Genomic DNA, 131,401 nt, shown 5'->3' on the forward strand with positions numbered 1-131,401 from the left:
CAGCATCTTTTTGAAGACTGTGATCCATTTAAGACCTAATTGCTTATAGCCGTAGTACAGCTGTATTAGATTAATCCCTAATACAGCGTCGCGCTATATTCCATCCATATGCCGCGGATCGGTGTGTTTTGGTTGCTGTGGAAACACAGCGTCATTGTGACGTGACGCACTACACTGGGTTGCTATGGAGATGCGTCCGGAGGCTTCCTCGTACCGCTAGCGTCATTGCAGTGACGCGGACAGGAAGTACGTCCTGTAAGGGCGGAAGTTGTCTCCGTTTAAGGGAGACTAATGATGGCACAAGATAGGAAGTTCAATTAAGAAATACGGAATTATGGGCACACGTGTAGACGCGTTGCCATGACAACCAGCATGTTTGAATTGGTTTTATCTTGATTGCCAATTTACATACATTTCCGGTTTTAACATTTAAATACTGGTTATTTCTCAGCACTCTTGTTCCTTGAAAAAGCCCTAATAACAGGGAGAAACGCGTTGGCAGAGTGCAGGTCTATGTTTTTGGTTAGACATTTCTCTTGAGGTTGGAATTGTGTGATACCATCCACTGGTTAGTGCCGTTTTCGGCCGACGGCCATATCAGTATTGCTATTCCTCTCTTGAGATCTGTTTATGCCACCATTACATTACCTTTTTAAGTAAATAAAAAGTACATTTTAATTCATCATCATTCTGCATTATTTCTGGATACGAAAAGGTGACTGAATCGGTACCTATTTCCAAAGAAACCATTATGGGAGGATCCATGCTTGACCATTAGTAAGTATGGTACGCATCACCATTCATACAGTTCTTTGTGTGCACAGATAAAGATACCTTTATATGCGGAAATCGATTACATTGGTTGTGAGTGGGGTACGCCACCTATTTTTAGTGGATTTGTTTCAGCCTGATACAGACTTTATGGGACATACACTATGATGTGTTTTATTCATGTTTTTTTTACATATATCTTCGTGAAATAATTGGTGGAGTGGAAGATTGATCCTTATTACTACAGGAGGAGATACATAGAAGCAAGATTTTTTGACATCTATGGACAATTAAGTATACTCTGTATGAAATTGCACTGAGCGCCTTTTGCTGGAATATTTTTATCTTTATTACTGTATTTATTAGGGGTGAGGTGGCCCCTTCCATTTTCTGGTGGCTGCATAGGTGTGTTTTGCGCCTTGGGAATCTGATTTTTTCACTGTTATATTATGATGCATGCACAAACAAGTTCACAGTTTTAGGCAACAGCCCAGGGAGTAGCCTGCGGCAGTTTTGCTAGTGGCTTCCTCAGGGCTTTAACCCAAGACATTATTTCAACTGATTCTTATCCCCTGTGCGGTTCTCCTATTGGTTGAAGGACCTGTCAATTAAGAATCCCTTTGAGTCCTATTATATGTTCTATTCTCTGGATCCAATGGCAATGTACATTATTATATTACCCATGTTCAAATTGATTATATTAGATATTTATATTTAATTACCTAGGATATCCTGTCATTGAGAACTTTTCTCCATATATTACAATACACAGTATTTTGTATGCAAGTGGTAAATTCGTTTTAAATTTACACCATAATGGCCAATTTCTATCCTCTTGCAATTGTATTTATTAATGGTTTTATCTAGAGATGAGCGGGTTCGGTTCATCGAGATCCAAACCCCCCCGAACTTCACGTGGTTTATACTGGTCCGAGGCAGCCTTGGTTCTTACCGCCTAACACGCAAAACCCGAACAGGGGAAAACGTCATCAACCCGCTGTCGGATTCATGTGAGATTTGGATTCCATAGAAAAAGCTGCGCATCACCACCTTTTTACTCGTGCATTGTCGATTGAGCATAGAGGACGTGGCTATGTTCTCTGCCTGAAAAGCTCAATATCTGCGCTCAGTGTGCTGCATTGTGGTGACCACCAGTGTATAGTAGTATAGTACAGTAGGCCATTGCTTTATCTTGCAGCTCCGTGTCAGACTCAGTTCTAGTATCTGATCAGTGCTCAATATCTGCTGAATTGTTATGACCAGTATATAGTAGTACAGTGCTGCATTGTGGTGACCAGCAGTATATAGTAGTACAGTACAGTAGGCCATTGCTGTATCTTGCAGCTCCGTGTCAGACTCAGTTCAAGTATCCTGATCAATGCTCAATATCTGCTGCATTGTTGTGACCAGTATATAGTAGTACAGTGCTGCATTGTGGTGACCACCAGTATATAGTAGTACAGTACAGTAGGCCATTGCTGTATCTTGCAGCTCTGCATCAGACTGTTCTAGCATCCTGATCAGTGCTCAATATCTGTTGCATTGTTGTGACCAGTATATAGTAGTACAGTGCTGCATTGTGGTGAACACCAGTATATACTAGTACAGTACAGTAGGCCATTGCTGTATCTTGCTGCTCTGTGTCACTTATATTCTCCTGATCAGTGCTCAATATCTGTGCTGCATTGTGGTAACCACCAGTATATATTAGTACAGCGCTGCATTGTGGTGACCACCAGTATATAGTAGTACAGTAGAGTAGGCAATTGCTGTATCTTGCAGCTCCGTGTCAGACTCAGTTCTAGTATCCTGATCAGTGCTCAATATCTGCTGCATTGTTATGACCAGTATATAGTAGTACAGTGCTGCAGTCTGGTGACCAGCAGTATATAGTAGTACAGTACAGTAGGCCATTGCTGTATCTTGCAGCTCCGTGTCAGACTCAGTTCTAGTATCCTGATCAGAGCTCAATATCTGTCGCATTGTTGTGATCAGTATATAGTAGTACAGTGCTGCATTGTGGTGACCACCAGTGTATAGTAGTACAGTACAGTAGGCCATAGCATTATCTTGCTGCACCGTGTCACTTCTAGTATAATGATCAGTACTTAATATCTGTGCTCAATGTCAGTGCTGCATTGTGTTGACCAGTATACTACAATACAATAGTCCAGTACTGTTCTCGCTGCTCAGTGTCAGTTCTCCGTAGTATCATCAGTGATCAGTATAATCAGTTCTTAGTATAATCAGTGCGCTGTTAGACGTGCGCCCGTTTTCCACCATTAGTGCATTGGGATTTAAACAATTGATGAAGTTATTGTGTCCCCGGTACAAAATCCCATCTAGATTCCACTTCACTAGGCAGGCGATACCGACATTTTACCAATTAATATCAGTGATTTATAATTATTTATTACAGTGATCTTGCCAAATAATTCCAGTGATTTTGTCATTTTCTTCCAGTGATTTGGACCAATAATACCATTAATTAGAACAAATAATTCCTGTGATTTTGTAATTTTCTTCCAGTGATTTGGACCAATAATACCATTGATTAGAATGAATAATTCCTGTGATTTTGCCATTTTCTTTCAGTGATTTGGACCAATAATACCATTGATTAGAACGAATAATTCCTGTGATATTGAGGTGTTTGTGTCGCTTAGCTTAGCCATCCAACTCTTTTTCTCTTTTATTTGCATCATGTGCTGTTTGGGGACTATTTTTTTAAGTGCCATCCTGTCTGGCACTTCCGTATATGTCCAGTGGTACTGCCATTTGATATAATTCCCGACATTACCGCCATTTAATTCCAGTGATTTTGTCATTTTCTTCCAGTGATTTCGACCAATATTATCATTGATTAGAACAAATAATTCCTGTGATTTTGTCATTTTCTTCCAGTGATTTGGACCAATAATACCATTGATTAGAATGAATAATTCCTGTGATTTTGTCATTTTCTTCCAGCAATTTTTTTAAGTGCCATCCTGTCTGACACTGCAGTGCCACTCCCAGATGGGCCAGGTGTTTGTGCCGGCCACTTGGGTCGCTTAGCTTAGTCATCCAGCGACCTCGGTGCAAATTTTAGGACTAAAAATAATATTGTGAGGTGTGAGGTGTTCAGAAAAGACTGGAAATGAGTGGAAATTATGGTTATTGAGGTTAATAATACTATGGGATCAAAATGACTCCCAAATTCTATGATTTAAGCTGTTTTTGAGGGGTTTTTGAAAAAACACCTGAATCCAAAATACACCTGAATCTGACAAAAAATTTTAAGGGAGGTTTTGCCAAAATGCGTCCGAATCCAAAACACGGCCGCGGATCCGAATCCAAACCCAAACACAAAACCTGTAAAAATTTCTGGTGCACATCACTATTTTTTTCTTATCTGTATTATTTATAAAATATAATATTATGTTACCTTTACATAATCTTTATCCACTTACGTATATAAGAATAAATTGTCAGCCGCTATGTGAAGGTGAAAATTTTTATTCACTTAGTTCATAAATAATCAACTATTGGTGTGACATAAATAAAATAATTAACGTGACTATTCTTGTTGTGTTAATTAAATATAACTATGTCGATAAAGTGCAATCCTGTGCTACTGTGTATTAGATTATTTAGCATAAATTATATCTTTTACTGTGTAACTATGTTAGAGCTAAAAATTTGGTATTAGTGATGATGAATGGAGTCAATATTCACTAAGCGCATATATCATAAAATTACATTTTGGCCTTAGATTATGTGATGGCTTGTCTCTAATATATTCTATTTTACCATTATTATTCTTGTTTATAATAGCAATTGAATCTATATTTTGTACAGTATATATCTTTCACAGTGTATGTTTCCTCTATTAATACTCAATTACTTGCATATATTATTAAAGGTATTATTATGATCAATACTATAATTATTGTGACCTAGTTAATTGTTTTCAAAATAGTGAAAAAAAGGTGTGAGCTAACCAATCGTGCTGAAAACGGAAAATTTGGAAGTGATAATGTAAGTGATAATAGCAAAAATGTTTAGGGGGTGAAAAGTATCCTTTGTTCCGAATAGATTGTTACTCGTCATCAATTTCCCTAAAAGTAACACTACAATAGTAATACAAAAGTATCCTTTGTTCCGAATAGATTGTTACTCGTCATCAATTTCCCTAAAAGTTTATGATTTTTATATACTGTATTGTTAAAAGTTGTTATTATTGATAATTAATTCTTATGTACATGATAGGATTTCTTCCACCATTTTCCCACAAGCCATGGGTAATTATATTACTTTTCTTTTGATAACCATAACCTCATTAATTTCCAGACTAGTTCTAGGTAAGTATTTTATTTATTTTCTTATTGAGAATCCTCATATATGGATTTCTCCACCGTTTTTCTACAAGTCATGGTTAAGTATATTTCTTTTCTTTTAGTAACCATAATCTCATTGATTTCCAGATAGGTACTAGGTAGGTTTTTTTACTCATTTTCTTATTATGAATACTCATGTATGGGATTTTTGCCTTATTTGGTCATGCTTTTCATGAATCCTTACTTCCCATAAAATATCTTCAATTTGGGACTGTGATGGCTTCGAAAATTCCCATAATTCTCATCTACATGTTTCTAAAAGATCTCTAGTATGGTTTATTAGTCCCGTCTTTCTATTATGAGTTTCCAGAATAGTCATCATCTAAATCTTCCTAAGAGGTCCTCAATAATGTTTGTTGTTATCATCTTTCTATTTTAAAATTTAAAATGTTAAAAATGTTAAAATGTTAGATATAAGTATTGTCCCAATGGTCTCACAGAAATGTTGAATATTGATTATACTCATTCATTTCCAGAGGATCAACAGTATTCATACGGAAAATCCACTTGGTCTCCTTCCTCAGAAGTTCCTTTGACTGTGTAACAAGGTATCTCTCATATGTGGTGATTTCCTCCAACTTGCATGAATCCTTTCAACCAGAATTTCCTTAAGTTCCTTGTCCATGTTTATTACATTCCAATGTTTTTGCGATATGTCTTGTATCTGTTTGTATTAATTGCAGTATGTTCCTATAAATCTGATTTGTTGCTATTGTTAATCTTTTTGTTCCTTTCCATTTTTGGGGTAGGTTAGTGATTTTCTGTCTTTGTTGGCAGCTATTTTATAGCCTTTCTTGATATTCTTATTGCTATACCCTCTTATCTTCAGTCTCTTAGAGAGTTATCTTACTCTCTTCTCAAGAGAGCAATTTCGACTTATTCTCAGGAATTCTCCTTTTGGCACTCCACGTATTGTTCCCGGAAGATGGGAACTGTTGCTGTGTAGGATACTATTGGTGGCTGTGGCCTTTCTATACAGATCCATAACCAGTTTGCTGTCTTCTTCTATTCCAGTAGCCAAATCTAGGAATGTTATTGATGTTTGACTTATCGCTGATGTCAATCTTAAATTCAGATCATTCAGATTCAGAATGTTAATGAATTCCTCCAAAAGTTCTCTTTCCTTCCCATAATAGCAAGATGTCATCAATATAGCCAAACCACCCTATTACATGATCTGTATATTGATCAAAGACAAATTCCAGCTCCCAACACCCGAGGTACAGAATAGCGTATGTGGGCGCACAAGTGCTGCACATTGCTGCACTTCAGGTCTGGAGATAAAACCTCTCATTGAAGACAAAATAGTTTTTGATTAAGATGAACTCCAACAGTTTCATTATGAATTCTTCAAAATTACTCCTGTTCCTCATTTTCAAAAAGTATTCAACAGCTTTGAGTCCTTTGTCATGCTTTTTGCTAATATATAAGGACTCAATGTCACATGTACAGAGCCATGTATTTGGTGTTTCTACTAGATTCTCAATCTTTCCTAGACTATCCAATGTGTCTCTGGTGTAGGATGTTAATTCTGCGATGAAATCTCAAAGTTGTTTGTCTACAAAGATACTTGCATTTTCCGTCAGTCCCCCAATGCCTGACACTATAGGTCTTCTAGGTGGTTTTCAGGGTTTTTGTGAACCTTTGGTAAGGCATATAATGTGGGTACCTTGGGAATCTCCACCCATAAGTATTATTTCTCTTTTTTGTAATAACCCCATCGGCAAAGTTCTTCTCAATAAGATGTAAATAATTTTTCAAAAAATTAGCTGTCAGATTAAAGATCATTCTGCAGTAACAGGATTCATCATCAAGATGTTTCATAATTTCTTCCAGACAAAGGTCCTTTTTACAAATCACGAAATTACCTCCTTTATCGGATAATTGGCCTTCTACGTCATCCCATCATTATATTTCTTGGAGTGCCGTTTGTTCATCTCTGGTTAAGTTTGAGTGGATAAATCTTCCTTGTTTGTTGTATGGTTTGTCTAAATCCTTAGATACTAGTTCTGTGAATTATTTGACTTGTGGACAAATGTTACTTGGAAAAAAGTAGATTTTTTCTTAAATTCTTTAATTCCACATCCCAATAATTTATTTGAGGTATTTCCTGAGCCCCATCACTTTCCTGGAATAGATCTTCCATTGCATTGATAGCAGATATAGCACATATGATATATACAATATAGCAAGAATAGATAGGATAGAGTTCACATAAAATAAGAAAAACAGCTGGAGATGTTACTAGTTTTTATTCACATACTCTTTCTATCACACTATAATTTTAATACTTCACCATGTTTTTTTAAATATTATTAATGCATACCATAACAGTTAAACATTTTAACATTATATTAAGGCTCCAGTGTGCACCCCAAAATATGTTTCCCTATCTTCTCTTTCTTCTTTCATGCTATAGAGCATCTAGATAATTTGGTGCTAATCTTTTTTTATTTTAATTTATACCTAATACTGTACATGGGCCTAATCTTTACTAAGCACCAGTAAATTGACTGGAGACTAACACCCAAAGATATGGTTTACTGGCAGCCAGCAAACAGTTGAAACATTAATTAGCTGGGATCCGGTCTTGTGACCAGCACTCGGGATCCTGGTGGTCACCATGCCAACTCTAGGATCCAGCCCGACAGTTGGCATACTGACTGATAGGGACTATTCCCACTCATAAGGCTTGACCTATCAGAAAGAATCATGGTCTTGCTGTAAGTGTATATTGTTTGGATTGATCAGGGTGTCATTCAAAAAGATCAAAGTTTTATTTTGGCCACACTTTTACAACCAGAAATGGTAGGAGGTATCTTATAAACCACAAAAAGTCCAAACAGTCCATCAAAGTTCTTTGCACCCTCCATATTTTGTCAATAAAATAAGTCAGTGATACTGTATAATAAAATTGATATTTGGGTTAACGTAGTAACTAGGGGGTCTATTTACAAAGCCTTGGATCGAGATAAAGTGGATGGAGATAAAGTACCAGCCAATCAACTCCTAACTGCCATGTTACAGGCTGGGTTTGAAAAATGACAGTTAGGAGCTAGTTGGTTGGGACTTTAACTCCAGTCACTTTATCTCCATCCAAGCAGTGGTGTAACTACCAAGGGTGCAGGGGATGAAGCTGCTATGGGGCCCGAGCTGCTTCCAGGGCCTGCAGCTGCTCCCCCTGCTCCCAGACATGGACTGCCTCCAAGGCATGCTGCTCACCCCTTCTCCCCCATCCACTGTGACGATAGCACACCCCTCCCCCACAGGCTGCAGCTATGCAGAGTATTTAGTGGTGGTGTCCGGGGGACCTTCCTGGCCAGCTCTAAGTGAACAAGCCCACGGTCATGGTAGTGGTGATGGATAGTGGTGATGGCAACGGTGGTGGGTCTGACTCTGACATCCAGGAGCAGCAGCGGCTATAGTGCCTTACCCTCTTTGTGTCGAGGCTTAGACGACCACTACATTTAAAGCGGACAGCTCACTCCATCAAGGTCTTTGAGCAGTGGACATTCTCTGCAGCTCCACACCCAGGATTTTCAAATCCTGTTTATACTAGTACCAGGAGTGGTGACTATACATACAGCCTATACTCTTATTCCAGTTTATCTAACCTGAGTTATGTGTATGCCTTTACTTTTTGGTTTTAATATGCATCATTATCTATACCTCTAAAGTTACAATTATTTATGTCACAAATGGACTGAATATTTAATTAATGGAAGCAAGGTCTCCGCTTTATAGACTCCAATACTCCAGGTTACACAAACTGTAACAATATCTATGAAATATATATCTTCAATTACAATTGTATTTAGCTCTCTAGCTCCATGAGACTTCAGTGGCAATGTTGCTTCTTTAATATACAGTAGCAACTTTTGTGAACATGCATATTGGCTGCAATTGTATTATATCTCAGTAACATGAAACCTGATCTTCATCCCATAGGCTAACTTCAATATTTAAAGTTATATATAGTAATACATGCGAGTTTAGCTACAATTGTATTTCGTTTTCCAGTTCTATGAGACCTTAGTAGCAACATTGCTCTTGGAATATATTAATCTCTGTGAATATGTGTTTTGGCTACAATTGTATTTAGTATTTCACTCCCATCAGACCAACAGTTATAATATTGCTTTTGGATTTTAGTTAATGCATTTAATTGTGTATACTGCACTGCAAATGTAGCTCTCTGCTCCAGTATTTAAATCATTTCACACTGCTTGGGAGGATGAAATCCCTCTCCGGTTTAATTATGTGCTTTTTCAAACGTTAAAGGTCTCCACTGTGTTCATTTGTGATAGCAAAAAATGTTGTATTTCATATTTTTATAAATCCCTTTAAGTGTCTGTATATTCAGCGTGGCAATCAGGATCATTTCATAATCCTCTATACACTTATCTTATTACTCATATTCTGGACTCTCATTTATTAATTCAATGAATCCTCCCCATGGCAGTTTTTCAACTGGTGGGGAATTACCCATTGTCTAATGCCAAAAGCAGATCCATTTTTATCTTTCATTTCTAGAATCTTATTTTCTGAACTCTCATCAAAGATTCAGGAGAGTTGTGTACACTAAAACCAGTGTGACCTACTATCATACCATACTGTGTATGCCCAATCCCATCTGATGTTGGAAGCCATACAGTAAAGGGTCGAGCCAGTACCTGGTAGGAGATTCCTATGGAATACCCGGTGTAGTAGGTCCATATCAACTATTCCAGTCTAACGTTGACAGCAGATTAATTATTTTGCTTCATCTTTGTTTTGGCCACTCTCTGCATTATTCAAGAAGGGAAGTAATTTTGGATTTACCAAGAGCCACACATTATGTGATTTCGATTATCAGGTTAGAACTTATTTACATGCAATATAATAGGTCAGGGTCAGGGAGAGGCACTGACCTAGACTCTCCCGCCACATACTGCCCAATGAGGGGCATAAGATTGTGATTGATTACATTTTTACTAGTTCACCGTCTACTGCTCATATTGACTGATTTTAAATGATTAAATTTTTTCCTTAGGAGATTCTATTTTAATGTAACATAGTAAATGTTATGTTTTTACTCTTCTCAAATTATACATGTTATGTTATCTTTTCTAAGAATGCGCCAAAAAAGGAGTCTTCTTTCTTTTCTCTTGTGACAGCTCTAAGTCCTGGCTGCTGGTGCCATAATTTGCGGGTATTTAGGGGAGGGGCCTAATTTTGTGAAGTGTCCGCCCCAGTTAGAGACCTCAGCTGTGTTCAGGATGGACAGGTAATGCATCTCCTGCTTGTTCTCCCCCTCTAACCCTCTCTTACTCCTCTCTCTCTGATACTCTCTCCCTTGCTCCTCTCTCTCTTTCTCCCTGACACACTCTCACTCTCTCTTTGAGGCTGTCTCTCTCTCCCTGATACTGTTCCTCTCTCTTCCTGACACAGTCTCTCTCTCTCTCCCATTCTTTCTATGATAGTCTCTATCTATGACACTCCCTCTCTCTGACACTATCCCTCTCTTTAGCTATCCCTGATACCTTCCCTGTCCCTATCCCTCCCTGACACTGTCTCTCTCTCTCTCTTTCTGACACTATCTATCCCTCTCTCTATCTATCCCTGATAAATTCCCCCTCTCTCTCCCTCACTGACACTGTCTCTCTCTCTCTCTGACACTCCCTCCCTCTCTCTCCCTGATACTGTCCCCCACTCTCTCTCTCTCTCTCTCTCTCTCTCTCTCCCTGATACACACTCTCTCTCTGATGCTGTCTCTCTCATTCTCCCTACACTGTCTCTTCACCTCTCTGTCCCTAACACTATACCTTTCTCTCCCACTGTGACACTGTCTCTCTCTCTCCCTGACTGTCTCTTTCTCCCTCCCTCCCAGGTACTACTCTCTCTCTCATTCTCACTCTACCTCTCTTTAGCTCCCTCCCTGACACTCTCACTCTCTTTTGCTCCCCTTAATCCCTCCCTCCCTGACAAAATTTCTCGCTTCCCTCCCTCTGTCTTTTCCTTCTCCCCATTTTCTATCTCTCTCTCTGATACCCCATATCTCTCTCTCCCTGATGCCCTCTTCCACATCCTTTTCTCTCTCTTTCTCCTTGACACCATCTACCCTGCTTCTGTCTCTCTTTTTCTCATTACCCCTCTCTCTCTCCCTAATGCCCTGCCCCCTCATCCCTTTCTCTCTCTCCATGACTTTCCCCTCTCTCCCTGTTTTTCTTACTTTTTGTTCTTTCTCTCTCTCCTCTGACACCCTCTGTGTGTGTCTCTCACTCCCCTCACTCTCTCACTCTCTCTCTTTCTACTGTTCCTACCATAAAGAACATTGTAGTAACAATGGCAGGGATGGGGGCCCTTTCTATATTTTGCTATGTGGCCCCTAAAGTTTTAGTTACACACCTGCATACATGGCTTAGTAAATAGACCCCTTAGAGATTGCTGATTGAATGACAACAACATTGATACATGGTGGGCTGACAAAACTACTCACAGATAATGCATGAATTTTTAATGCTTTAATCAACCAAAGTCCATTAAATTGCATAAAATTAACAAATTCAATTATTTATTGACCAAGCAAAATCAACCGTAAGATCAGTTCACTACAAACTCACAATTATATTTTTTGAATTACTTTTGTTAAGGTTTATCATTAGTAAATTGATAGGAAGATCTGCAGCAGTTATGTTTCAGTTCTCTCTGTGAGCTATGAGAACATATAATGCCTCATAGTCACAAAGGTTACTCAATGATGTTTTTTTCTGTATTGCCCAGTGATCAATAATAAACCCTTCATTACTGAGAAAATTTCTTATAAAGCTCTCATCATATTTGAGCATATGTAATTTGTCCTGCCCAATCGTCATATAAGTTGTATTAAGAGTCCCAACCAATATCAGGTGTCCTTCAGGTTTCAGTAGCTTCACAAATTTCCTGAAATATTTTTTATAATCATCTTTGTCTTTGCTGATGAGTTCCAGCAGCCACACAGTGATCACACAGTCTGCTGGTGGTAGCACCTTTGGTTCTGTGAGATTTTCCTTATTAAAGTCACATTTCAAGATCTCTGCAATTGCATTCTTCAACATTGTATCACTGGGCTCACACTGGTCACTGAAAAATATAAACACAATAAGGTTAAATTGGATTTAGGTGGTCTACCAATACAACCGTATGAGAGATAAGGTATTATTTTGTGGGACCAGATTTTCAACCACTTGTGAGGTAACCACTCTGTAAAGGTTGTTTTACATACAGGACCAAAAGCTATATTTTTAAACACACTTAATACACTCTAATATGGAGTCGCTGTGGCCGCTGTGATTAAACCTTTGCGTACGTACTTATTACACCGTTAGCGTACATAGTCCCGTGCAGTGTACGCACTTTGCGTACAAACGCCGCGCTGGCCGTGCAAAGTACACGCAGTGCGCACACACACCAATACACGCCGTGAGCACTTAGCAGCTACACTTGTGACTTAAATACAGTTACAACCTTAGCAGGGAAAAGATACACGACACCAGTTTGTGTTTAAGATGCTGGGTTCCGACACTCCAACTTATTATTACTGAAAGGGGGATTACAACAACAACAATACAATACAATAGAATAATGGCTACAGTCAATCGTACATACGTGTTTGGTTATGCCTGCGCTTCCCGGCCGGTCCTCAGTCATCAAGGGAGATGACCTTCAGCGTCTGTGATAGTGGCCTGGCCTGCAGCTGGCTTTTTATACAGTGGATCAAAACATAATAAAATAGACACTGTGTGCTCTTCTTCTATTGGTTCAGGGGTGGGGCATATCCTGTGCACCGGGGATCATTGGTCAGCTCAAGAGGTGGGTGATGACTAAGACTTGAGATGTGATTTCTGTTGTTTGCATCTGAGTTCCCGCCCCATGACCAGTTAAACCCATCACATTAATCATACATAAATCTGGTATTATTAATAACTTAATGTTGCAATATATGATAATACTCTTAATACCACCAGATTAATGTTTACGTGACTCTAAACAATATGATCCCACACTTGATATGATTATCTATTTCTATCCTCAAGATATACAAATATCCATATATATATATATATATATATATACATACATACATACATACATACATACATACACACACACTCCTGTTATTACAATTTGTTAGGAAATATATATAAACATATATATATATATATATATCTCCAATAGTTTAGTCTATGAATGTTATTACCCCAGACTTCTAAATGTCTGGTTTGTAATTTTGTTAGCTATTGCTAATTGAGTTTCTCTTCAGTCAACCTAGGTTTCTGGATATTGTCTTTCTGTTTGTCCTGTCTTAAGATAAGACAATGACAATCCCGTATTTATTATCTTCGACAGATACTGGACAACTCTAGAACAATAGGGGTAAACAAAGGTATTTGCCTTCTTCATAGGATTTCAAAGCTTTTACGTAAATAAGGCCATCTGGTACATTGTATTTGAGTCTCTGGGAGGATAATTTATGTGAGAACCATCTTCATGCAATTAGAAAGGTGAGCAGACTGTGGGTGATTTATGCAATATATGGATTGAATATATGATATGTCTTTGTGGCTTTTCCATGCGAGTACAAATGCCTCCATAATTACTGATACCACGCGCTAACATGCACGACCGCGTGAGTGGTCATGCGCAATTTGCGAATATGTGCATGTATGGCCGAATAAGTACGCGCATGGAGGCCATCTATGTGGTGTTTGTACGTGATGTGTGTACTGTAATATTTTCCGACTTCGATAACTCCAAGCCTGGACTTCACTGATACTCTAACATCTGATGTAACTTATAAGAAATAACCACACAAGCTCACTCTCAAAGCGCTCTTTTGGCCCCTTTAGGCCCACAACATCCCCTTCCTCCCTTTCCCCATGTTTCCTCCTCTTGACTGGCACAGTGATGGGCAATCCTAAAAAACTATATGGAGATAATGATCCTGCTGTCCAAGCTCCAGGGCTCACTGTGTGTGTGTGTGTGTGTGTGTGTGTGTGTGTGTGTGGGGGGGGGTGTTTGTCTTGCTGGATGGGTTTGGGTCCCCCCACCACCCTCATTCCTTCCAAAGTATATACTTACACTGTGAAGACAGAAATGGTCCCTCCTCCTCTGCAGAGCCATCTTTACAGTGACATTTTCGGGAAGAAGAAAAATCAGAGACGCTGACACTGTGCCAGAGACTTTACTCTCTAGTGCACATGAATGGCAGGAAGAAAGGAGGAGGTATAAACCTGCATTCAGAATGTAAAACAAAGACACTGACCCCCTTCCTCCCATGAACACTGCACACCCCTTTGTGAAGCACATGGGACAGCTTTGCAGACCTGCAATTAGTATTTTTTTGTTCTTTTTGGTGGGTCCAGTGCTGAGCTCTATGGCCACATTGTGACCTGTGAATTTAACTACACTACCCCCCTAATCTTTGCTCCTGTCTCTGGCAACAGTGATGGAAAATCCTCAAGATTGTTTGGATTATCAGACTAATAATTATATACTTAATGGAGATTCGGTGGAAGCCTAGAAAAGATAGGGGCAAGTGTTGTTTGATTCCAGGATGGATTTAGAGCATATTTGTTCCCCAAACATTATTTCATTTTCAAAAGTCTTTAAAAGTGGTGGAGATTTTTTTGTATACTTTCAATGCGACACCCATTTTATCTTTCAGATGGTCATATGTGGGAAATGTAATAGGGTCTGAGTGTGTGGAGGTTCGGGATTTCATCCAAGATTGCCAGTCAGTGTCAGCAGTCTGTTCCTTGTAAGTAGAAATGAGCGGGTTTGGTTCTCAAAGAACCAAACTACCCCCCCAAACATCACATTCCGTGCCAGAATCCGAGACCAGCTCAGGACTTCTCACCAGACTCGGATCCCAGAACAAGGCAAAACATCATCCCGCTGTTGGATTCTCGCGGATTTTGGATTCCATATAAACAGCCATGCGTCAGCACCATTTTCACTCCGGACTTGGAAAGTGAGGGAGACAGACCTCTGTCTCTGTGGGTTATGGCATTGTGTGGGGTCAGTGTGTGCTCCGTAGGGGTGCTGTCCTGGCTGTCACTATGGTGTCTCTATGCTGTTAGGGGTGCTGTCCTGGCTGTCACTGGTGTTTCATGTGCTGTTAGGGATGCTGCAGCTGTACATGGGTGTTGCCAGGGACACTGTCTTCCTGTATGCAATTAAAATACAGGGGTGCTGACAGTAAAAATTCAGGAGTGCAGTGAAAATAAATGTACACTGGATCAGTCTTGTATGCTTTAAAAATTCTGGGGTGCAGTGAAAAAAAAAATGTATACTGGCTCTGTCTTGTTTGCTGTAAAAATTCTGGGGTGCTGCTGTGAAAATAAATGTACACTGGTCCTGTATGCTGTAAAAATTCAGGGGTGCTGTTGTTAAAATATAGTACACTGGTCCTGTATGCTGTAAAAATACAAGGGTGCTGCTGTTACAATAAAAGTACACTGGTCCTGTATGCTGTAAAAATTTAGGGGTGCTGCTGTTACAATAAAAGTACACTGGTCCTCTATGCTGTAAAAATACAGGGGTGCTGCTGTTAAAATAAAAGTACACTGCTCCTGTATACTGTAAAACATACTGGGGTGCTGCTGTTAAAATAAAAGTACACTGGTCCTGTATGCTGTAAAAATACAGGGGTACTGTTCTTAAAATAAAAGTACACTGGCCCTGTATGCTGTCAAATACAGGGTTTAGTGAAAATAAATGTACACTAGCCTTGTCTTGTATGCTCTAAAATTACTGGGGTGTTGTGAAAATACATGGGTGCTGGCACTGTCCACGGTTGCAATGTCTAAGCCTGACCTTCACAACACTGTATGGGAAGAGGAGGCTTCTACCATCATTTGCACACCTTCTGCAAGTGCTGGGTGGTGCACTGCCAGTCCAGTTGCTGACATTGAGATTGCGGATGTCACTGTAGAAGTACACCAGGATGAGGATGATATGTGTGTAGCTGGCACTGAGGAGTAAGTTGACGATGTGGATTCTGATGGTGATGTGGTTTGTTTGAATAAGGCACCAGCGGAAACAGTTGTTGGCCATGGGATGAAAAAGCCCATTGTCATACATGGGAAAAATACGGAAATACACTCTTCAGTGTGGAATTATTTCTCCAAAAATCCAGGCAAGAGTTGTCAAGCCATCTGTTGCCTTTATCAATCCATAATAAGTAGGGGTAAGGACGCTAACCACCTAGGAACATCCTCCCTTATACTGTATGACACCTGCTGCGCATTCATCATAAGTCATTATCAAGTTCAGAAACTTTAGGTAATAGTGCAAGCAGTCCACTGACAACCAAATTATGTGGTTTGTTTGAATATTATTTCTCTTAAGTCCTAGAGGATGCTAGGGTCCACAGTAATACCATGGGAAATAGACAGGCCCACCAGGAGACATTGGCACTTTAAGAGTTTGATAATGTGGGCTGGCTCCTCCCTCTATGCCCCTCCTACCAGACTCAGTTTAGAAAATGTGCCCGGAGGAGCCGGTCACAGCTAGCGGAGCTCTCCTGAGTTTTCCTAGAAAAGTAATTTTTTAGAGTTTATTATTTTACAGGGAGGCTGCTGGCAACAGCCTCCCTGCAGCGTGGGACTGAGGGGAGGGAGCAGTCTCCGCCCTGCAGGGTCTGAGCCACTGTATCCGCTGACAGGACACTGAGCTTCAGAGGGGTCTATCATTCTCCGCCACATTGGACCGCTCGCCGCAGCAGCATGCCGCCACCCCCTTGCAGAGCTGAAGAATCGTGGCAAGTGAGACACCGACCGCCCTAGCAAGATGGGGATCACAGTGAAGATGGCGGCACAGGGTAGGAGCGCAGTATTAACTGCGCTCCAGCGATGGCTCCGTGGTACATGGTGCGGCGCTGTGAGGGGCGCCCTGAGCCAGCGCAGACACCCGACACTGGTCCAGAAGCCTGTTGGGGTTCCTGGATCTCAGCCAGCACTAATTCCTCAGGCCAGTATAATCCATGAAGAGCAGGAAGACAGTGCCTTTAAGGGGGCGGAGCTTCTCCTCAGAGCGGACCCAGCAGTATTTCAGTGCCATTATCCTGCCTGCACAGCGCTAAGAAGGAGAACAGGTCCCTCCAAGAGCAACTCCAGCTATCTGTGAATGGTACCAGGGGGTTGTAGAAGGGGGGGAAGGCTGTAATACGACTTTGTGTCCCATTAAGGTGCACAGCGCTGACAAGGGGTCTCCCTATGGTAAAAGCGCTGTGTGTGGGTTTGCTCCAATCTGTCTCTTTTGCCATTCTTGGGGGGGAAACTCTGTCTGCCATCACCAGTGTGTGTAGGTCGTTTGGTGGTCTCCTTTAGCTATGTCCAGGGATACTGTGTCATATGCTGCGGAGGATTTGTCCTCCCAGGATGATCCAATTCCATGTAATCAGTATAGCACTGGTTTAGCACAGAAACCAGCAAGGGAGCCTGAGTGATTTTCCTCTATCAAATCTTGGATTTCTCAGATTTCTGGTAGGGTTGCAAGTAATGAATCTGCAACCCAGGTATTAGAGCTCTGTGGCAGTATGGCCGGTTTCTGATACCTCAGGATGCTCTGCTATATACCCTCATAAACGTGTGCTTGTGCATGTCACACAAGCTGACACGGATACCGATTCTTACATCACAGATGGTGATGGGGATGTGTTGCGGGGGTCTGCATCTCTTGCAAAGGGGGTGCAATTGTTGATAGAGGCTATCAGGGATGTGTTGAATGTTAATGATACCACACCTGAGCCGGTTGAGGAAGCTTTTTTCACTGAAAATAAAAAAGCCTCGCTAACCTTCCCTGCGTCAAAGGAATTGAATGCTATATTTGAAAAAGAATGGGAAAACCCTGAGAAAAAATTCCAGGTCCCTAAAAGGTTACATGTGGCGTTTCCTTTCCCTGAGGAGGATAGGAAAAAATGGGAAAACCCAACGATTGTTGTTGCATCTGTGTCCAGACTATCAAAGAAGGTGGTTTTGCCTGTTCCAGGATCTACCGCCTTAAAAGAGCCGGCTGATAGAAAAATTGATAGCACACTTAAATCAATGTACACTGCTTCAGTGGCCATATTACGTCCCACTATTGCTACGGCATGGATTGCTAAGGAAATTGTAAAGTGTGTCGGCTACCTTACGTGAGGATTTGGATACAATGGATAGGGATGATATTGCATTATATTTACGCAACATACATGATTCAGCAGGTTTTATGGTAGAATCCATGAAAGACCTGGGTTCCATGGCTGTGGGAATCTCTTCCATGTCTGTTTCAGCTCGTCGGGGACTGTGGCTGCGCCAGTGATTGGATGACACGTAATCCAGAAGAAGTGTGGAGTCCCTACCCTATACAGGTCAGGCTCTCTTTGGGGAAGCTCTAGAAGCGTGGATATCCATGGCTACAGCGGGTAAGTCTCCGTTTCTTCCCTCAGCAGCACCTGCTCCGAAGAAATCCTACTCTTCATCTGCAACGCAGTCCTTTTGGCCTAACAAGTCTAGAAAGGCCAGACCGTCCAATACCTTCTTTATGGGAGGTCGACTTAAGTCCAAGAAACCTGACACTGCAGGTTCCCAGGAACAAAAGCCTGCTTCAGGTACGCCAAAGCCCTCCGCATGACGGTGGACCACGCGACCTGGAGTTGTGGCCAGTGAGAGCGAGAATCAGACAATTCAGTCACGTCTGGGTATCGTCCGGCCTGGATCCCTGAGTGATAGATATTGTATCCCAGGGATACAGGCTGGAATTTCAAATTCTCCCCCCTAATCATTTTTTCAATCAAGCTTGCCAACTCTGTTGGCAGACAGCACTGTACTACAAGAAGCTGCCCAGAAGTTGGTGGAGGCACAGGTCATTGTGCCAGTACCACCTCACATGCAGAACAAAGGTTACTTTTCAAACCTTTTCATGGTACCGAAACCGGATGGTTCAGTCAGGCCCATTCTGAACCTAAAATCATTGTACCCCTTTCTAAAGGAGTTCAAGTTCAAGATGAAGTCTCTCAGGGAGGTGATATCAGATCTGGAAGAGGGGGAATTCCTGGTATCACTGGATATCAAGGATGCATATCTCCACATTCTGATATGGCTGCCGCATCAGGCTTATCTCCGTTTCACATTGCTTGACTGTCATTTCCAGTTCCAGGCCCTGTATAATAGATACACAGTGTCTAGTTAGACAGTCAATAGATAGACACCATGGGGTATATTTACAAAGATTTGTGTTTTGGCCGTTTTGAAGGGTGTTTGAACTCGAATGGTATCGGGTGCATTTTACTGCAACTTTTTGAATCCTGATACGATCATTCACTAAGCTGCCGAGTTTTGCACAATCGTTTTTTCTGATGTCGATGTGATTCGCAATATCAGGCAGTGTTTTACGGGAGTGATGACAAAACACAAGGAATCCCGGCCGGATCACTGTCTATCTATCAACCACAGCACCAAGGATGTTTACCAAGGTGATGGCAGAAATGATGGTTCTTCTCCGCAAACAAGGGGTGAACATCATTCCATATCTGGACGATCTACTGATAAAGGCATCGTCCAAGGAGAAGCTGCTGCAGTCCATTCTTCTCACAACACGCCTCCTCAGGAGTCATGGTTGGATTCTGAACCTTCAAAGTCACATTTGGAACCAACCCAGAGGTTTTCCTTTCTGGGAATGATTTTGGACACAGAAGTGCAGAAGGTGTTTCTTGCACAGGAAGAGGCATTGGTGATAGAAACTATGGTCCGGGATGTCCAGAAGCCAGCCAGGGTGTCGGTTCATCAATGCAGTCGCCTGTTGCTAAAGATGGTGGCCTCTTACAAGGCTCTCCAGTATGGGAGGTTCCCCGCTCGTACCTTCCAACTGGTTCTTCTGGACAAGTGGTCGGGATCTCATCTCCACCAGAGAATTTGTCTGTCTCCGAGGGCCAGGATTTTGCTCCTCTGGTGGTTACAACTACCTCACCTTCTGGAGGGTCGCAGGTTTGGGATTCAGGATTGGGTCCTTCTAACCACGTATGTGAGCCTTTGGGGCTGGGGAGCAGTCACTCAAGGAGTAAGCTTCCATGGTCGGTGGTCAAGCCTGGATGCCGGCCTGCCCATCAAAATCCTGGAACTAAGATCCATCTACAATGGTCTTCTTCAGACGGCCCCTCTTCTAAGAAATCGGCCATTCAAATGCAGTTGGAAAATGTAACAACAGTGGCTTACATAAACCAACAGGACAGAAAAACATGCGTTGGCGCTGTCAGCCATCTTCATTCCGGGAGTAGACAACTGGGAAGCAAACTTCCTCAGCAGACATGATCTCCATCCAGGGGAGTGGGGTCTCCATCCAGAGGTGTTCAAAGAAATAGCATACCTTTGGAGATTACCCCAAATAGACATGATGGCCTCTCGTCTCAACAAGAAGCTTCGGTGATATTGTTCCAGGTCGAGGAACCCACAGGCAGTGGCAGAATCCTAAAGCTCATAAGGAGAACAAGGGTTCAGGCGATTCTCATTTCCCCAGACTGGCCAAGAAGTTTTTGGTACATGGACCTTCTGAATCTACTGCAAGCAGAGCCGAGGCCTCTTCCTCTTCGGGAGGACCTGCTGCAGCAGGGGCCATTCACCTATCAAGACTTACCGCTGCTACGTTTGACGGCATGGTAGTTGAGTGCCTGATACTTGCTCGGAAGGGCATTCTGTAGATGGTCATTCCTACCCTCATACAGGCTAGGAAAGGGGTAATGTCTAAACATTACCATTGCGTTTGGAAGAAATATGTCTCTTGGTGTGAATCCAAGAAGTTTCTTACGGTGGAGTTTCAACTCTGACGTTTTCTCCTCTTCCTGCAAGCAGGTGTGGATATGGGCCTGAGGTTAGGATTTGTGAAGGTCCAGATTTCAGCCTTATCCATTTTCTTTCAGAAACAATTGGCTGCCCTCCTTGAGGTTCAGACTTTTTTGAATGGAGTTCTGCATATCCAGCCTCCCTTTGTACCACCTACGGCTTTTTTGAATGGAGTTCTGCATATCCAGCCTCCCTTTGTACCACCTTTCGAAAAAGTCACGTGAACGTGACGAAACGCGTCAGGACCCGCTCCCATTCGTACCAAGCTCAGGTGAAATCTCCAGGTGCACTTTGGTCCCTACCGCACACTCTGTCTACAGCATCCGTCATTAGCGGCTTCAGCATACACGCCGCTCCGACCGGGTTGTGAGAGAGACGGTCCTTTCCTTTCTGCTGCACAGCGCATATGGGCACTGCAGGACACTGCAGCCGAGGACGCTCGGCTCTTACCAGCCCATTGGAGAGGTATTGAATTTTACTTTCAACTGAGGGACTCTGATTTTACTGGGATTCCATCAGTACACCTGGTACCTACCAATTATCAACTAATAAGTGGAACACGGAACTTTCACTGTAACAAGCATGTTACTATCCTGAGCTATTACAAGATACCACTAGTTCACATCTAGTGAATGTTCTTAATCATTTACCGGTTTATATGTTTTCATTAATAAATACTGTTATTATTTTTTACGTTGGCTCTCTGTACATTATATTACTTTCCTGATATTCAGCGCAGCCGTTTGCCTTTTCCTTTATGTTGTCACCACAATACTACACATAGTATTCCGGCAAGCGCAGCTTCTCAGGAATCACAACTGTGGTTATTATATATATTTTTATGACATATTTATTAGTTGTATTTATTATAATTTGATGATTAGGCGCTTGTTTTTTGCAGTTTTCTGTCTTGGTTCTCTATCATAGGATTTTGGTTACCTAATGGTAAATCCTTTTCTCATAGTCCGTAGAGGATGCTGGGCGCCCACCCAGCGCTTCGTTTTCCTGAAAATGTTATTTGGTTCAGTACAACTTTGTTTTAGTTGAGTACTGTGTTGTTACTTGGTAAGTAATGTTTCAGCAGTTGCTGAGTAGTTCAAGCTAGTTAGCTTGATGTGCCTTGTATGTGTGTGCTGGTATGAATCTCATCACTATCTGTGTATAATCCTTCTCTCGAAGATGTCCATCTCCTCTGGCACAGTTTCTAGACTGAGTATGGTAGGAGGGGCATAGAGGGAGGAGCCAGCCCACACTCTCAAACTATTAAAGTGCCAATGGCTCCTGGTTGACCAGTATATACCCCATGGTACTAATGTGGACCTCAGCATCCTATATGGACTACGAGAAAAGGATTTACCGGTAGGTAACCAAAATCCTATTTTCTCTGTGAGGATGAGTATGTAAACACTGAAGGGGGGGGGGGGGGAATCTGAGGATGAAGATGACATCTTACCACTGTAGAGCCAGTTTGTGCATCGAGAGATGAATTGCTATTTTTTTTTGCTGGGGGCCCAAACAAACCAATCATTTCAGCCACAGTCTTGTGGCAGACCCTGTCACTGAAATGATAGGTTTGTTAAAGTGTGTATGTCCTGTTTATACAACATAAGGGAGGGTGGATGGGAGTGCCCAAGGACAATTCCATCTTGTACGTCTTTTCTTTGCCACATCATTCCAGGGGTTCTACCCTTTATGAGGTGCTGCCCCTCTGCCCTATCAGTCTAGGGGTACTGCCCCACTGCCGTTTAAGTCCAGGGGTGCTGTGTAATTCTCCAGGCATGACGTCTATGCTGTATAAATCCAGGGGTGCTGCTGTATAATTCCAAGGATGCTGCTGTACTTGATCCTAGGATTAAATTAAAGCCTAGAGAAGATATAAGACAATCTTCAACATAATAAACAGATTTGTGAAAACACAGCCTCAAAGTTGGAAATGGAATTTTCAATTTTAACAAAGTGTTTTCCAATGAGACCACATTTGTGGCCAAAGACAGTCAATCTCAGAGTAGACAGAATCATAATCCAGTGAAACTGCCGGAAAGGTAAATTATAGATTTTCTGCCGGAGCATTAGAGAGAGGTTCTTCTCAATATTTCATATTATGGACTCAATCAAATGAATGGCTCCAATTAGACTAGTTCTGCACTCACATCGGTAAAATAAAATAAATTCCTGGGTGCTCCTAATGGGCCTAACGTACGTCAGTACACAAACATATTGAGAAGTTCCACCAGAGATGGAGGAGCACTCACAGACTCAATTGAAGCAAAATTCATGGGTATTTTAATTAGTGCATAATTGATAACAGGTATGCCATCAGTCGACATTTCGACCCAACACATGGGTCTTTCTCAAGACAGGCTACCGTGTCGACAATGATTAGATGAAATCTTGTATATACATATTGAAATAGTCACTCTGCAAAACAAACAAAACACACAAAAACACTAAGTGCCTCCCAGGCTCCATTACCGAAAATGACATACATAAACACACAAATAGTAAAGACAAGGAATCACCAAGGTTCAAGTACAGGTGTATAGTCGGAAAAAACAACCGTAACCATCAGTGTACTCCTTATAAGATCTATTCAAAAGGATATACATATAAAAACATATACACAATTGTACTTACAGGACAATGAGCCTCACTGTTGGAACATCAACTTCAACCACAACATGAGGTAGTGTAACCATACACTAAAGATAAATACAGATGAATACCGGAGAGAGGAGTCAAATAGTGTAAATGGCTTAGTCAGATTCCAATCCAAGGCCCTAAATAAGCAGGTGCTCCAGGTATATACTGTTGGCATCGTGCGATGGATCGATACCATAGGTGTGCAGCGGGAAGTCTTATAGATAAAGTATCACCTCAGGAGTTACCTTGTGTACAGACAGAACGAGACTTGAGATGTATATCTTCTTTATATAGTACTGAATAGCAGGATCAATATAACAACAGGTTTCAGTATCAGCTTCTCAGGTTAAACATGTCAGTAACATCAGCTCATCTCCTTTCCTCAGAGACTTTTCTAGAACACACATGTGAGGAGATAAAACAAACAAGTACAAACATATGCAACAGACAAACACTACACCTCTGTAAGTATACAGCGCCATCTGCTGCCCCTGTACGGTAACTACATGCATATAAACAAACCCATAGTCTGTTGTACATATTTCAACACCCCTTCTCAACAGACTGGGTTTCTTCAGTTAGACCCATCTTTGACGTAAGTCTCCAATGTCTCTCTCTGGTAAGAGGCTTAGTCATGATATCAGCTGTCATATCTTCTGTTGGGCAATAGTTCAACTCTATAAGACCTTGTTCCTGTAGATCCCTCAGGAAGTGATGCTTGACATCAATGTGCTTGGTTCTTGGGTTCACTCTTTCTGTTTGCGCTAATGCAAGGCATCCTTGATTATCCTCATATATCTTGATAGGTTCTTCTTGAGGCATTCCTAGGTCTGATAGTAGTTGCATTAACCATACCACTTCTTGACTGGCGTGAGCTGCTGCGATATATTCAGCTTCTGTAGAAGATAGTGCTACGGTAGACTGCTACTTGCTTGTCCAGCTGATTAATCCTTCTCCAATAGAGAATAGATATCCACTTGTGGATTTTCTGTCACTTGTGTCTCCAGCCCAATCTGCGTCAACATATCCTGTTAACTTGTGACTTGTGTTTGCTGAGAGCTTAAGCTTCTTGTTAATCGTTCCCTTTAAGTAACGAATTACCCTCTTAACTGCATTCCAATCCATCTTTGTTGGTTTAGAGACTTTTCTGCTTAAAATCCCGACTGCTGTGGAGATATCTGGTCTGGTGACGGTTGCAATGTATAGCAATTTTCCTATGGCTTTTCTGTATAGATGGTTATCCTGTAACAGGTTGCTCTGATCATTTGGTTCCTTTTCATAACTTGTCTCCATAGGAGTGCTTGCTGTCTTTGCATCTTGTATTCCAAATTCCTCAATGGTTTCCTGAATTTTGTATTTCTGACTTAGTGTGAATGTTCCATCACCTTCTCTTGAGATTTGCATTCCCAAGTAATGCGTTATGTGGCCGAGGTCTTTTGTTTCAAACTGACGGTTTAGTTCTTGTAACAATTCAACTTCGTCCCCTTCTTGTTCAAAACAAACTAGCAAATCGTCCACGTAAATCAATACATAGAACCATCTTTCCTCTATCAACTTTGTATAGAGACATGGGTCTGCTTTGCTTCTGATGAATCCCTTTTCTGTCAGAACTATATTTATCTTTGTATTCCATGCTCTTGCTGCTTGTTTAAGACCATATATACTCTTGTTAAGTTTACATACATGATCTGGGTTCTGAGAATTCACGAAGCCTGGTGGTTGTTCCATGTATATATCTTCCTTTTGTTCACCATGTAGGAAAGCCGTCTTTACATCGAAATGTTTCACTTGCATACCCTTTATGGCTGCTGTTAGGAGTAAGGTTCTAATGGTAGTGTGCTTCACAACTGGAGCAAACGTTTCATCATAATCTTCTCCAAATTTCTGTGAATATCCTTTAGCAACGAGTCTTGCCTTGTATCTTTCTATTTTTCCTTCAGAATCATACTTGACCTTAAAAGTCCATTTACATCCTATGGCCTTTTTGTCTATTGGTAGTCTGGTCAATGTCCATGTCTGATTGTCTTCCATTGATTCCATTTCTTCTTTTGCGGCTCCTAGCCATTTCTGTGCTTCTCTTTCAGAAAAGTTAGCAATTTCTTCCCATGTTGCAGGTTCTTGTATGTTAATGGCTTTTGCTTTGTAAGATAAACGTGTAGGTGCTTTTCCCTTATTTTCTCTTGAAGAGTGTCTCACCCCCTCGGATGCACTCTCATGAGTGTCGCTGGTATTTGTCTTGTGTTGTACTTCAACTTCTTGAGTGATCTCTACTTCATCTGTTTCTTTGGATTCAGTGCTTTCTTCTTCTTCAGTAGAGTCTACTGGCGTTATGACATCATCTCGTGTTTCTTCTATGAATGTCACACTGTTGCTTATAACTACTTTTCCAGTTCTTGGATTTAAGATTCTGTAGCCTTTTGAATGTTCACTATAGCCGACTAGAACTCCTTCTTCTGCTCGGTTCTGCAACTTGCTTCGTTTTTCAGCAGGAATGTAGACGAAGGCTCTGCATCCAAAAACTCTAATGTGCTTTAAGCTGGGTTTCTTACCGTGCCACAGCTCATATGGTGTCTTCCTTACTGCTTTGGAAAGTAGTCTGTTTTGAAGATAGGTGGCTGTTGCTGCTGCTTCACCCCAATATTTATCAGGTAGTCCTGAATCTGTAAGCATGCACCTTATCATTTCTGTTAGTGATCTGTTTCTCCTCTCAGATACGCCGTTTTGCTCTGGTGTATATGGTACTGTCTTCTGATGCTCAATACCGAGTCCTCTTAAGTACCGTTCTATTTTCTGTCCTGTGAACTTGCCTCCATTGTCGCTGCGAAGAGTTAGCATATTCCTCTTGAACCTGTTTCTGGTCATGGTCACGTAGTCTTGCAGCTTTTCTAAGACTTCATCTTTACTTTTTATTAAATAAGTGACTGTGAACCTGGAGTAGTCGTCAATGAATGTCAGCATATACCTTTTGTCTCCTACGGTTCGCGTTTTCATAGGTCCGCATACATCACTATGTACCAGGTCTAGTGGTCTGGAAGCTCTGTTTTCACTTTTCTTAGGAATTGTCGTCCTTGTTGCTTTTGCTTTTATGCAGCATTGGCACTTCATCATTTCTGAACAGTCTGACACTTTGAGATCCCTGGCTAGGTCTCTCTTCTGCATTTCCTTTATGCAATCTGGGTGTCTGTGTCCTAATCTTCTATGCAACTTGTGAATACAGTCAGCGTGTTTCTGTGTACTCAGCTTTGCCTGCTGTGCTGCGATATCCAGACAGTATAAATGTTCTTTTATTCTGGCTGTAGCTAGTGTTTCTCTTCCGTTTTGGATAAAACACTTATTATTCTGAAACTTTACAGTAAGTCCTTTTTCTACTAGATTCTTTACTGATAGCAGTGCTCCTTCAAGCTTGGGAACATATAGCACATCTGTTACGGGTATTTCTGCATAGCTGCCATTACCCTTGGAGCATAGGAATTGACCATTCCCTTTCCCTTCTGCAATGATATTTGTTCCATCTGCTAGGTAGATTGTTTCTTTATGGTTCAAATCAAGTTCAGTAAAGAAGTCCTTGTTATTTGTCATATGACTAGTCGCTCCTGAGTCTACATACCACTTTTCTGACAATTGGGTTACTGTCGCTTTAAATGTTCCATTCCAAGTGTGTGCTCCTGTATCTGTAAGTGTGGCTTTGGCTCTTTGTTTGTGTAATCTTTCTGGTGGTTTGTGCTGCTCTGTCTTCCATATGGTGCAATCTTTTTTCAGGTGACCCACTTTCTTGCATCTGAAACAAGCTCTTGTTTCCCTGGTGTGTGGCTTAGTGTCCGCCATTTTAAGTGCTTTCTCTGTGTCACTTTCAGTATTGCACTCTGTAAGCTCCTTTCTGCGTTGATACTCCTCTATGAGCCTGTTCTTCACAAAGTCTGGTGTGATTTCTGCTTCAGGTCTCATTTCTAGTGCATTTATTAGTGCACTGTATGTATCTGGTAAACTGCAAAGGAGGATGGCTACTATGTGGTTGCTTTTGATTTCTTCTCCCATTGACCTGAGCTGTATGGATATCTCTAGTAGTGCACTGATGTGTTCTTGCATTGTCTTGCCTTTATTAAATCTCATTTGATATTATTTTCTTAATAGGAATAGTTTGCTGTTCAAACTTGATCCTTCATGGACTCTCTGTAATGCAGTCCACATGCCTTTAGCTGTACTCTCTTGTCTTATGTGTATAAGCTGTTCATCTTCCACCAGTAAACTTATAGTGGCTCTTGCCTGTCTGTCCTTCTTAATCCACTGCTGATCCTCTCCTTCAGGTCTGTCTGCATTTATAACATCCCATAAATCATCTCTGGTTAATAGCATTTCTACTTTAAACTTCCATGTTTGATAGTTCTCATTAGAAAGCTTGCTAGCAGCTAGTCTGAGATCTGTGTAATTTGCCATAACCCTTCCTTGTATAGATCTCTCTATTCTTCTGTGGTATTAAACTTGTTTTACTCACAGTTTTCTTTCCAAGGTTCTCCTGGGTTGTTTCTTGTGTGCGTTACACAGTCTGCTGTCTGCGCCTGCTGGGACTTGCAGTGCGACTCGTGATCTGGATGCTGCTTAGGATGCACTCCTGAAAACTTTATCTTGTATAGACTCTTGTCTGGGCCCATAACCTGTTGGCATCGTGCGATGGATCGATACCATAGGTGTGCAGCGGGAAGTCTTATAGATAAAGTATCACCTCAGGAGTTACCTTGTGTACAGAGAGAACGAGACTTGAGATGTATATCTTCTTTATATAGTACTGAATAGCAGGATCAATATAACAACAGGTTTCAGTATCAGCTTCTCAGGTTAAACATGTCAGTAACATCAGCTCATCTCCTTTCCTCAGAGACTTTTCTAGAACACACATGTGAGGAGATAAAACAAACAAGTACAAACATATGCAACAGACAAACAATACACCTCTGTAAGTATACAGCGCCATCTGCTGCCCCTGTACGGTAACTACATGCATATAAACAAACCCATAGTCTGTTGTACATATTTCAACATATACTGTGTAGTAGTAAAGCGTTATTGTTCAGTTGAGTGGTGTAGCTTATCTATTTTGTTTATTTTAGGCTGTCTATGCTTGCTTATTTTGGGTCCTGGATTGGAATCTGACTAAGCTATTTACACTACTTACATATTTATATACAAGATTTCATCTAACCATTGTCGACACGACAGTCTGTCTTGAGAAAGACCCATGTGTTGGGTTGAAACGTCGACTGATGGCATAACAGTGATCAAATTTGCACTAATTAAAATACCCATGAATTTAGCTTCAATTGAGTCTGTGAGTGCTGCTCCATTTCCGGTGGAACCCCTATATATATGTATGTATATATATATATATATATATATATATATATACAAAAATATAAACAATGTGATAAAAATAAAGTGTTGATAAAGTGTTAGGGTATTATTTAATCACACCTCACTTGCATAGCACTTATGTGCTTCTTATTAACCATTATTAATTTTCACCTGCGTGCTGACCTGGGGGGTGGCCCGCCTGTGCCGTCATAATGGGGTCTCGCACACCGGACCCACACATAGTATTAGTGACAGAGACGCCTTGCTGTTCGGCCTGGGGGCTTAGCCCTATATCTGCAGATATACGCAACTAAGATCTCTGTATTATCTGATTATTATGTAGTACTATTTCTCACTCAGTGTGCATCAGGGATAGCAAAATGTTTTTCTCTTACCCAGAATTACCCCTCCCTTTTAGCACCTTGAGCAGCTTGCCAATAAATGTGCATTAAACGGCAGTACCCCTAGACTATATGGCAGTACCCCTAAACTTATACAGCTGTACCACGGTACCGGACTTATACAGCAGTACCCGTGAAATTATACAGCTGCACCACTGTACTGGACTTATACAGCAGTACCGCAAGACTTATACGGCAGTACCCCAATACTTATATGGCAGTACCCCTAAACATATAAAGCTGCACCACTGTGCTGGACTTATATGGCAGTACCATGAGACTTATACAGTAGTACCCCTGAACTTATACAGCTGCACCACTGTACTAGACTTATATGGCAGTACCCCAAGACTTATACTGCAGTACCCCTAGACTTACACGGTAGTACTCCTAGACTTATACGACAGTAACCCTGAACTTATACAGCCGCACCACTGTATTGAACTTATATGGCAGACCCGCTAGACTTATATGGCAGTACTCCAAGATTTATATGGCAGTACCCCTAGACTTATACAGCTGCACCACTGTACTGGACTTATACTGCAGCACCCCGAGACTTATACGAAAGTATCCCAATACTTATACGGCAGTGCCCCTAAACTTATGCAGCTGCACCACTGTACTGGACTTATACAGCAGTACCCCGAGACTTATACGGCAGTACCCCTAGACTTGTACAGCAGTACCCCTATACTTATACAGCTGCACCACTGTACTGGACTTATATAGCAGTAGCCCAATACTTTTTTGGCAGTACCCCTAGACTTATACGGCAGTACCCCTAAACTTATACAGCTGCCCCACTGTACTGGACTTATATGGCAGTTCCCCAAGACTTATACGGCAGTACCCCAAGACTTATACGGCAGTACCCCTGAACTTATACAGCTGCACCACTGTACTGCACTTTTATGGAATAAACCTGAGACTTACACGCCAATACCCTTAGGCTTATACAGCTGCACCACTATACTGGACTTATACGGAAGTACCCCTAGACTTATACAGCAGTATTGCTAGACTTATACGGCAGTACCCCTGATCTTATACAGCTGCACCACTGTATTAAACTTATATGGCAGTACCACTAGACTTATATGACAGTACTCCAAGACTTAAATGGCAGTACCCCTAGACTTACACAGCTGCACCACTGTACTGGACTTATAAAGTAGCACCCCGAGACTTATATGGCAGTACCCCAAGACTTATACACCAGTACCCCTATACTTATACAGCTGCACCACTGTACTGGACTTACACAGCAGTAGCCCAAGACTTTTATGGCAGTGCCCCAGAACTTATACAGCTGCACCACTGTTCTGGACTTATAAGGCAGTACCCAAGACTTTTACGGCAGTTCCCCTAGACTTATACGGCAGTACCCCTATACTTTTACAGCTGCACCACTGTACTGGACTTATAAGGCAGTACCCCAAGACTTATACAGCAGTAACCCAAGACTTATACGGCAGTACCCCTGTATTTATACAACTGCACCACTGTACTGTATTTATATGGAATAACCCTGAGACTTATACGCGAATACCCTTAGACTTATACAGCTGCATCACTATACTGGACTTATATGGCAGTACCCTAAGACTTATACAGCAGTACTGCTAGACTTATAAGGCAGTACACCTGAACTTATACAGCTGTGCCATTGTACTGGACTTATACGGCAGTACCCCTAGACTTATATGGCAGTACCCCTAGACTTATACAGCAGCAAAACTGTACTGGACTTATACGGCAGTACCCCAAGACTTATACAGCAGTCTGCCCTGGGGGATTGCCGGCCTGTGCCGACTTAATGGGTTCCCGCATTCCAGATCCACACATAGTGTTATGGACCCCCAGTGACAGAGACGCCTTGCTGTTCGGCCTGGATCTTAGCCCTATATCTGCAGATATACGCAACTAAGATCTCTGTATTATCTGATTATTATGTAGTGTTATTTCTCACTCAGTGTGCATCAAGCATAGCAAAATGTTTTTCTCTTACCCAGAATTACCCTTCCCTTTTAGCACCTGAGTGACATCACAATCTGATTGAGCAGCTTGCCAATAAATATGCATTATACGGCAGGACCCCTAGACTTATACGGCAGGACCCCTAAACTTCTAAAGCTGCAACACTGTACTGGACTATTACGGCAGTACCCCGAGACTTATATGGCAGTAACCCTAGACTTATACAGCTGCTTCATTGTACTGGACTTATACAGCAGTACCCCTAAACTTATACAGCTGTACCACTGTACTGGACTATTACGGCAGTACCCCGAGACTTATATGGCAGTACCCCTAGACTTATACAGCTGCACCACTTTACTGGACTTTTACAGCAGTACCCCTGAACTTATACAGCTGCACCACTGTACTGGACTATTACAGCAGTACCCCGAGACTTATATGGCAGTACCCCTAGACTTATACAGCAGTCCCGAAGTCTTATACAGCTTCACCACTGTAATGGACTATTATGGCAGTACCCCGAGACTTATATGGCAGTACCCCTAGACTTATAGGGCAGTACCCCAAGACTTATACAGCAGTACCCCTGAACTTATACACCTGCATCACTGTACTGGACTTATATGGCAGTACCCTGAGACTTATACAGCAGTACCCCTGAACTAATAAAACTGCACCATTGTACTAAACTTCTACGGCAGTACCCCAAGACTTACACGGTAGTACTCCTAGACTTATACGACAGTACTCTTGAACTAATACAGCTGACCACTGTACTGAACTTATATGGCAGTACTACTAAACTTATATGGCAGTACCCATAGACTTATACAGCTACACCACTGTACTGGACTTAAACGGCAGTAGCCCAAGACTTTTATGGCAGTGCCCCAGAACTTATACAGCTGCACCACTGTACTGGACTTATACGGCAGTACCCCTAGACTTGTATGACAGTACCCCTAAACTTATACAGCTGCACCACTGTACTGGACTTACTGTATATGGAAGTACCCCAAGACTTATACAGCAGTATCCCAAAACTTATACGGCAGTACCCCTGAACTTATACAGCTGCACCACTTTACTGGACTTATACGGAATAACCCTGAGAATTATACGACAATGCCCCTAGACTTATACAGCTGAACCACTGTACTGGACTTATACGGAATAACCCTGAGAATGATACGACAATACCCTTAGACTTATACAGCTGCACCACTGTACTGGACCTATACGGAATAACACTGAGAATGATATGACAATACCCCTAGACTTATACAGCTGCACCACTGTACTGGACTTATAAGGCAGTACCCCAAGACTTTTACAGCAGTTCCCAAGACTTATACGGCAGTACCCCTAAACTTTTACAGCTGCACCACTGTACTGGACTTATAAGGCAGTACCCCAAGACTTTTACGGCAGTTCCCCTAGACTTATACGGCAGTAACCCTAAACTTTTACAGCTGCACCACTGTACTTAACTTATATGGCAGTAACCCAAGACTTATATGGCATTACCCCAGAACTTATACAGCTGCACCACTGTACTGGACTTATACGGCAGTACCCCAAAACTTTTACTGCAGTACCCGAAAACTTATACAGCTGCACCACTGTACTGGACTTAAATTGCAGTACCCCAAAACTTATATGGCAGTACCCCAAGACTTATACGGCAGTACCCCTGAACTTATACAACTGCACCACTGTACTGGATTTGTACAGAATAACCCTGAGACTTATACGCCAATACCCTTAGACTTATACAGCTGCACCACTGTACTGAACTTATATGGCAGTACCCTAACACTTATACAGCAGTACTGCTAGACTTATAAGGCAGTACACCTGAACATATACAGCTGTGTCACTGTACTGGACTTATACGGCAGTACCCCTACACTTTTATGGCAGTACCCCTAGACTTATACAGCAGCAAAACTGTACTGGACTTATACGGCAGTACCCCAAGACTTATACAGCAGTCTCCCCTGGGGGATTGCCGGCCTGTGCCGACATAATGGGGTCCCGCACCCCATATCCACACATAGTATTATGGACCCCCAGGGACAGAGACGCCTTGCTGTTCGGCCTGGATCTTAGCCCTATATCTGCAGCTATACGCAACTAAGATCTCTGTATTATCTGATTATTATGTAGTGTTATTTCTCACTCAGTGTGCATAAGGGATAGCAAAATGTTTTTCTCTTACCCAGAATTACCCTTCCATTTTAGCACCTGAGTGACATCACAATCTGATTGAGCAGCTTGCCAATAAATGTTCATTATACGTCAGCACCCCTGGACTTATACGGCAGTACCCCTAAACTTATACAGCTGCACCACTGTACTGGACTTATACAGCAGTACCCCGGAACTTATACAGCTGCACCACTGTACTGGACTATTAAGGCAGTACCCCGAGACTTATATGGCAGTACCCCTAGACTTATACAGCTGCACCACTGTACTGGACTTATACAGCAGTACCCCTGAACTTATACAGCTGTACCACTGTACTGGACTATTACGGCAGTACCCCGAGACTTATATGGCAGTACCCCTAGACTTATACAGCTGCACCACTGTACTGGACTAATACAGCAGTACCCCTGAACTTATACAGCAGCACCACTGTACTGGACTATTACAGCAGTACCCTGAGACTTATATGGCAGTACCCCTAGACTTATACAGCAGTACCCCAAGTCTTATACAGCTGCACCACTGTACTGGACTTATACAGCAGTACCACTGAACTTATACAGCTGCACCACTGTACTGGATTTATATGGCAGTACCCTGAGACTTATACAGCAGTACCCCTGAACTTATACAGCTGCACCACTGTACTAAACTTCTACAGCAGTACCCCAAAACTTACACGGTAGTACTCCTAGACTTATACGGCAGTACTCTTGAACTTATACAGCTGACCACTGTACTGAACTTATATGGCAGTACTACTAAACTTATATGGCAGTACCCCTAGACTTATACAGCTGCACCACTGTCCTGGACTTAAACGGCAGTAGCCCAAGACTTTTACAGCAGTGCCCCAGAACTTATACACCTGCACCACTGTACTGGACTTATACGGCAGTACCCCTAGACTTGTACGACAGTATCACTAAACTTATACAGCTGAACTACTGTACTGGACTTACTGTATATGGCAGTACCCCAAGACTTATACAGCAGTATCCCAAGACTTATATGGCAGTACCCCTGAACTTATACAGTTACACCACTGTACTGGACTTATACAGAATAACCCTGAGAATAATACGACAATGCCCCTAGACTTATACAGCTGCACCACTGTACTGGACTTATGCGGAATAACCCTGAGAATGATACGACAATACCCTTAGACTTATACAGCTGCACCACTGTACTGGACCTATACGGAATAACACTGAGTATGATGCGACAATACCCCTAGACTTATACAGCTGCGCCACTGTACTGGACTTATACGGCAGTACTCCAAGACTTTTACAGCAGTACCGCTAGACTTATAAGGCAGTACCCCTGAACATATACAGCTGCACCACTGTACTGGACTTATATGGCAGTACCCCTAGACTTATACGGCAGTACCCCTAGACTTATACAGCTGCACCACTGTACTTGACTTATAAGGCAGTACCCCAAGACTTAGGCAGCAGTACTCCAAGACTTATATGGCAGTACCCCTAGACTTATACAGCTGCACCACTGTACTGGACTTGTATGGCAGTACCCCAAGACTTATACAGCTGCACCACTGTATTGGACTTATACAGCATTACCCCAAGACTTATACAGCAGTACTCCAAGACTTATATGGCAGTACCCCTAGACTTATACAGCTGCACCACTGTACTGGACTTATACAGCAGTACCCCAAGACTTATACGTCAGTACCCCAGGACTTATACGGCAGTACCCCTGGGCTTATATGGCAGCACAGGGACACCACCATTGTACTAATGCAGAACAACACAGCACCACTGGACTGGACTAGACTTATACAGCAGCACTGGATGTATGGCAGCAGAGGACACCACCACTGTGACTGGACCGATGCTGCACAAGACACTATCAATGTACTGATGCAGGACAACACAGCACCACTGCAGTGGACTTATACAGCTACACTGGACATATGGCAGCAGAGGACACCACCATTGTGACTGGACTGATGCAGCATAAGAAGACACTACACTTTACTGAGCAGCATAAGACATCGCTGGAATCGCTAGCACACTTTCCCGCACAGACAATGAGAACAGAGACACGTCCTCTTGCTACACTCTCCAATTCCAGAGTTAAAATGGCGGACGACACATGGCTCCTTATATGGAATCCAAAACCCATGAGAATCCGACAGCGGGATGATGACGTTTTGCCTCGTTCTGGTTTACGAGTCTGTCGGTAAAACCCGAGCCGGACTCGGATCCGAGCTCGGGACGTGAAGTTCGGTAGGGTTCAGGGGCAAACGCAGGATTTTTTTTTTTTTTTTGGGGGGGGGAGTTTCTGTGTGTGTGTGTGTATATATATATATATATATATATATATATACATACACACAGTATATAGATAAATGGGATGTAGTTATGTGACAGGCAGTCAGGAGCCACCCTCTAAATCCCGACAGTCGGCATGCCGACTAGCAGGGACTTTTCCCACTTGTGGGTGTCCACCCATAGAGTGGGAACAGAACCTGTGGTGACAACAGCTGGTCGCCACTGACTCTGCAGAGTGGCGAGCGCAGCGAGCCCGCAAGGGGCTTCGTTGCGCTCAATTCCCCTGCTGGCATTCTGCTGACGGGATCCTGCAGTCGGTATGCCGGCCGTCATGATTCCAAGCTCCGGTAAGCCGTACCCAAGCCAGATAGATAGATAGATAGATAGATAGATAGATAGATATACACATGTGTTTTTTACCTTTGGTGGTACAAGGAGAGATTTATATATATATATATATATATATATATATATATGTAACACACCTACACCCAGCATACTTACAAACACACCGGACATGCACACAAATGGGATGCATACACACACAGCATAAATATTCACACAGCATAAAAACACACATAAACACACAGCACACTTACAAACACATTCACCTCTTTCATACAAAAATAAAACACTGCCACTATCAATTTTTATAGACGTTGCCACCCCCCCCCCCCCCCCCGCAAGCTGGTGGGACATTAGAGAGTGTGGCCCTCAAGCAGCCGGCATCATATATTAAAGATGCCTGCTTCCCCCCCTCCCGCCACCACCCTCCTCTGCGGTACTTCTCCCGCTTCCTCACACACACAGTGAAACACTCACCAGAGTAAAGGGGGACAGCCACTGTCTCTCACTCGGCCAGTCCAGCGGCCAGCCCCAGGGGAAGTGGAAGTGATTGTGCGGAGCTGCTCGCTGCAGCTCCCTCTACATTCACCAAGCGGATTCTCATCTCATGTACAAGGAGGCACCTCTGCTACGTTATGGACAGAGCTTCCTCCTGTGCTCCGCTCCATAAAAAAAAAAAATATATATATATATATATATATATCTCCGATGGATTGGTGGGCACGGGGGGTTTTCCGGCTACTCTTAAACCCCCCTGCGTGCGCAAATGGGGTTCATTTCTCAGACAACCAAACCCGCTCATCTCTAATAATAAGCAGTGATAAAAGTGTGCCAGTGGAGTAGTTGCCCATGGCAAACAATCAGATGCTCTGTAAACTTTTAGAGTATGCAAATTATAAATGTTACATCAATACTGATTGGTTACAATACTAATTGGTGAATCAATAATCATTGTGGGCCAAATGTAATATCCTACAGATTGTGCATATTGTCAAAATTGTATTGATTTAGCTGCAAAATTTTAAGTAGCGTAATATTGGTAAACTCTATAGCCCTCCTTCCTTTCCATTTATCCCTATGATTCTCAGCCATTAATCATGGACCTCATTCACCATCCATGACATCTGCGGTGCAATCATGTATTCCCAAATTAAGGTTTAGTGCGCACATGCAGGTCCTGTTCTGCGCCTGCATGGTCGGGAGAATGCGATCGCATTGCTGAAAATGCCTTTGCCTGATTTATAGGCAGAGGCGTTTGCGGGGTGGAATGGGTCAGCAACACAGCGTTGCAGAGGCATTGACTAGCATTGGGCGGGTGTGCCGTGGGAAATGGGGGTGGGTTCTTGGTGGCCGCTTGATGTCACACACATCCAATTTTAACCCCAAAAATGTACTGCCCTGCATCTGCCTTTGCAGCCTGACTGACTGGGGCTTCCACAAATCAGCAATGCGTTCACAATTGTCTTGCGATCGCATCACTGCCGACCATTAGCATGCTGGGAGGCCTTGCCCTGTGCTGGGAGGCCCCCAGCATGTGATTGCAGCCAGTTGCGGTTTTGATATTTTAGCAAAACTGCAATTGAAGCTTAATAAGGTCCCATATCTAGTATAGGAATTTTAGCTCTTAATGTAAATGTGGTTCTTGACGAACTGATCTACATTTTTATGACATCTAAAGATTTAAACTTCCAATAAATGTTATTCCTGCAATATTATTTGTAATTATGTAATGTGAAATAATGCAATTATACGCTTATGTGGAAAATTTCTTAGGGGGTAAATCAGACTTGATCGCTGCAGGGGCAGCGATCTCAGTCTGAAACTTTTCGTGGAGTGCGCACTCCACCCAGGGAGCCCAGTGAAATGCTATTAGCATCTCACTGGTGCGATTGCCTCTGACTGATAGGCAGAGGCGATCGCATGGCAGGAAGAGGCGTGCCAACGGCGTTAGAATGCCATTGATGGGGTGCGGTCTGGACAACAGATGCATGTCCGGACTATTGTGGGGGCTGGCCATGGTGGCTGCGTGACATCACACGCAGCCGCTGTGTTTCAGGATGTGGCGAGTAGTTCCCTGCCAGCGCGCAGGATCTGCACTGGTAGGGAGCTACTCCTCAGGTAGAAGAGCAATGCTTGTGTACCTGTGCTGGGGGGAAGGCAGAGCCAGACATGCGGGGCAGACTAGCCCTGTGCTGGGCATCCCCCCGCATGTCTGTGAAACTGATCGTAGATGTGCTAAATTTAGCACATCTACAATCAATTCTGAATTACCCCCTTAGTACTTTGATGAATTTGCTATTGTTCTTATTATAGGACTGGGCTGGACTGCCCATCTGGCAATTCAGGCATATTCCAGAAGGGCCAATGGGCAGGTGGGCCGGTCTGGTCCCACAGAGAGCCAAAAAGGGCGCACACAGTGCAGCCTCTTGCTCTCTGATCAGTGCGTTTGCATTATAATGGGATCATGCCGCGAGTCCGCGTGAGACATGTCCGCGTGCGCCCCCGGGACGTCTGTTACCACAGTAATGGAGGCGTACTGCGAGTCCACACCCTCCTGACTCGCAGCGTGCGTCATCTCCACGCCCCCTGATACATACGCGCACACCCCTGTGACATGCGCGCTTGTTACACATGCAGGGGCCATATCAGAGACCCAGTCCGTCCCTGCTATAGGATATATATATATATATTAGAGATGAGCGGGTTCGGTTTGTTGAGATCCGAACCCCCCCGAACTTCACGTATTTTACACGGGTCCGAGTCAGCCTCGGATCTTCCCGCCTTGCTCGGTTAACCCGAACGAGGCCGAACATCATCTTCCCGCTGTCGGATTCTCGCGAGATTCGTATTCCATATAAAGAGCCACGCGTCGCCGCCATTTTCACTCGTGCATTGGAGATTGAGCGGAGAGGACGTGGCTACGTTCTCTGCCTGAAAAGCTCCATATCTGTGCTCAGTGTGTTGCAATTATCTGTGCTCAGTGTGCTGCATTGTGGTGACCACCAGTATATTAGTAGTACAGTACAGTAGGCCATTGCTGTATCTTGCAGCTCCATGTTAGACTCAGTTCAAGACAGTATCCTGATCAGTACTCAATATCTGCCGAATTGTTGTGTGACCAGTATATATTATATAGTAGTACAGTGCAGTAGGCCATTGCTGTATCTTGCAGCTCCGTGTCACTTTAAGTATCCATATCTGTGCTGCATTGTTGTGAGCAGTATATAGTAGCACAGTGCAGCATTTTGGTGACCACCAGTATATAGTTGTACAGTACAGTAGGCCATTGCTGTATCTTGCAGCTCCGTGTCACTTCAAGTATCTATATCTGTGCTGCATTGTTGTGAGCAGTATATAGTAGTACAGTGCAGCATTTTGGTGACCACCAGTATATAGTTGTACAGTACAGTAGGCCATTGCTGAACCTTGCAGCTCCGTGTCACTTTAAGTATCCATATCTGTGCTGCATTGTTGTGAGCAGTAAATAGTAGTACAGTGCAGCATTTTGGTGACCACCAGTATATAGTAGTCCAGTACAGTAGGCCATTGCTGTATCTTGCAGCTCCGTGTCACTTCTAGTATCCATATCTGTGCTGCATTGTTTTGAGCAGTATATAGTAGTACAGTGCAGCTTTTTGGTGACCACCAGTATATAGTTGTACAGTACAGTAGGCCATTGCTGTATCTTGCAGCTTCGTGTCACTTCAAGTATCCATATCTGTGCTGCATTGTTGGGAGCAGTATATAGTAGTACAGTGCAGCATTTTGGTGGCCACAGTATATAGTTGTACAGTACAGTAGGCCATTGCTGTATCTTGCAGCTCCGTGTCACTTCAAGTATCCATATCTGTGCTGCATTGTTGGGAGCAGTATATAGTAGTACAGTGCAGCATTTTGGTGGCCACAGTATATAGTTGTATAGTACAGTAGGCCATTGCTGTATCTTGCTGCTCCGTGTCACCTCTAGTATCCATATCTGTGCTGCATTGTTGTGAGCAGTATATAGTAGTATAGTGCAGCATTTTGGTGACCACCAGTATATAATAGTACAATACAGTAGGCCATTGCTGTATCTTGCAGCTCCATGTCACTTCTAGTATCCATATCTGTGCTGCATTGTTGTGAGCAGTATATTGTAGTACAGTGCAGCATTTTGGTGAAGACCAGTATACCAGTATATAGTAGTACAGTACAGTAGACCATTGCTGTATCTTGCAGCTCCGTGTCACTTCTAGTATCCATATCTGTGCTGCATTGTTGTGAGCAGTATATAGTAGTACAGTGCAGCATTTTGGTGACCACCAGTATATTGTAGTACAGTACAGTAGGCCATTGCTGTATCTTGCAGCTCCGTGTCACTTCTAGTATCCATATCTGTGCTGCATTGTTGTGAGCAGTATATAGTAGTACAGTACAGTAGGCCATTGCTATTGATATAATATTATTACTGGCATATAATTCCACACATTAAAAAATGGAGAACAAAAATGTGGAGGGTAAAATAGGGAAAGATCAAGATCCACTTCCACCTAGTGCTGAAGCTGCTGCCACTAGTCATGGCAGAGACAATGAAATGCCATCAACGTCGTCTGCCAAGGCCGATGCCCAATGTCATAGTAGAGAGCGTGTAAAATCGAAGAAGCAAAAGTTCAGTAAAATGATGATCCAAAAATCTAAATTAAAAGCGTCTGAGGAGAAGCGTAAACTTGCCAATGTGCCATTTACGACACAGAGTGGCAAGGAACGGCTGAGGCCCTGGCCTGCGTTCATGGCTAGTGGTTCAACTTCACATGAGGATGGAAGCACTCATCCTCCCACTAGAAAAATGAAAAGAGTTAAGCTGGAAAAAACACAGCAAAGAACTGTGCGTTCTTCTAAATCACAAATCCCCAAGGAGAGTCCAATTGTGTCAGTTGCAATGCCTGACCTTCCCAACACTGGACGGGAAGAGGTGGGTCCTTCCACCATTTGCACGCCCCCTGCAAGTGCTGGAAGGAGCACCCACAGTCCAGTTCCTGATATTCAAATTGAAGATGTCATTGTTGAAGAACACCAGGATGAGGATATGGGTGTTGCTGGCACTGAGGAGGAAATTGACAAGGAGGATTCTGATGGTGAGGTGGTTTGTTTAAGTCAGGCACCCGGGGAGACACCTGTTGTCCATGTGATGAATAAGGCCATTGACATACCTGGTAAAAATACCAAAAAAATCACCTCTTCGGTGTGGATTTATTTCAACAGAAATGCGGACAACTGGTGTCCAGCCGTGTGTTGCCTTTGTCAATCTGTAATAAGTACGGGTAAGGACGTTAGCCACCTAGGAACATCCTCCCTTATACGTCACCTGGAGCGCATTCATCAGAAGTAATTGACAAGTTCAAAAACTTTGGGTGACAGCGGAAGCAGTCCACTGACAACTAAATCACTTCCTCTTGTACCCAAGCTCCTGCAAACCACACCAACAACTCCCTCAGTGTCAATTTCCTCCTTAGACTGGACAGCCAAAAGTCCTGCAGGCCATGTCACTGGCAAGTCTGATGAGTCCTCTCCTGACTGGGATTCCTCCGATGGATCCTTGAGTGTAATGTCTACTGCTGCTGGCACTGCTGTTGTTGCTGCTGGGAGTCGATCATCATCCTAGAGGGGAAATCGGAAGACCACATGTACTACTTCCAGTAAGCAATTGACTGTCCAACAGTCTTTTGTGAGGAAGATGAAATATCACAGCAGTCATCCTGTTGCATAGCGGATAACTCAGGCCTTGGCAGCTGTGTTGGTGTTAGACGTGCGTCCGGTATCCAGCGTTAGTTCATAGGGATTTAGAGAATTTCTTGAGGTACCAGTGTCCTAAAAAATGCAGTCGTACCCAATGTCCACTTAACCACGGACATGTGGACAAGTGGAGCAGGGCAGCCTCAGGACTATATGACTGTGACAGCCAACTGGGTAGATGTATTGCCTCCCGCAGCAACAACAGCAGCGGCGGCACCAGTAGCAGCATCTCACAAACGCCAACTCGTTCCTAGGCAGGCTACGCTTTGTATCACCGCATTCCATAAGAGGCACACAGCTGACAACCTCTTACGGAAACTGAGGAACATCATCGCAGATTGGCTTACCTCAATTGGACTCTCCTGGGGATTTGTGACATCGGACAACGCCACCAATATTGTGCGTGAATTACATGTGGGCAAATTCCAGCACGTCCCATGTTTTGCACATACAATGAATTTGGTGGTGCAGAATTTTATAAAAAACGACAGGGGCGTGCAAGAGATGCTGTCATGGCCCGAACAATTGCAGGCCACTTTCGGCATTCAGCCACCGCGTGCCGAAGACTGGAGCACCAGCAAACACTCCTGAATCTGCCAGGCCATCATCTGAAGCAAGAGGCGGTAACGAGGTGGAATTCAACCTTCTATAGGCTTCAGAGGATGGAGGAGCAGCAAAAGGCCATTTAAGCCTATACATCTGCCTACGATATAGGCAAAGGATGGGGAATGCACCTGACTCAAGCGCAGTGGAGAATGATTTAGACGTTGTGCAAGGTTCTGCAACCCTTGAACTTGCCACATGTGAAGTCAGTTCAGACACTGCCAGCCTGAGTCAGGTCATTCCCCTCATCAGGCTTTTGCATAAGCAGCTGGAGAGATTGAAGGAGGCGCTAAATAGGAGCGATTCCGCTAGGCATGTGGGACTTGTGGATGGAGCCCTTAATTCGCTTAACCAGGATTCACGGGAGGTCAATCTGTTGAAATCAGAGCACTACATTTTGGCCACCGTGCTCGATCCTAGGTTTAAAGCCTACGTTGTATCTCTCTTTCCGGTAGACACAAGTCTGCACATGTTCAAAGAACTGCTGGTGAGACACTTGCCAAGTCAAGCGGAACGTGACCCACCAACAGCTCCTCCTTCATTTTCTCCTGCCACTAGAGATGCAAGTAAAAGGATCAGATTTCCAAAACCACCCGCTGGCGGTGATGCAGGGCAGTCAGGAGCGAAAACTGACATCTGGATCGGACTGAAGGACCTGCCAACGATTACTGACATGTCGTCTACTGTCACTGCATATGATTCTGTCACCATTGAAAGAATATATGAGTGACAGCATACAAGTAGACATGTCAGACAGTCCATACGTATACTGGCAGGAAAAAGAGGCAATTTGGAGGCCCTTGCACAAACTGGATTTATTTTACCTAAGTGCAGCCGGTCACCTTGTCAGCGATCGGTGTACGAGGTTACTTCCATAAAATGTGGAGAAGATGATGTTCATCAAAATGAATTATAATCAATTCCTCCGTGGAGACATTCACCAGCAATTGCCTCCAGAACGTACACAGGGACCTGTGATAGTGGATTCCAGTGGGGACAAATTAATAATCTGTGAGGAGCGGGATGTACACAGTGAAAGGGGTGAGGAATTGAAGGATGATGATGAGGTGGACATCTTGCCTCTGTAGAGCCAGTTTGAGCAAGGAGAGATTGATTGCTTCTTTTTTTGGTGGGGGCCCAAACCAACCAGTCATTTCAGCCACAGTCATGTGGCAGACCCTGTCGCTGAAATGATGGGTTTGTTAAAGTGTGCATGTCCTATTTCTACAACATAGGGGTGGGTGGGAGGGTCCACGGACAATTCCATCTTGCACCTCTTTTTTATTTTATTTATCTTTGCATCATGTGATGTTTGGAGACAATTTTTTTTAAGTGCCATCCTTTCTGACACTGCAGTGCCACTCCTAGATGGGCCAGGTGTTTGTGCTGGCCACTTGGGTCGCTTAGTTTAGTCATCCAGCGACCTCGGTGCAAATTTTAGGACTAAAAATAATATTGTGAGGTATGAGGTGTTCAGAAAAGACTGGAAATGAGTGGAAATTATGGTTATTGAGATTAATAATAATATAGGATCAAAATTACCCCCAAATTCTATGTTTTAAGCTGTTTTTGAGGGGTTTTTGAAAAAAACAACACCCGAATCCAAAACACATTCGAATCCGCCAAAAAATTTTAAGAGAGGTTTTGCCAAAACGCTTTCCGAATCCAAAACACGGCCATGAGTGCAAAACTAAAACACAAAACACAAAAAATTTCCAGTGCACATCACTAATATATATATACAGTTGTGCTCATAAGTTTACATATCCTAGCAGAATTTGTGATTTTCTGGCCATTTGTCAGAGAATATGAATGATAACTCACAAACTTTTCTTTCACTCATGGTCAGTGGTTGGGTGAAGCCATTTATTGTCAAACAACTGTGTTTACTCTTTTTAAATCATAATGACAACAGAAACTGCCCAAATGACCCTGATCAAAAGTTTACATACCCCAGTTCTTAATACCGTGTATTGCCCCCTTTAACATCAGTGACAGCTTGAAGTCTTTTGTGGTAGTTGTGGATGAGGCTCTCTATTTTCTCAGATGCTGCCCATTCTTCTTGGCAAAATGCCTCCAGTTCCTGTAAATTCTTGGGCTGTCTTGCATGAACTGCACGTTTGAGATCTCCCCAGAGTGGCTCAATGATATTGAGGTCAGGAGACTGAGATGGCCACTCCAGAACCTTCACTGTAGCCAATGACAGGTCGACTTGGCCTTGAGTTTTGGATCATTGTCATGTTGGAAAGTCCAAGTATGTCCCATGCACAGCTTCCGGGCTGATGAGTGCAAATTATCCTCCAGTATTTTCTTATAACATGCTGCATTCATCTTGCCATTAATTTTGACCAAGTTTCCAGTGCCTTTGTAGCTCACACATCCCCAAAACATCAGCGATCCACCTCCGTGTTTCAAAGTAGGAATGGTGTACCTTTCATCATAGGCCTTGTTGACTCCTCTCCAAATGTAACGTTTATGGTTGTGGCCAAAAAGTTTAATTTTGGTCTCATCACTCCAAATGATTTTGTTCCAGAAGTTTTGAGGCTTGTCTCTGTGCTGTTTGGAGTATTGTAAGCGGGATGCTTTGTGGCGTTTGCGTAGTAATGGCTTTCTTCTGGTGATTTGACCATGCAGCCCATTTTTCTTCAAATGCCTCCAAATGCCTCCTTATTGTGCATCTTGAAACAACCACACCACTTTTTTTCAGAGAATCCTGTATTGCAGCTGAAGTTATTTGTGGATTTTTCTTTGCATCCTGAACAATTTTCCTGGCAGTTGTGGCTGAAATTTTTGTTGGTCTACCTGACCGTGATTTGGTTTCCACAGAATCCCTAATTTTCCACTTCTTAATTAGAGTTTGAACACTGCTGATTGGCATTCTCAATTGCTTGGATATCTTTTTATATCCATTTCCTGTTTTATATAGTTCAATTACCTTTTCCCGCAGATCCTTTGACAATTCTTTTGCTTTCCCCATGACTCAGAATCCAGACACGTCAGTGCAGCACTGGATGAAAGATGCAATGGTCTTTCAGGAGTCCAGAAACTCACTGACCTTTTATACACACACACACACACACACACACACACACACACACACACACACACACACACACACACACACACACTGATTACAAGCAAACAGATCACAGGTGAGGATGGTTACCTTTAGTAGCCATTCAAACCCGTTTGTGTCAACTTATGTGCATGTTATCAGGCCAAAATTTCCAGGGTATGTAAACTTTTGATCAGGGTCATTTGGGTAGTTTCTGTTGTCATTATGATTTAAAAAGAGTAAACACAGTTGTTTGACAATAAATGCCTTCACCCAACCACTAACCATGAGTGAAAGAAAAGTTTGTGAGTTATCATTCATATTCTCTGACAAATGGCCAGAAAATCACAAATTCTGCTAGGGTATGTAAACTTATGAGCACAACTGTATATATATATATATATATATATATATATATATATATATATACACTGCTCAAAAAAATAAAGGGAACACTTAAACAACACAATGTAACTCAGAGTCAATCACAGTTCTGTGAAGTCAAACTGTCCACTTAAGAAGCAACACTGATTGACAATCAATTTCACATGCTGTTGTGCAAATGGAATATACAACAGGTGGAAATTATAGGCAATTAGCAAGACACCCCCAATAAAAGAGTTGTTCTGCAGGTGGTGACCACAGACCACTTTTCAGCTCCTATGCTTTCTGGCTGATGTTTTGGTCACTTTTGAAAGCTGGCGGTGCTTTCACTCTAGTGGTAGCATGAGACGGAGTCTACAACCCACACAAGTGGCTCAGGTAGTGCAGCTCATCCAGGATGGCACATCAATGCGAGCTGTGGCAAGAAGGTTTGCTGTGTCTGTCAGCGTAGTGTCCAGAGCATGGAGGCGCTACCAGGAGACAGGCCAGTACATCAGGAGATATGAAGGAGGCTGTAGGAGGGCAACAACCCAGCAGCAGGACCGCTACCTCCGCCTTTGTGCAAGGAGGAACAGGAGGAGCACTGCCAGCAAGCCACAAATGTGCATGTGTCTACTCAAACGATCAGAAACAGACTCCATGAGGGTGGTATGAGGGCCCGACATCCAGGTGGGGGTTGTGCTTACAGCCCAACAACGTGCAGGACGTTTGGCATTTGCCAGAGAACACCAAGATTGGCAAATTCGCCACTGGTGCCCTGTGCTCTTCACAAATGAAAGCAGGTTCTCACTGAGCACATGTGACAGATATGACAGAGTCTGGAGACGCCAAGGAGAATGTACTGCTGCCTGCAACATCCTCCAGCATGACCGGTTTGGCAGTGGATCAGTAATGGTGTGGGGTGGCATTTCTTTGGGGGGCCGCACAGCCCTCCATGTGCTCGCCAGAGGTAGCCTGACTGCCATTAGGTACCAAGATGAGATCCTCAGACCCCTTGTGAGACCATATGCAGGTGCGGTTGGCCCTGGGTTCCTCCTAATGCAAGACAATGGTAGACCTCATGTGGCTGGAGTGTGTCAGCAGTTCCTGCAAGTCGTAGTGTGTTTTTCCACTTTCATTTTGAGTGTGACTCCAAATCCAGACCTCCATGGTTTAATAAATGTGATAATTTTTTGTGTGATTTTGTTGTCAGCACATTCAACTATGTAAAGTATTTAATAAGAATATTTCATTCATTCAGATCTAGGATGTGTTATTTTAGTGTTCCCTTTATTTTTTTGAGTAGTGTATGTATATATATATATATATATATATATATATATAAAATTGTTTTGTGAGTTTTTTTATGAGTTTAAAATATATATTTTATGTACTCATACACTAGGGGTACAGATGTAGGGCCTCATTCAGGTTGCGATCCAACTTAGCAGAATTTGCAATCCTTACTGAATTAGGCCCTAAATCTGGCCCCCTAGAGCCACATGGGGCGAGATAACCAGTGCGACTGAGCCATTCATAAAGGTGTAGCATGCAATCTTTTTTTTACCATGGTGACCATTTATTACCATAGTGACACTCATTGCGCCATGCACTGTGTAAGGGGGCATGGCCCAAGAGGAGCGGGCATGTCTTTTGTGTCCTGGACCTCGTTTTCGTCACTCCAGTAGATGCGGACGGCCACCGGAGACAGCTGTGGTTGCAGTGCTCTATAGGAGGAGCCGAGTGCTTCAGGCATTGTTACATGCAACACCCGGCTCCTGTCAGTGAGCAGGAACTGGCATTTTGGTGTCACCCCTCGGCGGGTGACACCCTGGTGCGGCCCGCACCACCTGCACCCCAGTTATGATGCCACTGGTCAGAATCGCCCCCATAGACTTTGTTTGCAAACTGGTTTACTTATTTATGCATATCCAATACAAGTTCCATCTAGCCCTGGCATGGTTTTCCCTATAGATTGTAAGCTTGCGAGCAGGGCCTTCCTACCTCTATGTCTGTCTGTCTTTCCCCAGTTTTGTTCTATAACTGTTGTTCTAATTGTACAGCGCAACGGAATATGCTGCGCTATATAAGAAACTGCTAATAGATAAATAATTAATGTACTGAACAGCAGGGGTAATTTTTTTCAGCCCAAGCTAAAAGTTTGGTATTTACTGAAACTGGGTTTACCTTTAAATAGAAGGATGTTTAGGCAGATACGTTACCTGTATCCATCTGTGACTTTAATATATGTAAATATGTGAGACCAATCAAACTCTCCTGTACGCTTGTTAATCCATCGGTTCAGTTCCATGATGCATTTCTCAGCGCACTTCAGCACAAGGATCTGTTTGAAAAACCGATTGGCTGTATGGAGATGATGAATGAAGGCTCCATTACTGATGTCAATCAAAAGGTCTCCTTTAATGTGACCTACAGGGAAGATTACAGTGATAGCAAAGTGTAAGATGTTATTTAGCATTATTCTCCAATGGGTAAGCAATTGCCTTACAATACAACACTCCTGGGGAGATTTACTAAGAGTCGATTTCAATCAATTTCACTTTTTTTGTTAATGCCACGATTTTGCTGATCGAAAATTTACTAAGGGCCAAATTGCATGTAAAACATGTGTCAACCTCGACCTCATAGACCAAATCACTGCACATTACCATCAGAACAAACATTGGGCCTAATTCAGACTGGATGGCTGCAGCGGCAGCAGTAGTCTGAAGCCTTTTGTGGAGTGCACCCGCGCAGCAAGCAAACTGTGCATGTTCCCCCACGGGGGCCTAGTGAGATGCTAAAAGCATCTCAGGGCTGCGATTGCCTCTGCCTGTTTGACAGTGACATCACACGCAGCCGCTGCGACCTGGGACGTGATGGGTAGCCGATTACCAGTGCAGCACTGGCAGGGAGCTACTCAGAAGGCGCAAAATCATCGCCGCTGTGCAATGCTTTTGTACCCTTGTGGGGATGAGGGTGGTAGGGCCTGACATGTGGGCAGACTAGACCTGTGCTGGGCATCCCCCTGCATTTCTGAGAATCTGATCATAGATTTGCTAAATTTAGCACATCTACGATCAGCTCTGAATCACCCCCATTGTCAAAATGACATTGGCACCAATGCAAATTGCAAATTTACTAACAATCATATTAGTGAAATCACTGAAACTGACACCAAATCGCACCTCAATGCACCAAATCAATGCACTTGCTTTTAGCAAGCGTGTTTGGTGGTAAGTCTGCTTGAATCAGTGAGATCTGTGCATGCTTTTGTGTTTTAAGTTTAATAAAAACTTACATTTAAAAAAACATAGCATTAGGTCCCCTCACAAAAGCGTAACCAGCACCTGGCTCTGTGAAACGGTCCTGGTTTAGGAAATACAGATAAAGGGGGATGAGGATGCGTAGAGGTTCCCCATATTTCCAGCTACTAGCACAGGGCTCTTACTGGGGGTAGGGGAATGGGACAAGGTGAGTATACTGTCAATGGAGCATGTGTACTGTCTTTATTTTAATATTTATTTTAAAGAGTGACTATAGTACCTGTAGACATTGAATGACCCGCATGCTGGTTCTTGTGGTTCTCCAAGTACAGGCATGCCGGAGAGGCTTGCTGGGTACTGTAGTCTTTCCTTAAAAGACAATATTCTACATTTAACAGAAAGATGTAAACTCGGCACCAACAGCCCAGGGGTTTCCGGTGATAGACCTGGTCCTCTGAGTGCATTAAATAGGGGGGGGGGGGGACCTAAATTGAGGGGGCCTCACCATCCTAGGAAACCCTGGCCTTACTAGTAGGGGGATTAATCTTTTGGCTGTGATGACCCGAATAAACATGGCTATGGCATTAATAACCACACACACACACACACACACACACACACACACACACACACACACACACACACACACACACTCCAGTAAGAGCCATGTTCTGGTTGTTGGAAACATGGGAGGCCTCTATTCTTTTTTTCCCCCATATTTCTGTAACCAGGACCAGCTCAAGAGCCCAGTGCTGGTTCTATTGAAGTACTGGGGACCTCCATGCCATTTCCCCTAATGTATTTCCTAAACTAATACCGTCTCACAGAGCCCATTGCTGGTTATGCTTTTGTGGGGGGACCCAATGCCATTTGTTTTCACAAATGTAACTCTTTAATACACTCAATACTAGAGATGAGCGGGTTCGGTTCCTCGGAATCCGAACCCGCCCGAACTTCATTTTTTTTTACACGGGGCCGAGCGACTCGGATCTTCCCGCCTTGCTCGGTTAACCCGAGCGCGCCCGAACGTCATCATCCCGCTGTCGGATTCTCGCGAGGCTCGGATTCTATCGCGAGACTCGGATTCTATATAAGGAGCCGCGCGTCGCCGCCATTTTCACACGTGCATTGAGATTCATAGGGAGAGGACGTGGCTGGCGTCCTCTCCGTTTATAGAGAAGAGAGTGAGACTAGAGTAGAGAGAGACACAGTAGTAATTTTGGGGAGCATTAGGAGGAGTACTACTACTTGCTGAAGTGATAGATAGATAGATAGATAGATAGATAGATAGATAGATAGATAGATAGATAGTGTGACTGTATAATGTATATCTGACTTGTGGGGGAGACACTGACAGTGGGGAGCAGTTAGAGTCTGAGAGCAGGACTCAGGAGTACATATAACGTACAGTGCACACTTTTGCTGCCAGAGTGCCACACTGCCATTGTGACCACACTGACCACCAGTATAATATATATTGTGATTGTCTGCTTAGGAGTACTACTTGCAAGTTGCTGATAGTGTGACCAGTAACCTGACCACCAGTTTAATAATCACCACCAGTTTAATATATATATATATATATATATATATATATATATAATTGTATATAATATGTATATAATATTGTATACCACCTACCCGTTTTTTTTTTCTTTCTTCTTCTTTATACATACTACTATAGTAGCTTACTGTAGCAGTCTGCGGTGCTGCTGAGCTGACAGTGTCCAGCAGGTCCGTCATCAGTCATTACATAATAAATATATATACCTGTCCGGCTGCAGTACTAATGATATTATATATATATATATTGATTTCATCTCATTATCATCCAGTCTATATTAGCAGCAGACACAGTACGGTAGTCCACGGCTGTAGCTACCTCTGTGTCGGCAGTCGCTCGTCCATCCATAATTGTATACCACCTACCCGTGGTTTTTTTTTTTCTTTCTTCTTTATACATACTACTATAGTAGCTTACTGTAGCAGTCTGCGGTGCTGCTGAGCTGACAGTGTCCAGCAGGTCCGTCATCAGTCATTACATAATAAATATATCTACCTGTCCGGCTGCAGTACTAGTGTGATATTATATATATATATATTGATTTCATCTCATTATCATCCAGTCTATATTAGCAGCAGACACAGTACGGTAGTCCACGGCTGTAGCTACCTCTGTGTCGGCAGTCGCTCGTCCATCCATAATTGTATACCACCTACCCGTGGTTTTTTTTTTCTTTCTTCTTTATACATACTACTATAGTAGCTTACTGTAGCAGTCTGCGGTGCTGCTGAGCTGACAGTGTCCAGCAGGTCCGTCATCAGTCATTACATAATAAATATATCTACCTGTCCGGCTGCAGTACTAGTGTGATATTATATATATATATATATATTGATTTCATCTCATTATCATCCAGTCTATATTAGCAGCAGACACAGTACGGTAGTCCACGGCTGTAGCTACCTCTGTGTCGGCAGTCGCTCGTCCATCCATAATTGTATACCACCTACCCGTGTTTGTTTGTTTTTTTTTCTTTCTTCTTTATACATACTACTATAGTAGCTTACTGTAGCAGTCTGCGGTGCTGCTGAGCTGACAGTGTCCAGCAGGTCCGTCATCAGTCATTACATAATAAATATATCTACCTGTCCGGCTGCAGTACTAGTGTGATATTATATATATATATATTGATTTCCTCTCATTATCATCCAGTCTATATACGCAGCAGACACAGTACGGTAGTCCACGGCTGTAGCTACCTCTGTGTCGGCAGTCGCTCGTCCATCCATAATTGTATACCACCTACCCGTGGTTTTTTTTTTTCTTTCTTCTTTATACATACTACTATAGTAGCTTACTGTAGCAGTCTGCGGTGCTGCTGAGCTGACAGTGTCCAGCAGGTCCGTCATCAGTCATTACATAATAAATATATATACCTGTCCGGCTGCAGTACTAGTGATATTATATATATATATATGTATTGATTTCATCTCATTATCATCCAGTCTATATTAGCAGCAGACACAGTACGGTAGTCCACGGCTGAAGCTACCTCTGTGTCGGCAGTCGCTGGTCCATCCATAAGTATACTAGTATCCATCCATCTCCATTGTTTACCTGAGGTGCCTTTTAGTTGTGCCTATTAAAATATGGAGAACAAAAATGTTGAGGTTCCAAAATTAGGGAAAGATCAAGATCCACTTCCACCTCGTGCTGAAGCTGCTGCCACTAGTCATGGCCGAGACGATGAAATGCCAGCAACGTCGTCTGCCAAGGCCGATGCCCAATGTCATAGTACAGAGCATGTAAAATCCAAAACACCAAATATCAGTAAAAAAAGGACTCCAAAATCTAAAATAAAATTGTCGGAGGAGAAGCGTAAACTTGCCAATATGCCATTTACCACACGGAGTGGCAAGGAACGGCTGAGGCCCTGGCCTATGTTCATGGCTAGTGGTTCAGCTTCACATGAGGATGGAAGCACTCAGCCTCTCGCTAGAAAAATGAAAAGACTCAAGCTGGCAAAAGCACCGCAAAGAACTGTGCGTTCTTCGAAATCCCAAATCCACAAGGAGAGTCCAATTGTGTCGGTTGCGATGCCTGACCTTCCCAACACTGGACGTGAAGAGCATGCGCCTTCCACCATTTGCACGCCCCCTGCAAGTGCTGGAAGGAGCACCCGCAGTCCAGTTCCTGATAGTCAGATTGAAGATGTCAGTGTTGAAGTACACCAGGATGAGGAGGATATGGGTGTTGCTGGCGCTGGGGAGGAAATTGACAAGGAGGATTCTGATGGTGAGGTGGTTTGTTTAAGTCAGGCACCCGGGGAGACACCTGTTGTCCGTGGGAGGAATATGGCCGTTGACATGCCTGGTGAAAATACCAAAAAAATCAGCTCTCCGGTGTGGAAGTATTTCAACAGAAATGCGGACAACATTTGTCAAGCCGTGTGTTGCCTTTGTCAAGCTGTAATAAGTAGGGGTAAGGACGTTAACCACCTCGGAACATCCTCCCTTATACGTCACCTGCAGCGCATTCATAATAAGTCAGTGACAAGTTCAAAAACTTTGGGCGACAGCGGAAGCAGTCCACTGACCAGTAAATCCCTTCCTCTTGTAACCAAGCTCACGCAAACCACCCCACCAACTCCCTCAGTGTCAATTTCCTCCTTCCCCAGGAATGCCAATAGTCCTGCAGGCCATGTCACTGGCAATTCTGACGATTCCTCTCCTGCCTGGGATTCCTCCGATGCATCCTTGCGTGTAACGCCTACTGCTGCTGGCGCTGCTGTTGTTGCTGCTGGGAGTCGATGGTCATCCCAGAGGGGAAATCGTAAGACCACTTTTACTACTTCCACCAAGCAATTGACTGTCCAACAGTCCTTTGCGAGGAAGATGAAATATCACAGCAGTCATCCTGCTGCAAAGCGGATAACTGAGGCCTTGGCATCCTGGGTGGTGAGAAACGTGGTTCCGGTATCCATCATTACTGCAGAGCCAACTAGAGACTTGTTGGAGGTACTGTGTCCCCGGTACCAAATACCATCTAGGTTCCATTTCTCTAGGCAGGCGATACCGAAAATGTACACAGACCTCAGAAAAAGAGTCACCAGTGTCCTAAAAAATGCAGCTGTACCCAATGTCCACTTAACCACGGACATGTGGACAAGTGGAGCAGGGCAGGGTCAGGACTATATGACTGTGACAGCCCACTGGGTAGATGTATGGACTCCCGCCGCAAGAACAGCAGCGGCGGCACCAGTAGCAGCATCTCGCAAACGCCAACTCTTTCCTAGGCAGGCTACGCTTTGTATCACCGGTTTCCAGAATACGCACACAGCTGAAAACCTCTTACGGCAACTGAGGAAGATCATCGCGGAATGGCTTACCCCAATTGGACTCTCCTGTGGATTTGTGGCATCGGACAACGCCAGCAATATTGTGTGTGCATTAAATCTGGGCAAATTCCAGCACGTCCCATGTTTTGCACTTACCTTGAATTTGGTGGTGCAGAATTTTTTAAAAAACGACAGGGCGTGCAAGAGATGCTGTCGGTGGCCAGAAGAATTGCGGGACACTTTCGGCGTACAGGCACCACGTACAGAAGACTGGAGCAACACCAAAAACGCCTGAACCTGCCCTGCCATCATCTGAAGCAAGAAGTGGTAACGAGGTGGAATTCAACCCTATATATGCTTCAGAGGTTGGAGGAGCAGCAAAAGGCCATTCACGCCTATACAATTCAGCACGATATAGGAGGTGGAATGCACCTGTCTCAAGCGCAGTGGAGAATGATTTCAACGTTGTGCAAGGTTCTGCTGCCCTTTGAACTTGCCACACGTGAAGTCAGTTCAGACACTGCCAGCCTGAGTCAGGTCATTCCCCTCATCAGGCTTTTGCAGAAGAAGCTGGAGACATTGAAGGAGGAGCTAACACGGAGCGATTCCGCTAGGCATGTGGGACTTGTGGATGGAGCCCTTAATTCGCTTAACAAGGATTCACGGGTGGTCAATCTGTTGAAATCAGAGCACTACATTTTGGCCACCGTGCTCGATCCTAGATTTATAACCAACCTTGGATCTCTCTTTCCGGCAGACACAAGTCTGCTGGGGTTCAAAGACCTGCTGGTGAGAAAATTGTCAAGTCAAGCGGAACGCGACCTGTCAACATCTCCTCCTTCACATTCTCCCGCAACTGGGGGTGCGAGGAAAAGGCTCATAATTCCGAGCCCACCCGCTGGCGGTGATGCAGGGCAGTCTGGAGCGACTGCTGATGCTGACATCTGGTCCGGACTGAAGGACCTGTCAACGATTACGGACATGTCGTCTACTGTCACTGCATATGATTCTCTCCCCATTGAAAGAATGGTGGAGGATTATATGAGTGACCGCATCCAAGTAGGCACGTCACACAGTCCGTACTTATACTGGCAGGAAAAAGAGGCAATTTGGAGGCCCTTGCACAAACTGGCTTTATTCTACCTAAGTTGCCCTCCCACAAGTGTGTACTCCGAAAGAGTGTTTAGTGCCGCCGCTCACCTTGTCAGCAATCGGCGTACGAGGTTACTTCCAGAAAATGTGGAGAAGATGATGTTCATTAAAATGAATTATAATCAATTCCTCCGTGGAGACATTGACCAGCAGCAATTGCCTCCACAAAGTACACAGGGAGCTGAGATGGTGGATTCCAGTGGGGACGAATTGATAATCTGTGAGGAGGGGGATGTACACGGTGATATATCGGAGGATGATGATGAGGTGGACATCTTGCCTCTGTAGAGCCAGTTTGTGCAAGGAGAGATTAATTGCTTCTTTTTTGGTGGGGGTCCAAACCAACCCGTCATTTCAGTCACAGTCGTGTGGCAGACCCTGTCACTGAAATGATGGGTTGGTTAAAGTGTGCATGTCCTGTTTATACAACATAAGGGTGGGTGGGAGGGCCCAAGGACAATTCCATCTTGCACCTCTTTTTTCTTTAATTTTTCTTTGCGTCATGTGCTGTTTGGGGAGTGTTTTTTGGAAGGGCCATCCTGCGTGACACTGCAGTGCCACTCCTAGATGGGCCAGGTGTTTGTGTCGGCCACTAGGGTCGCTTATCTTACTCACACAGCTACCTCATTGCGCCTCTTTTTTTCTTTGCGTCATGTGCTGTTTGGGGAGTGTTTTTTGGAAGGGCCATCCTGCGTGACACTGCAGTGCCACTCCTAGATGGGCCCGGTGTTTGTGTCGGCCACTAGGGTCGCTTATCTTACTCACACAGCTACCTCATTGCGCCTCTTTTTTTCTTTGCGTCATGTGCTGTTTGGGGAGTGTTTATTGGAAGGGCCATCCTGCGTGACACTGCAGTGCCACTCCTAGATGGGCCAGGTGTTTGTGTCGGCCACTAGGGTCGCTTATCTTACTCACACAGCTACCTCATTGCGCCTCTTTTTTTCTTTGCGTCATGTGCTGTTTGGGGAGTGTTTTTTGGAAGGGCCATCCTGCGTGACACTGCAGTGCCACTCCTAGATGGGCCCGGTGTTTGTGTCGGCCACTAGGGTCGCTTATCTTACTCACACAGCTACCTCATTGCGCCTCTTTTTTTCTTTGCGTCATGTGCTGTTTGGGGAGTGTTTATTGGAAGGGCCATCCTGCGTGACACTGCAGTGCCACTCCTAGATGGGCCCGGTGTTTGTGTCGGCCACTAGGGTCGCTTATCTTACTCACACAGCTACCTCATTGCGCCTCTTTTTTTCTTTGCGTCATGTGCTGTTTAGGGAGTGTTTTTTGGAAGGGCCATCCTGCGTGACACTGCAGTGCCACTCCTAGATGGGCCCGGTGTTTGTGTCGGCCACTAGGGTCGCTTATCTTACTCACACAGCTACCTCTTTGCGCCTCTTTTTTTCTTTGCGTCATGTGCTTTTTAGGGAGTGTTTTTTGGAAGGGCCATCCTGCGTGACACTGCAGTGCCACTCCTAGATGGGCCCGGTGTTTGTGTCGGCCACTAGGGTCGCTTAGCTTAGTCATCCAGCGACCTCGGTGCAAATTTTAGGACTAAAAATAATATTGTGAGGTGTGAGGTATTCAGAATAGACTGAAAATGAGTGGAAATTATGGTTTTTGAGGTTAATAATACTTTGGGATAAAAATGACCCCCAAATTCTATGATTTAAGCTGTTTTTTAGTGTTTTTTGAAAAAAACACCCGAATCCAAAACACACCCGAATCCGACAAAAAAAATTCGGTGAGGTTTTGCCAAAACGCGGTCGAACCCAAAACACGGCCGCGGAACCGAACCCAAAACCAAAACACAAAACCCGAAAAATTTCAAGTGCACATCTCTACTCAATACACAAAAGTCTGCACAGATCTCACAGGCTTATCACCACACTCGCTGCTTTATCGCAGCTAAATTCCCGCCTCGCAGCACTCCACAAATCGACTCAATACACAATTGAAAGACAAGTTGGCAGCCAAAATGATTCTTAGTAAATGTGCAATTTGTGGCGCAAAAAGCTTTGGCCATAAGGGGCGATCACTAATCACACCCAAAAAAGATGATTAGTAAATTTTCCCTGATATTCTTATTTTAATGTATGAGGACTATAAATACTTATCCCAGCAGCATTTCTACGACCTGGGGATGAATCCACAATATAAACCTGTATAAAACATGTAGGCTTAGATAATGTATCACTGAAATTCACAATTCTTACAATAATTTAAATAATCATATATATTACAAAATCATTATACCCCAGTATTGCATGCAGGGGGAGGGGGGCGGTATCTGGGTACCCAGAACCCCCCTTTCCCCAATGGATAATTTTTTTTTTACAGAGATGGAGACAGCCTTTTCTCCGTCTCTGCACCAGCCTTAGACCCGCAGCCGCAGTCAGTGCGGCCTGGTCACTTCCGACTCATCTGTCAGCGGTTCCACATCATGAGGCTTTCATATCCATCCTACCTGTCAGCGGTTCCACATCAGGAGGCTTTCATATCCATGCTACCTGTCAGCGGTTCCACATCAGGAGGCTTTCATATCCATGCTACCTGACACAGAGTGCTGACAGCTAAACACAGGCAGTGGCCAGGTGCTGCGTAGTGATCACAGCTACGAGCAAGGAGAGAGAGGGAGGATATGCACCGCCACAGTGGGGAGGATGGAAGCTCTGTGTGTAAGTTTGATGTATTGGTATGCACTGTGTTTGTATGTATGTGTAGATGTGTGTATGTAAAGTATGTATGTATATATATATATATATATATATATATATATATATAGTTCCCAGAAGAATGGCACTGGAAGCTGTTTCAATTGCAGTAAAACCTGTATTTAACTAGAGATGAGCAGGTTCGGTTTTCTGAGAACTGAACCCCCCCGAACATTACGTCCCGCGAACACGGATCCGAGTCTGTCTCGGGACTTCCCACCAGACTTGGAAACCAAAACGAGGCAAATCGTCATCCCAGAGGGGAAGTTGGAAGACCACTTGTACTACTTCAAGTAAGCAATTGACTGTCCAACAGTCCTTTGCGAGGAAGATGAAATGTGTCAGCAGTAACCCTGTTGCAAAGCAATTAGTGCAGTGGGATTTAGACAGTTGATGAACGTACTGTGTCCCCGGTACCAAATCCCATCTAGATTCCACTTCACTAGGAAAGCGATTCCACCCTTATGTTGTATAAACAGGGCATGCACACTTTAACAAACCAATAATTTCAGTGACAGGGTCTGCCACACGACTGTTGCTGAAATGATTGGATTGTTTGGGCCACCACAAAAAAGAAGCAATTAATCCCCCCACCAAAAAAGAAGCAATTCATCTCTCCTTGCACAAACTGGCTCTACAGAGGCAAGATGTCGTCCTCATCCTCATCCTCCGATTCCTAACCCCTTTCAGTGTGTGCATCCTCCTCCTCACAGAGTATTAATTCTCCCCCACTCTAATCCACCATCACAGGTCCCTGTGTACTTTCTAGGGACAATTACTGGTAAAAGTCTTCCTGGAGGATTTTATAATTCATTTTTATGAACATCATCTTCTCCACAATTTGTTGAAGTAACCTCCTATGCCGATCGCTGACAAGGTGACTGGCTGCACTAAACACTCTTTCAGAGTACATACTGGAGTAGGGAAACTTAGGTAAAATAAATCCAGTTTGTGCAAGGGCGTCCAAAATGACTCTTTATACTGCCAGTATACATACGGACTGTCTGACATTCCTACTTGGATGCTTTGACTGACATAATCCTCCACCATTCTTTCAATGGTGGCAGCATCATATGCAGTGACAGTACACATGTCAGTAATCGTTGGCAGGTCCTTTAGTCTGGACCAGATGTCAACACTTGCTCCTGACTGCCCTTCAACACCGCCAGCGGGTGGACTAGGAAATGTTATCCTTTTACTCGCAGCCCCAGTTGCAGGAGAAAATTAAGGAGGAGCTGGTGATGGGTCACATTCCGCATGAGTTGACAATTATCTCACCAGCAGGTCTTTGCACCTCTGAAGACTTGTGTATTCTGGAAAGAGAGATTTAACGTAGGCTTTAAACCTAGGAGCGAGCATGGTGGCAAAAATGTAGTGCTCTGATTTCAACATATTGACCACCCTTGAATCCTGGCATAGCGAATTAAGGGCTCTATCCACAAGTCCCACATACTTAGCAGAATCGTTCCATCTTAGCTCCTCCTTCTCTTTTTTTTCCATTATGTGCTCTTTGGGCCTAGTTTTTAAAACTGCCATCCTGTTTGCCACTGCAGTGCCACTCCTAGATGGGCCAGGTGTTTGTGCCACCCAGTTGTGTCTATAAGCTTAGTCATACAGTGATCTAGGTGCACCTCTTTTTTTTCTTTGCATTATATGCTCTTTGGGGCCTAGTTTTTAAAACTGCCATTCTGTCTGAAACAGCAGTACCACTCCTAGATGGGCCAGGTGTTTGTGCCACCCACTTGTGTGGCTTAGCTTAGTCATCCAGCTACCTTGTTGCAACCTTTTGGCCTAAAAACAATATTATGAGGTGTGAGGTGTTCAGAATAGACTGGAAATGAGTGGAAATTAATGTTATTGAGGTTAATAATAACGTAGGATCAAATGACCCCCGAATTCTGTGATTTTAGCTGTTTTTATGTTTTTTTTCAAAAATCCTCCAGATCCAAAACACGAAAGGGTGGCTTTGGCAAAACCAATACAGATCCAAAACCAAAACACAAAACTCGAAAAGTGCCCACCGCACATCTCTACTGTATATTTAACACACAATGTTTTGGAGTGAACACCCCAACGTCAGGACCATACAAGTATTTGTATGGTCCTGATGGCGGGGCATTTGCTCTGAAATGTTGCATGTTAAATACAGTTGTTACTGCAATTAAAACGGCTTCCAGAGCTGTTCTTCTGGGAAATATGTATGCTGCTGTTCTGGCACGGAGGCAAGCTGTCTGTTACACAGTGAGTGCGGGCTGCTGTGGAACTGTGTGTATATATATTGTCAAAGTCAAAAAATATTGTAGTACACACATCTCATACAAACAACACACACATGCCCGCTGCGCGTGCACTTGTTCCGCCGTGCGTGCACATATCTGCAATTTGCGTATGGTCGCTCCAGCGGTCTTGCGCGTGGTATGGGTATTTAAGGCGGGATTTGCCTTTGCATGATAGGAAGGGACAGACTAAGGATATAAGGTGGTGTCTGGTATACAGCTGTAGGGTATTTTAAGGGTAACATTCCGGTGTTGGTTAGAGGAAGATCGCATGTTCCTGCGTATAGTTATGTGCAGAAGTAGAATATAGATACAAACTGTATTTACTGTATATTATGTATGCGGCGGGAATCCAAAGGAGCCCACCCACAAGAGCAGTTGAGAAAGACATCGCCCACCTTTTCAAATCAACCTATGACCTCTCCTGTAGCCATTTACTCTGTTGTATTGTAGTGTATAAATTGTATTGTTAACCCCCTTTCAGATATATACTCTGTGGTGTCAGAACCCAGTGTTTAACTACAAATTGGTGTTGTGTCCTCTTTTCCCTGCTAGGGTTTAAAGTGTATTATATTACCTAACTGTATAAGGTTTAAAAGAGTATTGATAAGGTGTGTACGCGCTGTGGGTACTTTGTACCATCAGCGCTGCATACGGTTTAAGGTATAACATCATTGCAGTGCTTTGCCGCATAAGGTTTAATGTGTAATAGCATCATTGTAGTGCCTTGCTGCATAAGGTTTAAAGTATAACTCTGGGTGTGTGCGCGCTGTGTGTACTTTGTACCCCCAGTGCGGTGTTTGTACGCTAAGTCCATACAAGGTACGGGACTCTGTACGCAAATAGCGTACAAAGTACGTAGAGTGCATATTAAGTCTAGCGGCCGCAGCGGCTCCATGGTAAAAGCGTGTTTAAAGGTATAGCTTTATGGTTTAAGATAATATCGACATTATCAATTGGGGGCATTGTCCGGTTTTTCCTCATACCCGCAGCCTAGCAGGTTAAAGCAGACTTTATGTATCAGCAAAGGGCGGACAGGTATCCTACGTGAACCTTTTCCTGGCCGTAGACTACACTGGTAAACCCTATCTTATTGCTGATTAGATGGTGTCTGCTTTGCATGGTTTGTAGGGATGCTGGTGGGACCCGTAAAGTAAATACGCAAAGCTATTTTAAAAATCTGTGAATTTCTATTTGGCGCCAAATGCGCACACAACACAAGCATACACCTGTACTTTGTATTTGTATACCTGCTCATATTGTTGCATAAATACTGATTACTAGATTCATTTAGACCTGTATGGAGAAATTTGTTGCTATTTAGTTAAAACATAGATTAAATATTAAGGAAGTAAATGTAAAACACAAATACAGTCTTGCCTAGTTAAACAGGTTTATACAGAAAGAAAATGTGTTGTGTTAAGTAAACGATTATAGGTAATATCGTTTACATTTATAGAAGTGTGGGATTTGTACTATTGCGGACGTAAGGTTTTTGTACACGTGTCTCGGACAAAGTACGGGACTGCGTACGCAACGTAAAGACATACGCACGGTCGCGTGTTTACACAACATGCGTACGGGTACGCCCGCTAAGTACAAATTACACAACAGCATTGTTTAGTTTAGGGGCGGAACAGTAGCCACGCTACAATAGCACAAATTGCTTGGTTTCCAAAATTTAGTTTAAATAAAACCTTTTTTACTGTATTACCTCTGGTACTAAGGCTGTTTATCTGAATGAAAGTTAATTTTCTGTACAGAAAAACCAAAGTGTATTTGAGTGAACAAACGTGAGTGAGCAAATAAAATAAAGGTTTTGTGGACCCAGTGAATTCGGGATCCCGTCGAGTGGTACACCAAAGTGAGTGGAGACTTGGTGGCGTGAGAATAGCTGACTCACGTTAATATAGATTGAAGTACAAAGGAGCAAGGTAGCAGAGTACCGCGGCCCAAGAGGTCAGCGAGGTTTAGAGTATCGCAGCCCAAGGGGTTAGCGAGGTTTACCCATATAGGATTGTTTTTGATACGCTCCGGCTGAGGTTTCGCAGCCTGAAAAATCGATTCCATTGGTCGCACGGCGGATAAGTAACAAGTACCTATACGCTGTGCGATTGGACCGCGCATTTGTGGGTGCAATATTTAACGCAACGTGATACCCTTTTTACGTGCTTTGCATAAAGTCGCGGTATCATTAGCGCTAGATATTGCATACGCAAGCATGATTTGTGTATAATAAAGGTTTAGGGAGTTTTTCGCTGGTCTCTCTCAGGAAATCTCCAACAACTTATATTTACTGGAAAGGGTAAGTTATTCCCAGATACTTCCAGTAAATAGAGGTTACACAGGGCCCTAGGTTGGGTACATTGCCTTCACTATCGACAGTGTATGGTAGTACTGGCCAACGTGGGCGTGAGTGGGTGAAAGCACTCGGAGAACTTTCACCGTTGCCTTATATTGAGTATTTTGGTAATTTTGTGGGATTAGCCAAAAGGACAATACCTGCAAAATATGGGGGCCAGTTGCTCAAGTAAGGGACGTTCAACCAGGTTTCAGGTTAACATTCCGCGGCCCAGGGGGTCGGCGAGGTACATAATGTGTGAGAAGCATGGACCACACACAGAAGTTTTTTGCAATGAATGGGAACGTATGACTGCGGAAGATAGCGAACCATTCCCTAAGGTAGGCAGTTTTGAACCAGAGGTGTTGCAGAATTTAAGGATTAGGATATGTCTGATAAAATCCCGAAAGCAAAGGATCAGACACACAACTGTTTAAATTTATGGCAGCAAGAGGGCGATATGCAAAGAGAATTAGCTCACGCAGCCGGTTCCAAACCTAGCAGGAAAATTATGGCAACCGCACCACCACCACCGTATATTGTAGGGGAGAAAGTGGCTACAGACAATGGCATATTGGTATCTGATAAAAGTATAGTTGATAAATGTACTAATGCTAACACGTGCAAGTTGTATCCCATTTTAAACTTTCCTCAGGACTGCGAGCAAGAAGATGAGCCCAGCACGATATCGGCACTCTCTCTAGCAGCCACCATAGAGAACACTCAGGTGGGCACGGCCCAACCAGTAAGATCAGTAGTAAGGCCCCCTAGCGGAGGGATAAGTGAGGTCGTGTCCATAGGTAAGTACGGTACCATACATTATGCAGAGACAATAGCACCTCAGATTGTGGAGTCAACTCAAAATTACGTAATTGAACTAAATCCAGTCAGGGTGATCGCAGTCCCCAATGGGAAGACTGATGCTAAGGGAGTCACTCCCATCAGAAACATTGCTATGCATTGTCCCTGGTCCCGGACAGAATTGAGGACAATTATGTCTGAATTTCCTGATCCCAGAAAGGATCTAGTCGCATGCCAGAGGTTTATTAAAGAATTAGGTAATGCCACCGAACCCACAAACAAAGATTGGCGAACAGTGCTACAAGTATGTTTACCTTCCAATATTGACCCCGCAAAATTCATTAATGATTTTAAATTAGACGCAGAAGTACCTCTCACTGATGAGTACACTCAAGAGAATGTACGACAGATCAATTTGCAATTAGGAGTATATTTCCCTACTGTTGTCAAATGGAATAAAATCTTTTCCATAAGACAAAAAGAAGGTGAAACGGCATCTGAATATTTCCACCGAGCACTGCAGGAAATGGCTAGATACACTGGGGTCGAGGACATTAAGGAAAATGTACATCACAGGGAGGTAGCTGTGTCAGTATTAATGGACAGGTTAAAAGAGACATTAAGAACAAGGGTACAAACCACTCTACCTAACTGGAGAGGTATCTCGGTGGCTGCATTAAGAGAGTCCGCTATCGAGCACGATCGGAACGTCATTAAGCACAGGGAGTCACAGGGGGATAAGCTGATGACAGTAAGTATAAATGCCCTTACAACCAAACCGCATCAGCCAAAACCCCAGACCCCTGATGGTAAGTCACGTTTAGTAGTATGCTATAACTGTTGGAAGGAAGGACATTTTGCACAGAACTGTAGTTATAAAGGCACACATACGGTATATCGACCCCCTAGACCAGGATATGAACCACATTATAATACACATAATAGGGATCAGGGATCGCATAGGAGAAGTCATGAGCCGCATGCAGGGGAAACAAGGAGGTACCCACCTAGGAGGGACTGGCAGACCTCTGAAAATTATCAGCTATCCCCTCACATATTGTAGCTGCCAGCGCGCTGCGGGAGGGTCACAATATACAATAGGGGTTGGGCCACACCTGTAGTCTGCAGCCAGTGAAGTTGATCACTAGTCTTGGTAGTGTACTTGAGGTCACAGTTGATGTAGCTGGTAGATCACTACCTTTTCTTGTAGATACAGGGGCGGCCAGGTCAGTGTTAAATTCAACGGTAGGTATGAAAACCACGGGTAAAACAATTTCGGCAATGGGAGTAACAGGAGTAGTACAACACTACCCTTTGAGTAGACCTGCAGAGATTACGATAGGGCCTTTGCAGACCAAGCATTCCTTTTTGTTAGCTGCATCGGCTCCGACTAATCTACTTGGGAGAGATCTATTGTGTAAAATGGGGTGTGTCATATATTGTACTCCTGAGGGTGTCTTCTTGGATATACCCGAGAATCACGTTCAGGAAGTGCAGGATATGTTAGACACCCCAAAAAGGCTAATGTCACACTCTGCTGGTATAGACAGGTGTCCATCCAAGGTAGAGGAAATGATCTCACAAATACCGGGATTCCTCTGGACCAAAGATGGACAAGACACTGGATTGATGGCGAATGTAGCTCCTGTAGTAGTGCAAATAAAAGATGGTAGGATAGCCCCAAAAATCCCTCAGTATCCTCTGAAGCCAGAGGTGGAATTAGGAGTGTACCCAGTCATAGAGCACTTGCTACAACAGGGCATCCTAGTTAGGACGTCCAGCACTGCCAATAGTTCCATCTTCCCTGTGAAAAAGAGTGGGGGGAGGAGTTACAGGCTAGTGCAGGATCTAAGAGGGATAAACAAGATAGTTGAGAGCCAATTCCCTGCAGTGCCAAATCCAGCTGTCATCCTCATGCAAATTCCCCCTACTGCAACATTTTTCACTGTCATTGACCTCTGTTCTGCTTTCTTTTCTGTCCCTCTGCACCCTGACAGCCAATACCTGTTTGCATTTACATACAGGGGAGTACAGTACACCTGGACTCGCCTACCCCAAGGTTTCATTGACAGCCCAAGTACTTTATCCCAGGCTCTGCATGACTGTTTACAATCCTTTGAACCTGAGAGCGGATCAGTATTAATACAGTATGTAGATGACTTACTGCTGTGTTCTGATTCACTCGAATCGTCCTTGAAAGACACGAAACAGCTTCTGTTTCACCTTTCTAATACGGGACACAAGGTTTCAAAGGATAAGTTGCAGTTGTGCCAGACCAGGGTAAAATATTTGGGACATTGCTTGACGCAAGGACTTAGACACCTTACCGCTGATAGAATACAGGTGATTCGCGACATGACTCTGCCACAAACCCAGTAACAGATCCGCACTTTTCTTGGAATGTGTGGGTACTGCCGAAACTGGATCCCAGAGTTCTCCATACTGGCCTTGCCTTTGCAAGAAATGGTCTCATCAAACAAACCAGATCGGATCTCGCACACAGATGAGTCCGAGCTGGCATTTGACAGACTCAAACAGTGCCTATCACAGGCACCTGCATTAGGCATGCCAGATTATGGGAAACCCTTTGAAGTGTACGGTACGGAAAGTGCTGAGTGTGCGGCAGGTGTCCTAACCCAGAGACATGGTGATGCCAGCAGGCCGGTAGCTTACTACAGTGCACAGTTGGACACCGTAGCATGGTCTCTCCCCACATGCTTGCAAAGTGATGCAGCGATAGCTTTGCTAGTAAGTAAAAGCGAAGATGTAGTGTTAGGACACAACCTGACAGTCCATACACCTCATGCAGTGTCAGCCTTACTGAACTCCGCCCAAACCAGACATGTCTCATCAGCACAGTTTACAAGGTGGGAATTAGCACTAATGGCTCCTGTAAACATCACCATAAAGAGATGCAGCGCACTTAATCCTGCAACTTATCTGCCGTGTCTACCTGGACAGGCACAAAGGGTGGAGGATGAGAATGATGGTGAAGGAAGATTTAGTGCAGATACTGACACGCATGATTGTATGGAATATCTGAACCAGACTTTCACTGCAAGACCCGACATTAGTGACAACCCACTGGAAGGCGTAGATTTTACCTTTTACACTGACGGTAGTTGCCACAGACAAATGGAATCGGGAGACTTGTGTACTGGATACGCAGTCATAGATGACAGAGGTATCATAAAAGCTGAACCCCTGGGCCCACCGCACTCAGCACAAGTTGATGAGCTGGTCGCCCTAACCAGAGCGTGTGAATTGGCCAAGAGTAAGTCAGCCAATATATATACAGATTCTAGGTATGCCTTTGGAGTAGTGCATGATTTCGGAGCCCTATGGCACCTCAGAAATTTCATGACGGCAGCTGGCACACCTGTAGCGCATGCATCCCACATAAAAAGGCTTCTAACAGCGATACAAGAACAAGACAGAGTGGCTGCTATCAAGTGCAAAGCACACACTTACAACCAAGATCCAATCTCACTTGGTAACAGCCGGGCAGACGAAGCTGCTAAATCAGCAGCCAGCACCCCCATACAAACAGATATCACATCACTGATGATATTCAACACCATCAACACACAAAAATTAAGTGAAATGCAAAATTTTTGTTCTCCACAGGAAAAGGCGGTCTGGAGGTCTAAGGGATATGGCCAGGAGTCCTAAGGACTCTGGACAGGTGGACAGGGTAAGCCAGTAGCCCCCAGAGCATATCTTCCAAGCTTAGCTGAGGCGGCACACGGTCTGACTCATCAGGGTAAAGAGGATATATGTAAGCTGGTGAGAGCCTACTGGTGTGCGCCAGGATTCTCTTCTCATACAGGTAAGAGAGCAATGACATGTCTTATTTGCTTGAGGAAGAATATTGGAAAGTCAATACCAACAGAACCATCCCATATCCCGCTGACAGACGGCCCTTTTCAGGTTGCCTCATTGACAGGTGGGAAGGGCCGTACCAAGTCTTACTAACCAGCACGACAGCATTAAAGGTTTACCGAAAGAGAGACTTGGGTCCACTCGTCCCACTGTAAGAAGGTCGCTGACCCAGAGAGAACCCGTGACAAAGAGCAGAGTGTAGAGAACATCGTATCACTGGAGTGTCTGTTCCGGGAAGGTTGAGACGCCACCTGAGCGCGGAGAACAGCAAGACCAGAGGCTGTTGTCGCACCAGTTTTCTTTTTCCTTTTTTATTATTTTCTACATCTCCCACTACCCTCCTTCTCTCCCTCCTTTCCTCCCCCTACTTGTTCCCTTTCTCTCCCCTTAACAAGATGGACTTACCCCAAGAGACTGCATTCCGGGTTTTCCTGTTAACCCCGTTGTTGACCAGAACAGTCTGTTTCGGTGAAAGTCCCTGAGAGGTTTAGAAAGGATCTGGAATGGGTTCTGATGGCTAGGACGGATTTGTAGAATTCCAAGAGCAACACATCACTCGAGCAAAGGCGAGTATCAGAAAACGATCTGGTAGTCAGGGAGCTCGAAGGCACTGTGAAGGGTTATTAGCTGAGGAAAATTGCATTCATAAGAATTGTGAGAACATAGTTGAGGATGGGTGCATCCAGAGATGTCAGTCCAGCCTTAATATCAACATGGACCGTCATCCATTGAGTGATTACCACTCACTAGTGGGTAAGGTTTTAAACCAAATGGAATGCTGGGTGTGCTCACAAGTACCTCAAGGTCAGAGCAAGTCAGGATTAGTACCGTACCCTTTAGCAATAGATGAGGTACTCGAATTGCGGGGTGGGAGACCGGTGGACAAGAAATTTAACATTTCTAGGCACCCTAGCTTGAAGCTCCACCAGTATCATGTAGATAGATCCTTACTATGCTTCAACATTTCCAATTACCGAAAACCAGGAAATTGGGAGGTGACATGGAATAACCAGATCATGGCCTTTTCGCATAGAGCTGATAGGATACCCATAGACTCTGAACTTGTACGCCAAATAGCCAACAGTGGAAGGTATTTCCAGTATAGGTATACTCAAGGAAGCAAAACCATGTGGGTTGGAGAAGTACCACCAGGGTACTGTGCTTATATCATACAGCCTGATACTTGTACTGAACAGATGAGAGAACTAGGGATTGGGGTTTTCACTTGGAAAGTTTGTAATATGGTAATGTCATATTCTGTCCCGTATGTTCTCCCCGATGATGCCTATTTCATATGTGGGAGGAAGGCGTATAAGTGGCTTGCCCCAAACTCAGAGGGATTGTGTTATGTTGGAAGAGTGTTGCCAGAGGTCATGACCATAACCCATGATAAGATGAAAGACGTTCACCGCAGTGCTCAGGCTCCTTATACTCATACTCACTATGAACACATCGTTAAGAGACACCTCATAGATAGGACAGAGCACGTAGCCTCTGATTTGACCCACGAATCCACCGGGATACAATTCTTACTCGCGTTAGACATCACCCATACTGCCAGAGGAATTATAAATTATAGGTATATCCATGCGCTAGCGAACTTGATAGATAATATCACTGAGATGTATGACGACACCTTCAGGTATACGGGTAGGGAGTTGCAAGCTTAAAAGACAGAACTGATCCAGCATAGGATGGTCCTCAATTATATCACAGCCGTGACGGGTGGGTACTGTGTCACTTTGGCAACTCAGTATGGTGTAAAGTGCTGCACGTATATTACAAACAGCACTGATGACCCAACCGAGATCATCGATCAAAAGATGGACGATATCTTGCAGTTGAAGTGGGAGTTCCGAAGGAGACACAACCTTACCCTGACTGCTGTGAGTAATGAACTGACCAGCTGGGTCTCATGGTTGAACCCACGAAATTGGTTCTCAGGATTAGGAGAGTGGGCTCAAAATGTTATTATGAGTGTAGGGAAGTTTCTCCTTTGTATCCTGGGAGTCGTCATAATTTTTGGTTTGATATTTAGGTGTGTTCGAATTCTAATGCGGTACAAGCACGGCACAAATTTGATGAGTTTAAGGAGCAGGGGCATTGTTACAGCAGCAGATTTAATTTATGACCCATCCATAGAGACAGTGTTATGATAAGGATTGCAAATTAATTCCATGGCCTGTTTCTTTCACCCGTTTTTCCTTTGTCTCCCCCTTTGCCCAGATACACCGATCCAGAAAAGACATCGACTACACCCAAGTATGATTACGAAATGTTATGTAAATGTATTTTAGATATGTGTCTTATCTTCATCTCTACAACCTTCAGTTAGTGACACACATAGTCGACAGGTGATATCCACATATATTAGCACTCACATATGTTCCCCCTCCATGTATCATCAACTAAACATGCACCCCATTTGTTGGAACAAGAAGCCGAAAAGAGCTCGGTAGTGTTTGTTGGCCCACTTACAGACCCTTAATACGGGATAAGAAGGATTTAATGTATACTTCGCAATACCTCGAAGCTTATCTAGAACATATACGGCATGATGATACATGCCCCTCAGACATGGATTCATACATACATGCTTTTTACAATCCCACTAGGTCATACATTTCCCGCCTACAACTCTCCACCTACCATCCAATCATCTGTAGATATTGTATTATATATTTTTCTGTTTAGTGTTTATATAGTTGCAGTTATTGTTGACTGCCAAAGGGTGGACTGTCAAAGTCGAAAAATATTGTAGTACACACATCTCGTACTAACAACACACACATGCCCGCTGCGCGTGCACTTGTTCCGCCGTGCGTGCACATATATGCAATTTGCGTATGGTCGCTCCCGCGGTCCTGCGCGTGGTATGGGTATTTACGGCGGAGTTTGTGAACGCATGGAGGGTTATCAAAACATTACATATTTAATCCAAATAGTGCACATTGTACACATAGCCCCCCTGCACAACATCAGCAAGTATCAACAGTTTAAATGATTCCAGGACTAAGGGATTCGCCTTTGCATGATAGGAAGGGACAGACTAAGGGAATAAGGTGGTGTCTGGTATCCAGCTGTAGGGTATTTTAAGGGTAACATTCCGGTGTTGGTTAGAGGAAGATCGCATGTTCCTGCGTATAGTTATGTGCAGAAGTAGAATATAGATATAAACTGTATTTACTGTATTTACTGTATATTATGTATGCGGCGGGAATCCAAAGGAGACCACCCACAAGAGCAGTTGAGAAAGACATCGCTCACCTTTCCAAATCAACCTATGACCTCTCCTGTAATGTAAAGATGCATCCCTGTGTCGAATGGACAAAGGGATTACAGTATCCATTGTATTCTTATTGGAAGTAGTGTATAAAAAGCCTGTTGCTGCCTGGCCGGTCAGAAGACTCATAACGCTACCTACCTGATTAGCGGAGGACTGGACCAGGAAGCGCATGCGAATATTCTCACGTATGTACATTGACTGTAGCCATTTACTCTGTTGTATTGTAGTGTATAAATTGTATTGTTAACCCCCTTTCAGATATATACTCTGTGGTGTCAGAACCCAGTGTTTAACTACAAATCTGTGTTGTGTCCTCTTTTCCCTGCTAGGGTTTAAAGTGTATTACATTACCTAACTGAATAAGGTTTAAAAGAGTATTGATAAGGTGTGTACGCGCTGCGGGTACTTTGTACCGTCAGCGCTGCATAAGGTTTAAGGTGTAACATCATTGCAGTGCTTTGCTGCATAAGGTTTAAAGTGTAATAGCATCATTGTAGTGCTTTGCTGCATAAGGTTTAAAGTATAACTCTGGGTGTGTGCGCGCTGTGTGTACTTTGTACCCCCAGCACGGCGCTTGTACGCTAAGTCCGTACAAGGTACGGGACTCTGTACGCAAATAGCGTACAAAGTACGTAGAGTACATATTAAGTCTAGCGCCCCCAGCGGCTCCATGGTAAAAGTGTGTTTAAAGGAATAGCTTTATGGTTTAAGATAATATTGACATTATCAATATATATATATACATATATATATATACACACCTTGACAAAGGGGTTACGGACCCCGAAACGTTGGACCTGTGATGCAATAAACATACCAAGATTTTTTCAAAGCCCTGGAGTGACGCTGCCATTTATTTGAGTGTTACCTGAGCCGGAGCGGAGGGCACCCAGGCATTTGCAGTTAAGGACCAGGAGTGCCGGGCACCAGATACGATTTATATATATATATATATATATATATATATATATATTTGTTACAGAAAGAAGACCTACACTATGTGTACAGTCTTGCATAATTACCTGTGTTCACTCCTGGAGAACTGGAGACAGTTTTCATAAGTATCATATAGTAAGTTTGGCATTCAGCAGGCTTTTAAGAAATATAGTCTTAGCTTTTAGGTATCCATTGTTTCAATTGTTTTACTGTCATTTTGTCAGAGAACTTATATATACAGAAACCCCCACCTGGAAATCCTGCATTTGCCCCTATACCCTCCCTACATAATACAACCAGGGCCAGTGCAAGGTTTTTCGGCACCCTATGTAAAACTTCTGCCTACTGCCCCCACCATCACCACCACCACCACCACCAATACCCACTATCCAGCCCCTCAGATGAAATTGTGGAGATGACATCATAGAAGTTCCAAAAAATATGTTTAAAAATACTGCATGACATTTGCAGGGACACCAGGCTGGCTATATTAAATATATATGGACCTGGGGTTCTATGTCAGCACTAACCCATCTAGAAAGCAAGTAAGCCGAAGAGTGGGCCCACAGGCATGCTGATCAGGCTGTTGATCATGACCTGGGCTGGACACTACTTCCGCTTCTGCCACCTCTGGCTCTGTTTGTCCAGCATGCAGCAGCAGATTCATCACCGCCACAAACACCTGGGGGTCCACAAAGTTCAGGGGAACAGTGCCAAGAGCAGGGGGAGTAGCCATGCCTGCTAGAGGCCTGAAGGGAAGGTAGGGATAGCAGTACAGCAGGAAGCAGCGGGCACAGTCTTTCCTGTGGCGGTGGCACAGGCAGCAGCTGTTGATGGACTTTCCAACCGGTGCAGTGGCAGCAGCAATAAGCACTGTTGTGCGCAACACTTCTGCCCAGGGGCGGATTGGGATGCCGGGACCCCGGAACAGATCCCTGGTAGCCGGGTCCCCTCCTGCCCCTATTGCCTGTTCTTCCTGAACACCTTGCTGCCGCGATCGGAGCTTCTGCACATGAGCAGACGCTCATTAAAGCCAGAGCCGCGGTAGGGTCCTGTGCACGCTGACAGCACTAAGCACTCATCATTCATTGCAGTCCTCTTAGCTCCGCCTCCCGCACCCCAGCGCCCGCCCTGTACTTTTCCTCACCGTGCTGCTGCTGAGTGCCAGGCTTTCTTCCAGTGGCAATGGAGTTTAACTGTTGACTGAGTTAACTGTGGTTGGGGGGTGGCAACAACTTCTGGGTGAGCACTTGGGATGTGGGACAACGGGCGTGTGTTTGCGAGGGGGGTTTGGTTAAATAGACTGGTTGGTGAATGCTTTGGGGGGTGGGGGGCATTGTAAAAGTGAATTATCCTTATAATAACAAAGGGTACTATTAATGTAGCAGGAGGATAACAACTAACAAAGTGTTTTTGTTTTCTATCATCTTATTTAAATGAAGACACTAGAGATGTGCACCGGAAATTTTTCGGGTTTTGTGTTTTGGTTTTGAATTTGGTTCCGCGGCCGTGTTCTGGATTTGGACGCAAAACCTCCCTGAAAATTTTGTGTTGGATTCGGGTGTTTTCTTTCAAAAAACCCTAAAAACAGCTTAAATCAAAGAATTTTGGGGTAATTTTGATCCTATAGTATTATTAACCTCAATAACCACAATTTCCACTAATTTCCAGTCTATTCTGAACATCTCACACCTCACAATACTGTTTTTAGTCCTAAAATTTGCTCCGAGGTTGCTGGATGACTAAGCAAAGCGACCCAAGAGGGCGGCACAAGCACCTGGCCCATCTAGGAGTGGCACTGCAGTGTCAGATAGGATGGCACTTAAAAAAATTGGCCCCCAAACAGCACATGATGCAAAAAAAAGAGAAAAATAGGTGCACTGTGGTCGCTGGACGGCTAAGCTAAGCGACACAAACACCTCAATATCACAGGAATTATTTGTTCTAATCAATGGTATTATTGGTCCAAATCACTGGAAGAAAATGACAAAATCACTGGAATTATTCGTTCTAATCAATGATATTATTGGTCCAAATCACTGGAATTATTCGTTCTAATCAATGGTACTATTGTTGGTCCAAATCACTGGAAGAAAATGACAAAATCACTGGAATTATTCGTTCTAATCAATGGTACTATTATTGGTCCAAATCACAGGAAGAAAATGACAAAATCACTGGAATTATTCGTTCTAATCAATGGTACTATTATTGGTCCAAATCACTGGAAGAAAATGACAAAATCACTGGAATTATTCGTAAACATTTGTAGAAAGTCGCTGCTTACTGATTACAGAAATGCTCAGATATTCCTGCGAATCCACAATCCCTTCCCAGAGGAAAAAGAAATTGAGAAACCGTTGTTTGAGAACGTTTGTTCTCTTTCCCTTACAAAGGAACAAACCACTTTCCAAGAAGACTGACGAATTGGGGATTATGGAGACATAATGTTTTTGAATATAAATCCTAAAGCAGGTGGTGTATTAGAGCAAAAGAGTGCAAGAGACCAGCCATGCAGTTGCTAAAATATTATGACAAAATGTTACTGTATTTCATAAGCACTTATTCCTAACTCTGCTACTGTTTGGTATACTGTATCTGGCTTCCATGAGGTAGTTGTCCTTTATTTCAGCTTCCATTGACCTTTTCGAAAGCAGTAGAAGTTATCGATTCTTTTTTTTTTCCCCCTATTTTTAATTTTCTCCTGCATAGCCCAGTAAAATGTTGCAATGTTAAGTATTGACATGTGCCTTCTGGGGGTCCACTTCTTTACCAAACCCAGCCAAATCTCATCCTGATTCCTAACTCTCTGTTCCACCTAATCTATGTAACCCATCTGTGTCACCCATGTCTGTTTACCCCTCCCCTTTAGATTGAGCAGGGTCTTCTTCCATCATGTGCTTATATACTGTTGGTCACCAAAATGCTGCACTGTAATACTATATATATTGCTCACAAAAATGGCGCACAAATATGGAATGGATACTTGCAGTGACACAGAGCTGCAAGATACAGCAATGGCCTATTGTACAACTATGTACTGTTGTTCACCAAAATGCTGCACTGTAATACTATATATACTGCTCACAAAAATGCTGCACAGATATGGAATGGATACTAGCAGTGACACAGAGCTGCAAGATACAGTAATGGCCTACTGTACAACTATATACTGTTGGTCACCAAAATGCTGCACTGTAGTACTATATATACTGCTCACAAAAATGCCACACAGTTATCGAATGGATACTTGCAGTGACACAGAGCTGCAAGATACTGCAATGGCCTACTGTACAACTATATACTGTTGGTCACCAAAATGCTGCACTGTAATACTATATATACTGCTCACAAAAATGCCGCACCGATATGGAATGGATACTTGCAGTGACACAGAGCTGCAAGATACAGCAATGGCCTACTGTACAACTATATACTGTTGGTCACCAAAATGCTGCACTGTACTACTATATATACTGCTCACAAAAATGCCGCACAGATATGGAATGGATACTTGCAGTGACACAGAGATGCAAGATACAGCAATGGCCTACTGTACAACTATACACTGTTGGTCACCAAAATGCTGCACTGTAATACTATATATACTGCTCACAAAAATGCCGCACAGATATGGAATGGATACTTGCAGTGACACAGAGCTGCAAGATACAGCAATGGCCTACTGTACTGTACTACTATAATTATTATATACTGGTGGTCCCCAGTCCCCACAATGCAGCACACTGATCAGATATTTGCATTACACTGAGCACAGATATGGAGCGTTTTCAGGCAGAGAACGTAGATATTTTCAGCACACTGAGCACAGATTATTTGCAGCACACTGAGCACAGATATTTGCAGCACACTGAGCACAGATTACAGAGCTTTTCAGGGAGAGAGCGCAGCCACGTCCTCTACGTTCAATCTCCAATGCACAAGTGAAAATGGCGGTGATGCGCGGCTCTTTATATAGAATACGAATCTCGCAAGAATCCGACAGCGGGATGATGACGTTCAGGCTCGTTCTGGTTAACCGAGCAAGGCGGGAGGATCCGAGGCTGCCTCGGACCCATGTAAAATAGGTGAAGTTCGGGTGGGGGGTTCGGATCCAGAGGAACCGAACCCGCTCATCTCTAGAAGACACAGGATGAATAAATGATTATAATATATTGTGTTAATATTCCAATAATGTATCATGTGTATTTATTTAAATAAGATGATGGTAAACAAGAAGTAATTATGTTTATTGGTTATCTCCTGCTACATTAATAGTACCTTGTTCTAGAGTTATACGCAGCGTCGGATTGGTACACTGGGACGCCAGAGCAGATTCCGTTTGCCTGGTCCGACGTCCCCTTCATGGCCGCCGTCATTCCCCATGCTGGCTCAGCAAGGGTACGCAAAGCAGGGAGACGCCGGCCTGGAGAGGTGCTCTCCCTGCTCTGCTACCTTCCTGCTGTCTGAGACTCTGCAGTGACATGCCGCTGATGCGTCTGTCAAACTCTGAGAGGCACCGGTGCCAGCAGCATCAGCTGGGAAGTGTGGCTCTCCTCTATAGTCGCTCCTCCTCCTCAGTGGCTGATTCTGAATGCCGCAGCCCGGCTGGAGGGGAGACAGACAGAAGCCGGACACTAGGACCCGGAGACTTGCCAGAGCCACGATGTCATGTTCTGCGCATGCGTGGCAACTGTGATCACCTGCTTCTTGCACAGCAGGAAATGCCAGTCGCACAGCAAAGTACAGGACCCCACGCTGCTAGTGACATGAGAGAAGTGGCCGCCCGCCTGCCCTTCCACAGGATAACATCTACTTTCTGCAGCCGCTTTACTCCTGCACAGAGCCCTGGGAGTTGCAGGGTAGGACGAAAGTGATGGGGAAAACAGCTACTTCAACATGAGTCCATCAAGGTCAGTGGCTAATGATGGGGGAGCAGACAGGGAATGTACATTGTCACCATGTGCATGACCCACTGTCCTGCCATCCTGTGTATATGTCCCTTCTATCACCACCATCACCCCCTATACGTACATTCCCTCCATCACCATGTGTGTGCATCCTCTCCGTCACCCCTGTGTACGTCCCCTCCATCACCTCAAGTGCATGACCCACTGTCACTTCCGTGTATGTCCCCTCCGTCACCCTGTGTATGTCCCCTCCATTACCCCGTGTATGTCCCCTCCATCACCCTGTGTGTGCGCCACTGTCACCCTGCATGACAAAAAAAAGGATGTGGCTCATGGGGATAGCATATCCTGAGAGACCATACCCCTTGGAGTGAAACCACACTTCTATTCTGTCAGCACACGCGCCTATGGCACGTGCAAATTTTCCTAGAATTGGTCAAATTTCCCTTGCCCTGTCATGGTGCTCCTCCTATCATTTTCTTCTGGATCCACCCATGCTCCCAACCCCCACCCCTCCCTTTCTGCTCCTCCTGGCTGCACCTGTAAATTGCAGTAGCCCTGCTGGAGGGAGGTCAGATAGCCACCGGGCACTAGGACACAGCGGCTTGCTGGGATTCCCTACAGGTGAAGACAGTGGTGGCTTGCCAGGTCAACGGCTAATGGGGTGAGGGGAAAATAATATGGGGGCTGTCCATACTGGATTTAGAGGGGGCTGCATTGTCGCTGTCACGATCCAGGTAATTCCTAATCAGTATTTACCTTCCAAATGTCTCCTGAGATTGTCCCAGTGTTCCAAGCCTGGATTCCATCTGCACTGTCTGTGTGCAGCACGCTGCATCTCATTGTTTCTAATCTCTTTACTGTGATTCTGGCAGCATCAGGGTTAAGTTTCACATGCAAGTTACAAACAGTCTTTCCCTCCAAGTTCAAACATGGGCGCAGCCATGTTTGTTTTCATCACATGTTACTTTTCAGCCTATCAGCTGTACTCTGCTCTCAGCCTGATTACCCAGCAGCTGCACCCTGGTCTCTGGTTAATCAGCCAGCCAATCCCTGTTTCCCAGCTGGTATAAATATCTTGTTCCTGGGCTGGAAAGGTTGTCAGTGCTTCAATTGTCTACAGTGATTCCAGTGTGCAGTTCTTCCATGGACTTTCTCTGCAGTACAGCCTGACTCTGCAGTGTCTACATTGCTCCCTGTGACTGGCAGTTACCTGAGACCGGCTTCCAGCTTCTAGCTTCCAGCGGTGCTCTGCCCTGCCAGTAACCATCGGTGTTCCGCCATCGATCCCCAGTAACCATCGGTGTTCCGCCATCGATCCCCAGTAACCATCAGTGTTTCGCCATCGATCCCAAGTCACCATCGGTGTTTCGCCATCGATCTCAAGTCACCATTGGTGTTCCGCCATCGATCCCCAGTCACCATCAGTGTTCCGCCATCGATCCCCAGTCACCATCGGTGTTCCACCATCGATCCCAAGTCTCCATCGGTGTTCCGCCATCGATCCCAAGTCTCCATCGGTGCTCCGCCATCGATCCCAAGTCTCCATCGGTGCTCCGCCATCGATCCCAAGTCTCCATCGGTGCTCCGCCATCGATCCCAAGTCTCCATCGGTGCTCCGCCATCGATCCCAAGTCTCCATCGGTGCTCCGCCATCGATCCCAAGTATTTCTCTGAACTGTGATTCCTGTTACCTGTACCAAGTCATCCGTATTCCTCTGAACTGTGTTTAATAAACCTTTGAACTTTCCTTCGTTGTCTTGGTCACGCCTTCGGGCATTTGTTCTAAAGGTTCCCTGCTTGTCTAAGAACCCTGTACTGCCTCCCAGGTACACATATACCTTAGCCCCTACAACTGAGGCTCCCCCTGGTCAGCACCAGCCCTCAGTTTGTGACAGTAAGCACTGACCTCATGGATCCGGCCGGAGACCAGGTCCAAGCGACCAGGCCGATGCAAGAACTTGCAGCCTGCCTTGAACGTCAGGAGACTGCACAGGGCCATGTGATTCGCTGTCTCCAGGATCTCTCCTCTCGGCTGGATGGAATACAAGTAACCCTCCGTGGTTCAGGGGCGTCCAGTGTGCCGACTGCAGTACCTTTGGTGGTATCCCGACCCACCATTCCTGTTTCTGCTCTTTGTCTCCATTTACCGACACCTGCCAAGTTTGATGGTTCCCCAAAAGCCTGTCGGGGTTTCCTAAATCAGTGTGAGATATATTTCGAGTTACAGCCTGGCAGTTTCCCAACTGACCGCACCAAGGTTGCTTACATCATCTCCCTCCTCAGTGGCTCCGCCCTCGATTGGGCATCACCTCTATGGGAGAAGTCTGATGTCCTGCTCTCTTCATACACAGATTTCGTGGCAACCTTCAGGCGCATGTTTGATGAACCAGCTCGTGTGACCTCTGCCTCCTCTGATATCCTCCGGCTACGTCAGGGGACACAAACAGTACCAGATCCTAGCGTCCGAACTTTCCTGGAATGATGACGCTCTTTACTCAGCCCAAGATGGGGCGTCTGTGTCTACAGCCCAAGATGGGGCGTCTGTGTCTACAGCCCAAGAAGGGGCGTCTGTGTCTACAGCCCAAGAAGGGGCGTCTGTGTCTACAGCCCAACAAGGGGCGTCTGTGTCTACAGCCCAAGAAGGGACGTCTGTGTCTACAGCCCAAGAAGGGGCGTCTGTGTCTACAACCCCAGGAGGGGTATCCAATGTTCAAGCTCTAGTAGGGGCATATGAGTCTTCTCAAAAAGGAGTTTCTGATCTGTCAACCCCAGGAGGGGTGCTGGAGAAAACAACCCTGAGAGAGGTGTCTGATTCGTCAACCCCAGGAGGGGTCACCAAAGTTTCAGCCCCAAGGGAAGTATCCAGAGCCAAGTTCCCAGATGGAAATTTTTGTGCTACAGATGCAGTTATGAACTCCTGTTTGCCGTCTTCAGAGAGCACCACCCTGTTGGCATCCAGCATGGACCAGGTCCAGGATGGTCTAACTGAACACTCAGATACCACTCATTCCGGTTCTAACCGGATTCTGACTCCTTCAGTTCCAGCTGATTCGAATGTCAATCCAAAGACTCCTCCGGTCCCAGCCGGTTCAAGCTTTTCTGGACCCAATCCGGTTCCATCCGTAGGTCCAAAGACTCCTTCAGTTCCAGCTGATTCAACGGTCTCCAAACTCAATCCTGTCCTATCCGTCGCCCCAAAGTCTCCGCCGGTCTCAGCCGGTTCAAGTTTGTCTGGACTCAATCTGGTCTTGTCCATAGGTCCAGTACAGTCTCATCTGGTTCCAGCCAGTTCAAGTTCATCAGGATTCAATCTAGATCCTTCCGTTTGTTCAGGTAAAGAATTTATAAGAAGTGTCCTGGGGCCACTCCTAAAGGAGGGGGTGCTGTCACGATCCAGGTAATTCCTTATCAGTATTTACCTTCCAAATGTCTCCTGAGACTGTCCCAGTGTTCCAAGCCTGGATTCCATCTGCACTGTCTGTGTGCAGCACGCTGCATCTCATTGTTTCTAATCTCTTTACTGTGATTCTGGCAGCATCAGGGTTAAGTTTCACATGCAAGTTACAAACAGTCTTTCCCTCCAAGTTCAAACATGGGCGCAGCCATGTTTGTTTTCATCACATGTTACTTTTCAGCCTATCAGCTGTACTCTGCTCTCAGCCTGATTACCCGGCAGCTGCACCCTGGTCTCTGGTTAATCAGCCAGCCAATCCCTGTTTCCCAGCTGGTATAAATATCTTGTTCCTGGGCTGGAAAGGTTGTCAGTGCTTCAATTGTCTACAGTGATTCCAGTGTGCAGTTCTTCCATGGACTTTCTCTGCAGTACAGCCTGACTCTGCAGTGTCTATATTGCTCCCTGTGACTGGCAGTTACCTGAGACCGGCTTCCAGCTTCTAGCTTCCAGCGGTGCTCTGCCCTGCCAGTAACCATCGGTGTTCAGCCATCGATCCCCAGTAACCATCGGTGTTCCGCCATCGATCCCCAGTAACCATCGGTGTTTCGCCATCGATCCCCAGTAACCATCGGTGTTTTGCCATCGATCCCCAGTCACCATCGGTGTTCCGCCATCGATCCCCAGTCACCATCGGTGTTCCGCCATCGATCCCCAGTCACCATCGGTGTTCCGCCATCGATCCCAAGTCTCCATCGGTGCTCCGCCATCGATCCCAAGTCTCCATCGGTGCTCCGCCATCGATCCCAAGTCTCCATCGGTGCTCCGCCATCGATCCCAAGTCTCCATCGGTGCTCCGCCATCGATCCCAAGTATTTCTCTAAACTGTGATTCCTGTTACCTGTACCAAGTCATCCGTATTCCTCTGAACTGTGTTTAATAAACCTTTGAACTTTCCTTCGTTGTCTTGGTCACGCCTTCGGGCATTTGTTCTAAAGGTTCCCTGCTTGTCTAAGAACCCTGTACTGCCTCCCAGGTACACATATACCTCAGCCCCTACAACTGAGGCTCCCCCTGGTCAGCACCAGCCCTCAGTTTGTGACAGTCTCCATGTGTACTATGTTTCCCTCTGTCATCCCACATATATGCACCTGTGTCACCCTGCGTATGTCCCTGTCACCCCACATATATGCACCTCTGTCACTCTGTGTATGTGTGCCACTGTCACCTTGTGTATGTCACTCTGTCACCCTGTGTATTTGTGTCACTATCACCCTGTGTATGTCCCACTGTCACCCAGTGTATGTATGTATGTATGTATGTATATATATATATATATATATATATATAAACAAGCATGTCTCCCCTCCATCCCTTTGTTTCCTTCCCCCACCTTTCCTGTTACCCCACTTTCATTCACCTCTGCCCCATGGTCCTGCTACCCCACAACTCAGCCCTGCTCCCTCTCTCCCTTCCCTGTCACCTCCCCACACCCCCATCCACATCACACTGACCTCCCTCCCTGCCCACCTCCTGCAGTCTCCCCTCCTAGCTCAGGCACCCGTACCATCACTACTCTCTCATCATCCCTGCCCTCAAAGTTAATCCCACCTCATCGCTACAGCAACCCTGAAAATCTCATTCACATCTCTCCCACAAACTCATACCCCCTGTCCTGTGCCCTCTGGAATGCCAGATCGGTTTGTAACAAACTGGTCCCCACTCATGACCTTTTCATTTCCAACTCCCTACACCTACTAGCCATTACTGAAACTTGGATTACGCCCTCTGACACTACTTCTGCTGCTGCTCTCTTTGCTGGGGGCCTCACATTCACACACACCCCGACCTGGGGGTCGCCATGGGGGTGGTGTTGGGGTCCTTTTACCTTCTAGTTACTCCTACCAACTCATACCGCCAGTACCATCCCTTATATTCTCTACATTTGAGGTCCACGCCATACGCCTCTTCCAACCAGTCCATCTTAGAGTAGCTGTCATTTACCGCCCCCCCTGGCACTGCTTCCAAATTCATTGACAACTTTGCTTCCTGGCTTCCTCACTTCCTCTCTTCTGACATTCCCACCATTATCCTAGGCGATTTCAACATTCCTATTGACATCCCCACACAATCCCCTGCCTCTAAACTCCTTAACCTCACCTCTTCACTCGGTCTCTCCCAGTGGACCTCCTCACCCTCCCATGTGAATGGGAGCTCACTGGATCTGGTCTTCACTCACCGCTGTGATATTTCTGATTTTTCCAACTCCCCATTTCCCCTCTCTGACCACCACCTGCTCTCCTTTAACCTATCTCTCTCGACTTCCCCATCTCTACCTCCTAAGGCTACCATCACTAAGCGTAACATTGAAGCTATTGACACCACATTCCTTTCCTCCCTGTTTGACTCACTTCTCTCTCCTATTCTCTCTCTCATGCCCTGAACAAGTCTCTTCCACATACAATGCTTCCCTTACTTCTGCTCTTGACTCTGTTGCTCCAACAACTATTCACCCTCGCAAATTAACATCTCAACCCTGGCACACCAAATGCACCAGATATCTGCAAAAATGCTCACGTATTGCTGAGCGACACTGGAGGAAATCACGCTCTAAGGCAGACTTCCTCCATTTCAAACTTATGCTCTCATCCTTCAGTACTGCGCTTTCTCTTGCTAAACAGTCATACTTCAAGAACCTCATCTCCTCCCAGTCTTCCAACCCCCGGCGCCTCTTTGCCACTCTCAACTCACTCCTCTGCCCACCTCCACCTCGTCTCCCTTCCTCACTCTCTGCTCTTGACTTTGCCACTTACTTCACATCCAAAATTGACTCCATACGTCAGGACATCACACCAGACCATCAGTAACCAGCCTTCTCCCATCCCTTACCAACCCTCCTCATCCCTCGCACCAACTCTGTCATCTTTCTCCCATGCATCTGGAGAGGAAGTCATGGCCCTTATTCGTTCCTGTCCCCTCACCACCTCCCCACTTGACCCTATCCCCTCCCGCCTCCTCTGCTACCTCTCTTCTTCTGCTTGTTCCCATCTTTCCAACCTTCTCAATCTCTCCCTCTTATCAGGCACTGTCCCCTCTGCCTTCAAGCATGCACTCATCTCGCCTATTCTTAAAAAACCTACCCTTGATCCAAACACTCTCTCCAACTACCGACCCATCTCTCTCCTCCCTTTTGCCTCCAAACTCCTTGAGCATATTGTCTACAACCGCCTTACTTCCTTTCTTTCCTCACACTCACTGCTTGACCCATTCCAGTCTGGCTTCCGTCCTCTCCAATTCACTGAAACTGCCCTTACAAAAGTATGCAATGACCTCCATGCTTCTAAATCTAAGGGACACTACTCTCTACTTATTCTACTTGATCTGTCTGCTGCTTTTGACACTGTGGACCATCCTCTCCTACTGCAAATCCTTCACTCCATTGGTCTGCGTGACACTGCCCTCTCTTGGTTGTCATCCTACCTTTCTGACCGTTCATTCTCTGTCTCCTCTCATGACTCCACCTCCCCCCCACTTCCACTAACTGTAGGGGTACCCCAAGGTTCTGTCCTTGGTCCTCTTCTCTTCTCTCTATACGTCCTCACTAGGTAAGCTCATTAGTTCTTTTGGTTTCCAATATCATCTCTATGCTGATGACACTCAAATCTATCTTTCCTCTCCAGACCTCTCCCTTGCTCTCCTCACTCGTATCTCCAACTGTCTCTCTGCTATCTCTTCCTGGATGTCCCAGCGCTTTCTTAAACTTAACATGTCTAAGACCGAGCTGATCATCTTCCCTCCCTCCCACATAACCTCACCTCCTACAATCTCATTATCTATTGATGGCACTACTATCTCCTCTACCCCCCAAGTGCCCTGTCTTGGAGTAATCCTTGACTTCTCCCTCTCCTTCGAACCACACATTCAGCACCTCTCACAAACCTGCCATTTTCATCTAAAAAATATTTCCAGGATCAGAGTCTTTCTGACCCAGGATGCTACTAAGACTCTTATCCACTCACTGGTCATCTCCAGACTGGACTACTGTAATCTCCTCCTGACTGGCATTCCTGACAAATACCTCTCTCCACTCCAATCTATCCTCAATGCTGCTGCCCGACTCATTTTCCTCACCAAACGCACTACGTCCACCTCTCCTCTCTTACTAGACCTTCACTGGCTCCCCTTCCCTTTCAGAATCCATTTCAAGCTTCTCACACTTGCTTACAAAGCCCTCACCCCCTCCTCTCCCATCTACATCTCTGATCTTATCTCGCTTTACACTCCCACCCGTCCTCTTCGCTCTGCTAATGCTCGCCGACTCTCCTGCCTACGGATTACTTCCTCCCACTCCTACCTCCAAGATTTTTCACGTGCTGCACCACTTCTCTGGAATTCCCTACCTCTCCCCCTCAGACTCTCCACCTCTCTACAAAACTTCAAACGGGCTCTCAAGACCCACTTCTTCACCAAACCCAGCCAAATCTCATCCTAAACCTCTGTTCCACGCTCGCTATGTACCCCATCTGTCTCACCCCTGTCTGTCTACCCCTCCCCTTTAGAATGTAAGCTCTCACGAGCAGGGCCCTCTTCCCTCATGTGCTTACCAATTTCTTACTTTAATAATCTTCAGCTGCACCAAATCCAGCAGTCTTCTGCCACCTGATACTTATTCCAGTGTCATCTGCTGATGTAGCTATGTTTATTTACCCTGTACTTGTCCTATATTGTTGTCAACTGTAAGTTGCTGTTTTCCTGTTTGATTATTTGTTTATGTACTCTGTAATTGGGCGCTGCGGAACCCTTGTGGCGCCATATAAATAAAGGATAATAATAATAATAATAATTTGTTTCTCTCTTTAGAGAGTCTCCAGTCTCCTTAGGCAGTCTGCACACACTGATCAGGCCAACAGCCCTATAACACTCTTACACAGCTGAACTGTGAGGCCAAAGACCCGAACTGGGCCCAATGTCTGGAACTTGCCCTATCTCTCTTTCAGGGCCCTTATCCAGCTTTTCCAATAAACTGAAAAGGTTCTGACAAAACAAAACATTTTCCTAGAAGTTTTCATTTTTCTAATACATGTAAGACAAGAACCTGGGACAAACATACCTGCCCTCAAACACTATTCCAGTGTTCTTGTCACATATCCCCCTCCCCTGTTTCGACCTAGGGGCCGGAACACTTGTAGCCCCTAAACAGAAGATGCGGGACAATGCATCTGCGTTGGGCAATTGTGTACCCGGTCTATGTTCAACAGTAAACTTAAAATCCTGCAATGCTAGAAACCATCTAGTTACCCGAGCATTCTGACCTCTATTTACATACGTCCATTTTAAAGGGGTGTGATCTGTCACTAGTCTGAACTGTCTACCCAAGAGGTAATATCGCAAGGTATCTAATGCCCACTTAATGGCCAAAGCCTCCTTTTCCACAATGGCATACCTTTTTTCATGCTCATTGAGTTTCCTACTCAAATAAATGATAGGGTGTTCATTCCCATCTCTGGCTTGGGATAACACAGCCCCTATCCCTACCTCTGAGGCATCTGTCTGTACAACAAATTATTTTGAAAAATCTGGTGTTATCAACACAGGTTGTGAACACAAAGCCACTTTTAAGGCTTGGAACACTTTTTCTGCATCAGGGTTCAATTTCACCATATTTGACTGCTTCCCGTTGGTAAGGTCTGACAACGGCACTGCTGTAGTCGCAAAATTGGTAATAAACCGTCTATAGTACCCAGTTATTCCCAAAAAAGCCCTTACCTGTTTTGTATTTACTGGACGAGGCCAGTTTTGAATAGCATCAATTTTATTCAATTGGGGCCTAATCATACCTCTACCTATGGTGAAGCCCAAGTATTTAACCTCCTCCATTGTGAGGCAGCACTTCTTTGGGTTAGCAGTTAACCCTGCTTTTCTGATTCTGAGTCCAGTACTGCTTGTATTTTAATCAAATGGGACCCCCAGTCCGTACTGTGAATTACCACATCATCCAAATAGGCAGCTGCATATTTTCTATGGGGCCTCAAAATTTTATCCATCACCCGTTAAAAGGTTGCTGGAGCCCCATGCAACCCAAAGGGTAACATCTTTTACTGTTACAGCCCCTCCGGAACCGAAAAAGACTGTTTTTTCATTTGCACTATCAGTTAAAGGTATTTGCCAGTAACCTTTGGTCAGGTCCAACGTGGTGAGAAACCTGGCTGTTTCCAGCCTTTCTATAAGCTCATCCACACGGGGCATGGGGTATGCGTCAAATTTGGACACCTCATTTAACTTACGAAAGTCATTACAGAAGCGTATGCTACCGTCTGGCTTCGGGATGAGAACTATGGGACTGGACCACTCACTGTTAGATTCCTCTATGACTCCAAGTTCTAACATGTTTTTAACTTCTTTAGAAACAGCTTCTTGCTGAGCTTCAGGAATCCTATATGGCTTTAAATGGACCCTGACCCCTGGTTCTGTGACAATGTCATATTTTATTATGGCCGTTCGGCCAGGCAGCTCTGAAAATATCTCCCTATTTTGGATGAGAAATTCTTTAACCTGATTGTTCTGATCAGCTGATAATGTCTCTCACACCTTTACTGCTGGAAGTAACCGAGGTGAAGACACCGAAGGGTAAGGCTCCGCTGACAGAGACAACCTATCTTTCCAGGGTTTGATTAAGATAACATGGTAGATTTGTTCAGGTTTTCTCTTTCCTGGTTGGTATATTTTGTAATTAACCTCATTCACTTTTTCCCTAATCTCAAAGACCCTGCCATTTAGCTAGGAACTTGCTTTCCACAGTGGGTACCAAAACAAGAACTCTATCTCCGGGAGCAAATTCCCGCATCTTGGCACTCCAGTTATATACCCTCTGTTGAGCACTTTGGGCCTGTTCCATGTGCTCTCTGACAATAGGTACCATGGCTGCAATCCTATCCTGCATTTGTGTTACATGTTTAATAACGCTTCTATAAGGAGTGGGCTGTCCTTCCCACGTCTCTTTGGCAATGTCCAACAGCCCTCTGGGGTGTCTCCAATACAACAAATCAAATGGAGAAAACCCCGTACAGGACTGAGGAACTTCTCTGATGGCCATTAACAAGTAGGGCAACAAACAATCCCAGTTTTTCCCATCTCTATCAATAACCTTTTTTAACATACTTTTTAATGTTTTATTAAACCTTTCCACCTACCCATCAGATTGGGAATGGTAGATGGACATCCTGAGGTGAGTGACATTAAATAATTTGCACAATTCTTTCATGATCCTTGACATAAATGGAGTACCTTGGTCAGTCAAAATTTCTTTTGGTATTCCCACTCTACTAAAAACCTGTACCAGCTCCCTAGCTATCGCCTTGGTTGTGATAGTGCGTAAAGGGACAGCCTCCGGATATCGAGTGGCATAGTCAATTATTACCAGGATATACTGATGGCCCCGAGCGGATTTTGACAAGGGCCCCACGAGGTCCATGGCTATTCTGTCAAACGGGACTTCTATAATAGGCATGGGAACTAGTGGGCTCCTGAAATGGGGTCTAGGGGCATGATACTGGCATTCAGGACAGGAAGAACAATATTCAGACACTTCTTTATAAACCCCTGGCCAAAAGAACCTTTGTAAAACTCTTTCAGTGGTTTTTTCTGCCCCTAAATGTCCTGCTGTAACGTCACTGTGAGCTAAATCTAGTACCGTTCTCCGATAAGGCTGGAGAACTACCAGCTGTTCCACCACATCCTCACCCCTTTTGACAATGTGGTACAAGAGCTCATAACAGATGGGCACGTGGGGATACGTAACCCTGTCACCTGGTACCACAGGTTCCCCAATAACAATCTTAACATTTTCTCTAGCCTTTTTTAAGGTAGGATCCTTTAACTGTTCAGACGCAAACAGATCCTTCTTTAGCTCCAGGTCAGGCACACTTTCAGTTCTAACTACTATGTCTTTGTTCCCAGCAAGAGGGTCCTCACTGGACTCCCATCTGTCACTTCCCCAGCCAAACTAGCAAAAGGCAAAGGGTCAGAAAGGTCCGAAGACACACGTACATCCATAAAATCACCATTATTATCAACTGGCTCTTTACTTCTCACATCTATTGATAAACGTGATTCTCACAGTTTCCAAAAATGAGGAAAATCCCTCCCTATTATGGCCTCATGCACCAAGGTGGGGACCAGTCCTACTTTAACAATTGCTGACCCACAACAAGTTTCTATATTCACTTCAGCAGTGACATAATGGGGGTAATTCCAAGTTGATCGCAGCAGGATTTTTGATAGCAATTGGGCAAAACCGTGTGCACTGCAGGGGAGGCAGATATAACATTTGCAGAGACAGTTAGATTTGGGTGGGTTGTTTTATTTCTGTGCAGGGTAAATACTGGCTGCTTTATTTTTACACTGCAAATTAGATTGCAGACTGAACACAACCCACCCAAATCTAACTCTCTCTGCACATGTTATTTCTGCTTCCCCTGCAGTGCACATGGTTTTGCCAAACTGCTAAAAAATTTCCTGCTGCGATCAACTTGGAATTACCCCCAATGTTGGGTATCCCCATGTATGCAAGTTACCCCAATAGGCATTTGCTGGACCCTTAAGGGGTTCACTAACCCAGCTTTCACGAGGGTAACTAAACTTCCTGAATCTAACAAGGCCTCTACCCAGTTACCCTCTAAGAACACGTCACACATTTGTTTTTCCAGCTCAGGTGAAGGTACCACAGTACAAGCTAACCTAGCAAAGAAAGACATTCTGCAACATTCAAAGGCAGCATCACATTGCATGGGTTCTTGCGTAACTGGGCAATTGGCAATAACATGACCTGGCATACCACACCTAAAACATTTAAACACACGATTATCAACCCGTTTGGGCAGTATAGACCATTCTAACCCCATTGGCCTGTCTACAGGGCCAGTGTTTACAGTATCTCCATCCTTGCGTTCTCTTAACTGCCCAGCAATGTTTTCCCACGGAACAGTCTTACCAGTCTTTACAGAAAGGCGCTGTCGAGGATCTATTGGTTGCTGGGTGGTCATCAGTAGTTCCTCTGCCATCAAATACCTCTCTACCATATCCACTAATTGGTCAGCAGTATCCGGGTTTCCATGGCTCACCCACTTGTGCACACGGGCAAAGATCTCAAATAGCGGTCCATGACAACTCTTTCATCCATCTGGGGACCAGTTAGTGTCTCTGGCTGTAACAATTTTTTTGTTAGCTGAATAAGGTTGTGCATCTGGGAGTGCGGAGGCATCTCCATGGCGTGCACCCAACGGTGCACCTGTTGTGCTCGTACTGACAGCATGACTCACAGGCGGGTCAGGATCTCAGTCTTTAGTTTATCATAGTCCCGAGCCTCAGCAGGGCTTAAATCAAAGTACGCTTTTTGGGGCTCACCTGACAAAAAAGGTGCCAGCAGACTGGCCCACTGTGCTTTCGGCCAGTTCTCACGCTCGGCAGTCCTTTCAAACGTGGTCAGGTAGGCCTCCACATTATCAGCCTCTGTCACTTTCTGCAGGAAGTGACTGGCCCGTATAGAACTAGAGCTGGTCGGAGCACTGACGGCCACATCTCCAACCCGGGCTGCAAGGCTCTGCACCACTTCTGCTAAGGCCTCTCTATCCTGACGCTGTTGCCTGTAAAGTTCGTCAATAGCCACCTGCTGCTGTCTCCTATTTTCCTCCATTGCCACCTGCTGCTGTCTGTTGGCCTCCTGCTGTAGTCTTTAATTTTACTCCATGTCGACAGATTTTTCAGCTGGCTTTGTAGCTGCTTTCACCCAGGACATATATCAAACCCCCAGGGGTGAGTCTCAGCAACTTCACACTGGGCTGTATCTGCATAAACCACCGTTTTCTGCAGGCCTCATAAAGCTGCTGCTTTCACGTATGCGCAGAACGGAATGCTCGCATTCTCCGCCAAGTTGTAACACTGTAAGGGAACAAGGTGCCGTTTCCTGGGGTAAATGGCAGCAAGCAGCAGCTGAGGAATCATACAAGTCCAGTTTGTGGTGCAACTGGCCAAAACCAGTTTTTATTAAGCAGAAATAAAACAAACATCAAAAGAAAATACCTTGCATGTCCGGCACTAACTAAACACAGGACGTTCCTAACTATCACTAAACAAAAACACAGAGTTCTATAGTAAACACTGTATAGCTCACTTGTATAAATAAGCGTGTTTCTCTCTTCAGAGAGTCTCCTTAGGCAGTCTGCACACACTGATCAGGCCAGCAGCCCTATAACACTCTTACACAGCTGAAAACCTGATTAGCCTTCTGTGCGGCCAAAGACCCGAACTGGGCCCAACGTCTGGAACTTGCCCTATCTCTCTTTCAGGGCCTTTATCCAGCTTTTCCAATAAACTGAAAAGGTTCTGACAAAACAAAATATTTTCCTAGAAGTTTTCATTTTTCTAATACATGTAAGACAAGAACCTGGGACAAACATACCTGCCCTCAAGCACTATTCCAGTGTTCTTGTCACAATATATATATATATATATATATATATATATATATATACAGTGGGGATTGAAAGTTTGGGCACCCCAGATAAAAATTCATTTTAATGTGCAAAAAGAAGCCAAGGAAAGATGGAAAAATCTCCAAAGGGCATCAAATTACAGATTAGACATTCTTATAACATGTCAAAAAAAGTTTGATTTTATTTCCACCATTTACACTTTCAAAAGACCAGAAAACAAAAAATGGCGTGTGCAAAAGTTTGGGCACCCTGTAGAGTTAATACCTTGTACTGCCCCCTTTGGCTAGTATCACAGCTTGTAAACGCTTTTTGTAGCCAGCCAAGAGTCTTTCAATTCTTGTTTGAGGTATCTTCACCCATTCTTCCTTACATAAGTCTTCCAGTTCTTTGAGATTCCTGGGCTGTCTGTAACGCACTGCTCTTTTAAGGTCTATCCAAAGATTTTCAATTATGTTGAGGTCAGGAGATTGTGAATGGCCATGGCAAAACCTTCAGTTTACGCCTCTTGATGTAATCCACCGTGGATTTTGAGGTGTGTTTAGGATCATTTTCCATTTGTAGAAGCCAGCCTCTCTTTAACTTCAGCTTTTTCATAGATGGCATCAAGTTAGCGTCCAAAATTTGCTGGAATCTTATTGAATCCATTTTTCCTTCTACTCGTGAAATGTTCCCTGTGCCACTGGCTGCAATACAACCCCAAAGCATGATTGATCCATTCCCATGCTTAACAGTTGGACAGAGGTTCTTTTCATTAAATTCTGTGCCCTTCCTTCTCCAAACGTACCTTTGCTCATTCTGGCCCAAAAGTTCTATTTTAACCTCATCGGTCCACAGAACTTTATTCCAAAATGCATCAGGCTTGTCTATATGTTCATTTGCAAACTTCAAACGCTGATTTTTGTGGTGAGGACGTAGAAGAGGTTTTCTTCTGATGACTCTTCCATGAAGACCATGTTTGTACAAATATCGCTTCCAGATCTTCCTGGAGGGATCGTGCAGTCAAACGTGGATTTGACTTGCTTTTCTCACAATCCTGCGAGCTGTTCTGTCTGATATTTTTCTTGGTCTTCCAGATCTTGCTTTAATTTCCACTGTTCCTGATGACTGCCATTTCTTAATTACATTCCGAACAGAGGATATGGGCATCTGATAACGCTTTGCTATCTTCTTATAGCCTTCTCCTGCTTTGTGAGCGTCAACTATTCTCAGTTTCAGTGTTCTACACAACTGCTTAGAGGAACCCATGGTGCTGATTGTTGGAGCAAGGTCAGATGAGTCTGGGCTTTTAAAACCTTTGAGATTGACATCACCTGGTCTTTCCAGATGATGATTGAGAACAATCCATGACACTGCCAGGTCTCAGCTGTCCAAAGGGGGCAGTACAAGGTATTAACTCTGCAGGGTGCCCAAACTTTTGCACACGCGATTTTTTGTTTTCTGTTCTTTTGATAGTGTAAATGATGGAAATAAAATCAAACTTTTTTGACATGTTATAAGAATGTCTAATCTGTAATTTGATGCCTTTTGGAGATTTTTCCATCTTTCCTTGGCTTCTTTTTGCACATTAAAATGAATTTTTGCTTGGGGTGCCCAAACTTTCGATCCCCACTGTATATATATATATATACATATATATCTAAGAGCAAAAATGACAGAACTCAAAACCATAGTACAGAATGAATAGATGGTGCAAGGCAGTAAAATAACAAAAAGGCACTCGCTTTTCCAGCTCATTGGAAAAAGCAAAACAAGCCAGCACTCACGGTTTAGATGAGAAAATTAAGAAGATTTATTCCATATCAAGGTGACAAGTGTACATACAGGCACAGCCCAACAGCTGTTTCAACCGATACAGGTCTTCCTCAGCCCCTGAGGAAGACCTGTATCGGTTGAAACAGCTGTTGGGCTGTGCCTGTATGTACACTTGTCGCTTTGATATGGAATAAATCTTCTTAGTTTTCTCATCTAAACCATAAGTGCTGGCTTGTATTGCTTTTTCCAATGAGCTGGAAAAGCGAGTACCTTTATATATATATATATATATATATATATATATATATAATTATAGGCAATTTGTTAGTGGCGGTACTCACTGGACTTCTAAATACAAATAAAGACAATGCACTGTCACCAGCACAGTACTAACGTTTTGAAGTTTAATACTTCATCAGAGTACTGTGTCCTGTGTCCAGTGAGTGCTGCCTCTAACAAATTTCCTGTCTAACTTCTTTAGGATGGCACTGGGGCCGTTGTAATGTCTATCAGGCGTGCCGGACTCTGCTGCAGTTATATATATATATATATATATATATATATATATATGTATAAGTGTATAACGTGCTCTACCTGGTGCAATGTGTATAACATGCTCTGCCTGGTGCAATATGTATAATGTGCTTTACCTGGTGCAATGTGTATATTGTGCTTTACCTGGTCCAATGTGTATAATGGGCTTTAACTGGTGCAATGTCTATAATGTGCTTTACCTGGTGCAATGTGTATAATGTGCTCTGCCTAGCGCAAAGTGTTTAACATGCCCTACTTGGTGCAATGTGTATAATGTAGAGATGAGCGGGTTCGGTTCTCCGAACCCCTCCGAACTCCACGTGCTTTACACGGGTCCGAGGCAGCCTCGGTTCTTCCCGCCTGACTTGGAAAACCCGAACGAGGCAAAACGTCATCATCCCGCAATCGGATTCAAGCGAGACTTGGATTCCATATAAAGAGCCGCACGTCGCCGCCATTTTCACTCGTGCATTGTCGAGAGAGCGAGAGGACGTGGCTACGTTCTCTGAGTGGAAAGCTCAATATCAGCTCAATATCAGTGCTCAGTATCTTTGCTGCTTTGTGGTGACCAGTATACTACAGTACAATAGTCCAGTGCTGCATCTCGCTGCTCAGTGTCAGTTCTAGTATCCTCATCAGTGCTCAGGATCAGTGCTAATTGTCTTGTGCGGCATTGTGGTGACCAGTATAATACAGTACAATAGTCCAGTGCTGTTCTTGCTGCCCAGTGTCAGTTCTAGTATCCTCATCAGTGCTCAGTATCACTACTCATTGTCTTGTACTGCATTGTGGTGACCAGTATACTACAGTACAATAGTCCAGTGCTGTTCTTTCTGCCCAGCGTCAGTTCTAGTATCCTCATCAGTGCTCAGTATCACTACTCATTGTCTTGTGCTGCATTGTGTTGACCAGTATACTACAGTACAATAGTCCAGTGCTGTTCTTGCTGCCCAGTGTTGGTTCTAGTATCCTCATCAGTGCTCAGTATCACTACTCATTGTCTTGTGCTGCGTTGTGGTGACCAGTATACTAGAGATGAGCGCCGGAAATTTTTCGGGTTTTGTGTTTTGGTTTTGGGTTCGGTTCCGCGGCCGTGTTTTGGGTTCGACCGCGTTTTGGCAAAACCTCACCGAATTTTTTTTGTCGGATTCGGGTGTGTTTTGGATTCGGGTGTTTTTTTTCAAAAAACACTAAAAAACAGCTTAAATCATAGAATTTGGGGGTCATTTTGATCCCAAAGTATTATTAACCTCAAAAACCATAATTTACACTCATTTTCAGTCTATTCTGAATACCTCACACCTCACAATATTATTTTTAGTCCTAAAATTTGCACCTAGGTCGCTGGATGACTAAGCTAAGCGACCCTAGTGGCCGACACAAACACCGGGCCCATCTAGGAGTGTCACTGCAGTGTCACGCAGGATGTCCCTTCCAAAAAACCCTCCCCAAACAGCACATGGCGCAAAGAAAAAAAGAGGCGCAATGAGGTAGCTGTGTGAGTAAGATAAGCGACCCTAGTGGCCGACACAAACACCGGGCCCATCTAGGAGTGTCACTGCAGTTTCACGCAGGATGTCCCTTCCAAAAAACCCTCCCCAAACAGCACATGACGCAAAGAAAAAAAGAGGCGCAATGAGGTAGCTGTGTGAGTAAGATAAGCGACCCTAGTGGCCGACACAAACACCGGGCCCATCTAGGAGTGTCACTGCAGTGTCACGCAGGATGTCTCTTCCAAAAAACCCTCCCCAAACAGCACATGACGCAAAGAAAAAAAGAGGCGCAATGAGGTAGCTGTGTGAGTAAGATAAGCGACCCTAGTGGCCGACACAAACACCGGGCCCATCTAGGAGTGTCACTGCAGTGTCACGCAGGATGTCCCTTCCAAAAAACCCTCCCCAAACAGCACATGACGCAAAGAAAAAAAGAGGCGCAATGAGGTAGCTGTGTGAGTAAGATAAGCGACCCTAGTGGCCGACACAAACACCGGGCCCATCTAGGAGTGGCACTGCAGTGTTACGTAGGATGTCCCTTCCAAAAAACCCTCCCCAAACAGCACATGACGCAAAGAAAAAAAGAGGCGCAATGAGGTAGCTGTGTGAGTAAGATAAGCGACCCTAGTGGCCGACACAAACACCGGGCCCATCTAGGAGTGTCACTGCAGTGTCACGCAGGATGTCCCTTCCAAAAAACCCTCCCCAAACAGCACATGACGCAAAGAAAAAAAGAGGCGCAATGAGGTAGCTGTGTGAGTAAGATAAGCGACCCTAGTGGCCGACACAAACACCGGGCCCATCTAGGAGTGTCACTGCAGTGTCACGCAGGATGTCCCTTCCAAAAAACCCTCCCCAAACAGCACATGACGCAAAGAAAAAAAGAGGCGCAATGAGGTAGCTGTGTGAGTAAGATAAGCGACCCTAGTGGCCGACACAAACACCGGGCCCATCTAGGAGTGTCACTGCAGTGTCACGCAGGATGTCCCTTCCAAAAAACCCTCCCCAAACAGCACATGACGCAAAGAAAAAAAGAGGCGCAATGAGGTAGCTGTGTGAGTAAGATAAGCGACCCTAGTGGCCGACACAAACACCGGGCCCATCTAGGAGTGTCACTGCAGTGTCACGCAGGATGTCCCTTCCAAAAAACCCTCCCCAAACAGCACATGACGCAAAGAAAAATTAAAGAAAAAAGAGGTGCAAGATGGAATTGTCCTTGGGCCCTCCCACCCACCCTTATGTTGTATAAACAGGACATGCACACTTTAACCAACCCATCATTTCAGTGACAGGGTCTGCCACACGACTGTGACTGAAATGACGGGTTGGTTTGGACCCCCACCAAAAAAGAAGCAATTAATCTCTCCTTGCACAAACTGGCTCTACAGAGGCAAGATGTCCACCTCATCATCATCCTCCGATATATCACTGTGTACATCCCCCTCCTCACAGATTATCAACTCGTCCCCACTGGAATCCACCATCTCAGCTCCCTGTGTACTTTGTGGAGGCAATTGCTGCTGGTCAATGTCTCCACGGAGGAATTGATTATAATTCATTTTAATGAACATCATCTTCTCCACATTTTCTGGATGTAACCTCGTACGCCGATTGCTGACAAGGTGAGCGGCGGCACTAAACACTCTTTCGGAGTACACACTTGTGGGAGGGCAACTTAGGTAGAATAAAGCCAGTTTGTGCAAGGGCCTCCAAATTGCCTCTTTTTCCTGCCAGTATAAGTACGGACTGTGTGACGTGCCTACTTGGATGCGGTCACTCATATAATCCTCCACCATTCTTTCAATGGTGAGAGAATCATATGCAGTGACAGTAGACGACATGTCCGTAATCGTTGTCAGGTCCTTCAGTCCGGACCAGATGTCAGCATCAGCAGTCGCTCCAGACTGCCCTGCATTACCGCCAGCGGGTGGGCTCGGAATTCTGAGCCTTTTCCTCGCACCCCCAGTTGCGGGAGAATGTGAAGGAGGAGATGTTGACAGGTCGCGTTCCGCTTGACTTGACAATTTTCTCACCAGCAGGTCTTTCAACCCCAGCAGACTTGTGTCTGCCGGAAAGAGAGATCCAAGGTAGGCTTTAAATCTAGGATCGAGCACGGTGGCCAAAATGTAGTGCTCTGATTTTAACAGATTGACCACCCGTGAATCCTTGTTAAGCGAATTAAGGGCTCCATCCACAAGTCCCACATGCCTAGCGGAATCGCTCCGTGTTAGCTCCTCCTTCAATGTCTCCAGCTTCTTCTGCAAAAGCCTGATGAGGGGAATGACCTGACTCAGGCTGGCAGTGTCTGAACTGACTTCACGTGTGGCAAGTTCAAAGGGCATCAGAACCTTGCACAACGTTGAAATCATTCTCCACTGCGCTTGAGACAGGTGCATTCCACCTCCTATATCGTGCTCAATTGTATAGGCTTGAATGGCCTTTTGCTGCTCCTCCAACCTCTGAAGCATATAGAGGGTTGAATTCCACCTCGTTACCACTTCTTGCTTCAGATGATGGCAGGGCAGGTTCAGTAGTTTTTGGTGGTGCTCCAGTCTTCTGTACGTGGTGCCTGTACGCCGAAAGTGTCCCGCAATTCTTCTGGCCACCGACAGCATCTCTTGCACGCCCCTGTCGTTTTTTAAAAAATTCTGCACCACCAAATTCAAGGTATGTGCAAAACATGGGACGTGCTGGAATTTGCCCATATTTAATGCACACACAATATTGCTGGCGTTGTCCGATGCCACAAATCCACAGGAGAGTCCAATTGGGGTAAGCCATTCCGCGATGATCTTCCTCAGTTGCCGTAAGAGGTTTTCAGCTGTGTGCGTATTCTGGAAAGCGGTGATACAAAGCGTAGCCTGCCTAGGAAAGAGTTGGCGTTTGCGAGATGCTGCTACTGGTGCCGCCGCTGCTGTTCTTGCGGCGGGAGTCCATACATCTACCCAGTGGGCTGTCACAGTCATATAGTCCTGACCCTGCCCTGCTCCACTTGTCCACATGTCTGTGGTTAAGTGGACATTGGGTACAGCTGCATTTTTTAGGATACTGGTGAGTCTTTTTCTGAGGTCAGTGTACATTTTCGGTATCGCCTGCCTAGAGAAGTGGAACCTAGATGGTATTTGGTAACGGGGGCACACTACCTCAAGAAATTGTGTAGTTCCCTGTGAACTAACGGCGGATACCGGACGCACGTCTAACACCAACATAGTTGTCAAGGCCTCAGTTATCCGCTTTGCAGCAGGATGACTGCTGTGATATTTCATCTTCCTCGCAAAGGACTGTTGGACAGTCAATTGCTTACTGGAAGTAGTACAAGTGGTCTTCCGACTTCCCCTCTGGGATGACCATCGACTCCCAGCAGCAACAACAGCAGCGCCAGCAGCAGTAGGCGTTACACGCAAGGATGCATCGGAGGAATCCCAGGCAGGAGAGGAATCGTCAGAATTGCCAGTGACATGGCCTGCAGGACTATTGGCATTCCTGGGGAAGGAGGAAATTGACACTGAGGGAGTTGGTGGGGTGGTTTGCGTGAGCTTGGTTACAAGAGGAAGGGATTTACTGGTCAGTGGACTGCTTCCGCTGTCACCCAAAGTTTTTGAACTTGTCACTGACTTATTATGAATGCGCTGCAGGTGACGTATAAGGGAGGATGTTCCGAGGTGGTTAACGTCCTTACCCCTACTTATTACAGCTTGACAAAGGCAACACACGGCTTGACACCTGTTGTCCGCTTTTCTGTTGAAATACCTCCACACTGAAGAGCTGATTTTTTTGGTATTTTCACCAGGCATGTCAACGGCCATATTCCTCCCACGGACAACAGGTGTCTCCCCGGGTGCCTGACTTAAACAAACCACCTCACCATCAGAATCCTCCTGGTCAATTTCCTCCCCAGCGCCAGCAACACCCATATCCTCCTCATCCTGGTGTACTTCAACACTGACATCTTCAATCTGACTATCAGGAACTGGACTGCGGGTGCTCCTTCCAGCACTTGCAGGGGGCGTGCAAATGGTGGAAGGTGCATGCTCTTCACGTCCAGTGTTGGGAAGGTCAGGCATCGCAACCGACACAATTGGACTCTCCTTGTGGATTTGGGATTTCGAAGAACGCACAGTTCTTTGCGGTGCTTTTGCCAGCTTGAGTCTTTTCAGTTTTCTAGCGAGAGGCTGAGTGCTTCCATCCTCATGTGAAGCTGAACCACTAGCCATGAACATAGGCCAGGGCCTCAGCCGTTCCTTGCCACTCCGTGTGGTAAATGGCATATTGGCAAGTTTACGCTTCTCCTCCGACAATTTTATTTTAGGTTTTGGAGTCCTTTTTTTACTGATATTTGGTGTTTTGGATTTGACATGCTCTGTACTATGACATTGGGCATCGGCCTTGGCAGACGACGTTGCTGGCATTTCATCGTCTCGGCCATGACTAGTGGCAGCAGCTTCAGCACGAGGTGGAAGTGGATCTTGATCTTTCCCTAATTTTGGAACCTCAACATTTTTGTTCTCCATATTTTAATAGGCACAACTAAAAGGCACCTCAGGTAAACAATGGAGATGGATGGATACTAGTATACTTATGGATGGACTGCCGAGTGCCGACACAGAGGTAGCTACAGCCGTGGACTACCGTACTGTGTCTGCTGCTAATATAGACTGGATGATAATGAGATGAAATCAATATATATATATATGTATGTATATATAATATCACTAGTACTGCAGCCGGACAGGTAGATAATATATTTATTAGGTAATGATGACTGATGACGGACCTGCTGGACACTGTCAGCTCAGCAGCACCGCAGACTGCTACAGTAAGCTACTATACTATAGTAGTATGTACAAAGAAGAAAGAAAAAAAAAAACCACGGGTAGGTGGTATACAATTATGGATGGACTGCCGAGTGCCGACACAGAGGTAGCTACAGCCGTGGACTAACGTACTGTGTCTGCTGCTAATATAGACTGGATGATTGATAATGAGATGAAATCAATATATATATGTATGTATATATAATATCACTAGTACTGCAGCCGGACAGGTAGATCATATATTTATTAGGTAATGATGACTGATGACGGACCTGCTGGACATTGTCAGCTCAGCAGCACCGCAGACTGCTACAGTAAGCTACTATACTATAGTAGTATGTACAAAGAAGAAAGAAAAAAAAAAAACCACGGGTAGGTGGTATACAATTATGGATGGACTGCTGAGTGCCGACACAGAGGTAGCTACAGCCGTGGACTAACGTACTGTGTCTGCTGCTAATATAGACTGGATGATTGATAATGAGATGAAATCAATATATATATGTATGTATATATAATATCACTAGTACTGCAGCCGGACAGGTAGATAATATATTTATTAGGTAATGATGACTGATGACGGACCTGCTGGACACTGTCAGCTCAGCAGCACCGCAGACTGCTACAGTAAGCTACTATACTATAGTAGTATGTACAAAGAAGAAAGAAAAAAAAAACCACGGGTAGGTGGTATACAATTATGGATGGACTGCCGAGTGCCGACACAGAGGTAGCTACAGCCGTGGACTAACGTACTGTGTCTGCTGCTAATATAGACTGGATGATTGATAATGAGATGAAATCAATATATATATGTATATATAATATCACTAGTACTGCAGCCGGACAGGTAGATAATATATTTATTAGGTAATGATGACTGATGACGGACCTGCTGGACACTGTCAGCTCAGCAGCACCGCAGACTGCTACAGTAAGCTACTATACTCTATAGTAGTATGTACAAAGAAGAAAGAAAAAAAAACCCACGGGTAGGTGGTATACAATTATGGATGGACTGCCGAGTGCCGACACAGAGGTAACTACAGCCGTGGACTAACGTACTGTGTCTGCTGCTAATATAGACTGGATGATTGATAATGAGATGAAATCAATATATATATGTATGTATATATAATATCACTAGTACTGCAGCCGGACAGGTAGATAATATATTTATTAGGTAATGATGACTGATGACGGACCTGCTGGACACTGTCAGCTCAGCAGCACCGCAGACTGCTACAGTAAGCTACTATACTCTATAGTAGTATGTACAAAGAAGAAAGAAAAAAAAAAAACCACGGGTAGGTGGTATACAATTATGGATGGACTGCCGAGTGCCGACACAGAGGTAGCTACAGCCGTGGACTAACGTACTGTGTCTGCTGCTAATATAGAGTCTAGACTGGATGATAAATTATTGATAATGAGATGAAATCAATATAATATCACTAGTACTGCAGCCGGACAGGTACTATATATATTTATTATGTAATGACTGATGACGGACCTGCTGGACACTGTCAGGTCAGCACAGCACCGCAGACTGCTACAGTAAGCTACTATAGTAGTATGTATAAAGAAGAATGAAAAAAAAAAAAACACGGGTAGGTGGTATACAATATTATATATATATATATATTATATACAATTATATATATATATATATATATATATATATATATTAAACTGGTGGTGATTGATTATTAAACTGGTGGTCACTTCAGGTCACGTTGCAACTTGCAACTAGTACTCCGAGGCCTAAGCAGACAATCACAAAATATATTATTATACTGGTGGTCAGTGTGGTCACAACAATGTCAGTGTGGCACTGACTCTGGCAGCAAAAGTGTGCACTGTACGTTATATGTACTCCTGAGTCCTGCTCTCAGACTCTAACTGCTCCCCACTGTCAGTGTCTCCCCCACAAGTCAGATAATACACTTACAGTCACACTATCTAATCTATAAATATCACTTCAGCAAGTAGTATAGTAGTATACAGTATAGTAGTACTCCTCCTAATAATGCTCCCCAAAATACTGTGTCTCTCTCTTCTCTAAACGGAGAGGACGCCAGCCACGTCCTCTCCCTATGACTCTCAATGCACGTGTGAAAATGGCGGCGACGCGCGGCTCCTTATATAGAATCCGAGTCTCGCGATAGAATCCGAGACTCGCGAGAATCCGACAGCGTGATGATGACGTTCGGGCGCGCTCGGGTTAGCCGAGCAAGGCGGGAAGATCCGAGCCTGCTCGGACCCGTGTAAAAAACCTGAAGTTTGGGCGGGTTCGGATTCAGAGGAACCGAACCCGCTCATCTCTACAGTATACTACAGTACAATAGTCCAGTGCTGTTCTCGCTGCCTAGTGTCAATTCTAGTATCCTCATCAGTGCTCAGTATCACTACTCATTGTCTTGTGCTGCATTGTGGTGACCGGTATACTACAGTACAATAGTCCAGTGCTGCATCTCGCTGCCCATTGTCAGTTCTAGCATCCTCATCAGTGCTCAGTATCACTGCTCATTGTCTTGTGCTGCATTGTGGTGACCAGTATACTACAGTACATTACTAAAAGTCCAGTGTCTTGTGCTGCATCTTGCTGCTGTAGGGTGCTGTGGTAGTGTCCTGTCACTGCGCATAGGTCATCGTCATTCCAGTCACAGTGGTATCTGGTGTCTATCTAGTGGTATCTAATTCCAGACATCACTACCGTCAAATTCCAGATATATTACTGGCATATAATTCCATACATTAAAAAATGGAGAACAAAAATGTGGAGGGTAAAATAGGGAAAGATCAAGATCTACTTCCACCTAGTGCAAAAGCTGCTGCCACTAGTCATGGCAGAGACAATTCAATGCCATCAACGTCGTCTGCCAAGGCCGATGCCCAATGTCATAGTAGAGAGCATGTAAAATCCAAAAAACAAAAGTTCAGTAAAATGACCCAAAAATCTAAATTAAAAGCATCTGAGGAGAAGCGTAAACTTGCCAATATGCCATTTACGACATGGGGTAAATTTACTAAGGTGGAAGATTTTTAGAACTGATGATGTTGCCCATAGCAACCAATCAGATTGTATCTATTATCTTCTAGAAGCAGCTAGACAAATGTTAAGTAGAATCTGATTGGTTGCCATGGGCAACATCACCAGTTCTAAAAAAACTCCCACCTTAGTAAATTTACCTCATGGAGTGGCAAGGAACGGCTGAGGCCCTCTCCTATGTACATGGTTAATGTTTCAGCTTCACATGAGGATGGAAGCACTCATCCTCCCGCTAGAAAAATGAAAAGAGTTAAGCTGGCAAAAGCACAGCAAAGAACTGTGCATTCTTCTAAATCAAAAATCCCCAAGGAGAGTCCAATTGTGTCGGTTGCGATGCCTGACCTTCCCAACACTGGACGGGAAGAGGTGGCTCCTTCCACCATTTGCACGCCCCCCGTAAGTGCTGGAAGGAGCACCCACAGTCCAGATCCTGATATTCAAATGGAAGATGTCACTGTTGAAGTACACCAGGATGAGGATATGGGTGTTGTTGGTGCTGAGGAGGAAATTGGCAAGAAGGATTCTGATGGTGAGGTGGTTTGTTTAAGTCAGGCACCCGGGGAGACACCTGTTCTCCGTGGGATGAATAAGGCCATTGACATGCCTGGTCAAATTACAAAAAAAATCACCTCTTCGGTGTGGAATTATTTCAACAGAAATGCGGACAACAGGTGTCAAGCCATGTGTTGCCTTTGTCAATCTGTAATAAGTAGGGGTAAGGACGTTAACCACCTAGGAACATCCTCCCCTATACGTCACCTGGAGTGCATTCATCAGAAGTCATTGACAAGTTCAAAAACTTTGGGTGACAGTGGAAGCAGTCCACTGACAACTAAATTCCTTCATACTCTTGTACCCAAGCTCCTGAAAACCACCCCACCAACTCTCTCAATGTCAATTTCCTCCTTAGACAGGAACACCAATAGTCCTGCAGGCCATGTCACTGGCAAGTCTGATGAGACTTCTCCTAACTGGGATTCCTCTGATGGATCCTTGAGTGTAATGCCTACTGCTGCTGGCGCTGCTGTTGTTGCTGCTTGGAGTCGATCGTCATCCCAGAGGGGAAGTTGGAAGACCACTTGTACTACTTCCAGTAATCAATTGACTGTCCAACAGTCCTTTACGAGGAAGATGAAATATCACAGTAGTCATCCTGTTGCAAAGCAGATAATTCAGGCCTTGACAACTATGTTGGTGTTAGATGTGCATCCGGTATCCGCCGTTAGCTCACAGGGACTTAGAGAATTTATTGAGGTAGTGTGTCCCCGGTACCAAATACCATCAAGGTTCCACTTCTCTAGGCAGGCGATACAGAGAATGTACACAGACGTCAGAGAAAGACTCACCAGTGTCCTAAAAAATGCAGTTGTACCCAATGTCCACTTAACCACGTGGACAAGTGGAGCAGGGCAGCCTCAGGACTATATGACTGTGACAGCCCACTGGGTAGATGTATTGCCTCCCACAGCAACAACAGCAGCGGCGGCACCAGTAGCAGCATCTCGCAAACGCCAACTCGTTCCTAGGCAGGCTACGCTTTGTATCACTGCTTTCCATAGGAGGCACACAGCTGACAAACTCTTACGGAAACTGAGGAACATCATCACAGATTGGCTTACCCTAATTGGACTTTCCTGGGGATTTGTGACATCGGACAACGCCACCAATATTGTGCGTGCATTATATGTGGGCAAATTCCAGCACGTCCCATGTTTTGACATACAATGAATTTGGTGGTGCAGAATTTTAAAAAAAATGACAGAGGCATGCAGGAGATGCTGTCGGTGGCCCAAAGAATTGCAGGCCACTTTCGGCATTCAGCCACCGCGTGCCGAAGACTGGAGCACCAGCAAATACTCCTGAACATGCCCTGCCATCAGCTGAAGCAAGAGGTGGTAACGAGGTGGAATTCAACCCTCTATATGCTTCAGAGGATGGAGGAGCAGCAAAAGGCCATTCAAGCCTATACATCTGCCTACGATATAGGCAAAGGAGGGGGAATGCACCTGACTCAAGGGCAGTGGAGAATGATTTCAACGTTGTGCAAGGTTCTCCAACCCTTTGAACTTGCCACATGTGAAGTTAGTTCAGACACTGCCAGCCTAAAGTCAGGTCATTCCCCTCATCAGGCTTTTGCAGAAGCAGCTGGAGAGATTGAAGGAGGAGCTAAAACCGAGCGATTCCACTAGGCATGTGGGACTTGTGGATGGAGCCCTTCATTCACTTAACCAGGATTCATGGGTGGTCAATCTGTTGAAATCAGAGCACTACATTTTGGCCACCGTGCTCGATCCTAGGTTTAAAGCCTACGTTGTATCTCTCTTTCTGGCAGACACAAGTCTGGAGATGTTCAAAGACCTGCTGGTGAGACACTTGTCAAATCAAGCGGAATGTGACCCGCCAACAGCTCCTTCTTCATTATCTACCGCCACTGGAGCTGCCAGGAAAAGGATAACATTTCCAAAACCACCCGCTTGCGGTGATGCAGGGCAGTCAGGAGTGAAAACTGACATCTGGTCCAGACTGAAGGACCTGCCAACGATTACTGACATGTCGTCTACTGTCACTGCATATGATTCTGTCACCATTGAAAGAATGGTGGAGGATTATATGAGTGACAGCATCCAAGTAGGCATGTCAGACAGTCCATAAGTATGCTGGCAGGAAAAAGAGGCAATTTGGAGGCCCTTGCACTAACTGGCTTTATTTTACCTAAGTTGCCCCCCCTCCAGTGTGTACTCCGAAAGAGTGTTTAGTGCAGCTGGTAACCTTGTCAGCGATCAGTGTAGGAGGTTACTTCCAGAAAATGTGGAGAAGATGATGTTCATCAAAATGAATTATAATCAATTCCTCCGTGGAGACATTTACCAGCAACTGCCTCCAGAAAGTACACAGGGACCTGTGATGGTGGATTCCAGTGGGGACGAATTAATACTCTGTGAGGAGGGGAATGTACACAATGAAAGTGGTGAGGAATCGGACGATGAGGAGGAGGTGGACATCCTGCCTCTGTTGCTTCTTTTTTGGTCTGGCCCAAACCAACCAGTCATTTCAGCCATATACAACATAAGGACAATTCCATCTTGCACCTCTTTTTTTATTTATCTTTGCATCATGTGCTGTTTGGGGACTATTTTTTTAAGTGTCATCCTGTCTGACACTGCAGTGCCACTCCTAGATGGGCAAGGTGTTTGTACCGCCCACTTGGGTCACTTATCTTAGTCATCCAGCGACCTCGGTGCAAATTTTAGGACTAAAAATAATACTGTGAGGTGTGTGTTCAGAATAGACTGGAAATGAGTGGAAATTATGGTTATTGAGGTTAATAATACTATAGGATCAAAATTACCCCCAAATTCTATTATTTAAGCTGTTTTTGAGGGTTTTTGTAAAAAAAAAAAAAACCCGAATCCAAAATGCACCCGAATCCGACAATAATTCTTAAGGAGGGTTTGCCAAAACGCGTCCGAATCCAAAACATGACCGCGGAACCATATCCAAAACCAAAACACAAAACCCGAAAAATGCCAGCTGCACATCTCTAGTATAATGTGCTTTACCTGGTGCAATGGGTATAATGTGCTCTTCCTGGCGCAAAGTGTTTACCATGCTCTACCTGGCTCAAAGTGTAGACGTGCTCTGTCTGCTGCAATATGTATAACATGCTCTACCTGGCACAGTGTGTATAGGAGGTTCTATCTGGTGCAATGTGTATAAGTGGCACTATTGTGTGGTGTAATGTGAATTGGCACTATTATGTGGCTATGCTCCTTCCCCATGAAGCCACACCCCTAAAATTTTGCTGCGCGCCTAAGGCACGCACATTCCATACCTGCATATAATCAGGTCATTTGAGCAGTAATCCCACCCACTTGGCAGGCTCCACCACCTCAACAGACCCCACCCATATTAGGGCTGCTACCATAAATATCCCTGGCTGGTTTTCGGTCAAAATCCGCCCCTGATCCTGCCTCTGTGGTATCCACATGCTTAGGTTTCTCCTGATCTAGAAAGGAGATATCTTCATTTTTCTCTGGCCCCCACCACTGCATACAATCTTCCCCCAGACCAACTACCACTAACATCCCCAATCCCGCTCCCAACCTGCCGACACTACCACAAAAGGAGACAGAGGACACTAGACATAACACATTATTAAAAATTAATAATATAAAAGCATGTTTGTGCACTGTAAAATGAAAAATGAAATTTCTGCGCCCAGGACATCCCTGTTCTTCAGGATGCGGTTATGCAATCACAATACCGATGCTGGGGTCCCGAACCCAGCATATCCCGCCGGTCAGCATGCCAACCAACATGGACTTTTCCCACTTGTGGGTGTCCACAACACTTCTAGAGTGGGAATAGTACTTGTGATGAGCGCAGCGAGCCCACAAGGGGCTTTGTCATCGCACCCTCCCCCGCCTGCCAAATAAATACCAGCATTGTTATTGTGACCGGCGGTCTCCTGACCGGCGGTCACACATACCCAAGCCCTGATCTTCTGATCAGAACAGTATATTCGTCTGAATAAAAGGGTGCAATGTACATTCATTCAGGAAATGTGTATGTACCTCAAGGCTTATCTCAGGGTTACTTTACGAGCTTCAACACAGGATCTAGAACTTCTTTGCCCTAAATTCAAAAGATATTATAGCACAGGTCCATTGATCCGTGTTAATTCCCCACTGCTAGCACCTTACCCTTACAGCTGCTGCTGCTAATAACCCTGCCTCCCCTTAGGACCTGCTACCACTGCAGACACACGCACCCCCCCTTGGACCCACCTCAGGACTGGCTGAGGCTAACAACAAAGCAGCAGCTGTCGCCGCTAACACTCCTTTACCCTCCCGCTCCCCGGGTCTGCTGTTGCTGTAGACACTCACTCCTCCCAATTCACGGACCAGCTCCTCTCCATATGCAAACCACAGTGACAGGTATGATAAAGCTGCCAGGTATTTGCAGCGAAACACGTCAGTTGACTTCACCACATCAACCATCCTATACTGGAGAGAATTACCTCTATGCTGCTGGGACCATTAGTGGACTGAACCGGGAAAATTTCCATAAAGACAGACTAACTATGCTACTCTGTTGGAGCACTGCAAACCTAATGAGGATTGTCCAATGAGGTATCCTTGGGACACAGCTTCAATCCAGCCCTTCAGCGGACTCTATTAGGAGTCTGAGACCAGAGACGGAAATGGGGATGATCTCATATAAAGTGGGTATCATTGTGACTGCAAAAATACACTAAAGGATTGTAATAGTCATGTACAGTATACTTAAGTTAACAGTAACAAGGCTCATAAAAAAGTGTTAGATTCAGCCTCAGTGAGGGGTCTGAGCTAACCCTGGTGTAAGTGTAAAAGATGAAAGTGACAACTGCAAAGCTGTTAATTATGATTGGTTGCAACTGTGAAAAACACAACAATTTATTCAAAATCCATATAACAGGAAGAGTGGTGTTTAAAAAATAATTTTACTCTGCAAACTGTCCTCATTTTACAGTTAAAAACTAATTCATGCACAGTTAGAGAGTAGAGACAGCTGGAGAAGACTGGACATATAAGTGTTGAAATAAAATAAAATCACCTGTGTCTGATTCACACAGGCCTGGTGACAGGGGGGCAGTGCCAGCTCCAGGCACATTCAACCCAATTGGCTGCAGGTGGCTCTAGGAATTTAAGGGTGGTTGGCCATTTCTAATATGGTGCTGGCTGTAAGCCAATCAGAGCTTGTGGACCAGTAGCAGCGGCTCCTGATTAAATGACTGACAGCAAGCTTTGATTGCCTCATGAACCACACTATATTTGAGATGGAAGCTGCCAAAGATGGGAGACTGGACTGAGGGTCAAGAGAGGTGCTTGCTGTGCTCTCCTATCCTTGGACACAGCAGCAGCAGAGCCCAGCAGCAACAGCAGGGCCCAGCAGCGCCAGCAGCAGAGCCCAGCAGTGGCAGCAGCAGAGCTCATCAGTGGCAGCAGCAGAGTTCAGCAGTGCTGGTGGTGAGCAGTACTACTGTGGGCATATGTGTATCTGTCATTACTCTGGCCATGTATGTATCTGGCACTACTTGGAGCATATGTGCATCTGGCACTTTTGGGGGCCTTATGTGTATCTGGCACTACTGTGGCTATGTGTGTATCTGGCACTACTGGAAGCATAAGTGTATCTGGCACTATTGGGGCATTATGTGTTTCTGGCCCTATTGGGGCATTATGTGTATCTGACACTATACTGGGGGCAGTATGTGTATCTGACACTATACTGGGGGCAGTATGTGTATCTGGTACTATAGTGGGGCATTATGTGTATCTGGCACTACTGGGGGACATTATGTGTATCTGGCACTATTCGGGGCAGTATATGTATTTGTCACTATTGAGGGCATATGTGTACCTAACAGTATTGGGAGTAGTATGTGTATCTGGTACTATAATGGGGACATTATGTGTTTCTGGCATTATTAGGGGCATATGTGTATCTGGCACTATTGAGGGCATATGTATATCTGGAACTACTAGTGGCATATGTGTATCTGGTATTAATGGGGCAGTATGTTTATCTGGCACTACTGGGGCATTACGTGTATCTGGCACTATGGGGGCATTATATGTATCTGGCATTACTAGAAGCATATGTGTATCTGGCACTATTGGGGTCATTATGTGTATCAGGCACTATTGGGGCAGTTTGTGTATCTGGCACTATACTATGGAAATTATATGTATCTTGCACTACACTGGGGCATTATGTGTATATGGCCCTATTGGAGGCATATATGTATCTGGCACTATTGGGGGCATTATGTGTATCAGGCTCTATTGGGTCAGTTTGTGTATCTGGCACTATACTATGGACATTATATGTATCTTGCATTACACTGGGGGCATTATGTGTATATGGCCCTATTGGAGGCATATGTGTATCTGGAACTATTGGAGATATGTGTATCTAGCCCTATTGAGGGCATATGTGTATCTGGCACTATTAGTGGCATATGTGTATCTGGCATATTGGGAGCATTATGTGTTTCTGACACTATTGGGAGCATATGTGTATCTATCACTACTGGGGGAATGTGTGTTCTAGCACTACTGCAGACATATGTGTGTTTGGCACTATTGGGGGAAGTATTTGTATCTGGCACTACTGTGGGCATATGTGCATCATGTTGGGGGAATTATGTGTATATGGCACTATTGGATGCAGTATGTGTATCTGGCACTATAAAGGCAGTATGTTTATCTGGCACTATACTGAGGGCACTATGTGTATCTGCCAATATTAGAGGGCATTATGTTTATCTAACACTACTGAGGGCATTATGTGTATCTGGCACTCTACTGTTGGCATTATGTGTATCTGGCACTCTACTGGGGGGCATTATGGGTGTTATTCAGAGATGAATGCAATCTTGCTTTCACAGGAAGATCTGTGTTTATCTACTAACATGCTGGGGGCCACCCAGCACATGCCAAGGCCGCCCTGTATGTGTGTGGTGCCACCCCACAATGCATTTGCAATTTAATTGCAAGCAGGTAGTCTAGCTTCATTTTTATTCTCTGAGTGGCTGCTTGTGATGTCATACAGGCACCCTGAGCACAATCTGGACATGCCTGAATTGTCCGGACCACGCCACCAAAACACTGCATTGACACCCCCATGATGGCTGCCACTCTATATCACATTTTGGCCGCATTCTTCCGGTATGCGGCCGCATGGTGAAGGTAGATTCATGCAAACTATGGCTAGTGCACATGCTCAGACGAGATGGATGTGGCCGCTACATGTAAAATGCAATGGCTGCATTCAACTCTGAATAAGGCCCTTTGTGTATCTGGTACTCTGCTGGGGCATAATGTGTATCTGCCCCTATAGAACGTTATCTGTATACGACACTATACTGGGGACATTATGTGTAAGGCGCACTACTGTGGTAGAGACATACTGTGGCATGTGAGGAAGAAGGGAAGGAGAGGCAGACTGCTGTTTGTGTGGGAGGAAGGAGTGTTGGAGAGACAGGTTGGTGTGTGTGTGTGTGTGTGTGTGTGTGTGTGTGTGTGTGTGTGTGTGTGTGTGTGTGTGGAGAAACAGGCACATTGAGCTGGGGCTTTAGGGATGTGGTAGGAGAGAAGGAGGAAGGAGAGAGGGAGAGAAAGGAGAGATAGACTGTGGTATGGGAGGAAGGAAAGAGGGGGAGGCAGACTGTGGCGTGTGTGGGAGAAAGGAGAAAGGGAGAGACAGACCATGGTGTGTGTTTAGGAGAGAGGAGGGAGGGAGGCTTACGTGTGTGTGTGTGTGTGTGTGTGTGTGTGTGTGTGTGTGTGTGTGTAAGAGGAAGCAGAGTGGGAGAGGCAGACTGTGGTATGGGAGGAAGGAGAGAGGGAGGGGGAGACTGTGTTGTGTGTGGGAGGAAGGAGAGAGGGAGAGGCAGACTGGTGTGTGTGGGAGGAAGAAGGGAGTGAAAGGCAGAATGGTGTGTGTAGGAGGAAGGAGAGAGGGTGACACAGACTGTGGTGTGTGTGTAGGGGGAAGGAGAGAGGGAGACACAGACTGTGGTAAGTGTGGGAGAAAGGAGAGAATCACATATTTTTAAATGTATATGTTAGAGATGGGCGGGTTCGGTTCTCAGAGAACTGAACCCCCCGAACTTTGCCTTCCAAGTCTGGATCCGAGCCAGGCTCGGATTTTCCCTCTTGACTCGGAAACCCGAACTCGGCAAAACGTCATCATCCCGCTGTCGGATTCTTGCGGGATTTAGATTGCATATAAGGAGCCGCACGTCGCACCCATTTTCACTCCAGTCTCGGAAAGTGAGAGGACGAGTATTCAGTGTGCCCAGTGTCTGTTTATTGGGGCTGGAACGTGGGGTGACAAGTGTTGTGCTGCTCAGTCCAGTCCATATATCCAGTGTAGCTGTAAAGTGGTGCTGTGTTGTGCAGACCAGTCCAGTGTAGTCAGTGTATTGTGCTGTATCAATCCAGGCAAATATATCCAGTGTAGCTGTAATGTGGTGCTGTGTTGTGCAGACCAGTACAGTGTAGTCAGTGTATTGTGCAGACCAGTCCAGTGTAGGTCACTCAGTGTATTGTGCTGTATCAGTCCAGCCATTCACAGTGTTGGTGTTCTCTGCTGCCATATATCCAGTGTAGCTGTAAAGTGGTGCTGTGTTGTGCAGACCAGTCCAGTGTAGGTCACTCAGTGTATTGTGCTGTATCAGTCCAGCCATTCACAGTGTTGGTGTTCTCTGCTGCCATATATCCAGTGTAGCTGTAATGTGGTGATGTGTTGTGCAGACCAGTCCAGTGTAGTCAGTGTATTGTGCTGTATCAATCCAGGCAAATATATCCAGTGTAGCTGTAATGTGGTGCTGTGTTGTGCAGACCAGTCCAGTGTAGTCAGTGTATTGTGCTGTATCAGTCCAGCCATTCACAGTGTTGGTGTTCTCTGCTGCCATATATCCAGTGTAGCTGTAAAGTGGTGCTGTGTTGTGCAGACCAGTCCAGTGTAGTCAGTGTATTGTGCTGTATCAGTCCAGCCATTCACAGTGTTGGTGTTCTCTGCTGCCATATATCAGTAATTCCAGTATATATATATCAGCAATTCCAATGACAATATACTAGAGATGAGCGGGTTCGGTTCCTCGGAATCCGAACCCGCCCGAACTTCATTTTTTTTTACACGGGTCCGAGCGACTCGGATCTTCCCGCCTTGCTCGGTTAACCCGAGCACGACCGAACGTCATCATCCCGCTGTCGGATTCTCGCGAGGCTCGGATTCTATCGCGAGACTCGGATTCTATATAAGGAGCCACGCGTCGCCGCCATTTTCACACGTGCATTGAGATTCATAGGGAGAGGACGTGGCTGGCGTCCTCTCCGTTTATAGAGAAGAGAGTGAGACAGTAGAGAGAGACACAGTAGTAATTTTGGGGAGCATTAGGAGGAGTACTAGACTAGTTACTTGCTGAAGTGATAGATAGTGTGACTGTATTATCTGACTTGTGGGGGAGACACTGACAGTGGGGAGCAGTTAGAGTCTGAGAGCAGGACTCAGGAGTACATATAACGTACAGTGCACACTTTTGCTGCCAGAGTGCCACACTGCCATTGTGACCACACTGACCACCAGTATAATATATATTGTGATTGTCTGCTTAGGAGTACTACTTGCAAGTTGCTGATAGTGTGACCAGTGACCTGACCACCAGTTTAATAATCACCACCAGTTTAATATATATATATATATAATTGTATATAATATATATATAATATTGTATACCACCTACCCGTGGTTTTTTTTTTCTTTCTTCTTTATACATACTACTATAGTAGCTTACTGTAGCAGACTGCGGTGCTGCTGAGCTGACAGTGTCCAGCAGGTCCGTCATCAGTCATTACATAATAAATATATCTACCTGTCCGGCTGCAGTACTAGTGTGATATAATATATATTGATTTCATCTCATTATCATCCAGTCTATATTAGCAGCAGACACAGTACGGTAGTCCACGGCTGTAGCTACCTCTGTGTCGGCAGTCGCTCGTCCATCCATAATTGTATATCACCTACCCGTGTTTTTTTTTTTTTTCTTTCTTCTTTATACATACTACTATAGTAGCTTACTGTAGCAGTCTGCGGTGCTGCTGAGCTGACAGTGTCCAGCAGGTCCGTCATCAGTCATTACATAATAAATATATCTACCTGTCAGGCTGCAGTACTAGTGTGATATAATATATATTGATTTCATCTCATTATCATCCAGTCTATATTAGCAGCAGACACAGTACGGTAGTCCACGGCTGTAGCTACCTCTGTGTCGGCAGTCGCTCGTCTATCCATAATTGTATACCACCTACCCGTGGTTTTATTTTTTTCTTTCTTCTTTATACATACTACTATAGTAGCTTACTGTAGCAGTCTGCGGTGCTGCTGAGCTGACAGTGTCCAGCAGGTCCGTCATCAGTCATTACATAATAAATATATCTACCTGTCCGGCTGCAGTACTAGTGTGATATAATATATATTGATTTCATCTCATTATCATCCAGTCTATATTAGCAGCAGACACAGTACGGTAGTCCACGGCTGTAGCTACCTCTGTGTCGGCAGTCGCTCGTCCATCCATAATTGTATACCACCTACCCGTGGTTTTTTTTTTTTTTCTTCTTTATACATACTACTATAGTAGCTTACTGTAGCAGTCTGCGGTGCTGCTGAGCTGACAGTGTCCAGCAGGTCCGTCATCAGTCATTACATAATAAATATATCTACCTGTCCGGCTGCAGTACTAGTGTGATATAATATATATTGATTTCATCTCATTATCATCCAGTCTATATTAGCAGCAGACACAGTACGGTAGTCCACGGCTGTAGCTACCTCTGTGTCGGCAGTCGCTGGTCCATCCATAATTGTATACCACCTACCCGTGGTTTTTTTTCTTTCTTTCTTCTTGATACATACTACTATAGTAGCTTACTGTAGCAGTCTGCGGTGCTGCTGAGCTGACAGTGTCCAGCAGGTCCGTCATCAGTCATTACATAATAAATATATATTCCTGTCCGGCTGCAGTACTAGTGATATTATATATATATATATATTAATTTCATCTCATTATCATCCAGTCTATATTAGCAGCAGACACAGTACGGTAGTCCACGGCTGTAGCTACCTCTGTGTCGGCAGTCGCTGGTCCATCCATAATTGTATACCACCTACCCGTGTTTTTTTTTTTCTTTCTTCTTGATACATACTACTATAGTAGCTTACTGTAGCAGTCTGCGGTGCTGCTGAGCTGACAGTGTCCAGCAGGTCCGTCATCAGTCATTACATAATAAATATATATACCTGTCCGGCTGCAGTACTAGTGATATTATATATATATATATTAATTTCATCTCATTTTCATCCAGTCTATATTAGCAGCAGACACAGTACGGTAGTCCACGGCTGTAGCTACCTCTGTGTCGGCAGTCGCTGGTCCATCCATAAGTATACTAGTATCCATCCATCTCCATTGTTTACCTGAGGTGCCTTTTAGTTGTGCCTATTAAAATATGCAGAACAAAAATGTTGAGGTTCCAAAATTAGGGAAAGATCAAGATCCACTTCCACCTCGTGCTGAAGCTGCTGCCACTAGTCATGGCCGAGACGATGAAATGCCAGCAACGTCGTCTGCCAAGGCCGATGCCCAATGTCATAGTACAAAGCATGTAAAATCCAAAACACCAAATATCAGTAAAAAAAGGACTCCAAAATCTAAAATAAAATTGTCGGAGGAGAAGCGTAAACTTGCCAATATGCCATTTACCACACGGAGTGGCAAGGAACGGCTGAGGCCCTGGCCTATGTTCATGGCTAGTGGTTCAGCTTCACATGAGGATGGAAGCACTCAGCCTCTCGCTAGAAAAATGAAAATACTCAAGCTGGCAAAAGCACCGCAAAGAACTGTGCGTTCTTCGAAATCCCAAATCCACAAGGAGAGTCCAATTGTGTCAGTTGCGATGCCTGACCTTCCCAACACTGAACGTGAAGAGCATGCGCCTTCCACCATTTGCACGCCCCCTGCAAGTGCTGGAAGGAGCACCCGCAGTCCAGTTCCTGATAGTCAGATTGAAGATGTCAGTGTTGAAGTACACCAGGATGAGGAGGATATGGGTGTTGCTGGCGCTGGGGAGGAAATTGACAAGGAGGATTCTGATGGTGAGGTGGTTTGTTTAAGTCAGGCACCCGGGGAGACACCTGTTGTCCGTGGGAGGAATAGGGCCGTTGACATGCCTGGTGAAATACCAAAAAAATCAGCTCTTCGGTGTGGAAGTATTTCACCAGAAATGCGGACAACATTTGTCAAGCCGTGTGTTGCCTTTGTCAAGCTGTAATAAGTAGGGGTAAGGACGTTAACCACCTCGGAACATCCTCCCTTATACGTCACCTGCAGCGCATTCATAATAAGTCAGTGACAAGTTCAAAAACTTTGGGCGACAGCGGAAGCAGTCCACTGACCAGTAAATCCCTTCCTCTTGTAACCAAGCTCACGCAAACCACCCCACCAACTCCCTCAGTGTCAATTTCCTCCTTCCCAAGGAATGCCAATAGTCCTGCAGGCCATGTCACTGGCAATTCTGACGAGTCCTCTCCTGCCTGGGATTCCTCCGATGCATCCTTCCGTGTAATGCCTACTGCTGCTGGCGCTGCTGTTGTTGCTGCTGGGAGTCGATGGTCATCCCAGAGGGGAAGTCGTAAGCCCACTTTTACTACTTCCACCAAGCAATTGACTGTCCAACAGTCCTTTGCGAGGAAGATGAAATATCACAGCAGTCATCCTGTTGCAAAGCGGATAACTGAGGCCTTGACAACTATGTTGGTGTTAGACGTGCGTCCGGTATCCGCCGTTAGTTCACAGGGAACTAGACAATTTCTTGAGGTAGTGTGCCCCCGTTACCAAATACCATCTAGGTTCTTCTTCTCTAGGCAGGCGATACCGAGAATGTACACGGACGTCAGAAAAAGACTCACCAGTGTCCTAAAAAATGCAGTTGTACCCAATGTCCACTTAACCACGGACATGTGGACAAGTGGAGCAGGGCAGGGTCAGGACTATATGACTGTGACAGCCCACTGGGTAGATGTATGGACTCCCGCCGCAAGAACAGCAGCGGCGGCACCAGTAGCAGCATCTCGCAAACGCCAACTCTTTCCTAGGCAGGCTACGCTTTGTATCACCGGTTTCCAGAATACGCACACAGCTGAAAACCTCTTACGGCAACTGAGGAAGATCATCGCGGAATGGCTTACCCCAATTGGACTCTCCTGTGGATTTGTGGCATCGGACAACGCCAGCAATATTGTGTGTGCATTAAATATGGGCAAATTCCAGCACGTCCCATGTTTTGCACATACCTTGAATTTGGTGGTGCAGAATTTTTTAAAAAACAACAGGGGCGTGCAAGAGATGCTGTCGGTGGCCAGAAGAATTGCGGGACACTTTCGGCGTACAGGCACCACGTACAGAAGACTGGAGCACCACCAAAAACGCCTGAACCTGCCCTGCCATCATCTGAAGCAAGAAGTGGTAACGAGGTGGAATTCAACCCTATATATGCTTCAGAGGTTGGAGGAGCAGGAAAGGGCCATTCAAGCCTATACAATTGAGCACGATATAGGAGGTGGAATGTACCTGTCTCAAGCGCAGTGGAGAATGATTTCAACGTTGTGCAAGGTTCTGCAACCTTTTGAACTTGCCACACGTGAAGTCAGTTCAGACACTGCCAGCCTCAGTCAGGTCATTCCCCTCATCAGGCTTTTGCAGAAGAAGCTGGAGGCATTGAAGGAGGAGCTAAAAGGGAGCGATTCCGCTAGGCATGTGGGACTTGTGGATGGAGCCCTTAATTCGCTTAACAAGGATTCACGGGTGGTCAATCTGTTGAAATCAGAGCACTACATTTTGGCCACCGTGCTCGATCCTAGATTTAAAACATACCTTGTATCTCTCTTTCCGGCAGACACAAGTCTGCTGGGGTTCAAAGACCTGCTGGTGACAAAATTGTCAAGTCAAGCGGAACGCGACCTGTCAACATCTCCTCCTTCACATTCTCCCGCAACTGGGGGTGCGAGGAAAAGGCTCAGAATTCCGAGCCCACCCGCTGGCGGTGATGCAGGGCAGTCTGGAGCGACTGCTGATTCTGACATCTGGTCCGGACTGAAGGACCTGACAACGATTACGGACATGTCGTCTACTGTCACTGCATATGATTCTCTCCCCATTGAAAGAATGGTGGAGGATTATATGAGTGACCGCATCCAAGTAGGCACGTCAGACAGTCCGTACTTATACTGGCAGGAAAAAGAGGCAATTTGGAGGCCCTTGCACAAACTGGCTTTATTCTACCTAAGTTGCCCTCCCACAAGTGTGTACTCCGAAAGAGTGTTTAGTGCCGCCGCTCACCTTGTCAGCAACCGGCGTACGAGGTTACTTCCAGAAAATGTGGAGAAGATGATGTTCATTAAAATGAATTATAATCAATTCCTCCGTGGAGACATTGACCAGCAGCAATTGCCTCCACAAAGTACACAGGGAGCTGAGATGGTGGATTCCAGTGGGGACGAATTGATAATCTGTGAGGAGCGGGATGTACACGGTGATATATCGGAGGATGATGATGAGGTGGACATCTTGCCTCTATAGAGCCAGTTTGTGCAAGGAGAGATTAATTGCTTCTTTTTCGGTGGGGGTCCAAACCAACCCATCATTTCAGTCACAGTCGTGTGGCAGACCCTGTCACTGAAATGATGGGTTGGTTAAAGTGTGCATGTCCTGTTTATACAACATAAGGGTGGGTGGGAGGGCCCAAGGACAATTCCATCTAGCACCTCTTTTTTCTTTCATTTTTCTTTGCGTCATGTGCTGTTTGGGGAGTGTTTTTTGGAAGGGCCATCCTGCGTGACACTGCAGTGCCACTCCTAGATGGGCCAGGTGTTTGTGTCGGCCACTAGGGTCGCTTATCTTACTCACACAGCTACCTCATTGCGCCTCTTTTTTTCTTTGCGTCATGTGCTGTTTGGGGAGTGTTTTTTGGAAGGGCCATCCTGCGTGACACTGCAGTGCCACTCCTAGATGGGCCAGGTGTTTGTGTCGGCCACTAGGGTCGCTTATCTTACTCACACAGCTACCTCATTGCGCCTCTTTTTTTCTTTGCGTCATGTGCTATTTGGGGAGTGTTTTTTGGAAGGGCCCTCCTGCGTGACACTGCAGTGCCACTCCTAGATGGGCCAGGTGTTTGTGTCGGCCACTAGGGTCGCTTATCTTACTCACACAGCTACCTCATTGCGCCTCTTTTTTTCTTTGCGTCATGTGCTGTTTGGGGAGTGTTTTTTGGAAGGGCCATCCTGCGTGACACTGCAGTGCCACTCCTAGATGGGCCAGGTGTTTGTGTCGGCCACTAGGGTCGCTTATCTTACTCACACAGCTACCTCATTGCGCCTCTTTTTTTCTTTGCGTCATGTGCTGTTTGGGGAGTGTTTTTTGGAAGGGCCATCCTGCGTGACACTGCAGTGCCACTCCTAGATGGGCCAGGTGTTTGTGTCGGCCACTAGGGTCGCTTATCTTACTCACACAGCTACCTCATTGCGCCTCTTTTTTTCTTTGCGTCATGTGCTATTTGGGGAGTGTTTTTTGGAAGGGCCCTCCTGCGTGACACTGCAGTGCCACTCCTAGATGGGCCAGGTGTTTGTGTCGGCCACTAGGGTCGCTTATCTTACTCACACAGCTACCTCATTGCGCCTCTTTTTTTCTTTGCGTCATGTGCTGTTTGGGGAGTGTTTTTTGGAAGGGCCATCCTGCGTGACACTGCAGTGCCACTCCTAGATGGGCCAGGTGTTTGTGTCGGCCACTAGGGTCGCTTATCTTACTCACACAGCTACCTCATTGCGCCTCTTTTTTTCTTTGCGTCATGTGCTGTTTGGGGAGTGTTTTTTGGAAGGGCCATCCTGCGTGACACTGCAGTGCCACTCCTAGATGGGCCAGGTGTTTGTGTCGGCCACTAGGGTCGCTTATCTTACTCACACAGCTACCTCATTGCGCCTCTTTTTTTCTTTGCGTCATGTGCTGTTTGGGGAGTGTTTTTTGGAAGGGCCATCCTGCGTGACACTGCAGTGCCACTCCTAGATGGGCCAGGTGTTTGTGTCGGCCACTAGGGTCGCTTATCTTACTCACACAGCTACCTCATTGCGCCTCTTTTTTTCTTTGCGTCATGTGCTGTTTGGGGAGTGTTTTTTGGAAGGGCCATCCTGCGTGACACTGCATTGCCACTCCTAGATGGGCCAGGTGTTTGTGTCGGCCACTAGGGTCGCTTAGCTTAGTCATCCAGCGACCTCGGTGCAAATTTTAGGACTAAAAATAATATTGTGAGGTGTGAGGTATTCAGAATAGACTGAAAATGAGTGGAAATTATGGTTTTTGAGGTTAATAATACTTTGGGATCAAAATGACCCCCAAATTCTATGATTTAAGCTGTTTTTAGTGTTTTTTTTTTAAAAACACCCAAATCCAAAACACACCCGAATCCGACAAAAAAATTCGGTGTGGTTTTGCCAAAACGCGGTCGAACCCAAAACACGGCCGCGGAACCGAACCCAAAACCAAAACACAAAACCCGAAAAATTTCAAGTGCACATCTCTACAATATACGCTGCTGCTATATTTATCCACTGCTGCAATATAACAATTATAACAACATATTGGGCTGCATCAGAACAGTGGTAGTGTCCTGTGACATCAGTAATTCAAGTGACGATATACGCTGCTGCTATATATATCCACTGCTTCAGTATAACAATTTTAACAACCTGTTGGGCTGCATCTGTTCCTGCATGCAATAATTGACACATACATGTGATGTACTCAATTATCCCAGTGCGAGTTTGGCCAATATATCACACCACATCTGCATCCTTGAATACAGATGGTGATAAAAAGGCCCCTTAGTCTTTTATTCTCACCATGTGTCTGATATGACTCATGGTGCAGCTAACTTGGATGACACACCCAACAGGGCAACGGTATTTGGTCCAATTTGAAGTGTGTGTGGATGCATCTGTATAATCTAATCTTTGATCTAACATAAATATATTTTTTTCTTATATTATTATTATTGTCTAAATTAAGCAATTTTTGCTTAACTGCGCATGTGCTACGGCCAGTGTGCGATCGCATCCCGAAAAATGGCGGTGGACCGCCTGCAGATGCAGCCTAGCTACATCTTCAGGGGTTCATCTTTAATTTCAGCCTCAGTGATGCGATCGCAATTGTTTTGCAATCACATCGCTGGCTGCCAATTAGCATGCTGGGCGGTCTTACCCTGCGCGGGACGGCCCCCAGCATTCTGCAGAAGCGATTACAGATTGTGCTTTTTAGCAGAATCTGCAATCCAACCTGAATAGTGTCTATAGAGCCAACATTTTATGCAGCACTATACTGAGAATACATTTGTCTTCCTCGTTAGTTCCAGTATTTTTAAAGCTTACAATCTAAATTCTCAAACACAGAAACTAGAATAATGTTGTCATAATAGTTTACATACCCTCACTGAAAACATGTTGCAAAGTCTCCATTGGAAATTTTAATACATCATCTTGAAAGGCCCGTTCTGAATTCATTGTAAAATATGTTTCCAGATGTTCTCTAGAGTCAAAGCCATCTTCAGGATAGTATTTATGGGAGCAGGAATCCATCTCGTATTATTGTATTACAGACTGACTGACCTTCAATTCTTTGTCCCTCTTTTCTTTGAATGGCCCAGGCATTCAGATTATATATTCACCAGGACCCATTTATATTCATCAGAAGCCGGAACATCAATATTATCACATCCTAGATGTGCTGCTCATTAGAATGCATGAGATGGGGTGATGATCTCCTAACATAAACTTGTTTTTTTTTTCTCACATGTTTTTCATTTTTAACATTTAGATATTTATTGTAATTTAAAATGAGCTTTGGCTGTGAATTGCATCAAAGTAAAGACAAAAGTTTTAAAGGTTCTGCTCACTCAAACTCAACAAGAGACACATAATCTTCATAACCTCAGTAGAATTCTCCATTTTGCAGGATAAAATGTTATTTTTGCATTCTTGTGCATGGTATCCGGACTCTAGGTCGACCACACTTAGGTCGACTGTCATTAGGTCGACCACAATTGGTCGACATGCATTAGGTCGACATGGTCTATAGGTCGACATGGAAAAAAGGTCAATGTGAGTTTTTCTCAGATTTTGTTTCTTAATTTTTTGAACTTTTTCATACTTCACGATCCACGTGGACTACGATTGGGAATAGTAACCTGTGCCAAGCACAGCGGTAGCGGAGCGAGGCACCTTGCCTGAAGCATGGCACTAATTGGGGTTCCTGGTCACTTTGCGAAGAAAATGACACCAACATGTTCTCCAAAGTCATGTCGATCTTTTTCCATGTCAACCTTGTTCATGTCGACCTAATGACAATAGAGACCTATTTTAGGTGTCGACAATGTCACTGTCGACCAATAGTGGTCGACCTAATGACTGTCGACCTAAGTGTGGTCGACCCTATGATCCACACCCATCGTGCAGACTGTATATACCTGCTTATTAATCTTATCTATACCTGCTTATTAATTTGATCTAGACATTTTAGCAACCTCTCCTCCACTTCAACCTACTCTATATATTTTCACCCCCGCTCCCCTTCACCCATTAAAAGATAAGTGTTTGCATTGGTTCTCTGGAATATTTTCTCATCCACCACACATTGGGCCTAATTCAGTAAGGATTGCAAATTCTGCTAATTAGCAGAATTTGCAATCCTATTGTTTGCATGCTTGAGTCCGCCTATCGCAGGACAAGGCCGCCCAGGATGCTGACCACCGCCTCCCCCCCTTCAACAAGCAGATATTGCATTGGCATCGCAATGTCTGCTTGATAGCAGAAATTAAGGTTGCCTCCTACTGGCGCAGCTTAACTGCGATCGCAGTAGGCCCACTGCCATGTTTCTGTATGCGGCGGCTGCATGTGATGCCACGCAGCTGCTGCAATCACGCAAACGCCACACCTCTGTTTCTAAAACACCGCCCCCGTTTGCCGGCCTCTGCCCCTGCAACGCTCTGTCTCCACCTAGGAAATGGAGCGTTGCCGCCACCCAGCCCCGCGACTGCCTCTACCTGACTGGCAGGCATAGGCGACTGCATTTTTCTACCTTTTGCCCGAAAAAAATGCAGGTACATGCACAGGATGTGCTTGCGTCTTTTAAGCAATTTTTGCGGTTGGATCGCGTTTTGCGATCCAACCTGAATTACAGTAGGCCCTTTATATATTGTTTGTACTGGGTTTTTATCACTTACATTCACCTTTAGTTTTTGTTATATATGTTCTGCTATTTTCTCGTATCAACCCTTGTTTGTTTCTGTAGATTAACACATAACGTTCAAATGATAAAGCAGTATTGATTCCTTTTTTTATTTTGTACAGATGTAGCCACATTCATCTATCCTCCATATGGCGTGTAGTGGGAAAAACTAATTGCATTATGCATGCCTGCGCCTGGCAGCAGAGCAGCATTTTCGGTCCAGGATGCAATATACAGTCACAGTGGGCCTAATACAGACCTGATCACTCCTCTGCGAATTTGCTGAGATTTGCAATCATATAGTTCCCACCCAGTCAGAGTGAAAATCCACCACGTGCAAGTCTGCATACACTGTGTGAAAAGCTTTCCAAATGCCGGTCAGCTGCAAATCTGTTCGCAACTCACTCACCATCAAATTATTTTTTCAGTCTGTGTAGTCTGTGCATAGCCCAGGACTTACTCCTACAGTGCAAAAAACACAGACTGATCGAGCCAGAGCTGACGTCATACACCATCCCTGAAAATGCTTGGGAAAGCCTGCATTTTTACTGACACTCCCAGAAAACAGCCAGCTACCACTCCCAAACATCCACTTCCTTTCAATCAGCCTGTGTTTGGCCTCATGAATGCGCATTACGATCCATACACAAGCGCAGTTGATTGATAATCGGATGCCTTACAAATTTGCACAACAGCGATCAGGTCTGAATTAGGCCCAGTGTATAGAATTGAGTATCTGGTGAGTGCAATACTCGTGTTCATCCACAAGGTGTCACTTTTGAAAACCGCTATTGCGCATGCAGGAAATCTCTAAAGCAATGTCAAATGATGCTTGCAGTTTAAGAACTACTTTCTTTTAAAAAAAATGTGTTTCCATCGTATGACTTGCAAACGGACAGTGGGCTTTAGGGGAGCTCTTTGATATGATCACTTTATGTTATGACAGAAAATGGACTCTACTATGAAGAGCTTAGTGTGTGTATGTTTACTCAAGCAAACAAGCAAGTACTATGGCTAATATAGTATATGGCTCGTGTGCTCACATTCACTTACAGTGACTACTGGTTTCAGCACAGAAAAAAGGTCTTATCGCATTGAGCTGACTGTGCGTCTGTTACCTGACTGAAAGTCACAGTGAACAACTACATCGCTGCACACAGTCACAGGACAGTAAAAAGTAAAAAAATAATTGCAATCAGTGACATCACTATGACACTGCTGGATTGTAAATGCTGACACTGTGGCTTCTTTAGTCTAGTGGTATTGTGACTGCCTAGCATACCCATGAACCTGGGTTCAGTTCCCAGAAATAACAAATGTTCATGCTTTTTAAAACAATTTAGAATTCTGATGTCATCAATATTATACTTGATATAATGTATATTTTACATTAAAATCGAATGTTATTTACACACTGCAAATTGTGCCATGTTCATGGACTTTGCAATTCCGGCAGTGTAATGAGGCAGAGATGCAGTAATACTGTAGTATATCTTACAAATTAATGGTGGGCTCCAGGGGAGCGCTATGATATAATCTTGTTATATCATGACATAAAAGGTGCTGCTTCTATGAAGAGCTGAGTGTGCATTTTTTGATGCAAGCAAACAAGCAGGTAGTACTACTTATAGAGTATATGGCTGGTGCACTCACTTTCACTTACAGTGACTACCAGTAAGTGACAGTGCTACCATACACAATTACTTTACTACTTCCACAAAATGTGGAAAAACTGATGTTCACAATAATGAACTAAAAAGTCAACAACAAAGTGCAGGGTCTTCTGTAACAGTGGATTCCAGTGGGTGTCAGCTAATATTGTGTGATAATATTAGCATTGTTGAAGGTGATGAAGAGAATGATAATGGCATCTACCAAGTGTGTCAATGATTAAGCCCATAGGTAGCTTTGTTTGTGCAGACCCAAACAATTCAAACACTTTGGTCACAAATGTGGCATTTCATTTTGCTGAAGTGCTTGGTTTGTTAAAAGGTGGTGGTGGGGGTGAGGGTGTCCTTTATAATATACAGTGTACAACATAAATGTAAACCACTTTTCTTTTCATTGTACTTAACTGGGCTCTATTTTACTGGGACATTGTTGATGGTCTTGTTTGTAGGGTCCATGCTATGGTTTACTTTTCTTTATAGTTCTCTAGGAGACTTTGATTGCATGGGATCAGTACGTATTACCGCCGGACGGAATCCCGACGTTCAGAATACTGACACCGGGATTCCGACCGGCACAATCCCGACAGGGGGGCGAGCGCAATGCAGCCCCTTGCGGGCTTGCTGCTCTCGCCATGCTGTGGGCACGGGGCTTCGCTATGCTCGGCATACTAATTTATTCTCCCTCTATGGGTGTCGTGGACACTCACAGAGGGAGAATATGTCGGGATTGTGCCGGTCGGGATCCCGGTGTCGGTATTCCGACCGCCAGGATTCCATCCGGCGGGATCTTGACCGCATCCCGATTTCAGCTCTGGTAATTATGATCACAGCAGCCACTGGAGACTGGAACCTAGCAGGAACTGCTGATGTTATAAGGTGCTTTTGGCAATTACATGCTCCTTGGTCTAACCGCAACACTTTCAGTGAGACAGCTAATTAAACAAGCGATGAATAAGCACTTTAGACCAATTACAGCTGTTACCTGGATATATAAAAAACAATATACAGTATTCTCTCCTCAAGTGGTTTTTCCTCTCTTAGACTATTTTCATAAACAAATAAGCAAAACAAGAAAACAGTGACTTACATTTCAAGACAATTTAAGACAAGTACAGGGTATGTAAACTTAGCTCCATCAGCAGACGACACTGAAATAAGTATCAGGGTGGTATAAAACTGAGATATTTGTGCTGTGAAATTGCATATGGAGTAGAAGATGATATCAGTAAGATAAGGAAAGGCATTACCGGAGCAAAGAGTATGGTTAAGAGTGTTAAGGGAGATAAGTTCAGAGATATATATGAGAGAGTAGTAGGTAAGGGCTGAATAAGTGGATTCTGAATGGAAAGAGGTGTCTAGTGAAGGGCTTTTAAGAGAGGGGAGGTGGACACAATATGTTTGGAAGGATAGATTGCAGTGGAGAGAGGCAATTAAATGGGATTCCACATACTGTAGATCACAGTAGTCAAGTCTGGAGATGACCAGTATGTGGATAAGGGTCTTAGTAGCATCCACGGTAAGAAAGGATCTGAGTCTGGAAATATTTTTGAGATGAAAATGGCAGGTTTGTGAGAGGTGCTGAATATGTGGTTTGAAGGACAGGAAATGGTAACGCCATCAAAAAACAATGAGGCTTTGGGATGTGGGCTTGTGCAGGAAGAGATAGCAGAGACACAGTTGGCAATACAAGTGAGGATAGCAGGGGAGAGGTCAGGGTGGAAAGGTAGATCTGAGTGTCATCAGCATAGAGATAATATTGTAAGTCAATAGAGCTAATGAGCTCACCTAAAGAGGATGTATAGGGGTATATTTACTAAGGTCCCGATTTTGACCGAGATGGTGTTTTTTCTTCAAAGTGTCATCTCGGGAAATTACTAAACTCAAATCACGGCAGTGATGAGGGCATTCGTATTTTTGTTGAAGTCAAAGTAAAAAATTACGAATGAATACACCATCGGTCAAATATGCCTGTTATTTGCGAGAACTCGGTAATTTACTAAAATTTGTATTTCACAAACACTGCCGGCAATAGCCAAACACTGCAGTGAAAAAATACAAATCATAAAAAAAAGCAGTATTAAAACAGACCTGCTTTTTTTTACCGTGTTCTGATAGTCATGCATGGATCCATGATATCCGTGCATGGTTATCAGTGGGAATGGGTGGGAAATGATGTAAAATTAGAATAAAAAAAATGCGTGGGGTCCCCCCTCCTAAGCAAAACCAGCCTCGGGCTCTTTGAGCCGGTCCTGGTTGAAAAAATATGTGGAAAAAAATGACTGGGGTTCCCCCATATTTAATCAACCAGCACCGGGCTCTGTGCCTGGTCCTGGTGCAAAAAATACGGTGAAAAAAAGCGTAGGGGTCCCCCGTATTTTTTGAACCAGCACCGGGCTCCACTAGCCAGGTACATAATGCCAGAGCCGGGGGACACTTTTATTGTGGTCCTGGCGGCCCTGGCATTACATCCCCAACTAGTGGAGGAGTGGGAACCCCTTAAATCCAGCCACCCAAGGGCCAGGGGTGAAGCCCGAGGCTGTCCCCCCCATCCAAGGGCGGCGGATGGGGGGCTGATAGCCAAGTGTAAAAATTCAGAATATTGTTTTTAATAGCAGTACTACAAGTCCCAGCAAGCTTCCCCCGCAAGCTGGTACTTGGAGAACCACAAGTACCAGCATGCGGTGGAAAACCGGGCCCGCTGGTACCTGTAGTACTACTACTAAAAAAATACCCAACAAAAAACAGGACACACACACCGTGACAGTAAACGTTTATTACATACATGCACACCTCCATACATACATACTTACCTATGTTCAGATGCCAACTCGGCCCACGTCTCGACGTCGATTCCAGGGTACCTGAAAATAAAATTATACTCACCTAAATCCAGTGTGTCGTGTCCTTTTTTAATAATCCACGTACTTGGCAAAAAAACAAACTGCATACCCGATCCACGCACTAAAAGGGGTCCCATGTTTACACATGGGACCCCCCTGACTCCTGTCAAAGAGGGTCCCTTCAGCCAATCAGGGAGCGCCACGTCATGGCACTCTCCTGATTGGCTGTGCGCTCCTGTAGTGTCAGTGAGGCTGCGCACGGCAGAGATACAATGTAGCGCCTATGCGCTCCATTGTATCCAATGGTGGGAACTTTGTGGTCAGCGGTTGACCGCGAGTAACCTCACCGCTGACCGCAAAGTTCCCACCATTGGATACAATGGAGCGCATAGGCGCTACATTGTATCTCTGCCGTGTGCAGCCTCACTGATACTACAGGAGCGCAAAGCCAATCAGGAGAGTGCCACGACATGGCGCTCCCTGATTGGCTGAAGGGACCCTCTTTGACATAAGTCAGGGGGGGTCCTGGAAGTCGGGGAAAGGGGTCCCATGTGTAAACATGGGACCCCTTTCAGTGCGTGGATCCGGTATGCGGTTTGTTTTTTTGCCAAGTACGTGGATTATTAAAAAAGGACACGACACACTGGATTTAGGTGAGTATAATTATATTTTCAGGTACCCTGGAATCGACGTCGAGACGTGGGCCGAGTCGGCATCTGAACATAGGTAAGTATGTATGTATGGAGGTGTGCATGTATGTAATAAACTTTTACTGTCACGGTGTGTGTGTCCTGTTTTTTGTTGGGTATTTTTTTAGTAGTAGTACTACTACAGGTACCAGCGGGCCCGGTTTTCCACCGCATGCTGGTACTTGTGGTTCTCCAAGTACCAGCTTGCGGGGGAGGTTTGCTGGGATATGTAGTACTGCTACTAAAAACAATTTTCTGAATTTTTACACTTGGCTATCAGCCCCCCATCCGCCGCCCTTGGATGGGGGGGACAGCCTCAGGCTTCACCCCTGGCCCTTGGGTGGCTTGAGGGGGGGACCCTTTAATTTAAGGGGTTCCCACTCCTCCAGGGTACCCCGGCCAGGGGTGACTAGTTGGGGATGTAATGCCAGGGCCGCAAGGACCACAATAAAAGTGTCCCCCGGCTCTGGCATTATGTACCTGGCTAGTGGAGCCCGGTGCTGGTTCAAAAAATACGAGGGACCCCTACGCTTTTTGTCCCCCGTATTTTTTGCACCAGGTGCAGAGCCCGGTGCTGGTTGATTAAATATGGGTGAACCCCAGTCATTTTTATCCTCATATTTTTTCAACCAGGTCCGGCTCAAAGAGCCCGAGGCTGGTTTTGCTTAGGAGGGGGGAACCCACGCTTTTTTTTTTCGACTTTAAACTATTTTTAATTTTTTAAAGATGCTCAATGAAACCCTGCATGTATCTCACAGATCTGGCCGAGTTTCATTGTTTTAATGTCGGCAGTGTTTTACTATTCACTCCCGTAAAAACACTGCCAAAAAATACGAATGACATCGACATCGGAAAACACGAAAATTTAAAATACGACAGCTTAGTAAATTAGTCATAATAAATTGAAAAAGTTGCAATTTCACACATTCGATGTCATTCGTGTTTGAACTTTAACCTCATTCTGAAAATTACAAATTTTAGTAGATATACCCCATAGAGAGAGAAAAGGAGAGGACCATGAACAGAACCTTGGGAAGTGGGGGGAGGTGGAGTCATGAGAGGAGACAGAGAAGGAACAGTCAGAGAGGTAAGAGGATAGCCAGGAGAGCGCAATATCAGTCAGACAAAGGGAGTGAAGTATTTACAGACGGAGAGGGTGGTCCACAGTGTTAAAAGCAGAAGAGAGGTCAAGGAGAATAAGCAGATTAGTGGCCCATGGATTTAGTAGCAAGGAGGTCTTTGCAGACTTTCATGAGGGCTGTTTCAGTGGAGTGGGGAGGATGGAAGCTAGACTGAAATGGGTCAAGCAGTGAGTGGGAGGAAAGAAGGGCAGTAAGGAAGTTGTAGATAATATGCTCAAGGAGTTTGGAGGCAAAAGGGAGGAGAGAGATGGCTCAGTAGTTGAAGAGGGTGTTTGGCTCAAGGGTAGGTTTTATAAGAATAGGGTAGATTAGTGCATGCTTGAAGTGAGAGATTGAGAAGGTGGCGAGAAGGGAACAGGCAGAAGGAGAGAGGTAGCAGAGGAGATAGGAGGGGATTGAGTCAGGTGGTGAGGTGGAGAGGTGATTAGGGCCATGTCCACCAGATACATGGGAGAAAGATGTCAGAGTTTATAAAATGGATAGGGAGGGGTTGTAGGGGAAAGAAGGTGGCTGATTGCTGATGCTCCGGTGGGTTCATAAGGAGTCAATTTTGTATTTCAAGTAAGTGGCAAAATCAAGGGCAGAGATTGAGGATGGGAACTGAGGTTGGGGTGGTCAGAGTAGGGTATTAACAGTGGCAAGGAGGTGTCAGGTGTTTGAAGACTGGGAGGAGATGAGGTTCTTGAAGTATGACTGTTTAGCAAGGGAAAGGGCAGCACTGAAGGATGAGAGCATAAGTTTGAAATTGAGGAAGTCTGCTTTAGAGCGTGATTTCCTCCACTGTCACTCAGCTGTACGTAAGCATTTTTGTAGATATACAATGCATTTGTTGGGCCAAGGTTGAGGTGTTGATCTGCAAGGGTGAGCAGTTGTAAGTGGATTAACAAAGTCAAAATCAGAAGGGATGCATTACATAGGGAAGTGGCTTGTTCAGGGCATGAGAGAGAGATTAGGAGGAGGTGCTGTTAATAGCCTCAATGTTATAATTAGTGATAGTAGCCTTAAGAGATAGAGATGGAGAATCAGAGAGACATAAGTTAAAAGAGAGCAGGTGGTGGTCAGAGATGGTAAATGGGGAGTTGAAAAAATAAAAAATATAACAGCGGTTATATTGGGAGGAGCAGGTAGTCCACTGCGAGAGTACAAGCAAAGATTGAGGTTAAGGAGTTTAGAGGCAGGGGATTTGTTGGGATAGTGCCTTGGATGTTGAAATCACCTAAGATAATGGAGGGAGGAATTGAGGAAACCAGGAAGCAAAGTTGTCAATAAATTTGGAGGGAATGCCATGGGGACTGTAAATGACAGCTACTCTAAGATGAACTGGTTGGAAGAGGTGTATAGCATGGACCTCAAATGTAGAGATTGTAAGAGATTGTTCTGGGTGTAAGAGTTGATAAGAGTATCTACAAGGTATAAGGACCTCAACACCACCACAATGGTGATCCCCGGGTCGGGGTGTGTGTGAGAATGTGAGGCCACCAGCAGAGTGAGCAAGAATGGTGTCAGAGGGAGTAATCCACGTTTCAGTAATGGGTTGGAGATGCAGAGAGTTGGGGACAAGTCTGTTACATATATAAAGACTTTGGCTTGTTTATTGGGTTGGGACTAATATGTGGGCATCGGGATGCGAGCGGTCAGAATACTGACCACGGCTTCCCGATGGTTAGAATCCCAACAGGAGTCAGGTAAGTATAATTGTCCTCCACCCTCCTTACCCTCCCTTCTGGCAGCCTAAACTTAACCCCCCCCCCCCCCCCCCTGCAGCCTAACCTTAACCCTCCCCGGTTGTGTCTAAACCTAACCCCCCTTCCTGCAGACTAAACCTAAACCTCCCCACCCTGTAGTCTAACCCTAACCATCCCGGATGTGCCTAAACCTAACACCCCCTCTCCACAGCCTAAACCTACCCCCTGCTCTCACCCTAACCCTAATCCTTCCCCTACTGTCTAAACCTAACCTCTAGCCCCCCAGCCCCACTGCTTACCTCTCCTGCGGCCCTGCGCAAAGACATTCGGGATCCTGGTGGTCGGTATTTTGGTGTTGGGATTGTGATCCTATTTGGGATACCTTCACCAGCAATCTGAGCAGTGTTGGAATTCCAGCATATGTATTTCGACTGCCAGGATCCTGACCGCTGGGATCCTTTCCGGATCCCAGTTAATTGAATCTACAATATGCAAAAGAAGTAAAAGCTACATTTAGTAAGAACCGTATTGTTCACTTAAATACATGAACTCTTAATGAGACATTGGGGGTAATTCCAAGTTGATTGCAGCAGGAATTTAGTTAGCAATTGGGCAAAACCATGTGCACTGCAGGGGAGGCAGATTTAACATATGCAGAGAGAGTTAGATTTGGGTGGGTTATTTTGTTTCTGTGCAGGGTAAATACTGGCTGCTTTATTTTTACACTGCAATTTAGATTGCAGATGAACACACCACACCCAAATCTAACTCTCTTTGCACATGTTATATCTGCCTCCCCTGCAGTGCACATGGTTTTGCCCAACTGCTAACAAAAATACTGCTGCAATCAACTCAGAATTACCCCCATTGGGGGTGATTCAGAGTTGTTCGCTCGTTGCCGATTTTCGCTATACTGCGATTATCCGCTAACTGCGCATGCGCAATGTTCGCAGAGCGCATGCGCTTAGTTATTTTACACAAAAGTTAGGTATTTTACTCACGGCATAACGAAGCTTTTTCATCACTGTGCTGATCGTAGTGTGATTGACAGGAAGTGTGTGTTTCTGGGCGGAAACTGGCCGTTTTATGGGAGTGTGCGGAAAAACGCAGGCGTTCGAGTTGCAAAACGCAGGAGTGGCTGGAGAAACGGGGGAGTGGTTGTGCAAATGCTGGGTGTGTTTGTGACGTCAAACCAGGAACGAAAAGGACTGAGCTGGTTGCAATGGCTAAGTAAGTCTGGAGCTACTCAGAAACTGCTAAGAAATTTCTATTCGCAATTCTGCTATGCTAAGATATACTCCCAGAGGGCGGCGGCCTAGCGTGTGCAATGCCGCTAAAAGCGAACAACTCGGAATTACCCCCATTGATTACAGACTTTGAGGTACATATGCATTAAGAATTTGTTACAACTTTTGCTATTAAGTTCATAACGTCATTAATTTTGTATTGCTTTATCTAACACTAAATAAACTGATGTTTTAATTTTATGCTGGCTGAACAATTAGTTTTTTAGGTTATATCAGCACAGTTATAGTCAACATTTATATCTGT

General features: G+C 44.7%; 1 protein-coding gene across 1 annotated transcript; it reads right to left on the reverse strand.

Moving 5' to 3' along the window:
• Window positions 1–11,714: 11,714 nt before the first annotated feature.
• Window positions 11,715–120,208, reverse strand: LOC134965597 (nicotinamide N-methyltransferase-like). The gene is made up of 3 exons (XM_063941947.1): window positions 120,026–120,208; window positions 48,240–48,447; window positions 11,715–12,251 (listed from the first exon to the last, which is right to left on the reverse strand). Exons 1-3 carry the CDS (start codon window positions 120,174–120,176, stop codon window positions 11,828–11,830), a joined length of 783 nt encoding a protein of 260 aa, XP_063798017.1. The 5' UTR covers window positions 120,177–120,208; the 3' UTR covers window positions 11,715–11,827.
• Window positions 120,209–131,401: the final 11,193 nt, after the last annotated feature.

Source organism: Pseudophryne corroboree, chromosome 10 (genome assembly GCF_028390025.1).
Source record: "Pseudophryne corroboree isolate aPseCor3 chromosome 10, aPseCor3.hap2, whole genome shotgun sequence".
NCBI lineage: Eukaryota > Metazoa > Chordata > Amphibia > Anura > Myobatrachidae > Pseudophryne > Pseudophryne corroboree.

Bases quoted from the DNA above. Each gene is read 5' to 3' on its own strand.
- LOC134965597 (XM_063941947.1), bottom strand. From the start codon at position 120,176: ATGGATTCCTGCTCCCATAAATACTATCCTGAAGATGGCTTTGACTCT. The intron at 48,448-120,025 runs GTATGTAAACTA...TCTTCCCTGTAG, and splicing joins GCAACATGTTTTCAGTGAGG to GTCACATTAAAGGAGACCTT. The intron at 12,252-48,239 runs GTAACGTATCTG...TATATTTTTCAG, and splicing joins AAAGTCACAGATGGATACAG to TGACCAGTGTGAGCCCAGTG.